Here is a 144,179-nt window from a genome sequence, read left to right on the forward strand (position 1 = left end):
TATCCATTCCTGTTTTAGTAGCCATGGCCCTCTAGGGATGTCTGGGTTAACTTAATACACAAAGATAAAGACAGCTTGTAGAATATTGTTTCTTCCTTTCTTTCTTTCTTTCCTTCTTTTCTACTTCTTTTTTTTTTTTTTTTTTTTTTTTTTTTTTTTTTTTTTTTTGTGAAACACGGAAGGTCCTTTGAGCTAGACCCATTACCCCTTATGGCTCTGCCCTGGGAAGACATACACTCCCTTTGCAGTAGACAGTTTCCTTGGTACTACCTGGAGTCCAGGGTAAATTGCCCCTGAGATCTGGTTTCAGGGCATTAGCAGCTCCGTTTTGGGGCAGGATGGACCTTGGCAGTGGGTGGGTCCCCGCCTGTGGCTGCTGTATCCCTGCATGGCTGGACCTGGACAGTCTGGGAGGCCAGGCCAACCTCCCAGTTCTCTGCCATGCACCACCAACGGGGACTTTTGAGGTGGTCACTGGCAGGCCCTACTTGGCCCTGCTGTCTTTGTGAGACTTGGGGCCTGTCTAGCAATGGTGATTCTGGGTGTCTCCCACCCCACGCAGCCAGGCAGGCCTGGGGTAACCCCCGAAGTCCCCAAGGCCTGGATTTGGGAGTGTCCCCCAGAAGTCCCAACTATGGTTGGTGTCTCTAGGTGCCCTGGCCCAGGACTGATCCAGGGATCCTGGGTGCTGGTTAGCTGGGTGTCAGCACTTGCAGTTTGCTCCTCCTTACTTGCTTCCATCTGCAGACCCTCCGGGCCTGTTGCACAAGGCCTGTCCTTGTCCATCTTGGGGCTAGCAGTTCCCAGAAATATGCTCCCCAATGAGGAGGTTTGCGTGGTGGTAACATCAGACCCCATAAGGTCCTGCTTAATAAAGTGTTAAATTGTGGGGCACCTGGGTAGCTCAATCAGTTAAGTGTCTGACATCAGTTCAAGTCATGATCTCACAGTTAGTGAGTTCGAGCCCTGCATCACCTCTGTGCTGACAGCTTAGAGCCTGGAGCCTGCTTCAGATTGTGTCTCCCTCTGTCTCTGCCTCTGTCCAACTCATCCTGTCTCTCACTCTCTGTCTCAAAAAATAAACTTAAAAAGTTTTTTAGAAAGTATTAAATTATAGCAATTATGAACATAGCTGAATTTTGTATGTAAATCCTGAGAAACTATATAAACACTGTCAGAGAAAACATCAGACTATAAAACTCAGATGAAATTTTGTGATGATTAGGTTGAACAGAGAAAAACAAAATAGAAAATTAAGAAGAACAAGACACTAAAGAACTATTTAATTAGAAGTACTGTATACAAACTCTTTCAGTCAAAGTGGGAAAGCATAAAATAGGAAAAATATGTTCTAATTAGGGCCACTGCAACAGATTTGCATATGCTTATGTGGCTGCAAGTATCTCTCTTTTCATTTGCTTGACTATGTCCCTCACAGACAAAAGATGATAGTTTCAATATTTTTCTTTTTTAACATCATTAACAAGCTCTGGTTACACATTTTGACTAAATATTGTTTGATAGATATTGTCAGGGATTAGTATTTAGTCAAAGATAACATTTGTTGCTCCAAAGAATTTGATCACTGGGTGGTTTGATCATGAAGTTGTTAATTCTTTACTAAAAATAAATGAATAAATAAAATGTTTCAGCATTTATTAATAGCTAAGAATATTTAGAATGTTTTTTTTTTTCGTTTTATTTATTTTGAGAGAGAAACAGAGAGAGAGAGCACCAGCTAGGGAGAGGTACAGACAGTGGGCAAGAGAATCCCAAGCAGGCTCTGTGATGGCAACACAGAGCCTGACACGGGGCTTGATCCCACAAACCATGAGATCATAATCTGAGCCAAAATCAAGAGTTGGAGGCTTAATTGACCAAGCCATCCAGGTGCGCCTAGAATGTTGTTATTTTTAGTAGAAACAGAAACAGCTTTCTAATAGTTTTAGAAATAGTTCTGATAGTTTTAGAAACAGATTTATGATAGACTTCTAATAATTTCATAAAATGTACTAAATTATAATCTTTATAGATATAAAATCTACAGATTAACTAATTTATACCTAATTTAATATATGTGTGTTTAGAATTCATAAATTGAGGGATGTCCCTAAGGTTAATTATGTCCTATAGATTTGCAGTCTTTACAAATGGTATTAAGTAAAAATACTGGCCTTGATTTCTTGTACCATTAATTTAGAAGAAATGATGAAGGTCTGGAGTCTAAATGCTACCATATTTTTCAGTTGAAATAAGGAGAGAATGTCAATTTCTATTTAAAGTTGAGAAGATGGCACCTGGATTTTGGCTGTTTCATGTATAAGGACTCCCTTAGTTCTGGCTAATTACAGATTCTGTCAGATATATGATCCTGTCTAACTCCAGTCCTTTAGGTTTCCCTTCATTCCTATATTCCACAGAGCTGGCAATGTTTTGGTTGAATTGCTGGAGGAAGAAACGGTTCCCAAATCCTAGTGACTGGACTCAAGTTCATTTCTTGTCATGTGCTGACATGGCCCAGCAAAGGACGTGGCTCATCTCTCAATTGCATTTGATGCTTGTTTTCAGGATTGCCCCAGTGGCAGGGAGAGAGGGTGGTGGGTCTCACACCGGCTCTTAGAGATCTTACCTGGAACGGACACTTCTACTCCCCTTTCGGTAGAAATATACAGCCACACCCAGCCTCATAGAGACAGGGAAGCGAAGTCCTGCCAGGTGCCTAGAAGGTAGAGAGCCAGGAGCAGATGGAGGGTACCTCAGCTGCTCATGCTTTGAGGTCGTATTCCTGGGTCCTTGCTGACATGCCACATATAATATATGCCACTGCTAACCAAGGAAAAGAAAATGTCTGAGATTTATCATCTAGGATAGTGACCTGACTTTAACATACATTACTGTCTTTAAACAGTGTGGCTCCTTTAATAGTATAGGGTGTTTTCGATAGGTCATCTGGAAATAGTGACTTTATCCATCTCCACGTTAATAGGCAGAAAAGTATCAGCATTACCAGAGGAAGACCAATGCACAGGATGACTACAGGCAGTAGAACCCAGCTGAGCACAAGCTAGGTGCTCCAGAGTAACGAAAGGATCAAATCAGGTGGGTGGAGTGATTTGGAGAGTAGTTGGATTGGAGCTAAGAGTTGGGTTAAGAGTTGGGTGAAGTTAGGGGCGCCTGGGTGGCTTGGTCGGTTAAGCGTCCGACTTCGGCTCAGGTCATGATCTCACGGTCCGTGAGTTCGAGCCCCGCGTCAGGCTCTGTGCTGACAGCTCGGAGCCTGGAGCCTGTTTCAGATTCTGTGTCTCCCTTCCTCTCTGCCCCTCCCCTGTTCATGCTCTGTCTCTCTCTGTCTCAAAAATGAATAAACGTTAAAAAAAATTAAAAAAAAAAAGAGTTGGGTTAAGTTAGAGAAGAAGGCTGATATTGGGTGATCAGACTAAGATCAGTGAGAGGACCACCTGGTTGGCAAGAGTAAGAATGCTTGCAGGGACTCTGACCATTCGGGACACTGGCACAGGGGAGGGTATGGTCATCTGGTTGATGCTCACAGAGGAAAAATAGGTGAACACCATCATGATAAGCCTGACAGTTAATTGTAGTTCCCAAAGGACAGATTGTACAACTGAAAGCTTGTTGTTCAAAGGGTTTAGTAGAGACGTGTACTTAGTAATCAATTAGTACATAACATATGTACTCTATGTACTATAACATAACATAACCTATATACCCTGCGTAAGATGTTTTAGTCACTAGAGCAAAGGATGTGAGGTTTTGCTTGTTTATTTGTTTGCTCTTTGTTATTGGAGCTCATTATACTTGAAGTATAAGCAGAATCACTGCTTTAATGTGAATAAGGAACTTCCTTGGGAGGAGAATAGGAGTTGAGTTCTTCAGTTACTGGGGATGTGTTCATGGGAATGCTTTTCTTTGGATCTCAAACAGGAGATAAAATTGAGAGACTTAGTAAGGTGAGGTGGGGTTGAGGGACTAAAGTTATCATAGAAGGAATATTTTGTTAATGCTTGAACGGAATTCTTGCATTTGATACTTAAAACAATTAAAATACATCTCTGATATAATAGATTAAGGTGATTATTATAGTTAAGGTGAGATATTATGCAGTTCATCTTTTTAAATCATAAGATTTTTTTCTTTTTGGTTATCTGATTACATATAAAAGTGAATAAAGAACTTTGTTTTACATAAATATTATAAATAATATTATATAAGCATACTGTGCATGTAAGGTGGTGGCTGTTTTCTTGCTCTGCTTAAACAGGTGTGACTCAGTTTCTCACATCAAGTGACCACTAATCAGTTGGAGGCAGAATCTCTTCTCGCTTGCATAGTAGAACATGTTGGAGAACATTAATTTTCTTGAGAACAATAGCATATAACCTTCACTTCATGATAGTGATGGAAACAGCACCATTCATACCCTTTTGCTATTTTTGAAATGAAGGCTTTCATTCTTAAGAAGTCTTTCAAATATCTTGTTCTTTAAGCCCACTGTTTCCCACAAAACAGGAAAATGTTTGGTTCAGAACTGCATCCATATGATGACATTACATCTGTGGCTTTTAATATAAGGACTTCTTTTTAAGTTTTTTTAAGTTTACTTATTTATTTTGAGAGAAAGAGAGAGCATGAGCAAGGGAGGGGCATAGAGAGAGGAAGAGAGAGAATCACAAGTAAGCTCTGTACTGTCAGCACAGAGCCTGACATAGGGCTTGAATCCACCCATGAAACCAGGTGCAACCTGGTCCTGTCTGGCCCACTTCTCCAGGAGCGCTGACAGGACTGACCTTCACGACAGCCACTCAGGCTTCCTGGCTGCTGGACTGCAGGAGTCCTGTTAGGACCTACCACCTGCTCTCACAAGAGCTGGTTCCTGTGGTCTATGCTGTTAATAAACTGTGTTGTATTCAGTAATGGGTAAAGAATATTTGATTTTGCTCCATGTCTTATTTCTAATATTTATTTAAAACTGGGGAACCTGGGTGGCTCAGTCAGTTAAGCATCCAACTCTGATTTCGGCTCAGGTCATGATCACTGTTCATGAGTTCAAACCCTGCATGGGGCTCTGCAGTAGCAGTGCAGAGGCTGCTTAAGATTCTCTACCTCAAAATAAATATATAAACTTAAAAACATTAGAATTATCTTATGTCAAGTTGATATGTTTCAAAATTGATATAATTATAGGAATATATCATTAATGAATTTTCAATATAAAATCTGTACATCATTGAAAAGGACTTCATTATGTTGGCACATTAGGTATTATAGACATCATCATTATATATATATATATACACATTTTAAATGTACATTCCATGATATATTTTAATACAATATTATATTCCCTTATTTATATTAGATTGTTTTAAAGGTTTTATAGTAAAACTTTAACACACATTTAAATGTGTTATTTTATTACCAAACATGGAACATAAATTATTTTCATATTTATTGAAACATTTAATAAAATCCAACAAACCTCTATATCTATTATTAAGAAGCTTTGGGGGAAAGCCATTAGTATGTGAAAATAATTTGCATTTGTGCTATCAATCAGGAAGTGTTCTTGTCTAACACTAGAGATTGGAAAAGCAGGTGATTACATGACCCAGGACCCTCCCACCCCCTCCACAGGTCCATTTACCTCCTCAGTACAGACAGATGGTTACTGTCTTCATCAATCTTTTAAGGAGCTACAGAGAAAAAGTTTCTAAATTGTGGCCCTTCATGCATGAAAACTTCGTATGTTTCCAACATCATATATTTCAGTTTTGCAGATAATATTAATGTGATGGTAAAGAAGAAGTGTAAATTGGCAGCAAAATGAACTTATTTCTAGCATTTTTTATTTAAATTGAAGTCTATGGGGCTGTATGAATGTTGTCTTTGATGATAGAATAAGTCATATTCTATATCTTTTCTATTCATATTTTCTAAATTTTCACAACTGGCATAAATTTATTTGGGTGGTAAGTAAAAATCAATAAACATTTACTTTAACAAGTGAGAATTTTGCAATGACCCAGGAGAAGTTAAATTTACCAACACTCAACTTCAGCTCTTGATTCTAATAGAACTAGTGATAACTTTGGCCAACAGTAGCCAAGAAAACTTATGGTCTTGCAAAGAAAATGACCCAGAAAACTTGACCTGTAGAAAGAAATGGTAATTGTGATTTATGGCCCTCTTTCACTGCTGTAAGAACTGTTCTCATAGTAAAGCAAATGGATATTGTAACACATTCAAATAAAGTCTTATCACAGAGCCCACAAAAGCACATAAATATCTTCCCCAAATGAGAACCAAAATATCTGGAATGAGTGCAGCATTTATGGCTCAGTTGGTTAAAAAATTCAGCAGTCCATTATTTCTCTGTCTCATGTTTGAGCTCTAGATTACTTTTGGTTACAACCAAATGAAACAAGGAAACAAATTTTTCATCATGGGAAATGCTCCCACTTCCCTGGTATAGATGTGTCTATACTTTTAGAGGCCATTTTTCTACATGATTATGATGGGTAGCCATTTTAACTCATATTTTTAATCAGGTTGAGTTCATTTTTCTTTATAAAGAAAAGTAAAAAGATATTTTAAGAAGAGAAGCCATGACATTACCATCAACAGTCTCTTATTGCCAAGTTGTGACAGATGCCCATTAGGATGTACACAGAAACCCATATGCCAGTCACCTCATCAATAAAGTATCTTATCTGCAACCCAGTTGCTTGCTGGCCCTTCTCTCATGAGAGAACTGTCCTCTGATCTGTAGGTGTAACCAGAAGTTTGGTTGTGGATTATTTCTTGCCCATGTGGTCCTTGGAAAGTCACTCCAGTGTGTTGTTGGGCCTTGGATATGGCTCACCCCCAGCAGCACTGACCACCACTCACCCCGTAGGCATGCCTTTCTGCCAGAGACAGGAGATAGTGGGCCAGCCTTTCCTGTATCTCTACTTCTTCATTTCTGTGTCTCTCAAGACTGCTTTTGGGATGCACTGATTTTGGCTTTAGTTTGTCATCTCAGCAGTTGCCCAAATCTGATGCATGGTTTAGTTTTGGGAAACAATAATTGCATATGGACTTTAACATCATGCAGACATTATTGATGATACAACACACATGATGAGGGCTGCGAAGGATTTTGGAAACCTCATGTTTATTCCCGCATTTCAAATGCAGCACAGAACACACTCCAGAATTACTGATCAGAGCTGAGAGAGGCAAAGGGCCTCTGTTAATCATTCTTCAGCCATAGACAAACTGCATGATATGCAGGAAGTTTTATAACTGCCTTATGATAACCAAATAATTTGGAATAACTGCAATTACATGTAAAAAACTGAGACAAATTGTTTTAATACTGTACTTTGCAGTTAACAATATTTCCATGAACTAATTGGTTTAGTGATACCAGAACAGACTTAGGAACAATCAATACTGGCCTTAAAGAAAAGAGTTCATTTTACCAGAACTTGCTGACACTTCTTGTGAGGGCAGGTATTTGTTCCATAAGCTTGCTTAATCCTCCTACTCTTCTACTCCAGGAAAAATGCTAAAGTGGGCATGTGTGCAATGAAAACTGAATTGCAGATGGAAATTTGGAGAGAATTTTATTATCTTGAAAGTTAAGTTCATATCTCCATTGGCACATTTTTCTGTATGAGGTTTAAGCACTAATTTTCCTCAAGTGATTGTGTGAAACATCAAGGGCCTGCAAATTATATTACAAATAGAAATAAATAAGGGCCTTAAATTTGCTTCTGAAAATAGAAAGCATCTTTCACAAGCAGTGCACAAAGCTTTGGTTTGGGTATTGCATCAATAAAATTGTAGCATCATATATTAGGGTTCTCTAGAGAAAACAGAGCCAATAGGAGATTATCTATCTATCTATCTATCTATCTATCTATCTATCTATCTATCTATCTAAATATCTATCATCTATCTATCATCTATTTACCTATGTATCATCTATCTATGTTTTATCTATCCATCTATCAATCATCTCTATCCATCTGTCTGTCTGTCTATCTATCATCTATCTGTCTTCTGTTTGGAATCATTGGGTACCCATTGTAATTCTGAGGGACTCTGGCTTTCTTTACTCTGTTTTCAAGGCTCAGGTGAATCACAAAAGAGGTATATTACCCTTTTTTATAGTATACAGGTATATCCTGTATGTATATAAAGGGAGTTGTTATAAAGAATTGGGGGTGGGCAAGCTCCAAGATCTGCAGGGTGAATTTGCAAGCTGGAGACCCAAGAGAATGTATGTGTGGTTCCTGTCTGAAAGCTGGTGGGCCTGAGACCCAAGAAGAGCCAGTATTCCAGTTCAGACTCACAGAGAGGAACAAAGTCAAGGTCTCAGTTTGAGGGCACTCACATAAAAAATATTCAGTCTTACGTTGGGGGTTTGTTAACCATTGTTCTCTCTCAGGCCTTCACCTGACTGGATGAGGCCCATCCACATTTGGGAGAGCAATCTGCTTCACTCAGGATACCAATATAAAGTTAATCTTATCTAAACCTCCCCTCAAAGAAACACACAGAATAATATTGACCAAATATCTGGGTACTCTATGGTCCAGTCAAGTTGATGCATAAAATTGATCATCATAATTCCCATCAGTGTCTGGTTCAGGAGTTGAAGAGATATCAGAGATAAAGAATGCATAATAACTTGGTGGGTACCTCAGCAGACGCAGCAGGAAACAAAAGTGGCAGAACTGATACAGTTTGCTTCTTCCAATGACCTTGTTGGAAGTGAGCATGGGTGTAAGTGTTGTGAGTGTGCAGTTTGGCGGCTGTAGAAGTGATTAGCCAGTGACAGTGCCGAGACCGTTTTCCTTTTACTTTAATGGTAACTTTAAAAAAATTGATGACTATATTTAAAGACAGTCCACTGTATTGTAACAGTTTATACTATAGTAGATATTCAAATATTAGTTTACATTTCTGGATATAAGTTAAGATATACTCTCAACTCAGAAGTTCTTCTGTGATGAAGATATTCAGCTTTGGTCTTTGCTTGGTTGAGGTTTAATTTAAATACTCTGCCATTCAGCATTTCGATAAAATGTATTATTGGTTTACTTATACACTTTTTTTTTCCTTTGGCTGAAGATTAGGGCAGGTTCAGAAAGGCATTACATTATAAGAACATGTGCTTAAGGTTCCAGGAAAGGTGGTCTTTCCTTTGGGCCCAGGAAGAGGGTCTCCATGTCCCATCCTTCCTCCTGACCCACCTCTCCTACTCACAGGTTGCTCCCAAGCAGCCCTGTTCACATTTCTTGGTGCACAACTGCAACCCCTCACACAGGGAGAAGCTTGCTCTGGATGGATCCCACCCTCCTTTGCCCATACAATTCTCCACATCTTGGCTGCACAATCTTAAAATAAACTCAACATTCATCCTGCTGACCCCTTGGGTCACATGCACCTGGAGTGGGGGAAGCAGAGGTGAGATGAGGAAAGTTGGCTCCGATGCACATGTTCCCCATGTTACCTCTTCAACACTTCCTCGAAGTGGAGCTCCAGGCCTGCTGCTCCTTTACTGTTGTTATTAAAGTAGTGGCATGTTAGAGTAATCACCTTCCATCCAAGGACAGTACAAAGTTATTTCATACTGAGAGAGAACGTTTCCTCCACTGTTAAAGTCTCTGGTCTATGTTTGGAGTCATTGGGTCTCCATTGTCATTCTGGCTTTCTTTACTCTGCTTTCAAGGCCCTGGTGAATCATAAAAGACGTATATTAGCCATTAATCTCCACTCCTACTGGGATCTAGAGACATAATCTCTAGTACATTGTGTTATTTTGAGTCAAAGCTTCCCTTTGATAGAAAAAAGAAGGCAGACTGGTGGTGACCCACAGCTATGTCACTACCTGGAGAGTCATGTCAGGGCCACACAGAAAATAAACATACATGGAAAGAAAAGGAGGAAATGATCCCAGTGCCAGAGTTTCTGATGGGGTTGTCAGAGAGCACTGTGCTAGAGACTTATCTTCAGAGGGGACAGGAGTGGGCAGTGTGTGGAACATTCAGCAGAGATGGAAAGAGGAACTTTCTGGTTTCTGGTCCCACATATAAGGAGCTTGAAAGTCACCAGTCTGCCTTAAAAGCTGAACAAGCTGAAAAATCAACTCTTCTTAGATACACGAAAGAAGTGAGGTCACAGGGCAAACCACTCTCCACCCCCAATTTGTGAGGCTCACTGATAAATACAGATAATCACAACCCACCAGAGCAGAAGCCCCTGAAGAAACCAGTGTTGAAGTAAGAAACCTAAAATCTAATTGACGAATTGCTGGAAGCTCGGTGTGGGCAAGCCTGAGAAATAAAAACTCCAGGGGACCTAGTGATGGGGGATCCCCACATTTCTGTGAGTCTTAATTCTGAAAGCTCTACGAGCCTTGCACAGTGGATATCAGAGAAGACTCCTGCCATGCTTCCAGCCAGAGGACAGAAAAGGAATTGTTTTGAAATAACCCAGGGCATCTGTTCTTGTGGAGACCTGCCCTCATGAGAAACCATTTAAACAGAGTATAACTGACTTGGAAGAAGGGAAATCCCTAATTCTGGCCCCCTCTGGCCATCCTGTCCCACCTAAGGGGGCAGGGGAGCTGAGAGACACATTTGCAGTCTTGAGTCTCACTGAAAGGCCAAGACGTGATCATTGGACACCTGCCCTCCACCCCCCTGCCCGACACACACACCTCAATACCACATGCTGGTTTATAGCCTTCCTCTCACCCAGCCCTTTCTGTCTGGCTATCAAGAAAAAAAAATCACAAGACACAGTAAAGTGCAAAAAAAACCCAAAAAACAACAACAACAACAAAAAAAAAACCAACCACAGTCTGAAGAGACAGTGAAAGCCTAAGAACCAGACTCAGATGTGGTAGGGGTGCTGGAGCCATCAGACTGGGAATTTACAACAGTGGTAGAGTGGACAGCATGAAGAACCAGGGCGTGATGTAGGCAGAGAGAAAAATGTTGAGAGAGCACCAAACAGAAATGCCAGGGATCAAAAACACTACCAGAAATGAAGAGTGTCCTTGATGGACTCAGTGGGTGAGATGCAGTTGAGGAAACCATCTCTGATGTTGAGCACACAATACCAGAATCAAAAAATCCACAGACTGTGGGGCAACTCCAAAGGTGTAACTTTGCGTAGTACAAATACCAGAAGGAGAAGAAAGAGAGAAAGGAACTGAAGAAATATCTGAAATAATAACAATGGAGAATTTTCCTAATTCAACGTCAGATATCCAACCCCAGATCCAGGAAGCTTAGAGAACACTAAGCAGGATACATGGCAGAAAAACTAAACCTTGATGTATCATTTTCACACTACAGGAAATTGAAGATCGAGAAAAAACAATCCTTAGAGAAGCCAGGGGAAAAGTTGGAAGCTGGTGAGGGAGTGAGCTGTGCTGATGGTGGGGAGAAGATCCCAGCAATGGAGACAGCAAGGACATGGGGAACATCCCAGCAGCAGCACAGAGGACAGGGTGCTGAGAGGAGGGGTCTCACGAAGTGGGAGGAGGGGTCTCACAAAGCGGGAGGAGGGGGCACATGCCCAGAGAAGTTCAACTTCATGGGCCACTGAACAGACTTTGGCTTTTACTGAGTAGAATGGGAGTCCCTCCAGGATTTGGGACAGAGGAGTGTCATTATCTGACTTCTCTTTTGAGCATATATATGTAAAAAGAAAAATTAGATCCTACTATAAAATGCCAGTTTAAAAAATATTTTAGAGTTTGTACGAAATTTGCTGTGGTACCTGGAGTCAAGCAAAGTGCGCAGTCTGAGGGCATAATCCCCATATGACTGGCCTCATGTCAGTTACCAGGCACATATTTGGGAGTGCACATGGCCACACTTAGTCTACTCAGTGGGGTGCAAGTTTAGCATTTCCCACTACTACCCTCAGGTTTGATAATTGGCTACAGTGACTCACAGAACTCAGAAAAGTGCTATATTTAAAGATGACAAATTTATTATCGCAAAAGCATACAAATTAGAAGCATCCAAAGGAAATGACATGCATAAGGCAAGGTCTGGAAGGGTTCCGAGTGTGAAGTTCCTTTCATCTTTGGGGATGCATTATCCTCTCCACATTGAAGTGTGATGATACTCAGAGTACTGCCAGCTGGAGATGCTCAAGTAGTGTGGTGCCCAGAGTCTTTGTGGCAGCCTCATAACACAGCGATGATTGATTAAATCGTTGGCCTCATAGTTGAATTCAATCTCCAACCTCTTCTCCCCTCCTCTGAGTTTGGGCTGATACCTTATTGCTGAAAGCCCAACTTGCTAATCACAAGTTGGTCCTTCTGGCCATCCTGAGTCATCTTGTTCGTGCAGACAACCGGATGTGATTCCAGGTGCCCACCATGACCAACAGAGATGCTCCAATCATCTGGGAAATTCCAAGGATTTAGAGTTCACCTCCCAGGAACCAGAGACAAAGGCCAGCCACATTCTTTACTACATAGAGAGGGTACATACGCACATTGTCATAAAACTGATAATTAGTAGATATTTTCACTTCACAGATCTTTTTAAAAAATCTTTATTTATTTTTGAGAGACAGAGACAGAGCATGAGCAGGGGAGGGGCAGTGAGAGAGGGAGACACAGAATCTGAAGCAGGCTCTAGGCTCTGGGCTGTCAGCACAGAGCCTGACGTGGCACTCGAACTCATGAGCTGTGAGATCATGACCTGAGCCGGGGTCAGCCACTTAACTGACTGAGCCAACCAGGCACCCCAGATATTTTCACTTCATAACTCATACAATTCACTATAGACTTTCCACTGATTCTTTGTACTTAGAAGTGCTATTTTGTCCACCCCCCATTCTTAAGATGAATAGATAATTTGTGATCTTCAACTTGTTTAGCACCAAAAAATTCTTTTTTTCTCTCAGTAGTTTTAATTTGTGTATGTTTCTTCTAAGGAGTATTTTCCATGTATATTGTTTCACATATGTTTCCATCTTACTTTTTTTTTCTTATTCTTTGGTTCCTTAAGATTCAAGGGATGAACTGTGAGTGTATGAATTATGTATCATAACTCTGTCATTTTGATTGTAAGAGCCTCCGTGGGCTTCCAGAATTGCTCTCTTGAAAGCTCAGGGTGTTTTGTCTTCACCTCATCAGCTAAATTCCGATTGCAAGGCTTACTCCACAAGGTTACAACCCCTGCTTCGGAATTTTGGATGGATGGTTTTGCTGAAAAAATCAGTTACACCAGTTTTAACTGGGAAATGCTGCTTCCATTTCGCATAAGTATCCTCTGTGCAGCTGGGCCCTGAGTGCAGGATCCTAACAGCTCGTACTGCTTTTGAATTTCTTCAAGGGCCAAATGCAGAGAATTAGGAAAACATAACAATTTTTATTTCCCTCCTCTTCCATGGACAACCCCCTTTCTGAGATTACATGACCCATTTCAACATCTTTGAAGAGCACGTTCAGAATACTTAGTGGAGTTGCAGCAGAGTCAACACTGGCCAGTGCGGGTCAACAGCCATCTTCTCTGCTCTTGGAGCTAACACCTCTCTCTTGCACAGCCTTAAAGTTTAGGATATTTTATTGTTTTCTGATGGCAGGCTTGGTCTCAGTCTTGGCCAGGGAGTGACTGGAGATCTAATGATGGAGAAGGTATGCAGGATATTAGTCACCTTCAGGGTCAATGATGCTGAGAGGAAAGTGGCGGCCATGTGGCAAGAACTGATTTATGAGTTTTTTTTTAAGTTTATGTATTTTTGAGAGAGGGAGGTGCAGAGAGAAAGAGAGAGAATCCCAAACAGGCTCTGCCTGTCAGTACAGAACCCGACACAGGGCTCTAACTCATGGCTGTGAGATCATGACCTGAGTTGAAATCAAGACTCGGACGCTTAGCCAACCGAGCCACCCAGAAGTCCCGTGACTTGTGCTTTAAAAGAAACAGTCTAGCTATAGATTTGCGAATTGAGCCAAGGGGGCAAAGGTAGAAGCCAGTTATAAAGTTATTGCAATTCTCCAGTATGACACTATGGTGGCTGACATCAAGGTCTCAGTGCAGGTGTTTAGAATTGGTCAGATGTTGGCTATCTGTTTAGGGAAAAACCAACAATATTAGAATAAATCTTTGCTCAGAGTAAATTAAGTATATTTTAACTAATACTATTATTATTATTCATCTTTTTTTTCTTTTCTTTTCTCTTTTTTTTTTCATTTGCATCCAAGTTAGTTAGCAATGGTGCAACAATGATTTCAGGAGTAGATACCTTAATGCCCCTTCCCCAGTTAGCCCATCCCCCCATCCCCTCCAGTAATCCTCTGTTTGTTCTCTATATTTAATAGTCTCTTATGTTTTGTACTCCTCCCTGTTTTTATATTATCTTTGCTTCCCTTGTGTTCATCTGTTCTGTGCTTTGTCAAAAATTAGTTGGCCATATGTGTGTGGATCCATTTCTGGGTTCTTTATTCTGTTCCATTGATCGGAGTGTGTGTTCTTGTGCCAGTACCATACTGTCTTAAAGATTACAGCTTTGTAAGACAGCTTGAAGTCCAGGATTGTGATGCCTCCTGCTTTGGTTTTCTTTTTCAAGATTGCTTTGGCTACTCGGGGTCTTTTCTGGTTCCATACAAATTTTAGGACTATTTGTTCTAGCTCTTTGAAGAATGCTGGTGTTATTTTGATAGAGATTGCATTCAATATGTAGATTGCTTTGGGTAGTATCAACATTTTAAAAATATTTGTTCTTCCTTTCCAGGGGCGTGGAATCTTTTCCCATTTTTTTGTGTCTTCTTCAGTTTCTTTCATAAGCTTTCTATAGTTTTCAGTGTATAGATTTTTCACCTCTTTGGTTAGATTTATTCCTAGTTATTTTATGGTTTTTGGTGGAATTGTAAATGGGATCAATTTCTTGATTTCTCTTTCTGTTACTTCATTGTTGGTATATAGGACTGCAACTGATTTGTGTACATTGATTTTATATCCTGTCACTTTGCTGAATTCATGAGTCAGTTCAGGGAGTCTTTTGGTGGAATCTTTTAGGTTTTCCATCTAGAGTATCATGTCATCTGCAAAGAGTGAAAATTTGACCTCCTCCTGGCCGATTTGGATGCCCTTTATTTCTTTGTGTTGTCTGATCGCTGAGGCTAAGACTTCCAATACCATGTTGAAAAATAGTGGTGAGAGTGTACATCCCTGTCTTGTTCCTGACCTTAAGGGGAAAGCTCTCAGTTTTTCTCCATTGAGGATGATATCAGCATTGGGTCTTTCATATATGGTTTTTTATGATCTCGAGGTATTCTCCTTCTATCCCTACTTTCTTGAGTGTTTTTATCAAGAAACAATGTATTTTGTCAAATGCTTTCTCTGCATCTATTGAGACAATCATATGGTTCTTGTCCTTTCTTCTATTGATGTGATGAATCACATTGATTGTTTTGTGGAGATTGAAACAGCCCCGCATCCCAGGTATAAATCCTGACTGGTCGTAGTGAATAATTTTTTTTTAATGTATTGTTGGATACAGTTGGCTAATATGTTTTTGAAGATTTTTGTATCCATGTTCATCAGGGAAATTGGTCTATAGTTCTCCACTTTAGTGGGGTCTCTGTCTGGTTTTGGAATCAAACTAATGCTGGCTTCATAGAAAGAGTTTGGAAGTTTTCCTTCCATTTCTATTTTTTGGAACACCTTCAAGAGAATATGTGTTATCTCTTCCTTAAATATTTGGTAGAATTCCCCTGGAAAGCCAACTGGCCCTGGACTCCTGTTTTGGGGAGATTTTTTATTACTAATTCAATTTCTTTACTGGATATTGGTCTGTTCAAATTTTCTACTTCTTCCTGATTCAGTTTTGGTAGTGTGTATGTTTCTAGGAATTTGTCCATTTCTTCCAGATTGCCCATTTTAGTGCTGTATAATTGCTCATGATATTTTTCACTATTGTTTTTATTTCTGCTGTGTTTGTTGTGATCTCTCCTTTTTCATTCTTGATTTTATTTATTTGGGTCCTTTCCTTTTTCTTTTTGATACAACTAGCTAGTGTTTTATCAATTTTGTTTATTCTTTCCAAGAACCAGCTTCTGGTGTCATTGATCTGTTCTACTGTTTTGTTTTGGTTTGGTTTGGTTTTGATAGCATTAATTTCTGCTCTAATCTGTATTATTTCCTGTCTTCTGCTGGTTTTGGGTTTTATTTGCTGTTCTTTTTCCAGCTCTTTAAGGTGTAAAGTTAGAGTGTGTATCTGAGACCTGTCTTCCTTCTTTAGGAAGGCCAGCGTTGCTATATACTTTCCTCTTATGACCGCCTTTGCTGCTGTCCCAGAGGTTTTGGGCTGTGGTGTTACTATTTACATTGGCTTCCATGTACTTTTTAATTTCCTCTTTAACTGCTTGGTTAGCCCATTCATTCTTTAGTAGGATGTTCTTCAGTCTCCAAGTATTTGTTACCTTTCCAATTTTTTTTCTTGTGGTTGGTTTCGAGTTTCATAGTGTTGTGGTCTGAAAATATGCACTGTATGATCTCGATCTTTTTGTACTTACTTAGGGCTGATTCGTGTCCCAGTATATGGTCTATTCTGAAGAAAGTTCCATGTGCACTGGAGAAGAATGTATATTCTGCTGCTTTAGGATGAAACGTTCTGAATATATCTGTTAAGTCCATATGCTCCAATGTGTCATGCAACGCCATTGTTTCCTTGTTGATTTTCTACTTAGATGATCTGTCCATTGCTTTAAGTCGGGTGTGGAAGTCCCTTACTATTATGGTATTACTATCAATGAGTTTCTTTATGTTTTGATTAATTGATTTATATATTTGGGTGCGTCACATTTGGTGCATAAATGTTTACAATTGTTAGGTCTTCTTGGTGGGTAGACCCCTTGGTTATGATATAATGCCCTTCTGTATCTCTTGATACAGTCTTTATTTTAAAGTCTAGATTGCCTGATATAAGTATGGCTACTCTGGCTTTCTTTTGTTGACCATTAGCATGATAGATGGTTCTCCATCCCCTTATTTTCCATCTGAAGGTGTCTTTAGGTCTAAAGTGGGTCTCTTGTAAACAGCATGTAGATGGATCTTGGGTTTTTTTTTATCCATTCTGTTACCCTATATCTTTGATTGGAGCATTGAGTCCATTGACGTTTAGAGTGAGTACCAAAAGATATGAATTTATTGCCATTATGTTGCTTGTAGAGTTGGAATTTCTGGTGGTGTTCTCTGATCCTTTCTAGTCTTTGTTGTTTTTGGTATTTGTTTGTTTGTTTGTTTATCTACTTTTCTCCCCTCAGAAAGTCCCCCTTAAAATTTCTTGCAGGGCTGGTTTAGTGGTCATGCACTCCTTTAATTTTTGTTTGTCAGGGAAACATTTATTGTCTCCTTCTATTTTGAATGACAGCCTTGCTGGATAAAGAATTCTTGATTGCATCTTTTTCTGGTTGAGTACATTGAATATATCCTGCCACTCCTTTCTGGCCTGTCAAGTTTCTGTGAATAGGTCTGCTGCAAACCTGATCTGTCTTTCCTTGTAGGTTAAGGACTTTTTTTTTCCCTTGCTACCCTCATGATTCATTCCTTGCCTGAGAATTTTGTGAATTTGACTATGATATGCTTTGTTGATGGTTGGTTTTTGTTGAATCTAATGGGGGTCCTCTGTGCTTCCTGGATTTTGATGTCTGTGTCTTTCCCCAGGTTAGGAAAATTTTCTACAATGATTTGCTCACATAACCCTTCCACCTCTTTTTCTCTCTTCATCTTCTGGGGATGATTTTGATGTTGTTACTTTTTAATAAATCACTAATTTCTCTAATACTTAAATCATTCTCTTTTCCCTTAGTCTTCCACTTTTTTCTGCTTCAGTTCTCTTCATAAGTTTGTCCTCTATATTGCTGATTCGCTGCTCTGCCTCATCCATCTTTGCCTCCATGGCATTCATTCTAGATTGCATCTCAGTTACATTTTTTATTTCATCCTGACTAGCTTTTACTTCTTTCATCTCCACAGAAAGGGATTCTAATCTATTTTTGATTCCAGCTTATACTTATTATTGTGATTCTAAATTCTGGTTCAGACATCTTCTTTGTATCTGTGTTGGTTAAGTCCCTGGCTCTTGTTTCTTCCTGGTCTTTCTTTTGGTATGAATTCCTTCATTTTGTCCTTTTGAAGGGAGAAAATGAATTAATGAGGTAAGAAAAAGTTAAAAGGAAAAAAGAAATTAAGATTAACAAGTTAAAAACAACACACACACAAAAGAAGCAAATAAAAGATGCTAGATCCTAGGTATGTTTTTGTCTGAGTGTTGAAAGGGGCTTGATAGATTAGAGAAAAAAGAGGGGAAAGAAAAGAAATTGTCTGAAAAGTTGAAAAATGAATACACTGAAATAGAATAAAATGAAATGATTGAAGTAAAATAGAATTTGAAAAAATTTACACAAAAGCAAAAAAATATAGTAGAAAAAAATTAAATAAAAATATTTTCAATAAAAATTGAAATTAAAAATAATTTTTTCTCTTTCTGTATTCAAGAAAAAGAAAAGAAACAAAAAAGAGGGTGGAAAATGAAAATTGAATAGACGGACCAGTGAACAGACTGAAATATGATTGAAATTCCTTCTTTTTCCCCTAGGAGTCAAACTATGAAGTGCTTTATAGTCTGTAAACTAAGCAGGCAGAGAGATTTGTGTTCCTGAAGAGAGAGCTTGGCCCAGTTGGGCAGGGCTTAGTGTAACGGCTCCGTTCTCCACTAGATGGCTCTGCTTAGCTTACTGGGGTGGATTGTTGTGGGGCTTGTAGGTGTGTATGTGCATGAGCAGGAGCAGTGAAAATGGCGTCACTCAGCTACCCAGTCTCTGGTATCCGAACTCTGTTCTCCCCAATTAGCAATTGCGCACCTGTCCTTTGTCTTCAGCTCTGTCCACTCCCCGCTTTTACACTGTCTGTGACTGAGCACCAGGCAGCACCTCCCTCCTGAGTTCTATCTCAGATGTGGCTGTGTTTCCCAACCCATCACTTCTGAGGATCTGTGGCTTTGACTCATTCTGCCCCTCTGCAGAAGGGTCTCACTGAGCAATGGCCAAATGCCAGTTGCACCCAGGAACGTTTGCGCGTCTGTGCTGCTGCTGATGCCCAGAGACTGTGGTCAGGTGCCGGCCCACCCCAGAAAAAGTTCATGCATGTAGCAGCAGTATTTCAGGGATTATGGAAAATCACAACACACGTCTGGCACCAGGCTTCACCCACAACGACCTTGTTCTAGCACCGGTGAATGTGGTTGTTCTCCCAGGTCCACTGGAGCCTTTTGCCTTTTGGGGACCCACACAGACTCTACCAGGTATCCTCCCAGCAGGGGAACTGCCTCTCCCCATGTGGCCTGAAGACACAGGGACCCTACTCTGCTCCTGGGGATTCACCCTTCTCACCAGAGCACCAGCAGGTATCGAGCTGTGGAGTTTCAGACTCAGCTCCCCCGTTTATAGAGTCTTAATGGAATTTAAACCTCTCCTTTCTCCTTTCTCCCTTTTTAGTTCAGTCCCTGCAGCTGTTTCCACTTTTCCACTTTCTCTCCAGCTGTTTTTTTTTGGGGGGAGGGTGATTTCCCATGCTCTCCCCCTGCCTCCATCCCCTCTCCACAAACAAAGACAGCTCTCTGCCCTCTGTGGCTTCTCTCTTCCCCAGTTCACCTCTCTGCACCAGGCCTGCTGAGTTCTGTAGTTCAGGTTGTGCAGATTGTTGTGTTAATCCTCAATTCAGTTTTCTAGGTGTGCAGGATGGTTTAGTGTTGGTCTGGTTGTATTTCATGGATACGAGACACACACAAAAAGCTTCCATGCTGTTCCACCATCTTGGCTCCTCCCCCTTATTATTATTCATGTTTAAAGTTCACATTTTAAACGGCATGCAACTTGACAATATCATTGCCATCTGACAGTTTTGGGTGTATAAAATGTAACAATCATTGAGAAAAAGACTTTCACCTTATATGTCTATGTGTGATTTCTTGCTGTTTTCCAGTTTAAAACTAGTGATGAAGAAAAGCTATACGACAGGACAGAATGAAGTCAGTATATTATAGAAAGTTTTTTAAAAAATGAATATTTCAAAGTAGGAGTTTCAAATACATTTAATGTATCTGTTTTAAAATATAATGTATTTACTCTGCCATTCAACTAACTTTTGATTATGCTTCCTAAGGCCAGATATTTAGAATATTTCATCTGACAGAGTATGGTGTTTCCCAGGACTCCTGGCATTTGCCCATCTTGTGTGCATGTCAGAGACTGAATGGGGCCCTCCAGGCTGCAGCTTAGAAAAGGGTGTTAGTCATGGTTCTTTCATGCTTCCTTTTAGGGGGAGAGTGGACCATGGAAGGGACATTGGCGCTGGGTCAGAAAACTGTGACTGTGGTCCTAGCCCTCAGTCTGTTCTACAAAGTGGCGCCAAGCAGCTAATGACCTGCCCTTTTCTCTTCCCTGAGGCTCAGGAAAAGCAGAGATATGTCAGAACCTTCAATGTTTCCACATTCCACTCTGAAAGCTGACCTTGAACATGCTGAGGATGTGTGTCCAGGCTCACCCCATGTGACAGAGCAACTAAGGGGACAGTCTTTGTGTCCTCTTGCCATTTCCTCAACAAAACTTGTTCTTATCTGCTTTGAATGTTGGGATTCTGTATGTATTGTCTGAAGAAAATGTTCTTGCTAAAATCATGGCTCTCAGACTTCTTTTAAAGAGAGAAATTTCTTCCCAAATGCTTTATGCCTGTGATTTGTGTGATTTAAACGTCATTAGCATGAAAACATAAGTGTGTTTGGGAAGATTATGGGGAGTGACTAATGGGCCATGTGATATTAGGTGTCCTCTGGGCGGGTTTCATATCCCCATCACATTGCTCTCCTGGCATCTACGTTAGCCTTGCATGCAGGAGTAGGCAGCTTATGACCTCAGAGGATGGGCAAGCCAAGGGATGTACACAGAGAAAATGATCATGGCTGTGGACTAACAGCAGGAGTGAAAGGGAACAAAAAACTAAATTTACTTTAAAATAGATATTTGTGGGGTGCCTGGGTGGCTGAGTCGGTTAAGCCTTCAACTCTTGATTTCGCTGAGGTCATGATCTTGCCTTTCGTGAGTTCTAGCCCCATGCTGGGCTCTGCACTGACAGCGCAGAGCCTGCTTGGATTTCTCTCTCCCTCCCTCTGCCCCTCTGTAACTCACACTGTTTCTCTCTCTTGAAATAAATAAATAAATTTCAAAAAAATAAAACTGGGGTTATTATGGGTTGTTTTCCTGATTTTTTTTTCCTCTTAGTATGTATGGAAAGGTGTGGCCGGAAAAACACAGGGCTGCCTGGAAGGCTGGCTGCGAGAGCCACAGAAGAGCATGCCTGTGTTGTGCTCATGTGCAGGTTAAAGGAAAATGTGACTGGGGGGGCCTGGATTAAAAAAAGCTAATCAATTACTTGTTTTTGTATTTTCTCATTCAGGGAAAACCAGGAATATTTTGTGTATAACAACAGGATAAAGTCCACATGCATATTCTAAAATTGTTGGTTATAAAAAAATGGTACTAATCATGGTTTAATCTCTACAATGTGTCAATACTGTTTTTATGTCTCAAAAAAGAAAATTCAGTTGGTTAAAGTAATTGCTTCTCATTTACTTTCTGTTAGAATTTAGGCAGCACATGAAAGTGAAATTTTGAACCTTTTAGGTTATGTGATACAGAGCAAGTATGAGAAAAGTATAGACTGGAAAATCTTCCTCTACCCTGTGCATTCTCTGTAATATATATATATATATATATATATATATATATATATATATATATATTTCATCCTTTGCCCTTTTCTTTAGATTAATTTATTGCAAACCAAATATATCTTTTTATTCTGATTTTTTGTCTTTTAATCGGATCAAGTTAATTTATATGTAAATAATTACTAATCTATTGGAATTTAAATATACATCTTAATAAATGCTGATCTATTTCCTTGTATTTATTTTTTTTACTTTCTTTTGGATTAAATGATTTTATTATTTCATTTTCCCTTCTGTAACATCTTGGAATTTGTATATGTATTCAAATGTAGTCTTACTGATTAAACTAGATGTTACAATATAAATTCTTGGTTTCTCAAAGACTATAATTCACAGTTTTGCTTCCTTCCTGAATATTACAAGGCTCTCTTATCAAGTGTATTTACCTCTTTTAGCATTTCTTATAATGTAGGCTTGCTGGAGAAATATTCTCTAAATTCTGTCTCACTGAAAATGTCTTCATTCTACTTCCATGTTTGAAGAATATATTCACTGGATATAAGATCTAACTGTGAAAGTGTTTTCCCCCCTCCTCACCACGTTAAGAATACCGTATGTTGACTTTCAGCATCTGTTGTGTTCGCTGAGCAGTTGGCTGTAATTTCCTTTTTTATCATTTAAAAACATCTCTATACAAAATGTTCTTCATTTGCCTGCTTTTAAGTTTCTCTTTCATGTTAGTATTCAGCAGTGTGAGTATTCTGTGCTTAGATGTCTGATTCTTTGTACTTATTTTTCTTGCAGTTTTAAAAAATTCTTCAGTCCATAGGTTGACTTCTTCAATATACTTTGGAAAATTTGTGACATTTAACTCTTTAAGTTTTTCTGCTTCATTTTTTCCCTGTCTTCTTCCTAGAACACCAATTACACTTACTTGACACTCTAGACCATTTGAGATTGCTCTAGAGATATTGGATGCTTTGTTCAACTTTTCACTTGTTTTCCTCTTGTATTTCAGTTTCAATAGGTCTACTGACTGGGTTCAGATTCTTGTCCTTTTCTCTGCTGTATACAGGCTGTTAGGTCCATTGGATAGATTCTTCGTTTTTAATATATTTCATTCCTAGTAAATAATGAAAAAAAAAAGATTTCTATAACTTTTCTGAAATTCCTCATCTTGTGAGTATGTTGTCTATGTATTTATGATCATCATTTAAAAGCCCCTGGATAGATTCCAGCATCTGCACCGTCTTTGGGTTTGCTTCCATTGACTTCTGTCTTTTTTCACCAGGGCTCTCATTTTCTTCCTACTATGTGTATGTCGTATTTTTTATTTGAGGTCAGACCATAGGTTAGATAAGGAAGGAGAGAAGTAAATAACACTTACCTCTAAAATAAGGTGTGGTCCTACCATGTCACTTGTGTGGGGGCTGAGCTACACCTTTGTGCGGTTGGGCTGCTTCCGCCTCTGTTTGACATTGAATTTAGTTCAGTTTACTTCTGTCACATAATGGTTAGAAGGTAGAGTCAAGACTCTTCACAAATACTAGGGATCTGAGTATTCATGATACTCTGGAGATCTTTTGTTCTACCATCAGCTTTCAGAACTGTGTTCATTTATCTGCGCTATAACTTGTTTGCCAGCTTTTTGGGTTATATGGACTACAGTTTTCTCTTTAGTCCTTCGCTCCACATTCTGTGTCTCCAGAGGGCTCTCTCTCCTCCATACGTCTGGATATGGAAGTGCACTTGGTGAAGGCGACGCCCATAGACTCTGCCCCACCCCCCAAGTGTGCTTGGTGAAGACCTGTGATGCCCCCAGACTCGAGGATCCAGAAGTGCACTTGGTGAAGGCTCACGATGCCCCCAGACCTTGAGGACCCCAGACGTGCACTTGGTAAAGACCCGTGCTTCTTTGAGGTGTTTCCCCAGCTTTCCTGTTCCATCGGGGCTCAGGCAGCTGCTGTCCTATAATCATAACAGTCTTACCTTTGGCTTCTCCTGACCTGCACATACTCTTGGACTGCACCTGCCTGGGGGTTTAGGAATGCTCAGTGTGCCTTGGAAAGATCTCGAGCAGCTTTTGCTCCGCCCCTGGCCTCCTGAAGCTACTTCCCCGCCCTTGGGAAGACCCAGTGTATCTCAGCAATTGGGTCCTGCACCCCGCCTTCCGCAAGCTGCTGGTGCCTGCAGTGAAGGTCCATGGCGCTGGCTTTGTCCGTGGATGAAGACTCATTCGTTCTCTGGAGCTATTCTAATCTGTCACACTAGCACATACGTGCCTTATATTATCATTAAAAATTCACTACGTTTTTACCTGGCCTCTTTTTTCCCCATCTATGGAAGGTTTCTCTTCCTTCTGCTGATTGGTTAGGGCTGATAGCAGCTGTGGGTCTCTTCTTTCTTAGCCAGAGACGTCTTTCTGGAATATATTTTATGTAGGTTACTTTATTGTGTATGAATCTTCAACTCTCTGAGTTTTTAAAACAACTGTAGTTTTTGTAGCCTATCCAGCTTGCTTCCATTGCTGGGTGCTGGCGGTGGTCTTTTGAAGTATTCTACATCTGAACAGCAGCAAATTGTTCCACGTCTGTGTTAACTGTATCCCACAAGTACTGACATGCAGAACTTTAGCTTTTCTATAGTTGTTTGGTATTGAGTTTTAAAATCTAATGCTCTAAATTTTTTCTTATTGCTGGTTTATAATTGTGATTTTAGTAAGAGGTTGTGCTCTATATGGTGTTGATTTTCTTTTTGAAATCTATTGAGATTTCCTTGTTCATCTTCAATATTTTTAAGAGTCTCTTGTATACTTCAAAATAATAGGTACTCTGTTTCTGGGATGCAGGATTTTCTCTCTGTCTCTGTATCTGACTTTCTCTTTCACTAATTACTGATATGCTTCTGGGCTACATTTATTTTTCTCTGTTATTTTATATATTAATCATTATGTTATTTATTTTCTTTTTTTTTTTTTTTTTTAATTTTTTTTTTCCAACATTTTTTATTTATTTTTGGGACAGAGAGAGACAGAGCATGAACGGGGGAGGGGCAGAGAGAGAGGGAGACACAGAATCGGAAACAGGCTCCAGGCTCCGAGCCATCAGCCCAGAGCCTGACGCGGGGCTCGAACTCACGGACCGCGAGATCGTGACCTGGCTGAAGTCGGACGCTTAACCGACTGCGCCACCCAGGCGCCCCTATGTTATTTATTTTCAATAAATGGAATGAATGAGCTTATTTTCATATCTACCTGTCTTTATTTCATTTATGCCTCTTCTGTGTCATAATTTCTTATTCTGATTTAATAGATATTTATTCTTAGTTTATCCTATCTCAAAGTCTTTGTGTTACTTTTATATCATACAATGATTTCGTGTGGAGCAAATTTACACCTCAATTATTGATTTTGTAAGCTTTTTAGTATTGGCTAAACTAGATGAATCTCTTTGCAGGTTTAGAAAGGTACCTTTTAAGAGAGATTTTTGCTGTTATTTTCTCTCTTGCTCTCTCTCCCTCCCCCTTCCCTCTACATATGGGGTTTGTAATAGTTTTACTATTTACCCATTGGTATCATCAAGCCCAGCTCAGACCTGGGCTTTTAGATGATATTTTGTATTTCTACCCAAGTTGATATTATAGATATTGTAAATCTAGTCACAAAGCTGGCAGGTCACTTCACTTATTCTTGCTCACAAGACTATGTTTTTGCCCTGTATAGGTCTTTTGTTTTTATTTAAATCCATAAATTCTGAAGGAGTTAACTTCAAACTCCTTTGAGGAGCTGGAATCCTCAGTTTGTGTCCTGAATTCTGATAATGGGTCTAACTGATCCCATCTCAACAGCCATCCTTTGTCTTGGTTACTCTGAGAAGCCAACTGCAGCCTGCTGGCTTCACCCCAGACCATGAGTCCCTCATATCTACTGCCTCAGATCCATCCACCTCTTACTGTTTTCTGTATCGTGTCAGTTTCTGGTTGTCTCTGAGCCCACCTATGCCATTCATTTTTCCTTCCTCATTAATTTTCTATTTTTAATGTTTTTTAAAATATTTTATTTTTTTCAAGTAGTATCTACATCCGACATGGGGCTTGAACTCACAATCCCAAGATCAAGAGTCATGTGTTCTATTGACTGAGCCAGCCAGGCACCCCCATTTTCATTACTAATATACTGTTGTTATTTCTCTGTGACTTTTTTCCCTGGAGGGTCTCACTGTTCTCTTTGAATCTTGGATACTTGCCTACGATCTCAACATTGGTGTGTAAACACTATTTGCTGAGTACTACAGATGTGTTGTTTGGCTCTGTTATTAAATTTGAACCTGGAACACTTTTGGTTTTAATAAATTGAAATGATCTGTTGATTCTATAATATTGCCTTCTCAGATGATGGGAGAAATTTGGCTAATATTTTGAAAGCGGTCAGAACTATCAATTTTTATTTTCATTTGTGTTGAAATGTCTTGTATGGATTCTTTTTTACTGTTATTCTTTGAAGATTATATATTGCTTAAAGTCTTTTGTAGAGGAATAATGAAGTTTCTTGTACATAAAAAAAGCCCATTCTTTTATGCACATTTATTTCCAGAATAAGCTAAATGCAATATGCTGGTCCTAACAGTAAAGCAGCCAAGTCTTTTGAGAAAAAAATTTTTTTTTAATTTCTTTCCTTTGTAGACCCCATTTTTTAGCCTGAGAAAAATAGCCATTTTTTTTCCCTTGGTCACGTACATTGGTTCTTTTCCTTTTCTCTTTTGTGCCCTTGCACAAATTTAAAATGGTGGGTTAGTAGTTTTGTACTTTGAAGAGGTGATTTGGCCACTGTCCAGGATACTAATGAAACATCTATGGCTTACAGGGAGAAGTTTGCTATTTTCAGTGTTATTTCCTAAGACCTCAGAAGACCTGCCAGGAGAGTATATATATTCTGTCAGTGGATCTGTGTCAATGAGCTCTTCAGAGCACAAGTTACCACCAGCTAAATCTTCATCCAGTGCTGCGTATGAGCCGTGGGTCTTACCAGCTTAAAATCGAGGCATTGGCAGTGCAGTATTCCTTTGTGTATGCTCTGGGTAGGATCTGTTTCCTTGACTTTTCCAGTTTCTGGAAGTTACTCACATGCCTTGGCTTATGGCCCCCCTTTTCCCCCATCTTCAAAGCCAGCAATGTTACATGTATCTGATTCTGCTCCATTGTCATATCCCTTTGTCTCTCTCTTTTGATTTGTTTTTCTACTTTTAAGGACCCTTACTATTACAATGGACCCACACATAATCCAAGATAATCTCTCTATTTTAATGTAAACTGATTATCCATCTTAATTCCATCTCCAATCTTAATTTACTTTTGCCATGTACCCCTGACATCTTTGTAGATTCCTCAAGTTAGAGCATTGACAACTTTGAGGCGCCATTATTCTACCTACCACACTCAGTATGATTTTAACATAATAGGTAACGTTCATTGAGCATTTACCATTTTCACTGTAGTTAGTATTTTATATGCTTTGTCCAAAAAGCAATCTTAAGAAGTAGGTGCTCTGATTATCTCCATTTTATAGATGAGAAGAGTGTGACATGGGGAGTGCAGGGTCACTTGCCCAAGGTCTCATAGTAAGAGGCAGGCTAGCCTCCAAACCCATGTGGTGCTGGAATCAGCACCTTTAACACTTTGCTCTACTGTTTTTCTTCTTTTCTTAGTTTATACTGCCATGTTGGCCTTTCTCTGAAAATTGTTCCTCTGTTTTTAGAGTGCTATCCCTTTGGGACCTTCTTTGCATTGTGGCTTTACAGGACTATAATCATCTGAAGGATGAGTAGACAGTTGGGTCAGACTGGCCCCATTGGATTTTCTCTCTGAGAGCTTGTGATAGGGTTTTCTGATTAGTTGATTGGAGGCACTGAAGTAAGGAGACCATGTTGTTTTAGTGTCCCAGTAACTATATTTGACCCCATATTTAAAGAAAAAGAGTTTATTTGTGGATAGAGGAATGAAACAGAGTCAGAGATAGAAGTAGAGAAGAGAGCCCATGTGATCTCAAAGGAGAGTGTTGTCTGGGTTTGCCATGACTTTCCAGTTCTTCATTCCATTGCCCAATGTATCTATCTCTCTCTACCATTTGCTTTCAGTTCTGTGATTTGCCCTCTGAGTCTTCCCGTATATTCTGTATTCACGAGGGATAATCTTCTTACTATATAGGCTAGTCTGCATGGGTCTCTGTGTCTTAAAATCAAAATATATTTTAACTAAGATTCTTAGTGTATTACTTTTATGTTCCCAACTTCTTTTTGAAAATATTTATCAATTTTGCCTTGTAGGTAATGTGGATAATACTAGGCTCCATGTACATAAGGAACTTAAATGCTGAAATGAACAATACCAGCATGGTGATGGCAATGCTTTAATCATTTTATTTCAAAATCAACTTCCCCTTAAGAGCATGAGACGTTTCAGTATTATCACCACTTAATTACATAGTAAAACAGATTCTTCAATGTGTTTAAAGTAAGTTTTAACAGAGATTATTTCTATTTAATCCTATATACTATTTTTTTCAAGATCAAGAAAGAGAGTATACATTTTCTCTTTCCCTCTCTCTCTCTCTCTCTCTCTTTCTCTTTATACTCATGGAAGGGTAGAAGGGTTTTGTCCCTACTACCCAATATGTTGGGTAATATGTCCCTTGTCAAATCCTAAAATTATCAACATAAGCCATGAAACCTACCATTTTATATCATAGAAACCATACTTAGACCATGCATTTGAAGATAACAGAACTTCCCATGCATTTTAATGATCATTTAAAGAAATCAACCCAAGTGGCAGGAATGATTAATTTTTCTTTGCTAGAAAAGCTGGGATTTTTATAATAACATATGTTAAACATTGAGGGAAATAGATGTTACTGAAAAATATAGTTTATTGCATGAATACCAGACACAAGAATTTCTTCATGCTTATAAAAAGGTATGATGGGAAGACTAAAATGCCCATTATAATTAGATACCAATATAAAAATCATTTCAGAGAATTTTCTCCTAGGATTCATCTTTTTGAAAGTTTCCACCAATTGTATTGCTATGGAAAAATCATGAAAGAGCAATATGAACAAACAATAGAGGTGAATAGCATTCTTTATTTTTATTAATAAACAGTCAACTGTTTATTAAAAACCTCCTTTGAGTTTAATCTTGAACAAAGGACTTTTTGAAATCTTCAAACAAAGATTTTCAAATTTTTTACTGCTGTCTTGGCAGTGAATGTGCCAGTGACACTGAATGAGTTTCTTAAGATCACAGAGGTCCTTAGAAACATTTGTGGAAGGGTTGTCTGATTGGCCTGTGCAGTAAAACACTGACAAAGATACCACCTCACAGTGCTAAGAGCACATGCTTGGGTTTCCTGCCGGCTGTCTGATCTAAGGAAAACAGAGCACCTCCCCCAAAGAATCCATTAAGAAACCACTACATCGGCCTCTCGGAGATCATTTGACAGTGACTTTAAATCAGCTGAAATTAAAAAGATCACATGGCAAAATTCATATCCTGTGTTATCAATGCTGAAATCATTCGTTGTGAGATGAATAGTCCTAGGCATAGGTCCATATGGACACAGTTGCTTTTCCTTTTTGTAAGATTTTTCTCTTACATATGGAAGTATGTTGGTGAGTGAGTAAGAGGACAATTTTTTTTTTTTTGTAAAATAAATTATGGGAGATGCTTAGAGCTTAGAAGATGACACTATTATTTTATCATCAGTGACTAACCATTAGAGGCCCAGAGAAGGGGTTTCTAAATGTACAAACTGGAACCAGCACCAAAGAACATGTGAATATTCCCTCATGATGGCACCTCAAGACCTTGGAAGGTTGCCTGGTGTGTTTGACAAATGTTTAGATTCAATAGAATAAGCTTCCTTCTAAAGTGCTGGATTCATTTCTTGAATACTACCTTAAAATATTTTAATAGTCTTAAATCAGATGATGAAGAGGAAAAGGTTTGTATTCACTTCAGATTAAATATTGATATAATAACATTCTACCTTTAGGGCAACAATCTGCCTTCTTGCTATTATAAATCTGAACTGCCCTACGAGGTTTCTCCTCTGCACTTGGAAATGATTGCTTCCATAATGTTCTTCTGAGGCAGCTGCTGGCTCAGTCAGGAGACCATGATCTCAGGGTTGTGAGTTCCAGCCCCATGATGGGTGTAGAGATTGCTTAAAAAAATAAAATCTTTAAAAAATAATGCTTTTCAGTGAGTTTCTTCTTTTGAATATCAGAAGTGTAGAACTGGAGGGGGTTCATTGCCCATGAGGCATGATGTCCTTGTTCTAATGTGAATAAAAATGAGGCTGGAGGGAGACTGAGCAACTCCCCTCGAATTACACACCCTCCAAGTGATGCTCAGCAGAGTCAGGCCTCACAAAAAAGTATAGGACTCCCAATCAAGTATGGGGCCAGTCCTGCTTTGGACAAAGCTGTTCTTAAATAAGGTCATTCTGATGGGATTCACTTGCAGTTTTTCCAGGCTTGTTATGTTCGCATAGTGTCGTTCTGCCCTTTTCTCTTTCCGTCTTATAAAATTATTCTTCTGGGCCCTCTCTCCTGGATCTGAAACATGAAATTTAGATCCAAACTGTCTAGGCATGAATCTTGGCTCTGCCACTTATTAGCTGTGTGACCTAGGGCAAATTACCAAGCTTCTCTGTGCCTCAATTTCTTTTGGAAAAATGGAAATAATGGTAGGTGTGAGGATTATAGAATATTGCATATCAAACTCCTAGTACAGCCTCGGTTCATGGTAGATAGCTGGCAATAGTAACTTTGGTAACTGCTTTTATTATCATTACCATCATTTTCAAGATAGTGTCCTAAGATGTCCCAAATTCTACCATGTGAAGCCACATCCACATCTCCAAGTTTGGTTGGTGGAAACATGAAAGACACAGGGATCAGTGGTAACTCTTGTTGTTCCCAATTCTCTGCTGTGAACCAACAGTAACTTAATGAACAAATACTGATTTTGAGCTTCTAAATATCTCTGTATCTCTGCTCACCTCTCCAATGCTATGTCTACTGCCTATTCCACATGCCTGGTTCTTTTTGGTCTGGTTCTTTTTTTTTTCTTCAGTTTTTAGAAAATAGCATTTACATTTTTGTAAGTATGAAATACAAGTAAACATTTTCACCTGTTACAAAGATAGGGTGCTTAGGAAAACCACAAAACCATCAACTCAAGATTTTCAGTTGTATTGATAAAATAAATTAAATAATAATTCTAAAACATAGAACCCCAGACAAAGCTGTAAACAAAGCTTATGTACAAAACAAAATTCGTCAACTGCAAGGCTTTGCATTTATTGTGTAATTCCCTGGGGTGTGTCCTATTTCTTCCCATTTGCAAAGTGCAAAGCCTCAAGGCAAGGTGTTAACATTCACTTCAGTCCCGAGTAATGATCCAGTTTATTCTTCCCCGTCCCTGGCCAGCTCTGCAAGGGGGCCGGTCTGCATTGTCTCAGGACTCTGGACACAAGCCAGCTCTTCCTCCAGCCCCAGCCTATCTGGAGATACATCAATTCTCACATGCTGCCTGTGTGAACATGTTCATGTACTTCTGCTTGTTTCCATTTATATATGTTTCTCATCATGTAAACGTTTATTTTCCTTATAGAAAAGTCACCAAGATAAAGGAAAGCTCAAGGTTGCCTGCCTTTTTTCTGCTTGTTTTTCTTTTTTCATATTTTTTTACAGTTATGATGAGCCTTATTTTATAAAAAGAAATGTGATCTGTCACTAAGTCAGGTTTCAGAAAAAATTATCCAAACGATAAAGCATTTACATGTCTCTTGAAAACAAGGTGCTGCTGCTGTTGCTGATTCTGAGCTTGTATTTTCCAATAATCTCTTGTGAAATATTTGTTACTGGGCAGATGAAATAGGTTTGGCCTTGTTTCTCTGTTAAGTTTAAGGTTCCCCATGGTAAATAAACTGCTCTGTCACGTGACTCACTGCAAAACTCAGTACCTAGTACGACCTAGAAGCATAATTCTTACAATGCTTTCTGCATTTCCCTGTGCGGCATCTGCAGGTCTGCCCGGAACTTGGGCACCATTTTCAGAAAAGTTGGGAGACAGGGATTTTGCGTGTAGCTTCATTGCCCTAATGATGCTTTATGTTAAGATAGTACTTCTTTCAGATAAGGTTTGAAATCAACAGGGTCTTGTAAGTCACTAAAAATGGAGAAAGAAGATGAAAGAACAAAAGAGCATTACACAATCCATATGGAAATGTAAGACGATAGGACACATGAACAGAAATCACTTCAAGTGGACTCAGGCAGAGCTTTGGGATGTTTTATTGCCTGTGCTGTACAGAACACGGGCTTGTCTTCCCATCGTCAGACTGTAGGAGCCGCTCACAGCGGGGAGGGTTTCAAGGACAACGAAGATGCGGCCAGAGCCGAAACCAGTGCATAGTTCCTGTCCCTTGTCTTCCCGTCCTCTTTGTTTCACTGCAAGCTTCAGAAATAAAAAGCCATCATTCTATTTTCTTCTTCTTGTCACAATTTAGTGGTGACATGACTGGGAAAATACTGGGAACCCACGCATTGAATATGTAGGGAGTTCAGCATAACGGGTACCGGGATCAGGGCTCATGGCGATGTAGCTGGCAACCAAGTCTTCCAGCAGATTGCTTTCCACGGGATGGATTTTATTTCGTGTTATTATTTTATGTTATTTTATTACTCCTTCAGCTTTACTGAGATAAAATTAACGATAACATTGTGTAAGTTTAGCCTATACAACATGTTGATTTGGTACACTTGTATGTTGCAAAATTATTACTATCATAGCATTAGCTAGCACTTCCAGGCATCACATAATTACCTTGTTTTATGTATGTGGCAAGAACACTTAGGATCTACTCTCTTGGCAACTTCCCACTATATGATACAGTATTATGATTATTTAAATATATTCTTAAATTTCAGCTTTACTGAGGTATAATTGACATATTAAATTGTAAGTTATTTAAAGTGTACATCGTGGTGATTTGGTTACAATTCCATATTGTTAATTATAATCCCTACACCATGTATCAGATCCCCAGGACTTGTTCATCAAATAAATGGAAGTGTATGTCCTTGGACCAGCATCTCCCCATTTCCCACACCCCCCCACCCCTGGTACCACTGTTCTAGCCTCTGTTTTCATGGGTTTGGCTTTTTGAGATTCCACATGTAAATGACACTGTACAGTATTTGTCTTTACTTGTCTGTGACAGTCTGCGCCCTGCAGGTTGACATTTAATACCAAAATTTGTGAGCACCTTCTTATCACATCTTCAATTTGACAAGATGCAATATTCTGGTAAAATTTTTCCCGAACACGCACAGTTTCTTGAACTTTGGATGTTTTAGAGAAGACATTCAGCCTTTTTGTCTCAAAAATGCCTTGGTTCTCATGCTTCAAAAAGAGTTACAGCTGCAAATTTCAAATGAGTACTTCTCTGTGGTTCAGATATTTAGTGTTTTAAGAATGTTCCTTTGATCTTTGCATTTTGGGAGCACAAGATCTACAAATCCAGAATCACCATAAAGGTATGAAAAGCACTGGCATGAAAATGTGGGACTTCCACATGCATCTATTACAGCTTCTTATCTGTGGCATTTCTGCAACTGGAGGTTAAAGGATATAGAGTTTTGTGGTTTTGTGTGTGTGTGTGTGTGTGTGTGTGTGTGTGTGTGTGTGTGTTTTCTGATGCCTTTGAGTTAGGCTATTCTCCATTTCTTTGACTTCAGATTTTCGTCTCTGCAGCTTTTTCTTTTGATCTCAAGTTCTCTTTGAAGTCATTGCTCCCTGGACTTTTGAGGGATGAATAACATTCCGTGCAGGCAGCATCATCAACTTCATACTCAACTTGACTCGTATGCAAAGCAAGTCCACGAGGTGCTGAGTAGGCTGTTTTGATATAATGATCATGTTGGTGGAGAAAATTTACAAGTCATTATTGGAGACAGCACCTCTGGTGTAGCTGCAGGGAGTTTATTTGAAGAAAGTATAAATTCAGAAGTGTACATTGTATCAGGTTGAATGGCCAGGCTTCAGGAGAAATCGCAGAATTGGTGCCCAGTGGGATAGTAGGGATGAGCAAAGCTGTGTTTCTGGGAGCAGTGGCAAGTGTTCCAGAGCAAATGAGGAGTGTGGGCTGATTCTGCATGACCTGTGTGACTGCTGTGTCTGTGTTAGCTCAAGGGTAGAGATGAGGCAGGCCATGACACTATTCAATAGTTAGGGGGCTGGCGACTGTGGGACCAGTAGGCTCAGTTATATTTAAGATATAACTTCGAACAAGGAGTAACTTCTGGATGTTTTAAGTTGGAAGAAATGAAATTTTGAAGAATTTTTATTTTTATGGAGATTCAGGTTTAATTTCCCTTGTTTTTCAAGTTGAAATATGCTGAATGTCATACTAGCTGGGGACAAGACACTGCAAGCCACCCGATGAATAAATTACTGGAGGTTGTGAAGTAGCTGATTAACTCCCGGACCTGTGGACATTAAGGTCTGGCATCTTTGATGATCTGTTTGCTTCAAGTGTTTGGCTCAGAATTAGATGTCAGGTAAGAAGTTCATAGACCAGTTTGACATTTGCCAGTTGTGTTGAGGTACATGTGATCACACTTTGGTACCTCCCCAGGAAGCAGTTGTGTCTGTTGGGCTATAAAGTGGATGGACTCTCCCCATGAACCATTCAGAACAGATGGAAGCACACTCTGTGCAAAGATACAGGAGTATTATGGCCACTCTGGACGGTGGGGCTAAAAGCACCACATGACTACATCTAGGAGAGGCGAGGTGTATTTTCTGCCTCCATGAAACTCAAAGTATGGTACCAGAAGTACTGGAAAATTAAAAACACTGAACTGGTCCTGTCTGGTTCCTGCTGAAATGGTTCATTATTCTAGGGTCACCTTGAAGCTGTCGCTCCCTGATGCTGTGTGTTGTATGTCCACTCCTTCTGTCTCCTTCTCTTCCTTGACGGTTGACATGATGTGACTGCCGGTTCAAGTGAAGAGCAGTCATGTGACTGTACAAGTTAGAAGTTCTGAAATCAGTCCTAAGGTTAAACGCTTCTTCACCGTGACGCTACCTTAGACTCTCCCGAGAGAGTCATGTGGTAGGCGTGTAGGGGTTTATACTTCTGCCTCCAGACACGACAGCCTCAGGGACCGCAGGGAAGCTTTGTAATGGATCATGTGAAAGTTGGAAGCTAATTTGGTGGCTTCCTTAGACAACTCACATATCTCCTAACCAGGTCTGTTTGGAAGGCACTTTAGGCCTTAGTAGACGACTACTCATCTTTTCCTTCCACACGCTTTCTGAAAATGAAAACTTCAAACTGTGATGTTCTTGGTGGATCATTTGTGAGTGAGTTCATCTCTACTGGATGTTCCTTTTCTAGGGGAGGTCCAGGGACTGACCCCACTTTCCCTCTGGGTCCTCAGGCTTCACAGGCAGGGAGTGTGAGTGGGTTGCATTTCCTGATGGGAGCGATGGCAGGTGGGGTCACACTCTGCCTCCTCTGTTTGTGCCCTTCCTTCCACCGCTGTCCTGCCTTTCCCCTCTTCTCATTTTTGCCCCGTCTTCTCCATAGCTTCTTAAGTGCACTTTACTTGAAAATCTTAAGTTGTCTTCCCGCCTTTGGCATGACCTCAAATTCATGCTTCATATCGCAGACATGTGATTTCTTCAAAGACGGAAAAGTGATCCTATGACTGCCCTGCTTAATTACATTGCTCTTACTACCCAAAGAATATCATCCTAATTCTTCAGTATGACCTATGAGGCAAGTAGCCCAGTGTCTGACTCTTGTTTAGCTCTGAATCCTTCTTTCCTACTCTTGTCCTATGTGTTTGAATGTATAGCACTTGATACATGTTGAAACAAGTAGGATTGATTCAAAACCTAAATGGAACAGAGTAGGAGAATCTAATTTGGGAAAGGAAAGCAGTATTAGTTCATCTTAAGAGTTGAGATGAATTTGGTTTACATTTAATCTTAGTTTTTGATAGACTAACAAGGAAGTATGGAATATGACTTCTGGACAAAGATTTCTTCTACAGGTTTGCTACAGTCACATGTGACTTATGAGATCTTTCTAATTTATACCTCTTCCTAAAAAGCTTCATGACAATTTTGTATGTAAGTAATAACTCATTCTGTTGTCTTGACTATAGTTACAGATGATCAAAATCTGCAGATTAAATGTCAGTGTTTGATGCCTAGCTGATATAAATTGTGTCATTTTCCTAAAGCCCAGTTATCAACATATAGTAGAGGTAGCATACATCTTGATGATTAAAATGTTGTTGCTTTTATTATGAGCTGTGATGGGAATCCCCCTTCATTGAGCTTTAGCCAGGTGGCAGTTTCATTAAAATATGTAAGTGTTATACCTTCTGTCAAAGAAAGTATAGAGTTTAGGACCTAACAAAATTCTTAGTAAAATATCTTGAAATAAGTCTACTGTGAACTCCAACAGTAACACCAGGAGCTCACCTTGGGCATGAACTCATAGACAGTGCGTCAGGTTCTTTCACAACCAACCAGTATGAGCTATGCTAGCAGCTTTGACACATGCAGCATCACATAAGCAAAATAACATATATTCAGTTTTCTCTGAAAGTGAAATGCTCTTTTAAAATTTTGATACATATTGCTAAATTACTTTCTAGAGAGTTTGTATTAATTTATACCCACAATGTGTATGAAAATGTGTCCTTACCCCATAACCTTATAGTTAGAAAAGCAAACTTTTAGGAAGTTATCAATATTCCAAATCTCTACCGACCTGATAGGTGAAAAAAATAATCTTTTAATTTCTATTTCCCTAACCATTAGTGAAATCAATCAAACATTAAAAAAACAGGTTTATTGGTACATAATTTAAAAACCCTTTTAGGTGCAGAGTTTGATGAGTTTTGTCCAATATATGCGGTTGTTCACCAACACGACACTCAAGAAACAGAACCCCTATTTCACTCTTGTGCCCTTTGTGTCCACTTTTCTGTCTCTGCTCTGGCCGCTGGCAGCGCTGCGTCCTCCTGCTCCACAGAGACTCTGAGAGAAAGACAGTGCAGAGTGCCGGGCTCACGAAGACATACTTCTCTTTTCTCTGTGCTCTTATCTTCCCAAGTCTTGGCTCTCTTATCAGCCTTGTGGTGTTTTCTGTATTCCACCCAGTTTTTCTAGTTGTCCCCGGTGGGTAAGTTTGTGTGATACCATATGGGTAGTGGTTCTCTACTTCTGGTACCAATTTTTGTATTAGTCAGGGTAGGCTGTGATGTGGCTAGAAACACTCTCCAGGTCTATGTAGCTTATCACGATACATCCAAGTGCATTCCTCCTTCATGGCAACATGTCTATCGTGGGTTGGATGGAGAGTGAATCTGCTACACAGTCTCACTCAGGGGTCCCAGGCTCCCTTATCTGTAGGAGCAGCAGAGACTTGTCTCTACTCGTCTGTGCTTTCACCAATACGTCTGCCTATTTATCAGAAGTAGTCACTTGGTGCCACCAAACTGGAAAGAAGATGGGTGACATGCAATTTGAGCCCTTGGAAGGGGAAGAAATTGGTGTGGAAACAAAGCTACCGTGGAAACTGGAAAGAAGATGGGTGACATGCAATTTGAGCCCTTGGAAGGGGAAGAAATTGGTGTGGAAACAAAGCTACCGTGGAAACAAATACTTATTACGAGTCTACTAGACGCCAAGCACTGTGAGAAGAGATTTATATGTATTATTTCTATTTCTTCCAAGAATCCTATGGGATGGAAATTCATCTAATTTGCGAGACGAGGAGACTGAGGATTATGTATATTTAGTGTTTGTCTGTAGGCCATGAAAGTGAATGTCTCCTATTTGAAAGTCTGTGCTTTACCCAGTAGGAAATAAATTATTCAGGCAATAAATATTTGCTGACTTAAATAAATAAGCTATGTTATGGTAGATAGCACAGTCTGACTCAGTTTCTTTTCGGAAAGAATTACTGCTGATTCAAAACTTACTCTTTTGTGAAAAATGTCCACAAAGGATCTGTCATCTGTCATCTGTGAGATGAACTCTAGCTCATGGGAACTGCCTTCTGGAACTAGTTACTTGTTTGTTAAAGTTTATCCTGATATCTGTCATTGTAGAAGATAAAACCACTCTTTGTGCAAAGAGTTTGTAGACTGAAAAGGTAGGAGTTCTAAAATACAGGCCAAATAGACATATATTCTTGTGGGAAGCATGGCATATTTCAGACGAGACTTTCAACACAGATAGTTTGGGGAAGCAACCAACGGTGGTCTACATATTATGCATTTTTTCCTTTTTTAATGATTAAATAACCAGGAGGTTTTGGTCTCAAACAAATAAACCTTGGAAGAAGATATACTGAGAGTGATAGAGTACATTTTGGGTAAAATAGGAGATTGTGACTGAGAAAAACATGACCCAAGAAACCACTTTCTCTTTTTGTCTTGTGTGTGTTAAACAATGTGTTCTGACAACTAAAAAGAAGGGAATCTGGGGGGCTGTACTGCTTCTTAAACATATCTTATTTATGTGGAAGATTGATCATTGCTGTGCCAAAGGCTGGAATGTGAAGTCACAACACAGGGTGGTGGCATGCTTTTTGTGAAGTAGGGCTGCTGAGGAGGGAGCTTCTGTCACATGCCAGACATTGTGCCCAGTGTTTTACAGATAGGTTCTCATGCTGCTCAGCAGGAGTTTAAAAACACAAGGCCAGCACTTCAGATTATTTTTGCCATTATGTAAACTCAATGTATCTGTGCTTACGAGGTTCTGGAAAAGCCCACTGAAGGGTGATAAAGTGCAGTTTAAGAAGGTTGAGGGGCTGAGGCTCCTGGTTGGCTCAGTCGGTCAGGTGTTGGACTTTGGCTCAGGTCTCGATTTTGCAGTCAGTGGGTTCGAGCCCTACCTCGGGCTCTGTGCTGACAGCTCAGAGCCCAGAGCCTGCTTCAGATTCTGTGTCTTTCTCTGCCCCTCCCCTGCTCATGCTCATGCTCTGTATCAAAAATAAATAAAACATTAAAAATTTTTTAAAAAAAAGAAGAACGTTGAGGGGAGGGTCTGTGAAATGTGATCAGACCCCCCAGGAGTCTTTGGAGAGGAGAAGTGGGAAATCGCTGGGGCCTGTCTTATGGGGCCCTGGAATCTATAACCTGCTGAGAACGCAGCCTGGGACCATCAAGGGTTTTTATAACTATTTATTCACAAACAGTCCGTGTAAATGTGATGCCCTGAGATGAGTGTGATTTCGCTGGTGATTCTGCAGTCCCTTGTGTCCTTGTGGCCCTGGCAGAGGACTCCTGTCAACAGAAGAGCGACTTTTCTGTAACCAGTCTGCTGCGCTGGTATGGTCACAGCCTGAAGTATCTGCCCCTGCTTTTCTAAAGTCCTGTGGCCACTGCTGCTGTGAGCGGGACTCAACTCCACGTGGCCCTTGTGCCCCACCCTCCGTGACACTCCACTCTGAGCCCCAAGCTCTTCTCCAGGACTGTACTGTGCAGGCCTGTGCCCTGGGCTCTTCAGTCCTCAGGGGAGCACACATGAGGGGGATTTGAATTTTCACTGTGGGCTGCTCTTGAAATGACTATTTTTACACATATTTTGTAAAATTCTTTCCAATTTAGAACTTGGATTTGAAAAGGGCGCTTTTTGGGCTCATATGTATTTTAAGGAACAGCATAGGGATTTTACTCAGTTACCAGGTTATGCCACAGGAACCGGGTTTATTTCCTGCCTACACAGCATGCTCCCCGAGGGGCAGAGAGAGCCCTACTCAGTGGTGTTGCTCTCTAGACCCATAATGCAGTAGACACCGCTGACCTCAACCTTATGAACTGTCCTAGCTGGAAAAAAAGAGAAAGGAGTTCTCACTTAGTGCTTTTTAAAGCTTCCTTCTGGAGGCAGCAGATATCACTCGTGCTCATATTTCATTGTGCAGAGCAAGTAGCTTGGACGCCTGATTTCAAGAAGGGAGGGAACCCAGCTGGGGTTTACATGGCAGTTCTAATGGCCCCCATGATACTCACGTGTTCTCCTCTTTTTGCACATGGTATGAATGTCTTTTCTGAGCAATATGCAATTTAAGTAATTTTTGTCTAGGTTATTTACACCTAATTTTATAAGGTAGTTATTCTTACACTTTATCTATGGAACCATATGAATATGTAAACTACGATGATCATTATTAAAGTACCATCAGTAAAATGTGCTGATTTTCAGGTCTGTCTGTTCATTACAATAGCTCCTGCGTTAATTTGTTTTTCCTCAAACACTTTTAATGTGGAAATATTTTTGAAATAATTTAATAGCGAAAAAAACATTTATCCACCAATGAGTTTCTACCATTAACAGTTTCTATACTTTTTTTTTTTTATCATGTATTTACCACCCATCCATCATTTGGTCTTATTTTTTGATAAATTTCAAAGTAGTTTTCAGACATCAATACATTTCCACCTGACCACATCGGCATGCTTACCATGAATTAGATTTCAATATTATTTATAGTTTTTTCCTTTTGATAATGTATAAATCGTAAATATACTATTCAGTGAGTTTTGCAAATGTGACATTGTTTCTACAAGAGTCCTTTCAGGATAAAAAATACCTCAAAGTTCCTTCCTTCTCCTTCCCACAGGATTCCCATTCCCACTGGTCTCTCCCTCACATTGTTCTGATATTGTTACGTAAAAAATTGATCTTTCCTGGCCTAGTGTTTCATATAAATGGAATTATACAGTGTGTTCTCTTTTGTTTGAGGCTTCAGCCTTGGTTTGAGGCTTCAGTTTTTCAGATTCATCTATTCTGCTTCTTATCAGTGCTTCTTTTTTTTTTTTTTTTTTACCTTTTAAAAATGTTTATTTATATTTGAGAGAGAGAGAGAGCAGGGGAGAGTCAGAGAGAGAGAGAGAGACAAGATTCAGAAGCAGGCTCCATGCTCTGAGCTGTCAGCACAGAGCCTGATGCAGGGCTTGAATTCACAAGCTGTGAGATCATGACCTGAGTTGAAGTCGGAAGCTTAACCAACTGAGCCATCCAGGTGCCCCAGTGTTTATTTCCTACTACTGCTGAACAGTTAGCTGTTAATATATTTGTGTATTAACCCATGCCTGCGCCCTTTCTAGTTTTTGGCTATTAAGAATAAAGTTGCTATAGACATTATTGTATAAGTCTGTTTGTGGGTGTGTTCTCATTTCTCTTGGAAAAAATATCTAATATCGGAACTATGGAGTCACAGGGGAGGGTTGTGTGTGTGTGAAATTGTCAAGAACATTTACAAAAGAGCTCACATCATGTTGCAATCCTGCCATCAAAGTATGAGCATTTTGGTTTTTCTACATCTTAGCCACCATTTAGTATTGTTTGTCTTCTTAATTCCAGCCATTCTGATGGATGTCCATAGATTATCTCATTGTGGTTTTAATTTGCATTGCCCTGATCATTAATGCATTAATCACTTTTTCATGGGATTACTGGCCAGACATATATTTTCTTTTGAAGAGTGTACATTTCAATTTTTTGCTCATATGAGATTTGTCTCTTAATTACTAAGTTGTACGAGTTCATATTTTCTGGGCACCAGTTGTTTGTCAGAGATATGTTGTATGAATGCTTTCTTCTAGTTTGTAATTCACAAATTTAATTGATTAATGGTAGAGTTGGGAGACCAAAGTATTTTAATTCTGATGAAGTTTATGTTTAAAATTTTCTGTCTAAGACAATTTCCCAACTCCCATGACATGAAGATATTCTTCTTTCTTCTAAAAGCTTAGTAATTAGTGTTTAGGCTTAGGCTATGGTTTATCTCTGATTAATTTTTGTGTATGATATAAGATAGGGATTGGAGGGTCATTGTATATTTTCATATGGATATCTAGTTGTTTCAGCACATTTTATTGAAAAAAAAATTATTTTCCCCTCTGAATTACTTTGATGCCCCTACCCTCCCTTTTGAATATAAAATGACAGCATAAGTATGAATCTACTTCTGGGTTCTCTATTTCATTGATGTATTTTTCAATCTTTATGCCAGTACCACATAGTCTGACTACTAACGTGTTCTAGTGATACTTTTTGAAGTCAAGTAGCCTAGTTCTTCACCTTAACTCCTCTTTGTAAAAAATTCTTTTAGCAGTGGAGACTCAGGTGGTTGAGCAGCCAACTCTTGATTTCAGCTCAGGTCATGATCTCATGGTTTTGAGATTGAGACCCACTTTGGGCTCTGCACTGACAGCATGGAGCCTGCTTGGGTTTCTCTCTCCCTGTCTCTGCTCCTGCCCGCTCGTGTGTGTGTGTGTGTGTGTGTGTGTGTGTGTGTGTGCACGCGCACACTCTCTGTCTCTCTCAATCCCCCCCAAAAATTCCTTTGGATCTTCTAGGTTCTTCGTCTTTCTATATATATTATAAAATACACTTGTCAGTTTCTATATAAAAGTCTGCTAGGGTTATGATAAAGATTGTGTCAAATCTAAAGATCAGTTTGGGGAGAACTGACATCTAAACAATGTTCAATGTTTGATCCATGAACATGGCTTATCTCTCCATTTAAAATCCTATTTAGTCTGTTTTAGGTGGCAATTTATTTGATTGGTCTCAAACTATTGCTCTGACTGTTGGACAGTGACTTAGTTACAAGTTGAGTTTCTTTTGCCTTAGCTGGGCTGCATGAACTCTGGCCACACACACATTCTTCAGGAGTTTGCCAGGTATTTGGGCAGAATTTATACACAGAATTTGGGGCTTTCCCTCCCTGGATCTCTCTTTTCCAGTTTGCTCTCTCACTTTCCAGTGGCTATACTTCTTCCAAACTTCTTCCAAGCTTAACTTCCTTAAGCTAGAAAGACAGCAGTTTTTACTATGCATGATGCCTGCAAAGCCTGCTCTCAGCTAAAAGCTCTGAAAGCAGGGGAGTTTACCCAGTGCTAGTACCTTCCTTCAAATGTCAGCTCCCCTGAAAAATATTTATTCCTGGTTTTGTTTGTTCTCCAATATGTTCATGTAATTTTTTTGAGGGGTAGGCGTGTCTGCAGTTTATAGTTCTTATCTGTGAGAGGGAGTCATTCCTAGAAATTTATTCAAGTATTACTGGGAAGTAGAACCAGTTAACTCAGTTTAGACATCTGAGTTTCAACATACATGAAGGGATACTTTAATTTGTGGCTTTAATGTCACAAAACTATTACTTATGAATCATTACAGAGAAATTATATAACTGTGCATTGTTTACTTAATCTATTATTTTTACTTTTATTTATTTATTTATTTATTTATTTATTTATTTATTTAAGTTTATTTCTGAGAGAAAGAGACTGAGAGAGAGAGAGAGAGAGAGAGAGAGAGAGAGAGAGAATGAATGGAGGAGAGGCAGACAGAGGGGGAGACACAGAATCTGAAGCAGGCTCCAGGCTCTGAGCTTTCAGCACAGACAGGCTTGAACCCAGGGACCATGAGATCATAACCTGAACTGATGTCAGAGGCTTAACCGACTGAGCCACCCAGAGGTCCTTTAGTTTTAATAGATATATGTAAGCAATGATAATATGCAGTCTGATCTTTTCTTAACTTCATGACCCAATGAAAGCCTTTATACCTGAGGATGCCTATAGGAAAGATCTCTGTCCTTGTCTTCATCTTCTTCCTTCAGTTTTCTGGATCTTCATTTAGTTTACTGCTTCTCTTTTGTATTCTTTATCTTACATTTGCTACTGCATATATTGTTTCAAGGATCTTGGTATTAATTTAAAAAACTCTTGGGGCTCCTGGGCGGTTCAGTCGGTTAAGCATCCGACTTCAGCTCAGGTCATGATCTCATGGTTTGTGACTTCAAGCCCCAGGTTAGACTCTGTGCTGACAGCTCAGAGCCTGGAGCCTGCTTCAGATTCTGTGTCTCCTTCTCTCTGTGTCCCTTACCCATTCGTGCTCTGTCTCTGTCTCTGTCTCTTTCTCTCTCAAATATATAATAAAACATAACAAAAATTAAAAAATTCTTAGTTTCTCCATATGTTATCATTCAAAGTTTGTACATAGGTAACACGGCTTAAGAAACAGTTTTTGTGGAGTATATTTACTCTTTTTATTAATTGGAATTTAAGATTTAAAAATCTGCATATGGCATACGTTCTGCAATATGCCTGTTATCTTTTCCCTGTGTGTTTTGCTCTGCTTGGTTTTTGTTTGTTTGTTTTGGTTTCCTCTCTTATTTTCTCTATGACTCCATTACATTCTTTGACATCCTGGTAGAAAGAAATTAGAATTTATTTTAAAAATGACCACAAAATGTCTTCCATCCGATTTCTTTATGGACTCTGACACTCTCAATGCTGCAAAATCAAACAGCTTTCCTAACTGCAAACATCTCAGAAAGTTATTGTGTATTTGTTTCCTGACTATTATGAATAAATTCCATTTGTTCCTAAAACAATGTTATTTTTCTATTAAAATATCCTTAATTTAGTTAAGTAGTTCACAAAAGAGCATGAACTTTAGAAGTACCCTATAACCTAGTGGAACATTTCCTGGGCCCTCAACCCCAGAGATGCTGATGAAATAGGTCTTGGATGAGGTCCTGGAATCTGGATTTTCACAAAGTTACCACAGATTGTCATGATGACACTACCTTATGGCAAACTAATCTGGTGCACTTACTCCAGTGAACTATTAGGCAGTGGGCAGGTGCCACTCTGTTCCTGGTATAGAAGGAAAACCAAGACACGGGTAAGAAGCACAATGATGAGCTAAAGGGATTTAGAGTTAGCTCTGTATTTCGTGTTTGCTAGTAACAACTTCTGTAAAAGTGAGAGTTTTCTTATCTAGCGATTCAAAGAATTAAATAAGATAATTTTGTTCCTAGTCTTTATTGTCTCAAACTCCCTGAAAGATTTGACACTAAAAATAAGTTCAGCAACTAGCAGAAAAAACAGAAATGTATTCTCGTTGGTTCTGGATCACCTTTCATGGCTGTGCTTGCTGAGACCCCATGCAGGACTCTGGTGGTGACCTTTATAGTTCCTCTTCTGATGGCAGGATTTCCACCAAGGATAGGAGTGTGTTTCTTGTAATGTGGCCCTACATGAGCATCCACTAACATTGTTCTGCACATTTCAGAGGCTTAGAAGTTGTTTAGCAAATACAATTTTATGCTTCTTAAAATAAAACAAAAGAAAATCAAATCTGCACTATTGTGATTTTTGTTATGCTAAGCCTCTTGTGCAATACTTCTCCTTTAGAAGGAAGAAATAACGTCTCCTGTATTCATAGCACTCTGTACCCACTGAGACATTAAAACACCTTCTCAAGGTGAGTGACTGGTGTCACTTGCAATCTGAGAATGGTCAGCTGAAATGGATGGTATTCATACACATAGGGTTTTGTTGAACTGTGGGACCTACGCACGTAATATGTTCACTTTTCTTGCAAGTCTTGAATACACAGAATGAAGTGCCCACTTCAGCTCTTACAACATCTCCCAGATGTTTCCCTTACAATGGCATCTTCTGTTTTCTGGACGCCACATTCTGTAGATGGTATTAAGTGATGGCTTTGCTTTGATTGACTACTTCCATTCATTTTACCCATTTAAACGCCTAGAGACAAATCTTAACATCAGGACAAGCCTCACATTCTAGAGTTCTTGTTTCTTGGTTTATCTAACTTTTCCTGGGTCTTGAATTTTCATATTATTCCCCCAGTTTAAGTGCTACTAATAATTGCAGTATTTATTGAACACTTCCTATATACCAGATGTTGTGCTAAATTTTTGCATTGCCTCATATAAAGCTCTTGACAACTTGTGAGGTAGATTCTATTGTTATCTTCATAATGTCAAAGACTATCATCTTGGAAGAGCCCTTTGAGGCAATGCTAGGTGCAGTCATTTCCTGATAGCAGAGACAATTCCTGTAGCAAATTGACAGGAACCTAGTAAGCAGGGACAGTCAAACCTTTTTCTTTTTTGAACTGCATAAACCATCAATGATGAAATGTATAGACCATCATGAAAGTTGTTATCTGCACGAGCCAGTGGCAGCCTTATTTGTTTCATTTGGGAAAAATTGACAAAGTAGGAGACAGGCTGGCTCTAGAATGGGATATTAACTCAGAAAATGCAATGAGTTTATATCATCCATACCTTTTCATAATACTGGATGGAAAATGGGCTGTCATTTCCAATATATAAGACATTATTACTATGCTGTACAGTGGTTGTGTGATTTACAGAATTGCAATTTACTTTTCAATAGTTTTATAAGAATCATTTGACTTCTGGGCTGGTGCTAATTAGCATGGAGCCTTATTGGAAATTATTTTACATGCGATTTGTGTATTATGCACAAAATGGTGTCATTGATTCTTAAAAAAAAGAGCCTTCGAATATTACTCCTTTAAAAGGAGTTTCCATGAAATGTTGTTAATGGTGTAATTTTAGTGGAAAGAATTTTCATGCATGTCTTTAAAGGGTTATATATTAAGGGCATTAAGACATTTAAAAAGCTTTGATGGTATTTTATCAAATGTTTATGAAATTTGCTTTTTCTCTTAAAGTTTCTAGGTCGCTAAGCAAGTTCTATGTAGGAGATCTAACGCATCTCTTAAGGATATTCGGGCACTTAACAACTTTGTGTGCAGCTTGAAAATCTCCACAGAAAATCTGTGGCTTAGGGAAAGTCTGATGTAATGTCTTGTATGAGTGGCCTGTACACTGAAGCTAAATGGAGGAGCTTGGTAGGCCTGTTTACAATTTAAATTGCTTTTATGTAATTTTGTCTCTATTTTTCTATTATTTTAAAATAAATATTAAACTTCTCAAACTTTTAATTTTATTGAGATTTTAAAATCAAAACAATACATAAACATAATTTTAAGATTCAAATCATCCTGAAAGGTCTTTAGAAAGTTGAGGCCTCTGTATCTCCTCCTTCCCCAGTTCTACTCACCTATGATCACCATTCTAACTCCTCTTGCTATTTCTTTTGGTATTTAATTCTGTATTTCTAAACATGTTGTCTGTATTCCTCTCTCTGGTTTCTTTGGTGTTAATATTATTTGTATTTATTATTCCGGGTACTTAGTTGATCATTTAAATCTGGAGACCAACTGAATCCTCTAATTTCTTGTATTATTTATTTGATTATATACATTATTTCTATTTCTTTATAATTTTACCTTTTTGTGTATCCTCAGAACTAATGGTTTAGAATGTTTTGTGCTTCTGCTCAGATGGCTGTTAAATATTTTGAGTGTCATTCCTGCTTATCCTATTTTATCTTCCAGCTTATACTTTGCATTTCACTGAGGGAGTTTTATTCATAATACCCAAATATGCAAGGTCAGATTTCTTCATGATGTTTCTCTAATCTGGAGTACACTATTAGCTCTCAATTAAATCTTACTAATAAGTCAATAGTAATATATATTAATCCTTATCATATCCTATACCCCATTATGATATTGTCATTAATCACTTAAACCATAATCGATTTTTCTTCTTGATCATCATATTCTCTGCTTGAAGCGTTCAGTTTAGCTCTAGATTATGTTCTACATTCAATTTATTATTCACAGTCTGTATAGAAACATGCCAATTATCTCCCTCCATTCCAAGTTCATCCTTTCTGTCCATATGCTTGGATGAAGTTAATTTGATACTTTTTATTCTCAACTCAGGAAGAGACACTTGACTTATGACTGAAAAATCAGAGCACTTCATTCCCCTGGCCATAGGTGCTGGATCAGGGAGGGCTGTAGTTCCCAAACCAGGACCAGACTGCACTCTTGCCAGGAAGACATGCCTTCATCCTCTGGGAAGGCAGGCGAGTTGCCATATATCCCATTGTGAAGAAAGGCCTTGTAGTAGAACAGAGCCCACATAGAAAAGCAGAGTGGAAAGACTGGAACACAAGTATGAGAGATGAGGAGAGGAAACAGAGCCAGGATAGCTGCCTCACTGATGTGTATTCTTCCATTCTTTGCTCAAAGAAATGAGATAGTGTGTTTGCTAATTTCCTTTATACTTCGAGATGGCCATTTAACAGAGTCCTGACCAGTGTTACACAAAGGGGCTTATTTCTCTGATGCAGACTCCTTTTGTGTTTTGTCCTTCACTGTCTTCCTGCCTGGAATGCAGTTATGGTGGCTGGAGCTGTAGTACCCAAATTGGGCAAGACACCTTTGAAGATTGAAGTCAGTGCTAAGGATAATATAGCAAATACACAGTCTGGATTCCTGATTATTTCAGAGCTACCATCTCAACATTAGACTTCCCGCTTCTATAGAAAAAAAATCTTATCATGTTTAAATTCGTAGTATATCAACTATCAATCTGTCACATGCAATACCTGAATGATGGAGGGAGATTATCATGAAAGAGAAAGAAACCAAGAGACATCTGGAGAAAGTGTGTCTAGATAAAGAGGGAGAGGATTATAGGGATAATCTCTGCTCTGCCTCATCCATCCTTGCTGCTGTGGCATCCATTTGAGATTGCAGCTCAGTTATAGCATTTTTTATTTCATCCTGACTAGTTTTTACTTCTTTTATCTCTGCAGGAAGGGATTCTAATCTATTTTCAACCCCAGCTACTATTCTTATTATTGTGATTCTGAGTACTGGTTCAGACATCTTGCTAGTATCTGTGTCGAGTCCCTGGCTGTTATTTATTCCTGTTCTTACTTTTGGGGTGAATTCCTTTGTTTCATCATTTCAAAGAAAGAAAAGGAATTAATAAAGTAAAAAAAAATAAAAGATTAAAAACAACACAAAAATTCAAATAAAGGATGTTAGATCCTAGGTGTGTTTTGGTCTGGTTGTTGAAAGGAGCTTGATAGATTAGAGAAAAAAGGGAAAGATAAGGAAAGAAAAAAAAGGAAAATGTTTGAAAAACTTTAAAAAATGAATAAAATGAAATAGAATAAAATGAAATGATGGAAATAAAATAGAATTAAAAAAGTAAAAAATAGAGTAGAAAGAAATTAAAGAAAAATCTTTTTAATAAAAATGGAAAATAAAAATAAATTTTTTCTCTTTCTGTATTCAAGAATAAGAAAAGAAAAAGATATTGAATAGATGGACCAAAAAACAGACCGAAATATGATTGAAATTACATTGGAAGTAAAACTATGAAGCACTTTATAGTCCGTAAACTAAGCAGGTGGAGAGACTTGTGGTGTTCTGGAGGAGCAGGGTTGGCCCAGTTGGGCATGGCTTAGTGTAATGGCTCTGTTCTCCACTAGATGGCTCTGCTTAGCTTACTGGGGTGGATTGTTGTGGCACTTATATGAATGTATGCACATGCGCAGGAACTGTGAAAACTGTGTCACCCAGCTACCCAGTCTCTAGTATGGAAACTCTGTTCTCCCCAACCAGCAATCGCACACCCATCCTTTGTCTTCAGTTCCCATCCCCTCCCTGCTTTTACATTGTCCATGACCAAGCCGACAGGTTGCCAGGTGGCACCTCTCTCCTGACTTTTATCTCAGATGCAGCTGTGTTTTCCAACCCCTCACTTCTGAGGGACTGCAGCTTTGACCCATTCTGCCTGGCAGGGGGAGGGTCTCACCGAGCAATGGCCGGGTGCTGCAGCACCCAGGAACGTTCGCAGAACTGTGCTGCTGCCAGTGCCCAGAGACTGTGGCCAGGTGCCAGCCGGCCCCAGAAAAATTTCATGCGATTGTGTAGCAGCAGAATTTCAGGGAATATGGAAAAATCACAGCACGCATCCAGCACCAGGCTTCACCGTTAACGTCTTGGTTCCAGCACCAGCAATGTGGCTGTTCTCCAGGGTCTGTTGGGACCTTTGCCTGTGGGAGGGCCACACAGCCTCTACCAGATGTTCTCCCAGCAGGGGAACTGTCTCTCCCTGTGTGGCCTGATCCCCCTGGACTTCCCTCTCTGCTCCCAGGGATTCACCCTTCCCACCAGAGCACCACCAGGTATTGAGCTGTGAAGTTTCAGACTCTGCGATCCCCCTGTTTATAGAGTCTTCATGGAATTTAAACCCTCTTCTTTCTCTTTCTCCCTTTTTGGTTCATTCCCTTGTGTATGTCTCCTTTTCTCTCCAGCTGCTTTTGGGAGGGCAGAAAGGGGGGGATGCTTTCTATAATCTCCCTTCCCACTGCCCCCATCTTGGTCCTCTCTCCACAAGCAAAAACAGCTCCCTTCCCTCTGCGGCTTCTCTCTCCCCCAGTTCACCTCTCCACACCACGTACCTGCCGAGGTCTGTGGTTCAGGTTGTGCAGATGGTTGTGTTAATCCTCAAGTCAGTTTTCTCGGTGTGCAGGATGGTTTAGTGTTGGTCTGGCTGCATTTTAGGGATGAGAGATGCAAAAGAAACTTCCATGTTGTTCTTCCATCTCAGCCCCTCCCTGGAGATCTATCCTCTTAACAGAAATTTTCAGTATACAATATATCATTGTTGGATATGCACATAATATTATAGTTGTTTCCTACAGCTTATTCACCTTGCTTAACTAAAACTTCGTGTTTACATGTTTTGCTTTCATATCTGTGAAATCATTTCTTTTTCTTTTTTACTTCATTTTTTAAAATTCAAGTTAGTTAGCATACAGTGTAGTAGTGGTTTCTGAAGTAGTTTACTGGCAACTTAAATACACATTTTTGTATATTTTCCAGCACCAGTTAAAATACAGAAATCTCTGTATTCCCTTGTAATTCTATAAAAGAAGTAAATAAGTTGCAGATTGTAACTGATATTCTTTGGAGCAAATTTTATAACAAGTTGTGATTTGGGATAAGGAAGAGTGAACAGTGGTTGTTCTCAACGTGGGGTCTGGATGCACTAGGGGAGGGGGTGTCTGCTGCTCACATTGCTACATCATGAGTTTTAGGAGGAAAACTCTAATGCTGCAGTCCAATCCATCATTATAGCTTCTGCATCTGGAGTCTGTGCAAGGTAGGCCCTTTTTGATGAACCAGAGTCCACAACAGAATACACAGGCAGAGGATGATTTTTCTAAAGGTGGCAAGCTGCTTCTGGCAGTTAGTTGGGATTATCTCTTATCACTACACATTTTGAGTTAATAAGCATAGAAGCTCTCTTTGAATGCACAGATCAAACTTTCTCAGAAAAAGAAAAAAATAGTCATAATAGTTATGAAAAGTGAAACCAAAAGCACAGGCAGAATAAGCATTATCTCTAAAACATTAAGTAACAATAATTAAAAACTGTATTATTTCTCAATAATCTCTGAAATGAGTATTTGTACCATGTCAGTGTGAGGAGGCTGGGAGAATGTCTCATTGCAGTATGAATGTTCAAAAAGGAAATAAGAATCATTCATCTAAACATTTATTTTACCAGCCAGACTTTGAGGGGACTGGGTTCTGTGTTGGGAATTAGTGGGGCTTTGTTTCCATTTCAGCTTTGCCAGTTACTTCTTGTGTGACTTTGAAGACATCTCTCAGCTTTCTCAGGTTAGAGAATTCACTCTAAGCATAAAGTTCCTTATCTATACAATGAAGACAAAGTTGTGCTTATCACCCAGGCTTTTATGTAAAACATGGTAATAGGAAAATAAAATAAAAGTTAGGCATATTCCCTCCAGGACTTTGTAAGTAGATGGACTGGTTCTGTTTTAATAGGATTTTATAATTTGACACCACCCCTCATGGGCCATTAGTACAGCTTCCATGCGTTTGTGCCATCATTTCAATCTGTCAAGTATTTATTAAGTGCATACTAATAGTTGGTGTATGTATGGAAGACGATTTAGACAAATAGCTATAGATAAACTGTAGTAAAAATTCTTTCTAGCACTAAAAGAAATAAATGGTAATGTTTATTGTCTGTTTCTGTTTTGAAATAATAATAAAAATACCATGCCTAAGAAACAAAAACCATTAGGACACGATTCCTGTTTGGAGGCAATAAATACATACTCAAGATGATTACTTCTTTGAAATGCCATGTATGTGCACATACTTCCCGACACCTATTCCCTGTGGCTGTTTATTCTCAGAAATGAAAAATGAGTTGAGGTCATGAGTTTACTATCAATATTCTACTCAGTCTCAAATATAAATTAAATTGTAGTTTGGTCCAAGTAGGCACATCATAATGCAGAGAAATTCACATATTTCTTGTTACAAATCAGACTTCTTGCAACCTTCTGTTTCATTTTATATATTTCAGAAATCATAACCTAAAACAATGACTATAGAGTCTTTCTAGAGGCTGAGATTTTCTAGTGAAAAGTAGTGTACTTCTTGTACTTCATTCTATATGTCTCACCTTTAATACATTTTGCCAACTTGTCCTTCTAAGAAGCAGGTATTATTCCTTCTTTAATTTTCCCCCATAGTTCCTAGGATATTTTTAGATATATATTAGGGATCTAGGAATAATTGTCTATTTATATGAGATAAATAAGAATGCTTCAGTTTAGACCTTACTTTATTAATGGTTAATAAAAGGCAATTCTTAAGCATATACATTTCTGTGATTAAATAATTCCTAATGACTTAAAGTGATATAAGACTTTAGATTTTTCATGTATTTTTTCATGTAAACATTACTCAGACTTGGTAATATATGTACTCTCATTTCCATTTTTAAAATGATGATATTGCTGGGGCACTTGGGTGGCTCAGTCAGTTAGCTCAGGTCATGATCTCATGGTTCATGAGTTCAAGCCCCACATTGGGCTCTGTACTGATAGCTCAGAGCCTGGAGCCTGCTTTGGATTCTGTGTCTCCCTCTCTCTCTGCCCACCCCCCCCCCCCAGAAATAAATAAAGAAAAATTAAAAAAAAATTAAAATTATGACATTGAGGCTCAGAGAGATCAGAACTAATCCAAAAAGGACTGATTTTCTAATTCATATATCCTGATTCCAAATCATCTTCACCTTTTTAAAAAAATATTTATTTATTTTTGAGAGAGACACAGCCAGAGAGTGGGGGAGCAGCAGAGAAAGAGGGAGACACAGAATCTGAAGTAGGATCCAGGCTCTGAGCAGTCAGCACAGAGCCTGAGGCAGGGCTTGAACACACAGACGGTGAGATCATGACCTGAGATGAAGTCGGCTTAACCGGCAGAGCCACCCAGGCACCCCTCATCTTCACCTTTTATTCATTCATTAATTTGAAAGTGTTTATTGAATGCTTATGGCATGTTAAGCATTGTTTTGGGACCTTGGAAATACAGCAGGGGGAAAATAAACCAAAAAAATCCTAACCCTTAATAATGTCCATGAGTCTGTGCCGTTTTTGCTACTACTTTCTAAGTTTACACTTGCCAATTTGGGGAAGAGGGAAGGAAGGAATTTTTTTTTAAATATCAGGTAGTGGGGCACCTTGGTGGCTCAGTCAGTTAAGTATAAAACTCCCGACTTCAGCTCAGGTCATGATCTTATGTCTCATGGGTTCAAACCCCACATCAGGATCCATGCTGACAGCATAAGGCCTGCTTGGAATTCTCTTTCCCTCTCTCTTCCCTTGCTCTCTCCCTCTCTTCTCTCTCTCTCTCTCTCTCTCTCTCTCTGAAAATACACAAATAAACTTAAAAAATATTAGGTAGTACATCAGACACTTTGATTGGAACATTTATTTTGCTGCTAGAACACTTCTGAGGTAAATATTATTACCTTAATTTTATGAATAGGAAAGGTAAGTTGTACAAATTTAGAGGGTGGTAGCTGGGATTTGAACCCAATTTTGTCTAGTGTTGTCTAGTTTTTCAAACCTGAAAAGTATGGTTTATGAACAGCCTGCCTTGCTATCATAACCCCAGTTGTGAATCAGAAGTCCTAAGTCATTTTAGAGCAACTGAAAGTTTGAGAGACTCATCATTGTAACACCTACCTTCAACTTTATTTGTCAAGCAATAGAGAGACATAGACATTAATACAAGCTTCCTTGGTTATGAGCACATGATTTATGCATGAGGTGGGTGAAAACTGTCACAAGGGCTTTCCAAATCATTCCCAGCTCAGAAACTGTCTTTGAGGCCATGGGCTGATCTTGAGAACATGAGGAGTCCCCTTCATTTCTGCTTGGGAACAACAGGGCAACAGAACGAGAACAGTGGAGGCAGCAAGGAAGAAAGGTAGCTGTTCAGTGGGTTTCAGTGGAATCTTGGCATAGACCTCTGCACATATTCACTGTGTGGCTCTGAGTCATGAGCACTGAACTTGGCCTTGTCTCCTCATCACCCTGAATGTAAAGAAGAACTGAAGCCTGAATTGAACACTGATGTAAGCCTGGATGGGGTATTCCTATTTGAACTCCCATGGCTTTCTGCTCCTCTTTCCTCTTTAACCCCTCTCGAGTTCATTTTAAGAAACTTGGTTAGTGAACCTAGAATACCTATCTTTCCTACTCTGCACTCTATCTCGATCTTTAATCGGGGCATTCAAACTGTATTTCAGCTGTTGGGGCAGGGGTTAAGGAGCATCTACCTGAGTTTTGCTTACAATTAATAAGGCCAGAATAAGATTTCTCCTTTAGGAGAGAAAAAGAAATAAATGAAATTTGTGAACAAATTCTACTGAAAATCAGAATAATGCAGCATGCAAAAGACATTTTAACAATAATTTTAAATGTTTTACTCTTGGAAATAAAGAAAATGTATTCATAAACAATTTCTGTGCATTTTTAGGAAGTTTAGGAAAAAAGAGACTCTGAAATAAGCTTACAAATAAACACGAGAGATGCAAGAGTTCTAAGAAGAATAATAAGAAAATAGAATAAAATTAAAACAGAAAAGTAACTTTAGGTGATTAAAGAAGAAAACCTAAACCACTGAAGAAGTTAAAATCCCATTATAAACAATAAACAGAATTGACGTGGGAGAAATCCAGGTCTCCTTTCTGGGACAGGCAGAAACGTATATACATTCTTATGTCTCCCCCTCCCCTTCCCTTTAACCTAGCCCTACTCTAGTAGCTTCAAAAAAAAAGTGAAAATTAAGAAATATTAAAGAGAAAATTGTGGTCATTGAGCATAGAAAGCAAAGATCTGATCTATGAAAATACAACAAATGGCATAGAAAAAAAAGAGAATAACTTTTCTCAAATAAAGAGTGACCATTTTGAAGAAAAATCTCACCATGTTCCAAGAGAGTCATCTACACTGAAAATATACTGCAGGATGGATATTGTACAGTCCACCAAGAAGAAGAAGCTTCCAAGTACAAGTGGAAAAATAATATTAGGCTGACCTCAAACTTCTCAGCAACTCTCAAGTCTAGTAGGTACTGGGACAATGTCTCTAGAATTTGGGGAAGAAATGTACAAGAACCAAACTTTTGCACCTGTTTCTTGAATGAATAAAGGGAATAGAGAAATATTTTTCAATGAGCTAAAATTAAGAAAATAAAGCCAATACTCCCTCCTGTAAAAGCTTATGGATAGCTCAGTCTAGTTGAATTTACAAAGATTTATCCAAATCAAAAAATCATAATGGAAAAGTCCATACTGTGAATTTATGATGAGCAGTAAATTTACTTAAAAATAGAGTATGATCTAAATAACATTAGCTCTATGTGAGAAACAGAATGACAGTTAAAATTCTTGGAGAAAGTTACATGTTATAAGGAAAATAATAATTTCATAAAACTAGATTAGACCAAGAACCTAAGCAAAAATTGGAAAAGTGAGTGGGGGAGAGCAGTAATAGGTCACGCTGCTTCCCTCATCTTTTGTAAAGAAAAATGAAAAGTTGTGCTTTGGTTTTGAAGTTGATACATTGAGAAATGCCATTTTAAGTTAGTTTTCGTTAAACTAACAATGACTTGGAAAATTAAAAAGAAACTGGATTCTTCTGAATTTACTGGAGGTGGGGGGGCAAGGGAAATAAAAGGAAATTAACCAGTTCATTAAATGCAGTCGAGAGAAGATAAAAGCTGAAACTCTGTAACATCAGAAAGCTTTTTATTAGTTCATTAACTACAATATATTTCTAATGATCATTTTTCTATGCTAGATACTGAAACCAGTGATGTTAGCTATGGTAATAAATATAAATTAGATATATTCTCCTATTCACTGAAGAGGTTTCAAAGATATGTTTTCTCCACCTAAAGTGTTTTCCCTGCGTTTTCATGTGTTTTCCCTGTGTTTCATTCACAATTTCTCACCCCCTCCAATAGCACTCAGATGACACAACCTAGCTGTGTTGTTCCAGATCAGCCTGTTTGAAGTAGCGACCCTCCTACTCTTGCACCACCTTTCCTGCTTTATCTTTCTCTATTATCCAGTCTTTTCATTGTATGCGTGTATTCGTGCATGTATGTGTATTTATGTTTGTGTGTATCCATGCATGTGTTCGTGCATGTACATGTTCGTGTGGACATGTATGTTCATGTATGCGTTCATGTGCGCAAGTATGTGCGTATGTATGCGTCCATGCATGTATGTGTGTGTTCATGTATGTATGTTGTATGTGTTAAATTGTCTGTTACTCTCCACCAGAACATAAATCACATGAGGACAGGAATTTTAAAAAAAGATCCCATCTCTGTTTCCTGGATCCTCCTTAGAGCTCCAAACAGACATGTGCTTGGCATTCAATAAATGCTTCTTGAATGAATGAGTTAGTAAGTGAGTGAATTAAAGTATAAATAAAACAAATCATGAATTTATGTAACAAGTAATAACACCTCAAAATGTGTGTGATTTATAAGCAGAGCTTATTTCCTGATTGCTTCTGTGTTCTCAGTGAACTTGGAACTAGTCATCAGATGAACTGCAGGAAATGTTCATCAGAAGGTCTGCAGGAAATGTTGTGAGTGTGGGTAGAAGAGGTGAAATAATGCTGTAGGAAAGCAGACATGTGAGTGTCTTGGGATGTAGACACTGCTGACCAGCACTAAGAATCCCATCCAGGCCGTGGTCACACATTTACAGTGAGAAGAGCCAGCTGTGTTCTTCTCCAAATGCATTCAGCAAGGGACATGATGGAGGCATAGACCTGAACTTAACCAAAGTGGGAGGTGAGGGAAAGACAGTGGATCTGAGACTCTACAAAGTGATGGGGCTGTAGTGGTGGATCCTGCATTTCCTGTTGGGCAAGAGGAAAGAAAGCCTGTGAGGAAATGAAAGGTGAGAGCAGGATTGTTATAGAGTTGGTCCTGATGGTATTGACAGTCTTGGAACTGGGTGCTAAAGAGATTGTTTGGAATGACCGGAAGGTATGGTCAGACACTTGGATGTTTATGGAGAGCTTGAAGTTTTTGGTAATGACAACAGTTCTCCCAGTGACTAATCCAGGAGGGTGGAGATTCAAAGAGCCAGATAAATCTGGAGTGGCCAGAGCTCCAGGGCCCCAGGGCACCTTCTCCTTTTGCCTGAATGTACCACACAGTCACGTTCTTTCATCCATGGCAGGAAAATGGTTGCAAGGTGCGGGTCTACTGTATGACTGTGGTAATAGTGCAGGAGGCAGCAGGGAGGATCAGGTTACTGGAAGAGAGACCAAGGAAATTGGAGACCAGAATTTTATAAACACCAAAGGATTGCTTCAGAAGCAAGGTTGGAGAAAGTAACTGAAGCAAGAATGGAAATCTTCAGGGAGTGAAAGGAAGCAAGTCAGGGACTTTGGTCAAGTAGGGGTAGTGATGGCAAAGTCTCATGGCACAAGTCTTAGACACTTGGGATTTTAGTGGGAGAATGGTCTGGATGTAGCAATGAAGAGAAAATTGTATGTGGCAGGAGAGGGATGCAGGGTCTTTAGGAGTCAATCTGTTGTTGGAACGAGAAACGATGTTTGAAGAAGAGGCTGTTGCCTGACCTTGTGTTCTGAACGGCACTTTGAAGAGGGGTGGGCAGAGCTGTGTGGGTTTAGATCCAGGGGAAAGGGATAACATGAGGGTCGTGGGCTTTCTGTGGTGAGTGACAAAAACAGGGTTAAGGCACGTGATGGAGTTATCACTGATAACTTGCCGTAAATAGTGGGGGTAACAAGTGGGTACTGAGAAAGATAAAATGGTGGGATATTTGCCAGGAGCAATTGCCAGACTTGCGTTTCCCTCCTTGAACATGACCCACTGTGCATGTGTTTTCCCATTTGATGTTACTGCCCCAGGACCTTGCTCCACTTCCTTTCAAGGCCATGACTCATGTGTCAGTCTTCAGCTTCTTATTTCATTCCTAAAAGCATCTTCAACTACAAAGTTATTTTATTTTTAATGAAAAGAAAGCAAGGCTGAGTGTGTGTGAAGTACAGGGAGCAAAGGGGAGAGACATGTGAGATTGGAAATCAGGCAGGAACTGAATCATTTAGGATCTTAGACCAAGAAGAGGAGGTTAGAATTTAACAGTTTTGCAGATAACCTTTTTATGTATATAAACTACAGATAAAATCATACTGTATGCACAGTTTGTAACACTCTGTTTTTGGTTAGTATTTTGTGACTGCCTTCAGTCTCACTACACATTTGATAACGTTGTTTGAAAAGATGGCATATTATGTTATTACACACTTTTAGCAGACTTTCTGAAGGACTGATTATTCAAAATTCAAATTCTGTTGGGTTCTTTTGTTGTTGCATTTCCTAATAGCTAAATCTTGTGCAGATTTTAATTATTTCCCTAGGATAAATTTTCTAGAAATGGAAACAATGAGTCAAAAATGATTAAAACTGCACATATTAGAGGCTTAGTGAGCATTGCCACGCTGCCATTCCCCTTACCAATGGACAAGAATACCTTCTTCTCTAACACTGAACTTGACCTTTTCTTTCCTTTTACATCTTTTTCTTTTCTGATAGGCCTCTGTTGTTTTTAAAACTCATAAATAATGTTACTTTATATAAGGACATTATGAGGGAAGAAACTTATTTTTTACTAAGTAGGAAAATATTTTTATCATTATGCTTATCTGTAACATATTAAGTAAAACACGTAAGTGGGGGACAGATGTTTTGGAAACATGAATTAGATCGTTCCAACTGGATCTTCTAATTATTATTAGCATAAATGATTTCGAATTGTTTAAGACAAAGGAACTCTGTATGATGTCAGTGCAAACATTCAATGCCACACTAATCACAGCAGCTACATTATTCTCTGTAAAATCAGACTGATTAAAAAATCTCTCCTACATGCTTTGAGATGTATGAATGACATGAAATACAGAAAGCTGCTGCCAAAAAACTGGAAAATAGTTAAGTAAAACTAAGTTGGAAAAGTTTCAGAAATGCCAATTTTTATATAGGTTCCTGGGACATATTTACAAATTTTCACTCATGTGTCTTAATATCTTTTCTTATTTCCTATCATATTTAGGATTTATATGAGAAATGTTTTCTCTGGAGCAAGTAATGAAACTAAGTTAATGTAAGGTTTTTATCCTGTTTCCACATTGTGAATCTTCTTTCCCTCTTGAGAAGAATACCCACTTGTGGCTCTGAAGAGTCACACTCTCATTTTCAAAGAGCCTCCCAGTCAGGGCTGATGTGCAAGGCAATAAACTCCTGTTTCACGAACGGTGTGATGCTCTGGGAAGCAGGAAACAGTTCCTGGCTGAGTGACAGCTTCTGTTACTCTGGGAATACTGGGCAAGCAAACAACGCAAGACCATCAGACCACAGATGCAGAGGTTTTCTTTATTCTTTTAAACAATTTTAGTTTGCAGACAAAAGGTGAGAAAATATACTTGAAGACCGAATCAGTTAGAGTTTTCTATTACCCAAAGAAGTGGGTGAGATGTAACTTCAATCAGGATAGCAGAGGCAGGAATTCAGATCCGCCCTGAGGGGAACGGGAAGGTGAAAGGTCACTCCGACACGACACTAGAAAGGTGTGTCTGGAAGCATTCTCGGGTGCCCAGGAAAGCTCAGACCCAAGACGAGGATCAATGGGCAAATGCCGGATATGCACCAGCACACATGCATATTGGCACGTGCAATAAATAGTACACCTGAAACTAATATAACACTGTGTGCTACTCTACTGGAATTATAATAAAACTTAGTGAACAGAACAAAACAAAAGCAAAAATCAAAAACAAAAAAATACATAAAACATATTGATTACTTTCCACTTTTAAAAGTAATATGTGATTACTAAAGAACTAAATGAATGGAAGATTTTTAGGGCTCCTCCACAATCCTACCATCCAAAGACTTTTCCATTTTGATGTATATCTTTCCTGTATACTTTTAAAAGTACAGGGTTTCAAAAATCTTGTTTTTTAATTATAAAATAAGTTCAATTTATAATAAGTCCAACGACTTAGAAATTTATATGGTGAAGAGTTAAAAATCCTTAATTTTCCTAAATTTCTCTCCTCAGAGTAAAGCACTGTTAAATTTTGTGTGTAGTTTTCTAACCTTGGCCTGTGTGTATCTGTATAGTAGGTGTGTGTGTATGTGTATATATATATATATATATATATATATATATATATATATATATAACATATATTATATACCCGTTATGTGATAAAAATATAAATGTAACCGTGTTATACATGAAAGCTACAAATGTCAGCTCTGGGGTTGCAAACGTAAGACCTACTTGCCTTGTCAGTCCTGCATCCCCAGTCCTTTCCCAGAAAACATTTTTTCCTTGCAACTACTGCAGCACCTTCCTACGTTGGCCTATATTTATTCCATCTCCTTTTTTTTTTTTTTTACCTCTCAAGTAACAAGCTTTATTTATTTTGCTCTTTTGGGAGATCAAGGATAATCTAATTAAGCACTTGAATTTTTGTGGACCACACAAAGAGGAGTTGTGTGTATATCATCAGGTGTGGACTCACACACCATTTGCCATGAAGCTGACCCAGAGAAAAGCAATTATTGCTGTTACAGTTCATTTAAAAGAGTTTCTACAGTATATAAATTTAGAATTTAGAATTTTAGAATTGATAGTCTTTTGAGGAGATACGCACGTGCTTGTGCGCATGTGTACAAGCATGCACGCACACACACACACACACACACACACACACACACACACAGAGTCTTTCGCCAGAACCTAATAAAATGAAAAGAGTGAATCATACTTAACATAGTTTTCTATAAAATACTTATAGTTTTTCTTAATAATAAGAAAAAAAATCTCTTTACTCCTCCTAATTCATTGTTTTACAGTTAGAATGTGAAGAATCTGTTTCTTCACATCACTGGGTTTTGTTGACTTCATATAAAGTCTAATAGGTAATATAATATGAAGATACATATAGGGCCTGTTAAGTGATTTTTCCACTATTATAACTTATTTTGGGTTAAAATTTCTCCTTTGGCTGTAGAAGCATTCTAAGATTGACCTTTGATAGTAATGTCTCATAGAAACTTTATTTACATCTTTACCAGTAAATTATTTATGATATGATGGCAGGTTTTTAGTTTCAATTATCACATTTTGAGGTGACTGAATAGCAATCCTTATTCTCCAATGGGTAGTGTAATTGGGAATTATCAAATGAAATTATGTATAATGTTTTAAGAAGGGTCCAAAGTTACTAGTTTCTGTGCTTTTTATCTTTTGTAAATTAATTTCTCTCTCTGGACATTATTATAGTGTTACAATGAATATTACTAATACAATTTTCTTTTTTTTTTCATACTGAGTGATAAATTTTTAAAGACCCATGACATAAACATGGAAATATGTACAATATTTATTTGTTATGTTTATTCAAAAACAATCTTCAGGACAAATCTCAACACACTTCCCAAACTTTTTAGTTAACATTGACCTTTCCCATCTCTGAAAAAAACAACAATTTTTTTATTTTCTAATTTTTAACTAGGCTTCACACCCAACGTGGAGCTTGAACTCAGACCCTGAGATTCAGAGTCATGTGCTCCACCAACTGAACTAGCCAGGCGCCCCTCTGAAAAAAATGTTTAAAGCACATTTCTAAATGTTTCTTATCTAGTTTAGTACTTGATCATGTGTCATCATGTTTTGGCTCCTAGTTGTTATTTGCTTCTAAGTAGCCAGACAGGAAACATAAGATACAGCAGCTGCATAGATGAGTTACATGCTCAGTTTGCATGTTAAATGTAGCACAGCTGTAAAGAAGTGTGCTCATTCCCTTTTCTCAAAAACACTCTTGATTTCAGTTTCCACTGTTTCACAGGTGTAGGTATAAGACGTGTTTATTTCACTTCCCTCTTTGCTACTAAAATAACAGGACTCATTCCGGGGAAGGAACAGCAGCAGGGAGTGGCTGTGACCATGGCAGTGTGGAAATGCCACGTCAGAATGACATTCAGAATGCCAAGTGGACAGATTACTTAAATAAAGGAAAAATAGGTGAATGTATTTGGGAATTCTCCCAAATTTTAAGTTTTTGCAAGTAATTTTTAGAAATTAAAGTAAGGTGTAGCCAAGAACATATGGTCCATATGAAACACGTCTGTAGGCGAACCAGTGATTTGCCATTTCTGGTCTGTACTGTATGGCAAAGTGCTCAATGACTTCCAGTTTACAAGATATGCTCAAGTTTTCTGTTATAGTTGGAGACCAAGCTTGCTTTTCAGCTATAGTGTGACTAAGCAGACTCCATTCATCAGAGTTTATGTTATTTTAATAGGTGTCAGTGCAGTGGGACTTTGAAATGGCCTTGTGATAATGATTTTTTAATTAATTATAACTTAATCTGTAGTTCCTTAATTTAGACACCTCAGCCACATGTGATCTTAATATTGTATTGAAAACATTGGTGTTATTAAAAGAGGACCAGCAGTGATGTTGCCAGCTTTAGTCCATCAATCAATTGCTCCATAGCCTGGAGTTGGTGTTTAGGGATTGACCCTAGATCTAGGAATCACAGAGAGTGTTGTTTGCTCTACACTTTACCATACTTTTGAAAATCAAAGCATTGTTTCCATACAATGCTTTTCATATGTGTAAGTGTAAAGGTCAGTGTTTGTGTTATCACCAAGCCAGTTGATATATAGGGTGTTTCCATGTACCCGGAAAGTACCCCGTGTCCTTCTGAAGTCAGTAGCTTCCACCCCCAGAAAACCATTGATCTGATTTCTAGTACTATGATTTTGCGTGTTCTAGATTTTTATATAAATTTAAACATAGTATAGCACTTAAAAAATAATTCTTGCTTCTTTACTTGGCTTGTGTCTGTGAGATTATCCATTATGTTGCTCTAATTGGTCTGGTCCTTTTATTGCTGAGTGGTATTACATTGTGTGAATATCCCAGAATATACTAACCCATGGCCCTGTTTGAAGACACTCATTTTCTTTCCAGTTTTTGACTAAGATAAACAAGGCTACTGTGAATATCTGTGGAGAAGTCTTTGCCTGAAAGTGTGTTTCCTTATAAGTAAATATCTGTGAGTGACCTTGCTAGGTAGGTAATATGGACCATGTCTAACTTTATAATTAAAAAAACTGTTACCCTGATTTACTTTCTTCCCTCCCACCAGCAATATATAGAGCTTTCAGTCGGCCACATCTCCAACACTCCAACACTTGTCAGTATCACCAGACTCCTTAATTCCAGCCCTATGGAGGGTACAAAGCTATATCTCATTGTGCTTTTAAGTTAAACTTCCCTGAAGACTAATGATTTGAACACCCTTTTATGTGTTTACTTGCAGCTTTTCTAGCTGTGTTTATGGGGGTGTTCAAGTCCTTTGCTCTACTTTTATGAAGTTGTTTGTTCTTTTACTACTGAGCTCTTGTATCTCCTGTGTACAAGCCTTTGTTAAATATAGATGTTGAGATTTCCTCCCAGTCTGCAGCTTGCTTACATCTTCCTGATGGCATATTTGGAAGAAAAGAAGGTTTTAGTCATGGTGGATCTCTGACAATATGGACTCTTCCCACCCATGCACATGGTAAATGTCTTCATTTGTTTAGAGCTTTAATGTACCCCATCAGTGTTTAATATTTATTAGTTTTGTGGTTTCAGGTAGCAGTATGGGGTGCATTCTGGTGGGGGAGGTGTGAGGAGAGGTTCAGAGTAACATAGACTTTGCCAGATGTGATGGAGATATCAAAATTAACGTGTGAGGATGAAAGCCTGAGCGCTTCAACTGTTGGCTGATAGTGAAGTTTGTGGCAGGAGCGTAACAATCGATCCTTAAAATACTTGTGAGGGCACGTGAGCCCTTCCTCATTGTGCCTTGTAGCTCAGAGTAATGGAAAGCCAACTGGTAAGCATTTAGCAGTTGGCAAAACTCTGACACTGCTGAGTGTCTTCTGGGAGATATTCCTCAACAAGAAGGTGGCAGCAATATGCACATGCCAGGAATAGTTGCTGAGCATGTGAGGCTGGAGAAAAGCGTGAAGTGCTTGGATAAGCAAAGCCAGAGAGAGAAATACCTTTTCCCCTTTGGGTTTAATCCAGTTAAGAAAAAGCCCGTTCCCATCGTGTCCATATCATAAGGGCTTGATCCAAGGCAGAAGGATGTGCATAGCTTAAGCTGGTTAATGTGGCTCGTATTCCTGGGAATGACACAGGAGAGACTCCACGTGGCCGTGTGACAGCTCCAGCTGGGACAGCACAGTGCTGCTCCTGGCCTCTGAAAGGTTTTCACCGACTGATTCCTCAGAGCAACCGATGCCTCTGAGAACCCCTTCTCTAAGTTGTGTTCCCACCCACAGAAGTAGGCTTCTGGGTAGACTTGCACCCTCTTTTTATTCCTTTCTTTATTCCATTGTTTGTTTTTGTGTCTGGCACTCTCGCTATCCATGAGCCATCAGAGCAAGTACTCAATGCCATAAATGAAAGGCACTTTACTTTGTGTAAATGCTCGTTATGAATGAGAAAACATGATTTAAAGATAAATTTGATTATGCTGTAGTTTAAAATCCTTCCAGTTGTTTAAAATAAAAAGCTTTAAATGATAGCAGAAGCTGAAGCTACGGTAAGACTGAGACCAAGTTAAATTATGAAATGTGCCTGGCATGTTATAAAGAGGAGTGCAATTCTCGTTTAGATTGGTTATATAGACAGGGGCGCCTGGGTGGCGCAGTCGGTTAAGCGTCCGACTTCAGCCAGGTCACGATCTCGCGGTCCGTGAGTTCGAGCCCCGCGTCAGGCTCTGGGCTGATGGCTCAGAGCCTGGAGCCTGTTTCTGATTCTGTGTCTCCCTCTCTCTCTGACCCTCCCCCGTTCATGCTCTGTCTCTCTCTGTCCCAAAAATAAATAAAAAACGTTGAAAAAAAAAATTAAAAAAAAAAAAAAAAGATTGGTTACATAGACAGACCTAAGTCAAGCCTGAAAGTTAAAAAAAAAGGAGGGGGAGTGGGAAGGAATCCTAAAGTAGTTAATAGATAAGTTTTCAGTGAAGTGTTTCTTAAAAGATATGCATGTGAACAAAGTGTGTATATCCAGGTTTAGTAGAATTGCTTTTGGATTATTTCTAATATATTACAGACAGCTTCTTTCAATTTTCTCTCGGCTACTCATACACTATCTTCAGTGTAAGAGTTGTTAGCACCAGGTACCCCAGAAAGGAAGATAAATTTACTGGGTGTTAAGGAGAAAGTGGGAAAACATAGTGAACAGCAATCGTCTCTACCCCTATTCATACGTCCTGACCCTGGCTTGGAAGTTTCTCCGGAACAGATTTTTTTCTTCGGATGTTTGTGACAACATTCCGAAGACCCTTCTTGGTTTCTTCTGGGCCTCTCTAGTTTCTCTGGTTCTCATGGGAGCTGTTAGGGTTGAGCTTGCTCCCAGAGCTTGCTCATCTTCTCAAAAGTGAGATGCTCCTGGAAGACACTGCACGGCTTGAAACCCCACACCTGCCCTGTCAGAGTAGTGTTTCCTGGCAGCTTATCCTCCTAAAGACTGGTAGTGAGGACATGAGCTCATGTCAGGGCCTTGGTTTATAAGGCTCAGAGAGATTGGTTCCCGAGTTTACAAATGACCAGGCCTTGCCTTCCTTGTCTCAGGACGTCTTTGATTCATTATTTATTGTAAACCTCACTCAGTTTCTAAATCCTAAACGTAGCAATATTATTGCTTATTTTCTTCCAAAGGGCCAAAAAAGACACACCCATGAAACATCTCTCCATTATAAAAATTCCCATACCTGGTATGGATACTATGTGCCAAGTGCTTGACTCAATATCTGGCACACATGTGCATTATAAACATTAATTATGTTATTATAGTTTATTAAATCACAGTGTTACCCCAAAAAGTCAGTATATGTCAGTAATATCTTGAGCCTATTTGTGTACTTACTTCCCAACAGAGGTGGTAAGTCTGGGCTTCTTTCCTTAAAATCTCCAAGTTTTTATCCACTAGGGTTAGTGATACATTTACTAGAAATAAGTCAGGCTCTTAACTCACTATAGGTAACAGCTGTTATAAACAACTTCCAAATCTCAGTGGTTCTACCCAGTGCCATTTTGTTTCTCACTGTCCGGACAGTCCAGTGCAGGTCTGCAGTGGGTTTTCCTCCACATGGTTATTTAGGCACTGGGATGCTTTTGGCTAGTGGCCTCACCATCCTCCAGAGCCTTAGAGTCCTGCTCTGGGCCCTGTACACGTGACTGACCGCAGAAGGTTATGTGCAAGATTTCAAAGGTGTGTGGCTGTGAGGTGGTGCCCATGGCTCTGCTCATATTCCACTGAAGAGATAAATTAAAGATCAAATTTACTCCAAAGGTTATAGCTCAGAAATTTCCAAGCTCATTAATTAAAAGTATTACTGAAATAATCCATATAAAATATTCATTTTTGCCATTTAGGAAATTCATGCTTATGGGTACTATATTTGCATGCTATACACGGTTCAATTTTTACTTAATTAAAAACTTGGAAAATTAAAAGAATTATGCAATACACTTTCCAAAAATCCATCATGTTGCAAAGTTCAAGCATAGGATTGTCATTTTGGGGGTGCAAACACATAGGCAGGGCCAGAAGGAAAGGACAAGGGGTCTGATGGCCACACAGCCAAGGTTCAGAGTGCAGTGCATGGCCTCACACGGGAGCCTCGTGTCCCCTGAGGCTCACACTGGCACAGAAGCACCCGCGTGTGCCACCAGATGAAGAAACTGGATGGCAGTTTTCCAGATACTAGAATTTCTGTTTCATCTGGTCTAAATAATTAGCTAACTCAGGAAAGTTTTTCCCTGAGTGTTTCATATTTGCAAGATGAAAATTTTAATTTCACGCCAGTGTTTTTTGAGGCTGCCTCAGAGATTACATAAATCCAATATTTTGCAGAATATTCCTATCTGCCTTTAAAGATATTAATTTATTTTTGCTTCCTGAATAAAAATTTCAGTTTGGTGAGCATAATGTCACATTCATCAAAATCTTATTACCTAAATGAATGCTTTAAATGACTGAATGCTTTAAAAATTCTGCCCTTAATTAATTCTCAATATCTTCCTGGAGGAACCTTCCAAAAATGTCAATACTATGCTTCAACTTTTCTACTCCATGGATTTTAGGCACACTTACTGTATAATTTTTAAATTTTCTAAATTTTAATTAAACAAAAATTAGCCTATGAACAGCATGCAAATTTGGTACCCATAAACATGAATTTCCCAAATGACAATCCTGAATATTGTCAGGATTCACTGTGAATTATCTCAGTGATTCTTTAAATTAATTAATACTTGGAAACTTCTGAGCAGAAACCTGTAGAAGTAAATTTAAATTTTAATTTATCTTTTTTATTATTTCAAAGAATTTTATTCTGTTGTATGTTTATTTATTGGGCTTTTGTGAAAACCAGATATGAACTGACTAATAATACAAACTGATAGTAAGACAAAATGGACTTCTAATTAAAAATTTAAGTACATTTTTCATGTTAGTATGTACATATTTACACATTAGAAATAGCATTCATATCCAAAGCTAATTAAAATTTCATATTGAAATCATACCAGGAATTCATTTCATATTAAACTTTTGCTTCTTTTTCTTTTTTAAAAAAAAATTTTTATGTTTATTTATTTTGGGGAGCGAGAGAGACAGTGTGAGCAGGGGAGGGGCAAGAGAGAGAGGGAGACACAGAAAACGAAGCAGGCTCCGGGCTCTGAGCTGTCAGCACAGAGCCTGACACGGGGCTCAAACCCATGGATCTTGAGATCGTAACCTGAGACGAAGTCAGATACTCAACCAACTGAACTACCCAGGTGCTCCAAGCTTTTGCTTATTTTTCCAACCTCCTGTTTATCCTTCCATTTATGTTGCCCCAAGTCTAGCATACAGTTTGGGAATGTGCTTTACACATATGCTCCCTTAAAATTTTCTGAGGGTCTTTTGTTATGTGATTTCTGTGGTTTTATGTATTCCTATAGGGATGGGAAGAGGAAATACTTATAACAGTTAGGGATTATGAAAACACCTCCTGCTTCTTTTAGTCTTCTTAAAGTCCAAATCTGTAGGCTCATCAAAGTTAAGGAGACATTCACCACTTTACACAAATCTTATTTATGTTAACTTGAATTTTTAAGTAAAGGCAGAGAATTTCACGAAGGAGGTGGCCTACTTGACATGTGGCCATGGGGTCAGCTAAGGTGAGTGCCAGAGCACCTTGCATCAAGATCCCCATAATTTACATGACACATGTTCCATGCTGGCTCCCAAATCCTGGGGGAGGGATTGAGTGGGCCCATTTACGTTTGGAGTTGGGATTGATCCAAGCTACATGTGAGGGGAGGGTTTTAGGGAACAGATAAATGGCTTAGAGGGAAACAAGGAGGATAGGGGTGCATAGAGGAACAGGGATAGTTGCAGTGGCATTCTGGGTCATGGGTTCTAGCTCAGTGCAGAGGTCTATCCCATTCATCAGCGTGGGTTCTTGTGGCAACCAGCACCCTTATGATGAATGTACTCTCTGCTTAGGCTCATCCAAGAAGGACACCTGTTATTCGCAGCAAGAAAGTATCTTACATAAATCAAAAAAATATCTTATATAGTCTAGTACCTTTCTCATTTTCAAAATCAGTAGAATAACTTATTGGAATAGGAACTGCTTCATGACAACATCCAATATTTTATTTTTGAAGAGAGCCTTGGAATCTACCAAAGCTTTCACTAGATTGTCTCCTCTGTCCCCATAAAGTGTGGAGCAAAAGCCTCAGCTCCAGGTAGATCTGCTAAAATATTGCTTCTGCAGGAAGATCTGTGAGTTTGTTTTATCCATTTGTCTTTGATAGAGGATGTGGCCTTCTCTGCAGCGCATTGGAGTCTAAGTCCTATTTTGCTGACTACAATAGAAAGAAATACATCCAGACATAAAGAATATGTTCTAAGTAAATTTGCAAACGAATATATTTTGTAATATACTGCTCAGTGTCTATTGTAGTTGTAAATCAAGAGAGGTCTGGCCTCACCCTTTGTGACATAGCTATATGGAATGAATTTATGTTTTTAAGCCTTGCCCTTTTTACAGCACAGGAAATTCTTAGATCTCCCTGCAGGATATACTGTTTCCCCAGAATATCAGTAGTAAGAAATGCGTTTTTATGGCCTGTGATGGAGATTGGAATTCACAATTATAGAAAGGGAGGGATTTGTTCAGGTAGCCCACTTTCCACTTAAAACTCAGTTGTGTAAAGTCACATTCCTTAAACCTGCACAAGTTATATGCACTCCCATGAATAAAATAAAGCAAAGATGCTGGGTTTTGTGTTAGCTCCCATCCCTCTAAGCCTAGAGAAAAGGATGCAGAATCATTGACAGACAGGAAAGGTTGTATTAATGGTGGTTTTATCAAGAACTAGGTCTTAGAAAAATACTATTTCTAATTTTCATCATAGTAAAATATTCAGTCTAACAACTGATTTTATCTTTAAATACCTAGAGTTATTAGGGGAATTTAAAATCAAATGTTTTAATCTGGGCAGGAATTATTAGCCATATACTTCGTTGGGTTTTTGCTGGCGATAATGGTTCACATGTGTGCAATCTCCCAATATGGAAGTCACTGCCTAATGGTGCAGCAGTGAGCAAACACTTTCTCAAAGCTCCAAACTCCACACTGATTGCCCTCAAATGGATAGGCTCCTACATTAGCAATCTGTTGTCTTATTTGTTTTTAGGCTTGTAAGGAAATGGAGAGTATAAGTTATTTATTTAAAGTTCTGAGTAACTAAGCTATTGATTTTCTTATTCTTTCCTTGCTGGGTTTGGTTAGACTTGCATTACAGCCCAGCCATTGCCCAAGCCCATTTAGTGAGGCAGGCTGTGCCTTTACACGGTCCTTCTCAAATGTATTTCCCTGTGATTCCCTTAGTTTTCTCAGATTCTTACATTCCAAAAGAGAGGATTTACACACTTATTTCAAAGCATTTAATATTTTTATTCTGATTATTATTTCAGTGGTGTAATTTATTTGCTGGGCTTCTAGAGATCTTATGAAAAGTTGTCATTTTAGGGGCGCCTGGGTGGCGCAGTCGGTTAAGCGTCCGACTTCAGCCAGGTCACGATCTCGCGGTCCGTGAGTTCGAGCCCCGCGTCAGGCTCTGGGCTGATGGCTCGGAGCCTGGAGCCTGTTTCCGATTCTGTGTCTCCCTCTCTCTGACCCTCCCCCGTTCATGCTCTGTCTCTCTCTGTCCCAAAAATAAATAAAAAAAAAAAAAAAAAAAAAAAAAAAACGTTGAAAAGTTGTCATTTTAAAATCCCATAAAAATGTTCACACTTGAAGCCAAACTGAATTAAATACAGCTCATTCTTAAGAAATGGACCCAACAGCTCCCCTACAAAACGGCCTTGGGATGAGGAGCATCGGGGTGTCTCAGTCTGTTGAGCGCCTGACTTCTGGCTCACGTCATGATCTCACGGTTCTTGAGTTTGAGCCCCTTGTCAGGCTCTGTGCTTACAGTTCAGAGTCTGGAGCCTGCTTCGGATTCTGTGTCTCCCTCTCTCTCTCTAACCCTCCCCTGCTTGCACTCTGTCTCTCTCTCCTCTCTCCAAAATAAATAAACATTAAAAAAATTAAAAAAGACTGGTCTTGGGATGAAACTAAAGTTTCAAAATCAAATGAATTTTGGCATTCTCAGCTGTTGCTTCTGTGAAAAACTGCTGACAGTTTGAGACACTGAACGTTTACCACTTTGAATGATGAGAAATGGTGTGGATATTAGCACTTCTTCTATCAGTGTCATTCCCCAAAGATTAGATGTTTATACCTTCCGATTGCTTCTCTCAAGGTTCGCCATCTATTGCTTTCAGCCATAAGCAGCAGCACAAAGACCAAGGTCATAATGGATATAGATATGTACCCTTTTTAGCAAATCTTGCTCTGTTGAAGCTATCAAGGAAGGGTTGGAAAGGTAATGATTTAGGCTTTTAGAATATGGGCTTTATAATAGTCTCTATTTGTGTGACTGAATATAAATTAACATTGAATTGGATTGTGATATTTTCAAAACAAGACTGCCGAAATAAGCCAAGTTATTCAAGGAACAAATTACACTTGACTCTTTAGTCAATCATAACAAATGTCAAATTGCAAGGAACTCACACAAAATCTGTTATTAATTCCCATGTGAATATATTTTATAGCAAAGTGACCTTTTTAAAAATTTAATGCATATCTATTTAAAATAATTACACATGATTAAATGCTCTGCTGTCAGAACTAGATTGTTAATGTATTACAGCTGAATTAGATATCAATCAAATTTGGCAATTGTTATTAATGATTAAGTTTTAAAACTAAACATAAGTCACCATATACAATAAAATGAAACACAATATCCTCTTAAATCAGACATCAGTGCTAATCAAGGGAAAATTCTATCAAAATCTATTTATATACATTGATATGCCATTGTGATTTCTGATTTGTAATTATATGTCAATTTGCAAAGCATGAACAAAGGATATGAACAATATAAAGAGGAAGAAATAACCAGCATGAGTGAAAACGTAGGCAAATTTTGCTTATAATGATTCATTTCTTGTTCTATTTAATAGAATGTAAACTCCTTAATAACACAGACTTTTTCTTGTTTAACACTGAATCCATACAACCCAGAACAACATCTGGCACACGCTGATGTTTGAAGAAGGTTAGATAAGTAAAAGTCCATTTAGAAAACTTACAATTATTCCCCATTTTACAAAGTTATTAAAATAGCCTGTACATTGAATTCCTGAATAACCACCAATATATTCTAAATCTAAATGTTTATATTGTATATAGATTGAGAACTCGTATAAAACATCAAAAATCTTTAATAGTTAAAATAATAACTTATAACTAATGATAACTAAAAATAATTTAAAACATTAAATATATTATCTATGAATTTTGATTCAATTCTTGGGTTAAGGAAGAAAAGTAAAAATTGGACTCTAAACTGGTAAATCATGATCAATGTAATTCATTTCTATTTCCAAATCAAAATCATATATACAAGGCAGTTTAATGACCATCTTATTCTAATGTGAATTAATCATCAGCAAATTGGCATATTTTAGGTTTGTTATTTAGTTTCTAAATCACCAGCACTAGCATAGCTCAATTAATTTTAATTGAGGTTTCAATTAAATCTTCCTGAATCCAGAAATTATCACTCTATCAGATTGATAACTAAAGTGTCTACAAACATGTTTCTTTAATGTTCACTTTTAGTGACCAGGAGCTAGTGAATGGACTTAGGTCTGACATACTCATTCATTACTTCAAAATTTATTGAATGATATTCTATGCTTGGTCCTGAATGAGTTTATATAAATGTATGTAAAATAATGAGTGGCGCTGGGTCTTAAAATTTGGAATTGGTTAAAACTCTTCAATTGGCTTCCCATATAGAACCTAAGATGTGTTTGATATTTGTGGAGCACTGTAGTCATATCCCTGGTCACCACCTGGTAACAATTCTCTGGTCACGGCCAGAGCTGTCACATCAAGAGGACTGGTGAAGTATAGAGCATGTTAAGATCAAATGGAAGAAGAAGACCTGAGGACCTTGGATTTTGGCTTGTCCAAAGGCAATGAGAATCCAGATGAACACTGTCATCCTCAGCATTTACTGTACATGGACACTGATACCTATTCATACCTATTTCTCTTCGTCAGTCAGTGTTCTGTGGGATCATTGAAGTGGCAAGATCAGTCTTCCCTGATGGGTCATCACAAACTTGTATATCCCTATGTCCATGTTCATTAGTCCTGTTTGCAACTAGAATTGCCCCATTATTCCTTGTGTGCAGAGATGGGGCTTATTTGTTAGAATAATGTGCACAGATTCACAAAAGCATGACTGCCAGATAGTGGACTTGTAACAGAGGGGCAAGTGTGTCTATGCATAGCAGAGGGACTCCAGTGAAGCTGCCTTGTAATTTTCCTCAAGCTTAGAGGATTATTTCTGACAACGGCAAGCACATACACTGTTTTGTGGGCCTGGTGGGAGCATGAACATGTGCTCACATTCAAAGCTATCTGGTTTCCTGGCTTTAGAAGTAGGGATGGGCCAAGAAAGAGCAAGCCAGTGTGTGCAAGTTAGGGAGGACATTCTGGATTTCCATTCCAACAGCCCTGGGAAGAATATCTATTCTTTATACTTCTGTTTTTACATATTTAGAATCAATTCATTGGTTCATATTTTTCTATTAGTGGACACTTCTTGGCAATTAAAGTGACAGTGATTGGAGGAAGATTTTACATTTCTTTCCAAGGCAACTTGTATGTATTATCTCTTTTAATTCTTTTAAGTCTTTTAGAGAAGGCATTACTTTAAAACTTAATGGATGGACAAACCGAGCCTTAGAGAGGTGACAGACTCCTGAGGTCAGGAGGGGGCAGAAGAATCTGGAAGTCATTAGTAGTTACAAGCACTGCTGAGGAGTGATGCCACCTGGCTTGACCCTGGCTTCTGAGCACTGAGCTCCTGTGTCCTTGGGCAAGGTTCATGACTTCTTGATACATCATGTTCTTCACCTATTAAATGGGAATAACGAAAGAACTTTCCTTAAAGGGTTGTGGTGAAGGTACAACGGGGCAAGACATATCATGCATATAACACAAGGAAGGTTATCTGTAAAGTGATGAAGTTAGAAATCAAAGCCATGTGTATGTTTCAGGATATCGTTCTGTTTCCTATTGGGGTTTGAGGCCTTAGATCAACCTGATACACTTATGAGAGTCCAATGAGCTTTCATAGCTGGTCATAAGTACATTATTTTGTGAGCAAGCAAAATATACCAGAATTTAGATTTACAAGGCAAATACATTTTCATTACAAAAAAAAGTACAGAAGTGTACAAATAAATCAGTTTTCCTGTGGTATTTACCAAATGGTTAGTTTTATAGTAAGACAAGGTTTAGACTTTAGTAGCACATCTATTGTCTTGTGAAATACTGCCCATATTAGGCAACCCATCTCATAGATAAAAGGGGAAAATATTTACAAAACTTTATGTAATTATGATTTTATCTTTGGTTTTATATAATATATAAGACCTTTGGTTTTAGGGTCAGATGGATGTAAGTTTTTACTTTTAGATTTTAGTAATCTTGACCTTGGGCAAGTTGCTTCATCTTCCTTTTTTTTTAAAGTTTTTACTTAAATTCCAGTTAACATACAGTGTAATATTGTTTCCAGGTGTACAATATAGTGGTTCATCACTTCCACACATCACGCCGTGCTCATCACAAGTGCTCTCCTCACCCCCATCACCTGTTTCCCCTGTCCACCACCCACCTACTTTCTGGTAGTGTGTTCTTTACAGTTAAGAATGTGTTTCTTGGTTTGTCTCTCTCTCTCTCTCTCCCATCTTTTCTCAGTTTTGTTTCTTGAATTCCACATATGAATTAAATCATATGGTATTTGTCGTTTTCTGACTGACTTATTTTGCTTAACATTATACTCTTTAGCTTCTTCATCCACATCCTTGCAAATGACAGGATTTCACTGTTTCCTCACTGTGAAGTGAACACACACCCATCCTCAGTGCTGTGGTGAGCACACAGTCAAGGTGGGTGCTAACTGCTGATGCACGGAACGGGAGCCGGCCAGCAGTTTCCCCAGCCTGAGTGTCTCTGAAACATCACTGGAACACGTCACAGATGTGGCGGACAACATGGGTGTCCATGTGTCAGTTCATACTTGACTTCTGGTGTGGAAATTGGTCTTTCTACCATGGAATAAAACTCCAAAGCCCTGGGGTTCTGCAATAAAATTAAGGATTTGTTGTCACAGTTTCCTAACCTTTCTCTACTGAATAGTGAGTGTGTGTGTGTGTGTGTGTGTGTGTGTGTGTGTGTGTAAGAGGGAGAGAGGGACATTGAGAGACAAAGTGCATGTGAGTGAGACACCTTACACCATAATTCAGGATCCAAGTACAAACTGTGCTGCCACTGGACAGGCTCCACAACAAACATAAACATAAGCCATATTTAAGTATAGTGAGCTCTTACCATGTGCCAACCCTGCACCGACTGCCTGCCATGCATTGTTTAATTTGATGCTCACAACACCCAGTGGATTAGGTAGTGTGATTATCCCCATTTTGTAATATGAAAATTGAAGATTGTAGATTTAATGAGACTATTAAAGTAATGCTGCCAGGAAGTGGAAAAGGCTAAATTTAAACCTGGTTATTCTGCTCCAAATATCATGTTCTTAATTATTATGATATGTGGTGATGCGATTTCCTGAGAGTTACTAGGTCAACTGCAACCCCTTCCTAAGATAGTCTCTAGTTCAGACTATTGTGAACCCAACTAGAGTACAGGAATTCCAAGAAAGTGAGAACTGTTTAGTAAAATATATTTTAATGGATTAGTTTTTAGTTCACACATTTCTGTATGCTTTTGTGGAATATTATTGCGTTTTCTTTTATTACATTCTTATTTCAAGATAATTGTAGATTCCCATGTAGTTATAAGAAATGGTACAGAGGTGTCTTGTGCCCTTTCCTCAGTTTCCCCAGTGAGAACATCTTACAAATTGCAGTTTATATCACAATCAGGGTACTGACACTGATACAATCCACTGATGTTACGCCAGTTTTTTTTTCCTTTTTACTTGCATGCCAAGTGTGTGTGTATTTAGTTCTATCACATGCAGTCTTATTACATGTGTACTTTAATGGACCCACCACTAGAGTTAAGGTGCAGAACACTTCCATAACCACACATATCCCTGTACTGCTCTTATAAACCCACATCCCACAGCTACCTTACCCCATCATCCCTGACTCCTGCCAACAACTAACCTGTTTCTAAAATAGTGTGAGAAAATTATATAAATGGAATCCTACAGTATGTAAATTTTGGAGATTCGATTTTTTTTTTTTTACTTAACATCATTCATTTGAGATTTGTATATAGAAAAGCAATAGATTTTTGTGTGATTATTTCCTGCAAACTTCTTTTTTTTTTAATTTTTTTTAACGTTTATTTATTTTTGAGACAGAGAGAGACAGAGCATGAATGGGGGAGGGTCAGAGAGAGAGGGAGACACAGAATCCGAAACAGGCTCCAGGCTCTGAGCTGTCAGCACAGAGCCCGACATGGGGCTCAAACCCACAAACTGCGAGATCATGACGTGAGCCAGAAGTCAGATGCTTAACCGACTGAGCCACCCAGGCGCCCCTCCTGCAAACTTCTTGAACTCACTTATTAGTCTAAGATTTTTTTGTTAGATTCCTTGGGATTTTCTGCATAGACAACAATGTTGTCTTCAAGAAGGAAAGTTTTATTTTTTGCTTTCCAATAAGTACATCTTTTATTTCTTTTTCTTGCTTTATTGAAGTTTCTAGAACTCCCAGCACTATGTTGAAAAGAGTGGTATTATATACATTTATTACTATGTCATTACCAAAAACTACTAGTAAACAAAAGCCAAGTTATTAGCTCATCTTGAATTGCACATTATTTTGTTCCATGAGTGATAGCCTAGCTCATGAGAAACATTGAGGAAAAGTTAGCCATTGTCATATTAAATATTTTTCTTATTGATCTATAATTAAAAAAACACTCTTTGATAATTTTAAAATATCTATTTTGTGAATTCAAATTGTTATTTCACGTTTTTTTGTGGGGAGAGGATATTATCCTGTTTATTTTGTCCTTTGATTCCAACGCAAGGTAGATTGTTTCTTTGTGTGTTTTAATATTCTGTATTATTAGGGGCATCTCAGTGGGTAAGTTGGTTAAGCGTCCAACTTTGGCCCAGGTCTTGATCTCACAGTTTGTGGGTTCGAGCTCATGTCAGGCTCTGTGCTGACAGCTCAGAGCCTGGAGCCTGCTTCAGATTCTGCCTCCCTCTCTCTCTGCCCCTCCCATGCTCACACCCTGTCTCTCTCTCTTTCTCAAAAATAAATAAACATTAAAAAATTAAAAAAAAATAAATCTATATTCTGTATTATAAAGTCATTTTAAGAACAAAAGTTCTACTTTTTTAATTAATTTTTTTTAGTAATCTCTACATTGAATATGGAACTCAAACTCACGACCCCAAGATTAAGAGTAGCATCCTCTTCTGACTGAGCCATCCAGGCAGTCCCCCAAAATTCTCCTTTAAAGAATGTAAATATGGCAAGTTTTGGGGAAGTGTTCTTCAGAAACGGTTTTGAATTTGCTTTTGTCATATGCCTTAGGAGCATTACTTAATTTTCTTCAATTTCTAAAATTACTTACTGGCTTGGCCTCTCTGTGTCACTCAGGTGTAGTAGATTCTGACTCCAAGCCAGTGGAGGCATACCTGTAATTTCTCACAGAGAAATGTGTTGTTTTTTTTCTTCCATATTTGGGACAGACATAATCTATCTTAGTTTGGGTTCCCCCAGAAAAAAAGACCCCAAAGTAAGGATTCAAATGCAGGTAGTTCATTTGGGAAGTTATCCCAGGAAACATCTATAGGGGAATGGCTAACATGAGACAAAAAAGGAAGCAAACCAACGAAGTTCAGTGGCAATTGTAAATGCTATTATGTTTTCACATTTAGTTCCTGCATGCCCATGTTTAGTATATAGAATCAGGTTACCGCGGTGCACCTGAAGCACATCCTGCTGAGGATAATGTAGAGCCTACACCAGAGTTATCCCAGTCAAGGGGGGAGAATGGTGAGATGTTTATATGGCCACTTCCTGCCCATCATTGGTTGGGGGCACTTCTGAGGGACAGTGTCTCCAACATGTTGAGCTTGCTGTCTTTATGCACGAAGCCCCACATCCACACCCACCCCTCAGAAAAGTAGATTTTACAAGTCTCAGGCATTTGCTGTCTGAATTCTGGAGACATGGTCGGGGCACTGAAACCATCTGTCAAACTTTGTCATTTCTCTGGGTCAGTGGGCAGAATGATTAAGGGTTTCTTGCATTGGATTTGTAGCCTCCAGGGTCCAGATGTCTACAGAGTGCTGAGTTCCAATCCCTAACCTGGTATGGGCCTGAGGCCTGCTGCCCTGTCCTGTGCGGGTGTTAAGTCCCACACTTCTAGCCCCTGTCTGCTCCAGTAATTCCCCAGGGCTGCTGCACCATCGGCAGATGTGCCTACTGTCCTGGTTTTTGCTTCCTTCTTGCTTTTGGCACCTGGCAATTTCTTTTTGTGTTTTTTCTGACAAGTTTATTATTTCGCTGGGCTTTGAAGACAACTCACTCTTTTGAACAGCTGCAGAGTGTCCCGTGGGATGGAAGCACATTTACTGACACCATTTACTTAGCAGTGGGCATTTATATTTTTATGTCTAGGGTTTTGTCTTGCACTACAAACATGGTTGCCATAAACTTCCCTTTACATGTATCCGTTGTACTAGTGCCTGGTATAATGGGATGATGCCCCAGAAATGGTATAACATTCCAGAAGTTTTAATCAACTGATTCTTTACCTCATTCTAAAAGGGCTATGACAATTTATATTTCCACCAGCAATGCCTCCTGGTGGAAAGATTTATCAGTCTTATATCAGTCAGAAATTAAAATCTTTTTCTCAGAGCATTAATATTTTAATTCTCTAGCTCCTCATCAAAGAATATGATTTTTCCATTCATTTAAACAGAAAATAAATTGTATAATAATAATAAAACTGAAGCATGAGGACTGAACAATAAATCTGCAAACTTTGTGTCTGGCAAACCAGGAAAGTTGAGATTAAATGCACATTCACTTGTACCTGGACCAGAGAAAAAGAAATAATAAATCTTCACTTCCAACTAAAACTAACTTCATCCAAGGAAAGTTATTACTTCTCAGCTCCCTGGCTAATGATTGGTCATTCAGGTGCTGGGTACGAATCCTCAGGGAGCCATAACCTGAGGTCACAGCTGCCTGGAGACGTCAGTATGGAAATTAGGACATGCTCATGAAATCAGATGAAAAAAACTGCTTCTTTGGAATTTGAAAAATGCTGCCTCTTAAAATGGATAGTGTCAAAATCATTGGGGATGCTTGAGTTCACAGGGTTCTAGGCACTGTTGACTGGATGGGCTTCTCTAAAACCAGCCTGGTTTATCTTTATAAAAATGAGCTTTGATTTCTGACCCATTCCAGCTGATAAAGCTCTCCCAAGCTGTGTGGCCATGACTGATGCCTTTACAATGTTTCTAGTGAACTGAGAAACTTTTAGAAGAGAAAGCCCAACTCTGAAGACCCTACAATTTCATTCCATTAAAATATAATTCCCAGAAAATGTATTTCTACATATAAAAATAAAGGCACTCTGACTGAATGAAATTTAACCACAAATCACTGTTTAAATATTTTACATTCAGAATTTGTAATTGTAAAAGCAATAGGTGCACTTAAATTGATTTTGATATTATTCATAGATAAAAGATAGACTAGGGGCACCTGGGTGGCTCAGTCGGTCGAATGTCCGACTCCAGCTCAGGTCATGATCTCGTGGTCTGTGAGTTCGAGCCCTGCATTGGGCTCTGTGCTGACAGCTCAGAGCCTGGAGCCTGCTTCAGATTCTGTGTCTCCCTCTCTCTCTGCCCGTCCCCCGCTCATGTTCTGTCTCTCTCTCTCTCTCTGTCAAAAATAACTAAACATTAAAAAAAATTTTTTAAAAAAGATAGGCTAAAATATCAATAATATAACAACTATAAAGGAAATATTTAAAACCACCAGAGAGGGGCGCCTGGGTGGCGCAGTCAGTTAAGCGTCCGACTTCAGCCAGGTCACGATCTCGCGGTCCGTGAGTTCGAGCCCCGCGTCAGGCTCTGGGCTGATGGCTCGGAGCCTGGAGCCTGTTTCCGATTCTGTGTCTCCCTCTCTCTCTGCCCCTCCCCCGTTCATGCTCTGTCTCTCTCTGTCCCAAAAATAAATAAAAAACGTTGAAAAAAAAAAATTAAAAAAAAATAAATAAATAAAACCACCAGAGAGAATAAGTTTCAAACATAAGAGCATTATTTCATATAACTTATATCCTAATAAAAAACATTCTAAAGAAATTTTAAATCTTTTCCTACATAATACTTGATAAGCCTCTTTCTAGGTTTTGTAAATGCATGAAAGTTTAAGAAAAAGTTTTTCTTTTAAAAATATAAAGTTCATTTTATTAGTTGAAAATAACTTTTCCTTAATCCTAATGAATCATGTAAGCAGTTTATTTACTTATTTATATTTTCTTTATTTGTTTATTAGTTGTATGTTCATAAATTGTTAGAAGTGAGTTTCAGCTTCTGGAACAATACTTCATGTTTGTCCAGATAGAGTTGTTAATAATTCAGTCCACCATTTTTTTGACTCAGGAGGAGAAATGGAAGTTTGATCACAGGATCGATCTTAAGCCTTGCAATGGTCTAACTTCTCTTGCAAAGGTCATATAGATTCATCTGATTTTTTGTTTGTTTGTTTTTGGTCGGGGAGGAGGTGAATTCCAATTATTTGTAGTTTGTAGAGGTTACCTCTACAGCATTGTCTTAAGCCACTTGCCTCAGTTCAGGCAAATTCAGCCTTCCCTAGGGAGATGTCTTGTTCACTACATCAGCAAACAAGCTCTCTATCTACTAATTTACAGCAATTATGTTGTTTATTTCTCAGCATATATCATATAACAAATTATAACTTTTCATGTAAACTCCCTGAGATAAGTGAGTCTGTATTAAATATTGTACTCACCCATTCTCAAACTACTGTAATTTGCATGATTTTGCACATTTTGGGGGATAAAATGACAAGCACATCCTGCCCTACTTCCTCCAAAATTCTGGGACAGGCAAAATGAAGCAAACAATCATATGTAAATGTAAGCTTGAAAGGGAGATAAGGGCTCTGAATGCGTGTTAAGGATGCCTCAGGAATGAATGGGAGAGACCTTGACCTAACTTCAGGGTAAGGGGTCTAAGAAGGTTTGTGGGAGGAAACAATACTGGAGCCAAGATCCAGGGATGAATGGAAATGACTGGAGAGAGGCTGCAGGAGGGCCAGCCTGTGGGTGGGCACGGGGGAGGGAAGAACTTGAAGGCGGGGAACAAGCACCGGTGCCTGGAGAGGGAGGCTCTGTGGAGCCCAGAGCCAGGGGGCCATTTGGTGTGAGGCAGGGTCCGTGGGGGTGGAGGCCGAGGCCAGGTCAGGAAGGCCACTGGCTGTCAGCTCTATGGCTAGTGCCAGCACAGTCACTTCTATTTTGTTTTCACATCACCCGTTTGGTGTGGGTGGGAAGGGTGCCTACCATTGGCAGATGGCATCTGAGGTCTGAGGCAACACAACACTCTGAGTTCTGGTCCCGGCACACAGTGAGCATTAAGCTTACATGGGATCTGTTCCTTCTTTCCGGGACCTAATAGCAGATTCTGCATCTCGAACTGTGTAAAGTTGGCGTAGATTTAAGCCAGCAGAGGATTTCAAATCCCAGTCTTTTTGTCTGGTCTTCCAGCTCAGTGCTAAACCCCGAAAGGGGGAAATTGTACTATGTTGCCCGTATTCGTATATTCAAGACAAAATACTTCACAAAATCAGTTTTTTTAGAACTCAATTTTAATTGTGATGCTATTTTTAATACAACCATTAATGCTGTTTCATTTAAGTATCAGGAGCTTTGTTTTTATATTCTTAACCTCAGTATCATTCTCTTTATACTGATTTATAGAAATGTGTCAGTGACATTGCCTTCAATGTATACTACAAATTTATAGGAATTCAAAATGTATGTAAGAACTAATAGAAATATCTTTAGGTAGTCTTTAAAAGGAGTCAATGAAACCACTTTGTGTTAAAATCTGATAATCTCTTTTCACCGATTAAAAAAAAAAAACTTCCTCAAAACTACCTCCCTGAAAAACTTTCATATTAGATTGTCATTACCAGCTTAACATAGGGATGATCTTTATGTGGCTTGTTTAGGGGGATTCCTCCCTCCGTTGATAACAAATAGTGATTCCCTATAACATTGCTCAAAAGTTATGTATATTCAGGGGCGCCTGGGTGGCTCAGTAGGCTGAGCTTCTGACATCAGCTCAGGTCATGATCTCACAGTTCGTGAGTTCAAGCCCCGTGTTGGGTTCTGTGCTGACAACTCAGAGCCTGGAGCCTGCTTCAGATTCTGTGTCTCCCTCTCTCTTTGCCCTTCCCTTGCTCATGCTCGGTCTCTCTGTCTCTCAAAAATAAGTAAACATTAAAAAAATTTTTTGAAGTTATGTGTAGTCATACAAGACAAGTAGAAATTTTCTCACACTGAACTTATATTCTCTTTAAAAAATGACTGCTTGGTGACTGTGGGGCTTTACTATATTATTACCATGTTATTAAAGTTTCAACCATGCATTTCTCTACGTTTAAAATGAATTAATTTAAATTCTTTTAAAACACATTTTGTAAATGCTGTGTGAAAAAAGAACCTCATTTTCCTTCATAATTATTTTAATATCACACCATTTTTTTCCTTTCTTGGCTGGTGCTTCATAAACTATATTCCCTTTCACTTTTGCCCTGTGCATTTGTTCTCCACTGCTGAATAGCCATTTCCTCTGATTTCCTGTTCTGATATACTATTCCACCACATTCCCTAAGTGAAGATGCAAATATTCTATAAATATAGCTGTGTTGTTCCTGACTTCTTAGAGTATCTGTCATTATCTGTAGTCTAGTTACAAAGGAATCTGTAACAGGCCTAAAGCCCGAAGATACAAAATACAAAAATACTCTACACCATAGAAAGGGAAGTAAGAGAATAAAGAAAAATCTTAACCAGGGGAAGGCAAGAGGGCAGACCAATGCAGCCCCTGGCATATTTAAAATTCCTCTGTTTCTTCAGCAGGCTGGCAAGTATAGTGTGCTTTAACTGTTTCAGCGTTCGCTGAGGGAATTTGGCTGTGTACGGATGATTAAAACTTAAAGAGTTGAAAAGAAAGTTGTGGTCAAATGTTCTTTCACAGAGATAAAGAAAAAGTGTTATAGGAAAAAAGAGAAGGAAGAAAGGAAGAGCAGACCAGCAGCAAATGTTGCTGGAAAGACCAGTATGAAGCAGTATTTAGCGAATGACCTCAAGTGTGTCCAGGGTTTCACGGCACTGCATGGAATCTGAAAAGCTTGGGTTCATGCATTTGTCCAATACCGTTTTACTGTGCTATTCTCCAAAGAGAGGGGAGTCCTGGGACATCCTGCGTGATGTTCCCTTATGCCACATGTCACACTGATATGAGACACAACACAGCTATTTAGGAAGCCATCATGGGCCTGGGTGGAAATGATGCATATCCTTCTCTATCCCAGATACCAGGACTCTAATGCCATCCACCCAACACAGTTGTCTGCCTGGACTGAATTCTAATGCAGTTCACAAGTTGTAACACTAAATAAAGGTGGCAGTTTCTTGTCTTCTGACAAAAGCAAAATCTGCAGAAAAGCACTATAAAAGTTCTGGGAAAGGGATAACTTTGTTCTTTCATAGTATGGTTTAAAAATTGTGTTTATCAGAAAATCCAATACACTTAGAATATACAATACATTTAGTTATACAGCACTGTAAAACCACAGAATAATTCAGAGGAAGCTAGCTTGCCCCATGGTCAGAGATGCTCAGAAAGTAAACTCAGGAGTCATGGAAAAGTACAAAGCAGCAGCAACGACAAGTTTTTAATCTTCCTTGAAAAGTGCTATTGATACTCCTTCATCAGACATTTCTTGGGTGTCTCCTGGGTGCCATGTCCTGTGCTAGTGGTTATGGAGGCCACACAGGGGCAGGCTGGGAGACGGTCTCTGAGGAGGCATTCGGGGACAGGCAGTGTGGCAGGTGGGCCTCTGGAAATGGGGCTGAGACACAGATGTCTGTGGTGGGTATTTAAGGCAGTGCTTTCCAGAGAAACCTGAATGGGAGTAAGGATACTGGAGAGAGAAGCTAGCCAAGTGTTTCCAGGTGAAGTCTCGCTCCGGTCTGCTCCTGTGGCAAGTTCTCCACGGTCAAGAGCATTGGGCTGTTGTGCCCCTCATACAGAACAGTCACTGGCGGCCAGACATGGTGGACAGTTGTCATCACCTTGCTGTGCTTCTGGGCAGGCAGAGTCCACCAACCAGGGTGCTCTTTACAGAAGGTAGCAGGAGAAAGCGGTTGGTAGCAACAGGCACAGTAACTGGACAGAGTGACACCAAGGACCTGGGTGTGACGCCAACAGTGTCCCTATTGCCACTGACAAGAGATGGGAAAGCCATCGCTTTAGGTTGAGAAGAGACAAGGGAGAGGGGCATATGCTTGCTCCATCTTCCTGGTGGTGGTGACAGCAAGAATGGGGAGGAATGAAGTCGAATAACGCACCTGCCACCATGCTCCTTAAGTGCATGTGCCAGAACACAGTGGCCTGACCACCCCCTAGACGTGCTGGCCTGCAAAGCGGGTGAGCCAGGTGACCTCAGGTCATATTCAGCTCCCAGGTGTCATAATCTCACAGATACAAGCCTCATGTGTTCCATGAGTACCAGTTAGCAAAATATTCAAATGCTCCAATTTCTGAATAGTGTCGTAGAGTCAAAAATGACACTTAAAATTTTAGGGAAATGATAAAGGTTTATCTATAGCTGTTAGTCATCCCAAATTTTCCTAGAATCTTGGTTCAACAGGTTGTCCAATGACTTTGACAGTCTCCAGTGGGAGGTAAATACATAGGAATAAGCTCAGAACCATATACAGAGTGGGGTTGGGTATGACTAAATATGATGGATATTGAATTAGTTTCTCAAGGTGAGGTGACTTCTTTCTTCTGTGACCAGGTAGAAGCTGTGGAATATCTGTCTTGTGCAGACATTTTCTTCACAGAGGAACTTACCATTTTCTGATTCCTCCAAACAGCTTCCCTGTTTGGCTGGTAACTTCCCAAGCAGAGGTGGTTGTACTGGAGTCAGTGGCTGGCTGATGGCTCTTTAATTCAGTCCAGACCATTGTGATCTTTTCAGGTCAGCTGCCCATGGGTGGTCCAGTCCGTCCTGGCTGCTCAGACCATATCTTCAGTCCCGTAATAATTCTGCAAGTGGTGCAGAGCCTTTCTGCATAAACCAGCTGGAATGCATCTTGTTTTCAGTAATTGAAGCCTGACTGATAAATGTTGAAATTGAAATCGAGTGATTACTAGATGTAGGGTGAAAAGGTTGGTTAGTTCTGTTAACTCCTAGGCTTGAGAAGCATTTTTTTTTTGTCTTTGTCTGTTATACATCAGTATATTGGATTTTAGACCTCAGGTAAAAATGTTTTATTAAAAAGTTTACCGACTAAAATATGATTAGAAAAATTTCCCACATTATGCAAGAGGCGAAAATTGTTTACAAAGTTACTTGATTGCTTAGAATGTGTGTTATTTTTATCTGATTATAAAAATAGCATTTGTATTAAAGAATCTTTGGAAAGTTAGTTGCACTTAAAGTCTGCTTTTGGTGATCCAGCCAGACCCTATCCTGCCCTTAAAATCTCTCCATTTTTCACAGACAAACTATAGCCAGCTCGTGTGACACACAATGGACACACACAACCTATGGCTTTTTTTAACACAAGTGTAAAATTGTCCTTGACTAGCTTCTTTGTCAGTGACTTGATAACTTTAAGTTCTGCTTCTATTTAAATGCTTACATTTTTGTTTCTTCATTAAAATCAACTCCTATGCTAGGTTTTCTCCCCAAAACAGTATGCAATATCTCAGGCTTGACAATTAAATCCAGAAAGGGCCATTGTAACATGCTGGTGAATTATTTATTTCCTCTGAGTCACCCGTAATATTGTGTTCTCAGTGATATGATGAAAATAAGTCCAGAGAGAATTCTTTTAATATGCTATAAATTTCATGTTATTTTACAATGGATAATTTGGTTTCCAAATTCAAAGAAAGCTTGAAGCAAAGGCTTTCTCTTTTAAATGAAATAGAGCAATGGGTAAGGGGTAGCATTCTCCAGCTTTCTTGATTAAAGGTTAAAGAATTATTTGCAGGCTTGAAATGTGAATATACTGCATATCCTTAGTGAATGCCACATAGAATTACAATAACAAAATGTGTCCATGGGCTCAGCACGATGCTGGCCAGCACCTTGGTTCCGTTTGAGCAGCATAAGGTCTGTTATCTCTTGGGGCTATCATATGCTCATGCTTGTACTGAGGATCCTCAAAACTGGACTTTCTTCATGCTTCTGAAGGGCTGTCAAAGCCACTCACCCAATTAAGAAACCACAGAATTGTCCCTATTCTCTGATAAATGGGAACAACTTGCCCAAGGCCAAAAGTGCTTACTGGAAATAAACATAGTGCCTGTAGCATTGGATCCTAGCCCATGTCTAAAAGGGCAGCTGACGGGCGCCTGGGTGGCTCAGTGTGTTGAGTATCCAACTTCAGCTCAGGTCATGATCTCGTGGTTTGTGAATTCGAGCCCCGCATCAGGCTCTGTGCTGACAGTTCAGAGCCTGGAAGCCTGCTTCGTATTCTGTCTCCCTCTGTCTCCGCCCTTCCCCCCTCATACTCTGTCTCTCTCTGTCTCTCAAAAATAAACATACAAAAAATTAAAAAAATAAAATAAAAGGGCAGCTGATGTAATGACTGATGTGTATCACACAACTGATTCACTTGCAGTGGTTGAAGACAGATCATGGAATTTAATGCACTGAATGGCTTGGTTATTTCATGGTCAAGTCCAAAGCAACTAGTAAATGCCATTTTTATCATATTTGTTTGCATATCAATTTAGTTTTCACTAGTAAAGGGCTTAGCAAAAACAGGCTATTTTTTAAAAATTTGAGTCTAGTTGACATATAATGTGATATTAGTTTCAGGTGTACAACATAATGACTCAACAACTCTGTACGTTATGCTGTGCTCCCCACACTTGTAACTACCATCTGTGACCACACAACCTGATCACAATATCATTGACTGCATTTCCGGTGCTGTGCCTTTCAGCCCCATGACTTCTTCCTTCCATTACTGGAAGCCTATGTAGACTCCCACTCCCCTTCACCAGTTTCTCCCATCCCCTACCTACCTCCTGTACGGCCACCATAAATTTGTTCTCTTATTCTGCTTTTTGTTTATTTATTCATTTGGAAGACAGGCTATTCTTCTTTTTGGCCCCCTTACTAGAATTGATTTGTGTCAACAGTGACTTAGTGCAACAATAAACTTTTAAATATTTCTTTCTTATACTAATGATGATAATTTAACTAAAATAAATTCAATTTTAACTAGTAGAATATTTTATACACTACCAGGAACATTTGTGTTCTTCTTTCTTTTCATTTATTTTTTAATGGTATCTCTCTTTATAATTTTTTTAATTATTTTTTTAAATTTAAAAAAAAAATTAATGTTTTTGAGAGAGAAAGAGAGAGGCAGAGCATGAGCAGGGGAGGGGCAGAGGGGCAGGCTCCAGGCTCTGAGCTGTCAGCACAAAGGCCAATGCGGGGCACGAACCCACAAGCTATGAGATAATGACCTGAGCTGAAATTATTCAACCAACTGAGCCACCCAGGCACCCCGGTGTTGTTTTTTCTAATTTGCTTTCTTTAATTACTCTGTGAGATAGGGCAAGATCATTGTCCCAATTATAGACTTGAGAACATTGAAATCTGACAACACCTACTAGACATTGTAAATGCCTGTGACAGATAAATTGGAAGGAGAAACCATATAAACATATGAGTTTTCAAAGTCTACATCTCTATCTTCCATTTATTAATGTTTAACTTACTAGGTTTTTCTCTGCTACAGAATTTTAAATTCACTGAGAGAAAAAGAAAAACAATTAAAAAAATGATAATACCTTTGTATGCAGAGGCAGATTAATGAATAGCTCATATTTCATAGGCATCTCCTAAGCAGTTTGCATACAAGAGTGATTCTCAGAGACATAGTATGGGAAGCATCAGAATTCCATGGGCATCTTTTTCAGTGTTCTCACTCCCTAACATTATGCTCACGTGGATGGTGAGCATGCTTCAGTCAACACAAGGTGCTATATACTGCTTAGCTTAAACAATAAACATGTCTTTCTCACATTCTGCAGGTCGGGAAGTCCAAGATCAAGATGCTGGTGGACTTAAGTGTCTGGTGAGAACCCTGTTCCTCATTGTGGATGGCCACCTCTTGCTGTGTCCTCACATAGCAGAGAGGGGCTCTGGTCTTTTTCCTCTTCTTACAAAGGTAAGAATACCATCATGGGCCCCATCTCATGACCTAGTCTAAATGGAATTACCTCCCAAAGCCTCCACTTCCAAATACCATCACGCTGGGTATTAGGGAATCAACATATGGATTTTTTCAGGAGTGGGGTGTGGAGATGGGGAGTGTGGGGTAGGGGTGGGAGAGAACTGGAGCACTCAGTCCACAGCAGTGTTCCACCCAGTGTACCACTGTTGCTGGTGGGACATCATTAGGTTCAGGTGACTGAGAACCAAATAAGTGTTGTAAATCAGGGACATATATCAACCAGTGAATCCTTATGGCTTCACAGCAGAAACACGTGGTTCTGAAGACTAGAGAAGTCTGGGAATCACTGGGATACACGGTATCATCATTGTCATCATAATCCAACCTGAGGTAGCACAATGACCAGAACATTTCAGTGGCAATGCAGCTTAAATACAAAGACCCAAATAAAATAAACAAAATAAAATAACATAAAAATAAAAATAAATTTAAAAATGAATAAATAGGAAGACCCCTCCAGACCTCCTAAAGAAGGATCAGTGGTTTAAAAGGTCTATGGTGACTCAAGAAGACTCCTGGAATTTGACGGCTGTTTCTCAGCCTTGAGCCTCTGTGCTCTCTGAAACTTTAGTTCCGATTCATTCTCTGGCTCTCGAGATTTTCAGTCAACTTTGTTACATGCCATCACACCAGTTCTAGCCTCAGAGCAAAACTCCAGGTCCACTTGATTTGACAGGACCACATTCGGCTTCATTGGAGGTAGGGAGGATGCTTTCAGAGGCATCCTCATTGCAGGGGCTGATACACTCTGTCAGGTCTGGGACCCGGAACTATGGTTTGCCTCTGGCGGGAAATGCTGCCAGCCAGCCATGCAGGTATAAGAAGGGACACATAAATGACAAGAGGAGGCAGTTCAGCACACTCTCGGAAACCAGTGCCTACATCCCTGGTGGAATGGACACACGTCCATAAATAGAGGACTGCTTTACCAAGGTCTCTCAGCAGATCATTGAGACTTAGCCAGTCCTGGAAGAGAACGTATGTGAGTGTGACAGGGTCCATGTCCTGAAGCCATCAGGAGAGACAACAGGGGTAATTCATTGAAAAGCCTTGTCCTCGGCTCTGCACTGCAAATCTGCATGGCCTGCCATCTACTGCGCATACCAGACCGTCTCAGATTTAACAACTCCTACACCTGAGTGCACCACTCTCATTCCTGTGCTCTCATGCCTCTGCTGTGCGGGAAGTCAGAAGCTTCTGTCCAGGGGCCAGAGGCACGGGTGAAGCAGCCTTCTTGGATTTTTATGTGAACATCAACAAGAGCATGTTACATTTGCTTGTGTCTCAGAAATTTCTTTTTTCTGACAGAGAACCCAGAGAACGCTGCTCTAAGGATAGCCCTTACCTAGTGCTCACCATGTCCAGTGATTATTGTCATTGGCATTTTGTACATGAAGAATGTAAGACACAGAGAGGTTAAGTAACCTGCTTGAGGTCACACAGCCCTAGATGGAAAGCTGCAGTGACAGCCCTGGTAGGCTGTCTCTAGTCCAGGCTTCTCCCCACTACACTGTACTGCCTCTTAATTCTACAATGCTGCTAGGCTGTTAATAAGCATTACCTACTAACCCAAAAGGGTTTGTGGTGAAATGAGAATAGAAAGGTTGACTTCAGGACTGTTAATCTGTGATGGGGGTAGGTGGGTTTGGCAGAAAATCTCCAGGAGTCAGGATTCTGCAAAACACATTTGAAGAAAAGCTGATACTCAGTATGAAAGCAACCAGCCTTTGTATTCCAGCGTAATCTTGCCAGAAAGAAGTTTCATAGATAGGCTGAAACGTTACTCTTCTGGCAGAAAGAACTTATTAAATCCAACCAATTACTTATGCCAATGATTCAGTGATTCCGTAGAAATCACAGCTAGGATTGCCCACACTTGACTGGAAGTTATGTGGTGCCCATGATGTCTGTGGAGACTACCTGCCTCTCTCAGGTCCAACCCAAAGGCTCTTCTGCCAGGAGGCTTTCCTCTTTTGCTTGTCCAAAGCCTTCTGTCTACTTTTGAAATACAAAGCAGCTTAGGGCAGCAGCTCACATTAAAACTTCTTCATGTGCTATCTGGCAGAGAAGGAATTTTTGTAACTGTTTTTAAGCTCCCCTATGATATCATCAGCTCTGCAGATTAGACACCACAGTGAGCCTTTGTAGGAAATCCGTAAAATATCCTCACTGTCAAAGCTCTGGGTTGCATTCAGTGAATGAAAAAAGATCTTCATATTGATTGGAAAATTACTTTAGATGGGTATTTACTTTTATTCATGTATAAATATAATTTTGTGCTATTTTGTTTTATTATTATTGATAAAATTAATTAATGGTTAATTTTTTTTTTTTTTAAAAGACCTCTTGAAGTCCCTCAAGTGCATGAACTGTTGACCACTCTCATGGTGCTTATTATCATCCTTACCCAGATCAGGTGCACATTAATTTTTTGTAGTTTCGATTATAATACAGATATACTTTGTTTATATTTTTAAAAATTTTGTATTTTAGAGCAGTTTAGATTCACAGAAAAATTGAGAAGGTATGGAGATTTCCTGAATATTCCTTGCCTGGACACATGCATATCTTCTGCCCTTGTCAGCATCACTCACTAAAATGGTACATTTGTTTCAACTGATGAGCTTACACAGACACATCATAATCACATAATATTTATTAACTGCATGGTATTTCATTGAAGAGATGTCTTCCACTAATATTTGACACCCAAGTTGTACCCTCTTCTCTCTATTATAGTTAGCACAAAAATTAATTTTATGTGATTATAATGTGCACTAAAAACAGTTGTAGCAGTCATGGCTGGGGGACAGTGTGTTCAATGCTAGACTGAATTATGGGAGCTTATTTCTGAGAATGCTTTTTGCTAATCTAGTAAAAATATGGAAAAGAATGGTAATGGAAGAAATTCCATAATGACTAAATATGTGGACAGAAATATGTAAAAAATTACTTAGTAAAAAATAATTTAATACTTAATTTTTATTTTTTTAATCAAAATTTGAAACACAGAATGAAAAGAGGTTATTTAAATCAAATTTTGTTTTATGTAGAGACATACAGATTGAAAGAAGTTTGTGGGCTTAAGTAAGGGAAACAATAAGAGGGCTGAAAAAACACTGGACCCAGAGGGTAATCAATGAGTTGTTGGGTAGAATAGAACCACACACACACACACACACACACACACCAGTGTGAACTCATGAGCAAACAGCTCTAACATGTTCTAACATGTCTAGCCATGTGAACTCATGTATAGCTCTAACATACTGGTCTTCCCTTTGCATATCACATGACGTTCTCCCAAGAGAACCAGACTCAAACCTGCATTCAAAACCTCAAGTGGCTTTTTACCCTGCTGGAGCAGACAGAATAAGGAAGGGCCTTTGAGAAGTTCTGTGTCTCTGGAGTTCCAGACGAGGCTGCACTATCTATTGGTTTTTATTCCTTCTTGCCTTCCTTTCCTTTGTTTCCTCCTTCTTTCTTTTTGTTATTCTACTGTTGAGGGCCTACTGTATTCCTGACCATCTTTTAGGAGCTACAGATGCACAAAGATGCACTCATGTATCTTATGTTCTGGTGACGGGAGTCATAAAATACAAGAATGCATCTACAAACAGGATCATATCAGATCTTGGTAACCAAAATGAATTAGGGTCATCTGATGGTGATTGATGGAGGGTGTGTTTGTGTCACACTTTAGGTTAAGTAATCTGGAAAAAGTATTTTGAAGAGTTAAAGATGAGTTAAAACTTGTAGAACACTCATTAATGAGACACATCAATAAGTTTACAGGTAAAGTTTTTCAGGCAGAAGAAACAGCAAATGCAAAGACCCAAGAATGATATTGGGGGTTCAAGAAGTCCAGTGTGGCAGGAACGTAGTGAATCACACTTGGAGTGAAGCAAGTCATTAACCCCCTGCCTTCGGAGGTAGGGAAATATAGAGACGGCTGTGGGAATTACAGAATGATTCCTGGTAGGACAGTGGGATGATTTTAAGGAACTTGAAATGACTAATCGAGTCATCAGAGCAGTTCATGGTTTTGCTGTTCCTTCAGTGTGCATTGTGTAGAACCCTTCCCACTGGACAAAATGTGCATTCTCATGATGAATCAGATTACATGTTAACAGTTTATAAAAGCTTGATGCCTGAAGTGTTATATTTGTCATGCCAGAATGAACAGACAGAATAATGCTTGTAAAACTTAATTGTTCACTAGGAAAGAATTCCTTGATGGCACAGCTGATATTTAATTTAACAAGTTAATTGAGGGATAACTCTTCATTTTAGAAAATCAATTTACCATCCAATTCATTAAGGCAAATGAAATGAAAGGCAGTGTCTGACTATGGGATGAGAAAAACATGAACAAATGGGGTTAAGAAGCCTCCTTGTCTTAAGACACTTGTCAAGAAAAGCCCAAAGAGGGTACTTTCATGTTGGAGTTCTTAAAACCAAAATTCTCAAAAAGTATGTGGATTAAAATATGTCACATTTTATGTGAATGGTTGATTCAGTTTATGAAAGAACATTAAATCTTCAAGTTCCTTCATATTTTTGAAGAAAAACAGGTTGGTGTCCATGGAAAATGAGCCCCAGATGGAATTACTGCCCCACTGGGAAATCTTCCAGTTGGATTTCATATAATTTTCTTCAAGCACTGACGTGACTTGTTTTGACTACAAACCATTTGTAATTCCGATCGCACGTCTGTGTGCTCTTTATAACATTTTGTGCATTACTTTGTCCGGAACTAGTTGACTGGATGACAATGCTCTTAAAGGTAGAGAACACATTATTTATTTCTTTTTCATGATACTATGTAGAGTCTAGGCCCGAGATAATATGACAAACTTGGTAACCCAACATGGCTTTTACAAGGTTTTATATAGTTTTTGTTTGGGACACTAGAATGAAGTAGACAGGGATTGGAAAACTATGGTCCTGGAGTCTAACAGGCCCTTAGCCTATTTTTATGATGTTTTCCTGGGACACATCGATACCTCATTGGTCATTGATTTTCTGTAGGTGTTTGCAGCTATAACAGCAGAGCTCAACAAATGCAACAGAAACTCTATGGGCCTCAAATGCTAAAATTCGTGGCCCTTTATAGAAAAGGTTTGCCAATCAATGAATAACCTTTTGCTGTGATTAAAAAAATGTACCTAGATTTCCAGCTAGATTTAAAGGATTCATTTTTACATTTGTATGTATTTCGGTTTAAGATGTAATGTGAAAATCTAATATTACATTCCCACATGCTGGCTGCCTCCACACCACTTACTGGGTAAGCCATCTGTTCATCCCTAATATGAAATATCGTATCGATTATATGCCCAAGGCCTTGTTTAGAGTATTAAGATTACATAACATTTGTTAATCTTTTGCTGAAAGAGTAAGGACTTTCTTAAGCGTTTTACCAACATCATGTTATTTATCACGCATAGTTTTATGACATGTGTACGTTTATTATTCCTGTTGAACAGATGAAGAAACTGAAGTGTATATATGTTACACAATGTGTCCAAAGGCCACACAGTTAAAAAGCTATGCAGAAAGAAAATTTTATAGATTTAAATTTTTGTTTTAACATTTATTTATTTTTGAGACAGAGAGAGACAGAGCATAAACAGGGGAGGGGCAGAGAGAGAGGGAGACACAGAATCTGAAACAGGCTCCAGGCTCTGAGCTGTCAACACAGAGCCCAACGCGGGGCTTAAACTCACGGACCATGAGATCATGACCTGAGCCGAAGTCGGACGCTTAACCGACCAAGCCACCCAACTGCCCCAAAAAGCTATGCAGAAACAAAATTTTATAGATTTAAAAGAGATGAAAATGACAATTATTAAATGAATTTTGAATGGCAGTTGAATGAATGTGTGAAGTTCTTGCATGTATTTGAGTCATTGCTTTCTATTGTGTTTGATTATACAACAAATATGTATAAGGTACCAGGTTTTTTTTTATGTTTATTTATTTTGAGAGAGAGCATGGAGGGGAGTGGCAGAGAGAAGGAAAGAGAAAATCCCAAGTAGGCTTTGCACTGTCAGTGCAGAGCCTGATGCAGGGTTCGATCTCATGACATGAGCCGAAATCAAGCGTAGGACACTTAACTGACTGAGCCACCCAGGCACCCCAGTATGAAACTCTTTTTTAAGCACATTAGTATTAAGCCATGTAAACCTGCAAATAACCTTATGAGGTTCGTATCATCATAATCAACATTTTGACATTACACGACATTGAGACACAGAGAGATTAAGTGGTTTCCCAGAGGCCGTCAAACAGGGAAGTGGCCAAGCTGGGATTTAAATATAGGGAGACCTATTCTAGCATCCCTGGTTTTTCCAGACTTCATATTTTGTCACTATAAGTTGTTCAAATAATCACAGATGTATGTGTGTCTAAATTGAAAAAAAAAAGAAAATGAGCAGTTGCTGACCCTTAGGGAGAACAGCGATTTAAGACTGAGATTGAATTTTTAATATCATTATGTAAGTAGAAATCCCAAGAAAATCAATAAATCAAGTCATATTTTTTTTAAAAAAGCCTTGCTTTGTATTCCCCACACAATGGAATGTGAAATGTGGTCTACTTGGCACATTTACATGATATGATCTTGTGGTAAGAGCTTCTTGTGTAAATGACCAATCCAGAAAATAGCTTGAAACTTATAAACAAAAACTCCCATGAAGAAAGAGTTCTAAGCATTAAATGTAGGATTTTGTAAAGTAAAATTAGCTTTACTTTTCTCCCCTCTTTATTTTAAAACTGCTTTTGAAAGAATACCTCTTAGTCACCTAAGCTTTTAAAAATACCTGAAATGTTCCTCAAGAGTTATGAATTGTCATGTCCCTTTATCTGAGCTTGGATATGTCAAATATAGCAAAATGGAATTTTACCAGAAAAATCACCCATAGGTTCTGTAGAAGCTGAATTGATTTCAGACACACTTCTTCAGACCCCTTCACCTCAGCACAGTGGTACCTCTCTGGCTCTGTGCACCCTACTGGCTATCATGCTGGGAAAACACCACTCTGGGGTTCACTGCTATTTCCTGGGAGCAAATCTAGTGAGGCAGAATGTACATATTTATGTTTCCTAATTGTTTATACTCAGCAGTGGGACTTGAGTTTTTCCCAGGAAGGTGTTAGCACTGGGCATACCCAAACTGCTCCCACAATCAGGTCAAAGTCCATGTCATGGGAAGAGCTCACGGGGAATTATTGAGGAAATATTGCCAGAGACATATTGCATTCTGGACCACCTGTCCCTTCATGACTTCTGGCTTCCTGAGAGCCAAAACCGAAATCAGTTTTAAATGGTTGGCCTCGCTTAAAATTGAGTTTGAAGAAGATGATTTACTGGGTCACTGACTGAGGACCAGCCTGAAAAGACTCATTTGTGAACACTGTGCTGCTGGTCCCTGGCTCAAGAGGCTCTGGACGGGCTGAGCCACCATCAAGATGCCGTATCTTGAGTTCTTGAAGTACTGAGCCTTTCTTTGTTTCTGGAAGAGAAAGTTTTACTCTCTTTATTTATTTTTAATTATTCAATCTTAGGTCTCTAGGCATGAAATGAACAATGAATGAACAAATGCATTTACAATAAGCAGATACACATCACTCTTTGCATGTTTCACTGCCTGCTTAGCTCTAATAATGGGAAATGGTTAGATGAAAAAGGTGGGGTGGTTTTTTTTGGTAAAAGTGTTCAAGATACTAAAATGAGGTTTATTTTCAATAATACAGTTTCATTTGACAGGTGGTAAAAATTCAGATCACTCTGTCAAGTAATCATATTAGAATCACAGTGCTGTAGAAATTAGTGCTAATAAAGCCAAAAACTCATGATAGAATAAGAGGAGGAAGGAAGGAGAATCATCAGTAAGTAAATTATTTCTTTGATAGTTCTAAAAATATCTTAAAAATCAAGATCTCAGTACAATTCATCTGTTCAAGGACAATCTTTCCTTTAAGCAATGATGTATAATTCTACTTGTTTTGTAGGCTCTAGTGGAATATTTATTTATTTATCGTGCAACCCATGAGAATATTTGTGTCTGGGGGATTGATAGACATGCGAGTGCCAGTAAGCTTCTCTGTTATTCAGAACTACATCAGGGCAGCAAACCCAGAGTATTCGGACAATTTGATAATGCATAGTAATAATTCATGGCATTTTAGTCACCAAACCAACAGCAGACATTTGATGCATGTTGATCAAGGACTGATATGTGAGAGAACTTTTTCCAACATTTATATATTAGAGCAAGGACACCTGAATGCCAGTCACTAAATTGCCCTGAGCTTTGCTTTCTTTCCCCTTTCTGTATATGTGCTTATTTGGGAGAAAGATGTTTGCACTGACCAGCTGCTGATGAGCTGTGTGAACCTGGCTGACCTACAGAATCATAGAGTGTTCTGGATCAAGGGGTCTTCAAGGTCACCCAGCCAGTCTACTCACAGGATCCTCGAGGCTCCACGGAGACAGTGGAATCATTTGTGATCATAGTCTTTCCTGGGCTTTCTTGACAGGTGTATCTGTTTCCCCACTTCAGGGTCCAGGCTTCAGTTATAATTATATTCTCATGTGCTCCCTACCACTGTGGAGGAACCCCTCTTCCTGCCGACTCTGCAGAGCCTTCTGTCTTTTGTAGCGGCTGCAGTAGAAGGCAGGGAAGTGCCCTTTCCTGGACTGACCAGGTAAGAATTAAAAAGCATTTTGAAGTAAAGTAAGCTTTTTTTTTTTTTTTTTTTGCTGGGGGTGGGGTGGTGGGGTGGGGTGGTACTTAAAAGTCTTTTGACCTGTAATGCCCTCTCCATAAAAATTCTATGATCAACTTACCCCTTTGTAAGTTGAAAACTGTATTTTTCTCTTTCTCAAATATTGTTCATCATTTCCCCTCTAGCCTTTTTGGAAATTTTTCCTAGAGACAGCCCATGATATTTTAATACCACAGACAAATTGTGTATTTGTTTATGTTTTGTGCTCTCTGGTGGAACATTTGTTTATCATACAACCCATATTGTATGTATATTTGTGTTCTATAATTAGGAAGACTTAGATTTTTTTCACCTCCAAGGACCAAAGTTTGCCTTCACTGATAACTCAGGCTCTACCCAAAGAGCTGACAAATTAGAAAGGGCCCATTTCTGAGCCTTCTGGTGGCTGTGGGAAATCTCAGTGTGTGGCACCAGGCAGGGGGGCTGAACTGAACAGCGAGGCTCTGGAAAAGGAAATGTTTGCTTCATTATAAACTAGAGAATTTTGAGAGCTGACATGCAGCATATTTTGTTAAAAAAAAGAAGGGTTCAAATCATCCCCCAAATTTGTCAGTGTCAAAGTTGAGTGGGTGGAAGACAGCACTGACTGTGGTGCAATAGGGCAGAAAAGAGAATGCCAACTCAGCGCACACAACGAGCACTTAATAAGCAAGGATTGTGTGCCTCACCTCCACCTGCATTATTCATTCAACTCTTCCAGCACGTTGCTGAAGTGCTGTTATCAAATTAATTTTATAGATGAGACACTTTGCCTTAGAGCTGTGAATCTGCAGAGGTTGGGAGGATGGGAGGGGCCAAGCCAGGGCACATAGCCAAGCTGACCTTCTAACTCCGCGCCCTCACTCAAAGGCGATAACACCCACTAGAGTTCAAAAGAGGCTTGTCTGGGAATGAGTTCATTGTTGGCAAGGCAAGAAGTCATTGAAGGATTGGTGTCGTTATTTTAAGCTTCATCTTTTTAGAGGATCCTGTTCTACTGTCTTCTGGTACCTAAATGGTGACTGTGTCTGGTATATCAGAGATGCATGTGCATGACTGAGAGCTGAATCTTGCTGGAAATTGTGAATAATATGTATTAATTACACACTTTACATTTGTTTTACAGTATGTTTGGTTTATATGGTTACAGTCAGCCTTGTGCATTTCTCCCAACCTACTTTGTCAGGTATCAAGTAGTGTTGGGCCAGTCTTCCAGGCCATGACCCTCCTTTTAGCTGCCCTTTTGTGATGTTCCCATTCCAGGCTGGACCTCTTGTCTACATTATTCCAGTGTCCCCAGGATGAAAATCGTAGGGCAGTTTTATTCTCTTTTGTTACTTTTTTATTCCTAACACTTATAATCATTCTTAGCATATAGGAAGCGCTCAATATTTGTTGAACACATAAATGATGAGGGATTATAGAGGATCACTGAATTTCAGTGCTACCTTTGACCTTTACCATGGGGGTCACGGCATATTTATAAATACCAGATGGTAACCTCAACAACACGTTGGTGAATAGTTACTTTGTCTTTACCCAGTGAAATGGGTCATAAACTTTGGATGATAATATATCCTTAGGTTTCTGCTTCAAGGTGTTGGACTGAACACATGCATATAAAACCCCAGAAGAATGTTAGTAAAGAACAGTCAAAGGTGGTAAAACCTTTAACAGTAAAACATCAACAATTGAAAGAGATGTCAACAGAATTTCTGGAAGAAAAGAAGCTTGTGAAGGCACGTTGGTGGAGGAAACAGAGCTGGAAATGGGCAGAGGGGAGCTGCACAAGAATCTGTTCCCCAGGGAGCCAGTGGTGGAACCAGGTCTCACCGGTCTGGGATTGTGCCCATGTCTTCCCATCTTCTTCAGAGATGTCACGTTGGCAACTTGAAATTGGTCTTGTGGGGAGTACAGATCAGGGTCTCCCTCCCTTCTCATTAGCTGGTTGTTAATCATTTACCAGCATATCATTGAAAGGAACCCCATAGAAAATCCACTTTGGGTGTCCTGGTCCAAAAGGTAAGAATAAAGGGTGAGACCCCAAGAGAGAGCAGAGATAATTAAAGGTCTAGACCAGCAGTGCCAATTGGCCCTACTCTTTTTACCCTGTTTCTGCCTGCTACTTGGCATTCACCTCAATGCAAAACCCTATAGCCCCTATAGCGTCTCCTCTAAAGCAGTGGTTTTTTTAACCTTAGCTTGCTTCATGATCAGCTGGGGGCTTGTTCACACACAGATTGCTGGTCTCACTCCCAGGGTTTCTGATGCAGTTGTTCTGGAGTGGATAACCAGAATTTACAGTTCACAAATTTCGGACAGTGCTGCTGCTGCCCGTCTGGGACCACACACTGAAGACCATGTTCCAAAGGAGTTAGAGGAGAATGACCCTGCACTGTCACATGCTTCTCATTTAGATACGCACTGCTCTGTGTCCTGAAGTCAGTGTCCCAGGCCATACACTCTTCCATTGGAGACAGCCCATTCGCTCTGTCATTCAGCTGTGAGGCCTGTGGAGGAAACAAAGCCAGCCGTTCAGTAACTTCCTAGAAACACCCTCATCTTTTCTGTAGGTGTTAAGCATTTTCTAGACAGGTCAATGTAACCTCTTCATTAGTTTTCAACTTCACCATCAGCCTTTGGTCAAAACACAGTTGATGTGATCATGTTTACCAAAAAAGCCTCTATGTGCTATTAATGTAAGAATAGAGAAAATGGCACAAATTGGAGATCAAAATTTGGAAGACTGGCAGAAAAAAAGAATACAAACATAAACATTTTACATAGTAAACATCTAAGTGACTGTTTAAAGTTGATAGCAAACTATACAGAATTTTAGATATATTATTCAACTCTACCAAGACAATCAATAAAAGAACTGGGAAATTTTGCATATCTCAAAAATTGAAAGGATTAAGAAAGAAGTATCATGAAGAAATAAGTCCTTATTTTTTATAGCAGGGAGTAGAGTTGGTGAAAGAAAATAAAGAAATGGAGACATAAGCATATTATTTAGAGTAGTTTGGAAGTAACAGTCAGAAATAAAGACAGACATGGTTAAAAGCAATGACCTCTGAGGAGCAGATAGCTTGTGTGGAAATTGGGGAGAACACTGGTGCTTCTCATTATAAAACCCGTACTGTCTTATAATTCCAGTGGACATGTGAATGTATCGGTTTTTTTTTTTTTTTTTAATGTCATTTCCATTGAGATGACTTGTTGGTACGGATAGTCATAAGCATTTATAATTTACAGCTTTCTTTGAAAATGGACAATGGATACACAAGCCTTTTTAATGCAGGAGTTCTGGCAGAAAATATGCTATTCTTTGTAAATAAAACCCTGGCCCGCTCACAGAATGCTCACCTGAACTAAAATTATTACCAGCTGACTGATAATTGACTGAACAATTTCATTTTCCAACCAGCTCTTTGAGTTTTTGGAGACTGCCAGTAGTAATACAAGCAAATCAAGAGGCTGATTGCTTCTACATCAGTGGCTTCTAATAGACCCCAAAACAGATTGCAAATTGTCCTAACACCCAAGCACCCTAAGGTTGTTTAAAATCATAATCCACACATTACCAGCTTTCACACATGTCAACAACGTGCTGCCCTATAAACTACCTTATGATTTGAAGAAAATGGTATATTTAGTCTGACAATTTCCAGTTGTAAAGAGGTGAATTTGTTCAATGTCTTATAAAGACTATAATGGTCTCTGGCTTTATGTGTGTCTTGTGTATGGACAGATCATATTTTTGATTAGAATTTGAGGAGAGGGATTAAGAGCTAGGACTATGAAATCCTGCACGAGATTGCATCCAGTTGCCCTTCCGTTGGCCAAATTCATCTGTTGTTGATTTTGTCCTTCAATAACAGTAAATGGTTAATGAAACTATTGCCCGCCTTTCATTTCAAGTTACAAACTTTTAATATATATGTGGCTTGATGGCCTTCCTTTGCCAAAACGTGTATTTATTCATCAATTTTATGATCTGTAATGATGGAGAATGAGTCATGCCTCAATATCTGTAGCTTTCAAGACCCTGACACAATCATAATGATTGCTATTTTGCATTCTAGGTGGCTATAATTTAACATGTAAGACCTTCTACAGGGAAGATAATGGAGAAAAATTTCTCTATCAGCTGAGACAGCCTGGCAAGGTAAGTGCTGAAAGCTGGCACTTGGTTTTCCTCTGTCACTGAGGGTGGAGTACAGAGACACACACAGGCCATCAAAGTTTATTGTTTGGAGGTATTATATGGTTAGCAGGAACCACAACAACACTGTTTGCTACTTTGTCAACAGCAGGTGGCCTGGAGGAAGGGGATGGAACTGCTGAGATGGCATTGGATTTCCTGGGCCATGTGATTTGTTAAATATCCCTCAGATCATTATTGATCTTGCTTTTGGTAAATTCAAAGTTTGTTCTTCTAAGTATGTGGAGTAAAATGAAAGGGAGAAACAATTGATGATTAATTTTCTATCTAAAAAATTTTCATAGAAAGTTTAAGTAGGTTTTTATTTTTATAGATGAAGACAATGACTTCAGTTCTTCACTGTATTTTGGAAATTTCTTCTTTCTAATTTTGGAGGCATTGGATGTCCGTGTATATTATCAGTCAGCTGGCACAGGTATCGTTCATTCCAGCACATTGGGCTTCCTTGAAGCGATGTCCTGTATCAGCTCTCAGAGAGTACTGCCAATATCATATTTCTTATTGAATGAAATTTCTCGTCTCCAGAAATGCTTCTTCCACCCTTGAAACAATATCCCCAAAAGGATCTAGGAAAGGTGAGGGTGTAGAATATTTTTGGTATAGATTGGTTTGGTAAGATAGAAACAGAAAACCAGCATTAATTACTTTTTGGACTAGATTTGCATGTGGTCTTACACCATTTAACTTCTCTCTCTTTCTAATGTTTACACCTGTAAAAAGATTTCCAAAGGACTCTTTTGATTCTAAAATTCAGGGTTTATCAAGAATTAGATAGTTGTGTTGGTGAGGATGTTTCCAAAATGCATAGATGTTGGTTATTAGTAGAGGGTAGGGAAAAGAGCTTGGCTCCCCTTCTGTCTGGTCTGTGGGCTCACAGAGGACAGGTGTGGCTACTTTGTTTGGAAGCACTTTCTGGATTTTACTAAAGCATCCTGCGGGCATTGCCTTGGTCAATGCTTATGCTCAATTCCTGTGAATTCAGACCCTGGGTGGGGGCGGCTGCTGTAACTCATGGGGTCGCTGTGTCATGTATTTTCTCTTACACTAAGAGGACCACAAGGCCATCAAGAAAAAGGAACATATTCTGTAGTCTCTTCTATATTTTTAAGGACACGATCATAAGGACAGGTGCTGATGGAGTTGCAGAATGAAATGGCAGTGGTGACCTTTGTACTTGCGGGGGTGGGGGCTGGGTGGATGGGCTAGGGTCATAAGCTTTCAGACCTGGGGTCATTTAAATGATGGTGCTGACAAATAACAGGACTGAGACTACTGAGAAAAGGCTGTGGGGTGTGGGGAGGCTGCTGGTGAAGCAAGTGAAGCTCTTCTTGTTTCTCTGAATTCCTGCTCCTTTGATTGTCACCCCAATTCTTGTTCCTTCCAGAGCAAAGCTCCTCTTCTTCCTCTGTTTCCTCTGCTCTTAATTTGCAATTTCTCAAGTTTATCCCACCCTCAGAAATAACTCAGCATGCCTGTCCTTCACAATAGGGCATTCAAATTCAACCCTCCTTTTGTTCTTTTAGCCTTTATTTTTAAAATAAATAATTGGAGATGAGTGCAAACCACCCATCATGATTTACTTTAAGAAAGTCATGTCATGATTGTTTGGAGGGGAAGATTCGTAATAGCTAACATGAGTTATGAATCATTAAGGCAGAAGAAAACTTTCAGGGAGAGCAGAGCAGAAATTGGATTTGCTGTGACACAGTGAGAATGCCATCAAAATGTGCAGTGACATTTGTACATGTCATAAGGTGATTATTCTGCATCTAAGCTCTGACAAGGTCAGACCTCAGGTGCTGTCTTTAAGATTAAGAAAATGAGGGTTGACAGCAGCAGGCTGGGTTTAAAGAAATTCAAATGTTTAAGCATTGAGGAGGTTGTTTTGAGAGGAGAATATGGGACAAGGAATAGAGTCATGATGCAGAGGTTCATTGTGGATGAGGATGAGAAGAGATGTAACCTGACAGTAGTTCAACGTGCAGAACAATGATACCGGTCATAATACAGAAAGCACATGCATGTGGGCTACTGAAAGACTTATGGTGTTTTATTTATTTATTTTTCACTGTTTATTTATTTTTGAGACAGAGAGAGACAGAGCATGAGCAGGGGAGGGGCAGAGAGAGAGGGAGACACAGAATCTGAAGCAGGCTCCAGGCTCTGAGCTGTCAGCACAGAGCCCGACGCGGGGCTCAAACTCACAAACGGTGAGATCATGACCTGAGCTGATGCCTAACCGACTGAGCCACCCAGGCGCCCCTGAAGACTTACTATGTTTAAGAAAAGTAAATTTAAAAGGATAATTATGCAGGACCGAAAGAGGGTGCTATGTTTCTGCTTATGCATATGCATATCCGTTGACTTCATCCTATAAAAACATCAAATTAATACTAAATGCATTGACAGCTAGAGTTAAAATGAAAATTATACCAAGACAATTTTGTGAAGTCAGAACAAAATTGGAGGCCCTGCATTGCCTGATTTCAGGACTCACCACGAAATTTGCAGTAACCAACATAGTGTTCTGTTGGCATGTGAATAGACATATAGATCAAGGGAACAGAACAGAGACACCAGTAAATGGTCCACACATATTTGTCAATTGATTTTCATCAAAGGTGACAAGGCAATTAAATGGGGAAAGGAGAGCCTTATAAAAAATAGTGTTAGGACAATTGGCTATCCAAACGGAAAATAAATAAATATCAGTTCTCTTCTCATGTGGTACACAAATAATAAACCAAGATAGCTCATAGACGTAAATGTAAAAGCAAAAATTAAAAGTCTTCTAGAGGAAAACATCTTTCTGGCCTATGGTAAGCAAAGATAGCATGAAAACTAAACTATAAGAAAACAGGAAAACAGGGAGGCACCTAAACTAAAAACTTCTGCTCTTCTAATGAAAACGGCAAGAAAATAAAAAAAGGCAAGCCACAGATTGGGTGAAAACCTTTGTAATATGTATACACTTGTCAAATGATTTGTATTCATAACACGTAAAGAACACTTACAACTCAATGATAGAAACTAAACACAATTTAAAAACGGGCTTCAGATTTGAAGAAACACTTTAAAAGTAAGATACAAATGCTGGTCAATACATAAAAATATGCCTGACATCATTAGTTATCAGGAAAATGCAAACTAAAACCACAGTGAGATACTTTTAGTCACCACTAAAATGAGAACACACCGAAAGTACCAAGAATTTGACGAGAATACAGAGCAGCTAGAACTTTCCTAGATTACTTTTGGAAATTTAAAATTTAAACCCACTGTGAGAAAAAACTTGACAGTTTTTACATTGTTAAATTTACACTTATCATATGACCCAGTAATGCCCACTCATACACATTTACCCAAGATAAATGAAACATTTGTTCTTGCAAATACTTACATGTATGTGCTCCAAGCCCCTTCTCTTGTCATAGACACAAACTGGAAGTATCCAGGTTCCCACCCACAGAAGAAGAGGTAAACAAACTGTATCGTATTCACAGATTGGAATATTATTCGATATTTAAATGGACCGATCTGTTCATTTGTGTAAAACACAGATGAATATGAGGAACATACTTGTGATGGTTAATTTTATGTGCCAACATGGCTGGCCCACAGTGCCCAGTATGTAGTCAAACATTATTCTGGATGTTTCTGTGAGGGTGTTGTTTGGATTATATTAATGTTTCATTGATGAACATTTAAATCTGTGCTCTTGGAGAAAAGCAGATCGCTCTCCATAATGTGAGTGGGCCTCATCTAATAAGGGGAACCCTTAGTAGAACAAAGCAGAGCTCCTCTGAGTGAGAGGATATTCTGCCAGCAGAAGGCCTGGGACTTGAAGTGCAATATCATTGTTTCCTGGGTCTCCAGTTTGCTGGCCCACCCCACAGAGTTTGCACTTGCCAGCCTCTAAAATTGTATGACCCATTTGTATAACCCTATACACACACACACATCCTACTGATCCTGTTTCTCTGGAGAACACTGGCTAATACGGTTATGCTTAAAAAGAGCAGCTCTACACAAAAGCATGCATATAGCTGACCCTTCAACAATGCGGGTGGGACCTGTGTGGGTCCACTTATGTGCAGATTTTTTCTGATAAATGCAGCACAGCACTGTCAATGTATTTTTTTCTTCCTTATGATTTTAATGACATTTCCTTTTCTCTGGCTTACTTTATTGAAACAACATAGCGTGTAATATATACAACATGTAAAATACATAGTCAGCTGTTTATGTTGTGGGTAAGGTTTCTTTCTGATCAACAGTAGGCTATCAGTAAAGTTCTCGAGGGAGTAGAAAGGTACATGTACATTTTTGACTATATCCCTAACTCCTAGGTTGTCCATGGGTCTCCTGTACTGTATAATTCTGGAAAAGCCAAATTTAATCTATGGTGACAGGAAGCAAGTCAGGTGTTTCCTGAGGCTGGAATTTGGGGGAGAATGAGACACAGGGTACATTTGGAAGATGTTCTTAATTTCGATTGTAGAAGTGATTACGCTTATACATAAGTTTGTCAAAATTCACCAAGACGTCCACTTAAAATGGGTGCATTTTTTGTATGCAAATTATGCCTATGTAAAGTTGATTTTAACAATACAACGTTTTGGGAAACCTGGCTCAGTGGGTTAAGTGTCTGACTCTTGGTCTCAGCTCAGATGTTGATTTCAGCATCATGAGTTCAAGCTCTACATAGGGCTCTATGTGTGGAGCCTACTTAAAACAAAAAAACAAAACAAACAAACAAACAAACAAACAAAAAAGGTTAAAAGATAGGAGAAGTTTTGCACAGGCTTAGGGCTATTTCACCAGAAATAAATGAAGGCTTTTCTACATGGTGAACTATGGAGGACACAATTTGTTTGGCACCATGGAGAAGGAATATTCTGAGGTTATCTCAGGGCTTGAACGCTAGTGATGGGGAAAACATCCCAAAGTTGAGCCAATAGAGGGGTAGAAAAAGCATTGGAGAAACTTAAATACAATATGGCAAAGTAGAGAGAGATACTTTATAGCAGGCATTTTTTGATATGAAACTTCCAGAACAACTGTAGAGAACATTTATAGAGAATATGAGATGTCAAAAAAATAAAGACTTGGCTAACAAGGAACTGACATTAAATCTGGACACATCAGCCAATGGCTCTGTTTTATCATTTCCCCTTGGGGAACTTTTTAGAAAATACAGATGTCAGACCCCTACACCCAATGAGTCTCAATCTTAGGTAAGGCTTAGACATCTAATTTTTTTTTCCTAGTGTTCTGATGAGCAGTCAGGCTTGGGAAACACTGCCATGAGATAATTCGTAGGGCATAGGAAAAGTTTCTGAATGCACATAACAGGTGGTGAGGAAGTGACGATGTAGCCACACAGGCACAAATTCTCCAGAGAGACTGACCTTCACCTTCCTGAGTTAAATTTCCATAAGGGAGACTTACAAATTGCAATGCAGGAAAACAAACTGTCTTTGGTCGTATCGTATTTTTGCCTGGATTGTTAAGAACTACAGAATTTGTCTGGATTAAACCAAACAGGATTTGAGAAATGTTAACTATATTAAAGAACCAATTCCAAAATTCTCATTATGAACTGATTACATTAAAACACAAAAGATTAGTCTGTCAAATACTCTTTCACTGAGAAAAAATGAGATCAAAAAAACACCATTCATAGACTTTCATGCATTTGAGAACCTTTATATAATTAAAATTTAGCACAAATAATTGTATGTCATTAAACATATTGATAAGCTAAATGCAACTCTGAGAAGTTGTCACATTTGGGCTGAAAAATGATTAGATTGGCACACCTTTTGACCTCAATCTCCATGAAAAATGATTCAAGTAAGACAAATTAGACTAAGAGGAATATAGGAACAATTTCTTGTTGAAGAACAAAGCCATGTTATAAACCCCTGATTGCAAGAAGGTGGTTTTAAAATCTTGAATATAATTAACTTCATATCTTTGTGGAATGAAGGCTAAAATATCCTTACCAGCAGAAAACAGACTTTTAAAAATGCTAAACTATTTTAGCTATAATTTAGGGCTTTCTCTTTTTGGACGTTTAGCTTGAAATCTCAGCCTCTGAAGTTGGAGAGGCTCTTTAGACAAAGAAATTGGGTATATAACTGTATTTGCAGGGAATCACTGAGGCCTGGAAACTGCTTGTTAAAGGCTTACGTCAGAGTTCATTTTGAATTTTGCTGCAGATAACTTACTGCTCAGTATCTGTGAAGCATACACCATTCTGATTTTGAAGTGCAAAAGCAATAGAAAATCCTACACTTGGAAGGGTTATTATTGGTTATCTTTTCTCCTTTTCATACCGTCTTCTTCTATGTGCTTTTCCCGGGCAGACTCCAGCCTCCACTTTAATACATCTTGTTCTAGGAGGCTCACTCCCTTATGATACCATTTCATTGCTAGAGAGCCTTCCTGAAATAACAGGGCATCCGTATGCACAGCATTTCTTTAAATTCTACACATTGACTCTAGGTTTACAAAATGCCCACAGGAAATTTACATTTCTGCATTTTACCCCATTGATACCTGGAAAAGCATAATGTTCCCCATGAATTCTGTATTTCCTGGGTTGAAAATGCCCTGTTCCTATAGCTTCTTATGGAATATTTCTTCTCACCTACAGAATAATACCAAATGTTTTATCATGATTAGATGATTATCTTAATCATCTAATTTCTGCTTCATTTTGTTTTAAGTTTTACCACCTGTCACTCTCTGATACCTCTCCTATACGCCACCATGCTAAAATACCTGTGGTTTGCCAAACACAAGGTACTCTTTCACAGTGATGCATTTGGAGACATTCTTTCTCCTGTGCCTGAAGAGCTGTCCTACCCAGCAAACAGCTATCATTTTTTAGGCCTTGGTTTCGTGACTCCTGCTCTGGAAGTCCTCCTAGATCCTTCCAGGATTGGACAGCTTACCCTCACCCCTCCCCCTCACTGCCTGCCAAAGGAGGGCAGCCATTTTCATGTTGCTTCTGAGTTGCATGAAAAGGATATTCAACAAATGTCTTGGGGATGCATAGCCTCATAGCTCTAACTCTAGATATTAGACCAGCCCTGACTCCGTAGCCCCTTTGTGATAATTACAATGCACCAGGATTATGGGCATGAAAATAAGTGAGAACATATGCTCTCATCAAGTGTCAGGTTCATTTCTATGTTCCCAGGAAGTCACAGGTGCCAGAGCTGAGCTATTCAGGAGAGTGGGCTTTCCATTTCACCTGCTCTGACCCATAAGGTCACATGCATTCTTTGTAAGTTATTTCCTTCAGGCCGCCCTTCACTCCACTTTCTCTTTGTTCCCTCCTTGACCTCTGGCTTTCAGCCTCTGACATGTTTCTGACCTCCTCCATTTCTCTTCTCCTTACTGATGCCAGATTCTGGAACCCCTCTCTCCTGTTTTCACTCTGGCATTGTCAGTTCTGTCCCTGGACCCTGTCTACACCACAGGATGATGTTTTCTTCTCATCCCATGTTGCTATCACTGCATCACGGTCAGTACTGGGCATAAAGTGGCAGCACATGCTACGAATTGAAGCCATGGATGGAGATAGGCATGTCTGGGAACTGGTGGCCAAGGGAGAAGAGTGGACCTGGAAACAAGTAATTCTTCTGAAAGGTAAGGACAGGTGCACTGGACAAATCCAGGCAGGTCAAGGTCAGGAGAGACACAGATCGTGAGAACCAGAGCATCCATCAGGAGAAAACCCAGGTGAGAACATGTGACCAGCTCCAGCACAGCACAAAGCCTGGAGGCTACTGGGCAGTTGGTCAAAGTCCAAGCAGGTAGCAACTATTTTCTGGCCCCTGAGTGGATATGAGGTGGGTTGTGCCCCCTGTTGTTCTGAGAGAGCAGCAAGGGGGTCACAGCCCTGCCCTCAGTCTGTTTACACTTGAGCTGGGGACACTTGCAAAATAGCAGTTACATCTCTTTGTGACAAAGCTGTGACTGTGGCAGTGCAGGTGCTCTGGGAACACTTAGCAGGGATTCCAGTCCTGCCCCCACCTATCTGAATTCCAGGGGTCTTGTGGAACCTGGAATTCCACAAGATTCCACTGGTAGGGCAACCCCTACCAGTCTCAGGCTTGCCCTCCCTCTGCCCTGATCTCCCCTCTGTCCCCTGGGACTTGGGCTTGCCCTCCCTCTCCTGTGACCTTCTCTATGTCCACCCACCCCTCTCCAGTCTCAAGCTTGCTTGCCCTCCCTCTCCCGTGAACTTCCTTCTGTCCAACCCCCACTCCCCAGTCTCTGGCTGCATGGCTGGACCAGGTAACAACACTGCTGCTCTCTCTTCTGCTTAGCAATCCTTTTATTTATATCACGTTCACTTTCTAATTCATCATCGGAGTGGCTGCTCCAGTCCTGTCCCTTCCAATCAAACTCAGATCCTTGATCCTCACCACATGACCTTGTCTCCCATTTTCCTGAGCAGATTGAGGTCACCTAGTGAGAATTCGTTCATCCCTCCAGCTCCTGCTGCCTGCCAAAATGCCACCCTGCTGCATCTAATTATTTCTGTGCTTTTCCTCACCTCCTTTCTTTCTTTCTGACTTAGGAAAGCAGGTAACATTCCTCCATGATGCTTATACCTCACCGCCCCCCCCCATGCTTTGCCCCCTGCCCCTTCCTTCTGTGGCACTCCTCTGCTTCCCTCCCTCTCCTTGGAAGCCTCAGTTTCTCCCTCTGCACCTGCTGCTTTTCTGGTACCAGAATGCATGCACACATGCTATACTCAATCTGAAAATATCTTTTCCAGATCCTGAGTGTCCCCTTACCATTTAATTTACCACTTCCTTCCTGTCCTCACCAAACCCATGCACAGGTGGAAACACCCCATGTTTATTTGGCAATGTGTTGGTAACTTAAGAAAGGAGCATTGGGGCACCTGAGTGGTTCAGTTGGTTGAGCGTCCAACTTCAGCTCAGGTCATGATCTGGTGGTCTGTGAGTTTGAGCCCTGCGTTGGGCTCTGTTCTGACAGCTCGGAGCTTGGAGCCTGGAGCCTGCTTCAGATTCTGTGTCTCCCTCTCTCTCTGCCCCTCCCCTGCTCATGCTCTGTCTCTCTCTCTGTCAAAAATAAATAAACATTTAAAAAAAATTTAGAAAGGAGCATTGAACTTAGGTATCTCTGTTGTTCTGATTTCTCTCCATATAACACCTGCCTATATGGGCTGCTGTAATTTCTAAATAAACAATAAATAACCCTCTGAAAGTGATAGTAGAATGCCTGATGAAAGAGCAACACACAACCCCAAAATATGTCTCTTTGGCATATTGATTATTCTGAGCTGGCTATTTTTAAGAAACAGCAGACAACTGAGTAGAAGTTACCCTTTTGTAAGAGGTATTTACATGTATATGGGGAGTCTCCATCTGTAGGAGAGTCTCCCTCCTTGTACCAGGAAGAGGATGGCTGACTCTCCAGAAACGCTTATGGATGGAGGAGGAAGGGACTAGACATATAACCTTATACTGTTTACTGTCTTTGTTACCTGTGAACCCTTGTTACTGGCCACTGTTTCCTGGTAACCTTGCAAAACTGCTTCCTTTGTCCCCATGCCTTGTCTGTACCTAGAGATGGCATTCAAGGTGGTGGCCTGGGCCATTTCAGGGAGTTGCTCTTTTCTTGCATTTCTCCATGTACATAGGATGTACACATGTTATCATGTTTGCTTTTGTACATATGTTTGCTTTTCTTCTGTTACTCTGTCTTTCATGAGGGGGAGAGGTGGTGGTGGCAGCCAAGAACATAGAAGAGTAAAGGAAAAATTATTTTTCCTCCCCTTCACTGGCAAAAAGTGAGTTTAAATTATCCTTATTAAGCCATTTTCCTTAGCCAGTAGTCCTTTCTTAGTATTCATAATTTCTAGTTAAATCAAGTTTCTAATATTGTACTTTGCACATTGATGAGCTGCTGGGTATGAAGGTGGTCATGAGAATAATGAGCCAAATGGAAATTCAGAGTCGAGCCCCTATTCACTTATTATGACTGTGTAGGCAAGAAACAAAAAAGAGGCACCTGTTCCGGGGTATTCCAATTTCCCCCAAGAAACGGAACGTGGAGAGGTTCAGATGAAGGTAGCACAGATGGGGGGTTATCCCACAGCTTCTGATGGAAGGACTTGTGCATGTTTATGAACCCCAGGTCTGAGGAGAGACCACAGGGACAGGGCTAGATGTGGGCAGGTGCTGAGTCAGAGGGGAGATAGATTCCTTAGCCAACGTCCCATTGGGATTGAGAGTGCCTGCTTTAGGGGTATAGATATGCATGTGAACATCTCTAGCCCAGGCTGGGGGCACCCCACCTTCCCAGTCCTTGACTGCTACTCTCTCCTGAAAACTGCTGTGAGGGAACAACTAAGATTTCAAAATAAGCAAGAGTATTTGAAAAGTTAGGAGTAATCAACAATTTAAGAAGAATTTTAAAAGAAAGTTGCTTGTTTAGATACTAATTTGGTTAATATCCAACAGACATTTCATGTTCCACCAGAGAGAAATTATTTGCATATCTACTAGGCAACAATCTTTGAATTAACCTTTGCCTCTCAGACTTGTAAATTGCTCAGACAATAAAAGTCATGTCTAGCATTGCACTGAAAAAAAAGCAGTACTGTCTTACCTGTTTCCAAGTTTGAGATAATTTTTCTGACACTATGAAATGTGGTTATTCTGACCTACCTTACAAGGTTGTTGTAGTAAATAAGGGATTGTATGTTAAGCCCATACAAATTATATAGTGATCACTCACATGCCAGATGCTGTTACTATCAGTAGATCACCGCAGATTCTCCTCCAAAACTTTTGCAGCCTGATTCTCCCTGCACTGTTCAACTGAAATGTTCTGTTGGAAGGGACATCTTGATCGCTAAGTTAATTGGCCTATTTTCAGATATCACCATTACCATATTTCCCTCTAACATTTGGCCCAATTATCTCCCATTTCTTGAAAATTTCTCCTGCTTCCAGTCCCTTCTCATGAAATCGTTTCATGACATACTCTCCTATCATCAGCCTTTGCGTGTGAGCATCCCTGCAATGATTCAACATCCTCCGTATCCTTCTCTCCATGCTTTTGTATCTCAAACAGACATCCATATTTCTAGTCATCCCCCCAGTATCAATTTGGGACATATTTTCAATTACATCTGGGGAATTTCCACCTGTACATTTTATCAACATTTTACAATAAGCCCATCTTATTTTATTTGCTTCTCTAATTTCTGAGAAGCAGCCAATATTCTAAGATCTTAACTATATGCTAAGACACTCTTCACTATAACTTTTGACTCTTCCTCTCCTTTATTCGCTATACTTAATCAATTTCCCAAAGTCTTTGACTTTTGCCTCAAAACATTTCCTCTCACATGTGAGAGCCCAAAGTCTCACATTGTGGTAGACTACAACTTTGATGGTGCCCAGATGAACTCCGCCTTCAGTATTTATGCATTTCCCCAGTGGTGTACTAAAAGGGATGGGGCAATCAGTCTTGGAATGCAGGCATTGCTTATAGAGAAATTAAAAATATGATAAAATCAACTTAGAGTTTGTCAGCTTTTTGTTATCACCATGTATTTCAATTTGAAACCATGTCAGCGATAGCACACATCTCCCCGCTGGGATGACCCCCTCCCAATACATCCCCACTAGACTGCACACTCCTGTAGTTACTTTGGGATGGAACATTAGCAAGCATGTTCATTCAAAGGCTGATAACACATGCACACTAAAACTTGTCCTTCAGGAATGTTTGTTTTTTTGGGGCTCCCTTTCAACATTTAGCCACCATGCTGTAAACAGCACATGCCACATGGTAACGCCTGAGGAGCTCTGCTCAACAGCCCTACCTGAGTTCCTAACTTTTTGTAAACCTAACAAAGTCTCTTACTTCATCCAGTTATGTTGCAGATCTACTAACGATCTTAAATTATGCATCGTCCAAAATAGATTTTATGTATTATAATAGTGCAAAAACAGAAATGACATAAAAATAGCTGATATAGTCATGTTCTCTGAGAAATACAACTGCAATAAGAATTGGATTTCTTTAGGTCAACATCAATCAACTTAGGGAATAATATAAAAGGTTACTAGTAATTGGCAGGAAGAATTGAGGGTTTTCTGAACTTAATCTGAATTAATGTTTTTAGAATACCAACATTCTCATTCTCTGGTGTAAAGCTCAGCAACATTTAGCATATTGGCAGATCTACAGAGAAGTAAATAAACCTGGGTGACTTCAATAGTTCTTATGATTAAAAAAAATAACTTTAGAAATTCTTTTTTGAAAAATAAAAATACCCAACACTGAGATATCAGAGTGTATGAATACAAAGAAACATGCAGCCCCTATCCTCAGAAACTTTCAATCATTTGAGAAATTGGACATATACATCTACAAAATTTAGTGTAAGAGTTAAACAGTAATGTTTGGTAAAAGAGAAAGAGGTAATTCTCAGAATTACGCGTTTAAGTGCCCAATAAAATACACAAAAGAAAGGTACATGCCTACAACTCAGAAAAAAATGCATTTTTCTCTTGGGTCCATATAGAGAAATATTGAGATAAAATATTGGAATGTTGGTAAGTGTCCGACTGTGTGAAATACCATGTGCACTCCATGTTTACCTAACACATCAAAGATTCTAATTTTAATTGTATGCAGCTATGCAAGTCTAAAATGTTTTTCACATTTAAACATTTGTTTTCCCTTTTAATCAAAGTTTGAGCAATCCAGAAAGTTTCCATAAATAGTATGGATCGTTCATTCTGTGAGGTAGAAAGTTTTCCTTCTTACCTTCTAGGCTCTCTGGCTGGTCTAACGATTAAATTGATATTCAGGAGAAAAACAAATTTCTTACGTTCAGGAGCCCCACAAAGGTGTGTGAGGCTCTCAGACAGGCAGTTGAGACTCATGTGCCATCCCAAGCTAAGAAGAAGGGGGCGGGAGTCTGGGACTTCAAAGGGGAAGAAGACAATTCATAGAACATGGGAGAGCAAATGTTTGGTGAACAAATGTTTACCATGCCATGCAGATGAGTCTTTACCATGTAAAGACGTTATCTCTGGTTTTGGGAGGAAGAATTACCTGTCCCCCTCAAGGTCCCTCTAGCTATAATAAGAATCAAACTGATATGAGAGAGATTAATTTCATATGTATGGGGAATCCACACAGACATGGAAATTATAGACAGTCATGCAAGATGAGGTAAATATGCCATCCTGAGCTAAGGTGAAGGGGGTAGGGTCTGGGACTTCAGAGAGAAGGAATGAAGTTCATGGGGCACTAAGAGCAGATATTTGGTAATTAGACATTTGCCCTGATAACCAGATGAGTTACTCACATAAAATCTATCTCTGTTAATGCCCTAATTATTTTGGGAAAGATCCCTAATTTAGATTCTTCTATATAGTTAAGGGAGCGGCTTTTTTTTTTCCTGAGCCTACAGGGTCTAGATTGACTTTAGCTCAAAATAGTCCACAAGCCAAAGCGTCCCATCTTGAGGGGCCTGTGCTTGCCTTCTACACTGGGAATAGCCCTTCCTGATTTGGGCCCCCGACTATATTCCTTTAGATGGGCAAGGGAGAAGTAAAAAGCTCTTCTTGAGTCTGTTGGTTTTGATTGTCTTGATTGTTGGGCCTTGATGAAATAACCCATATGCCAAAGTGGCACATTCTGGGGTGGCCTGCCCTGAACTCCATCTATTCACTTTGCAAATGATTATTAATGGGCTCTTATCTATGATAGGACACTGTGAGGTTCTGGGGAGGTAAGAGTGAGGAAGATAAACATACTGTCCCTCACTGGGCCAAGAATCTGGAGGATAGGACAACTAAACTAGTACTTACAGTACAGTGGGCAATTCAAGGTATTATATAAACAGAGAGGCGAAGCCAACTTTGGTAAACGAGGGTCAGAGAAGGCTTACTGGGGGCAAGTGGGGGTTGGCCAGAGAAGACGAGGTAAAGGAACTTCACGTACAATAGCCTGGACACTACAGAGAGCAAAAGTTTTGAAGAACTGAAGTATTTCTTAGAATAGTCTTACAGAAAAGGTGAATATGTCTATACATATTTATCTATATTTTCTATATCAGTGTGTAACTTCATCTATCTATATCTATTCTCTATCTATCTATCTATCTATCTACCAAAGTAGATAAACATTTATGTAAATTTGTAGCTTGTTTAATTGAAAGCTGATGGTTTGGAAGAAAGCTAGAGGGAGTTTTCGTTGTTGCGTGAATGGATATCATGTTCCATGTCTCTGTACTTGTCCTGGTTTGTCCAGTTCAATAGCTCAACTAACATATTCAGAATGTATAATGATTGGGATATTGAAATGTTGAGATGAAAAGTCAAGGCCTCAGGATGCATTCATGGAGAAAACATAACATGGGGATTCGGTGTTGTGCCAAGTGCTGTGGGCTCAGAGCGTGTATACCGGATTCTGAACACACTGGGCTGCAGGAACTCAGAGGGGGCACTTTACCTGGCCTAGACAATAGGAATGACTGATAATCAAGCTGTGCTGAGCCATGAATCTGCTCCACTCAGTATTTTTTATACCTATTTGTTTCAAGACCTAGAAATCTATAAAAAGTAAGTCATAGGACAGCAAGGGATGAATTAACCTATATGATTTTCAGTGCCTAAAACACACACAGAAAAAAACCTAAATAGTCTTGATTCATTGAAAACGAGACATTTTTATTGTACTTGTGAATGAAATAAAAAATATGTTAATTAATAAAATTAAAACATAAAAACTTCATGGGTGAAACAACTGTCCTTAATAGAAAATTTAATAGTGAAAAACGTAATGAGTTGTAGTCACATAATGGCAACACCTTCTCAAAATGAGTCCCCTTTATGATGTTGTCAAAGAAAGTAAAGACCATGGCTTAGATTGAAGTAGAATGTTCAGTGCAAAGGCATTGATAATTCCACGGGTCTCATCACATTTGTCAGAACCTTTGTATAATTGTTTAAAGTTCTTAGTGCAGTATTTAAAAGAGCAACTGTGACAAAATTGAATAGGTATGCAGAAAGCAGTCAAAGCAATACAAATTTAAAACTATTTAACATGAAGAATGCAGTGACTTATTCCCACTCTCAAATATATGGCTTTTTGGTTTTGTTTTTTAAGTTTACTTATTTACTTTGAGAGAGAGAGCGAGAGCAAGAGTGAGAGCGAGAGAGAGAGAGAGAATGGATCCCAAGCAGCCTCCACACTCAGCACAGAGCCCGATGCAGGGCTGGAAGTCACAAACTGTGACATCATGACCTGGGCTGAAGCCAAGAGTCAGATTCTTAATCAACTGAGCCACCCAGTCACCCCACAAATATATGATTTTTTAGAATTAGAGAATTGATTTTCATTGAAGGGGAGAATTTTCCTCAAGGAAAATACCACTACTTTGTCAGTGAGACCATAGATCTTGGCCTTGATTTTGGGTTCATTGTATTTCAATTTCTATAATTTATGACTTTGTAGCTTTGTAGAATAGGAAAATGTTTTATGAAGAAGGTGTGAATGGTAATAAGATTCCACTTTGTAAAATAATTTCTAATTTTTTCTTTGGTTTAAGTCCTGATTTATTACATAATTTTTATATATTCATGCATTGATAGTGTTTTATAAGCTTGAAGGTAGTACTTTATAAATTTTAAAGTTAAAAGCAAACAAAGAGCATAGATATACTTTCATGACTTGAAGTCTCTCTTTCTCCCCCCAGAATGATGGAACACTTCTAGATTGAGAAATAAGCTATAAAAATCCCTTGCTTCTTAAAATATCTCAAGTGAAAAAGAAGCAGCTTTGAGACTGCTATGCTACATCACTTTTAAAGAAACAGATGAGATAATACCCAAAGAATGTGTAATGTAATAATGGATTGGTGTAGCTGTGTCCCTTGATATTTTCACAATGATTGTATAGTAAATTTCTGGTGTGTAACCAGGAAAAGTAATAGGCAGTGGTAGCAAAACAATCTGTGAGTATTTAATGATAAACATATTCTACCATGGATTAAAAATCCTGTTCTGAAAATAAAATACACCAACTTTAAAATGAACATCATGTGCTTTATTTGATTTGCTGAAATTATCAGAGTAGTATCAGAGGCAAAATATATATATTTTCTTGAGGTTGTAATTCCTCTTAGACACAAATGGGCCAAGTTGAAAAAGTAAAAAATATGAGAATTATACAGTTAAGTTATTTAAAATATCCAGCTCAAAGGTGAAATTTGGGCATGCTTCAGGATACAATCCTTGAGCATACAAAAGACACAAAAGAAACAAATTAAGTTATGGTGTACATTACCTTGGAGATATATATATTTTTCTCTCTCTAAGAAAGAGAGAAAGAAAGAGAGTATCTATATCTATATCATCTATCTCTCTATCTATCATCTATTATAGGGAACATGAATATATACTGCAAGGGAATGAACATATAAATTAACAAATTAGCAAATGAAATAGAAAGCCATATAATTCTGGGTCACCAAAATGAAACTTTAACTCTGATTAAACTAAAATCTTTGCCTCCTTGGGTCTACACTGTTGGAAAATGAGTGATTGAAAATACACATTTAAAATTCAACACTACTAATTTCTTTGATATTGGCCATTGCAACATTTTTCTAGATATGTTTCCTCAGGCAAGGGAAATGAAAACAAAATTAAACTCTTGAGACTACATCAGAATAAAAAGCTTTTGTGCAGTGAAGGAAATCATCATCAAAATGAAAAGGCAATTTACTGTATGTGAGAAGATATTTTTAAATGATATTCTGATAAAGAGTTAATATGAAAAATATATAAAGGACTTATACAACTCAATATAAAAAAATATGTACATGTCCCTATGTAAGCCAGACTTTGTATCTAGAGGTAAGTTGCAGACTGTGATGGAGAAAGTGAGAATCTAAACAACAGATACAGAGAATGGAGTTCTGGGAAGAGTTTTGAGGGCATAGTACCCAGTAGGAGAGAGCTGGCCAGAGAAAGAGTGCCAGAAACCTGAATAGGGTTCCCTTTGACGTTTTAGGTGAATGTTAATCTGAGAATGCATAGGCACCCTATGAAGACAGGAAAGGACAAGTTCTATGGAAAGAATCTGAAAGCTAAACAATTCCTGGATTTCACAGAGGACTGGGAATCATTTGAGTTCCTACCAGCCAAAGTTGAGAGATCTTATTTAATATATTGGGCATTCAGTAGAGACTGCAGAAGGGTCATGACATAGAAGTGGAATTAAATTAATCCAAGAGTAGTCTTTACTTGAGTTTCCTTAAAATAAAGTTTTTAATAAGGTGTGAAAGGGGACACGTCAGTGGCTCAGTCAGTTAAGTGTCTGACTTCAGCTCAGGTCATGATCTCATGGTTTGTGGGTTTGAGCCCCACTATCAGCACAGAGCCTGGAGCCTGCTTCAGATTCTGTGCCTCTCTCACTCTTTGTCCTTCCCCCACATGTGCTCTCTCTCTCTCTCTCTCTCTCTCTCTCAAATAATCATTTTAAAAACAAACAAAAGTTTTTAAAAAATTAAAAGAACAAAAAATATGTGAAAGAATCAAACTGATCTTCAGTAATTTAACTTCCTATCCCCTCCTCCCCAAAATCTAGCAGAAAATAATATAAAATGTTCATCATTCAAAGAAAAACTTCTAGATATATAAAAAAGCAGAGAATATGGCCAATAACCAGAAAAATTAGTATATATAAAAAAGAAAACTAACACAGCTATTGTAAGCATGCTCTATAGTCTCAAATATGTAAACCAAATGTAAACATAATGAAGAGAGAGATGGAAAATTTAAACAACCAATTGCAACTTCTGGAGATGAAAAGTACAATATCTGAAGTGAAATCTCTTTGTATAAAATTAACAGCAGATTTGACACTGCACAAGAAAATCAGTTAATTTGAATGCATAAGAATAGAAATAATCCAAAATGAAAACTGGAAAATAATGTGATTGGGATGACAAAAACCCACCGAGACTTGAAGAGTTATAAGAAATTATCAAGCAACCTAATATTTGTGTAATTGAAGTCCCAGAATGAGTGGGGGAGAGAAAAAAAAAATCTTCTGAGAAATAATGGCTGATAATCATCCAGATCTACAAAGTTCATGAACCCAAGTAGGATAAACACAAAGAATACCACATCAAAGCACACCACCATCAAACTGCTGCAATTCAATGATAAAGAAAACAATATTAAAAGCAACTGGACAAAAATAAGCATACACAGAGAGAAAAAAAAGATAAAAATTACTACAGAGGCACCAGGGTGGCTCAGTTGGTTGAGCATCCAACTCTTGATTTTGGCTCAGGTCCTGATTCCCGGATTGTCATATGGAGCCCCATGTTGGCCTCTGTGTGCAGCCTGCTTGAGATTGTCTCTCTCTCTCTCTGCCCCTCTCTCCCACTCATGTTCTCTTGCTCACTCTGGAAGAAGATGAAGATAAAGAAGAAGAAGAAGAAGAAGAAGAAGAAGAAGAAGAAGGAGGAGGAGGAGGAGGAGGAGGAGGAGGAGGAGGAGGAGGAGGAGGAGGAGAGGAGGAGGAGGAGGAGGGGGAGGAGGGGAAGGAGGAGGAAGGGGAGGAAGAAGAAAAAGACTTACTACAGATTCCTTTTCAGAAATTATGTAAAGCATTGGGCAATTGGACAGTAGAATGACACATTTTAAAGTGCTGAGGAAAAAGAAAAAAACAAACATCAAGCTCTGAGAGTGCTCATTAGCAGGTTGGTAGGAGCTGGTGATGCCATAAAATAGCAGCATAAAATGCCTAACAGTAATTTTCCTGGCCCTGATTTTCCGTTTTCAAAGCGTGAAACCAGGTTGAGGTGGGGGATGGCTGGAATTCAAGTAAGCCAGAAAGGTAGGTTCCTCAGTTCACAAATGCCTATCTATGTACTAACTGTCATAAATGTTCTTTCCTTTCTTTTCCGTGGTTTGTTTTATAGAAGTCAGCTTTTTCTCATTCCATTGTAGGTGTATTTTGCTGACAAAGATGTCTTATCTCTTTGAAAATATTTTGTTTTTGAATTTTTGATAATAAAATACATAAGAGTAAAATTAATAATATAAAAAAACCAGAATATGAGACTTGAGCTTCTCTATTCACACCACCAAGAGAGAATGGCTGGCATATTGTAGGTACTATAGCATATGTTTTGGATGAATGAATAAAAATAACTACAAACAGTTCTACCACCCAGAATAGCATTAATATTTCATTAGTTTTGTTACTACCATTTCCTAAAGAAAATTTAAATGTTACAAATAAAACTAAAGTTCCTTTTATCAACCACTGTTAGTTTCAAATCACTTAGGTCTATTCCTAGGGCATTCCTATTGTGAACTTGGTTTGTTTTCTTCTGGTCATCATTATTCTCTTGTGAACAGATAGATATAGAGATAAATACAGATGTGTAAATAATACCATCTATACATAGATACACACTCAGGCACATGCAAACACAGATTCTATCTATCTATCTATCTATCTATCCATCTATCTATCTATTGATCAATCAATCTACCATTTATGTATTAATAATACCTATCTGAAAAACCTCCATAAATACTAGTAAAGGCACCACATAGTTCTAGGAGAAGCCATTCACATCATGTTCAGGTAAATAAGATCACTATTACACTAGACATGTTGTTTGGCATCTGCTTCTTTTCTGCAACATTATATTTTTTATATAGTTCATGCCTTTTAATTGGTATTTAGTATTTCATTATATGAATAGGCCATATTTAATTTATCTGTTTCTGAATGCTGAATTTCTAAGTTGTTCCTATTTCTTTAATATGACAAAAATGCTGCAAAATATGTTTATGTATGCATCTTGCACAAGGTTCTGTATAAAAATTTCTCTAAGGGTATGTTACCAGAAATGAAAATGCTAAGTCATAAGATTATTCCTTTTTAATTTTATTAGACTTTGCGAAATTGCTTCCCCAACTCACAACAGGCTGAACCATTTTAGAGTCCTACTAGCTATATATAGCACAACCAATTTCCATATATCCTTGCCAATACTTACTAGGGCCAAATGTTAACTTTTGCCAATATGAAAAATAAAAACTGCTAACTCGTTATTACTTGGTCCAATATTTTAATAATAATGACATTGAATGTGTTTACCAGGATTTATTAAGTTTTTCTCCTCTTAGGAAATTACCTATTCTTGTACTTTGCCTTTTGTGACATGTCTTCACACTTTAACTTCTCTCTAGAATAACACAAAGTTCTAGTTACATAGTGGCAATAAATAAATATTTGTTCTATTTAATTCATAGAGTTAGGAAAATATGTCCTATTGATCTTTGACAAAGTTGTCTTTTTCTTCCTGTTTCTATGTGCTATTTTTTAAAAAAGGACTTTGTTGTTTAGATCAGTTTTAGGTTCACAGCAAAATTGAGAGGAAGGTAAAGAGGTTTCCCATTTAGCTCCTGCCCCCACACATGCACAGCTTCCCACCTTATCAACATCTCCAGTGAGTGGTGCATTTGTTACAACTGATCTCTGTGCTCTGTTCTGAATCCTAAATACAGTAGGATGTGGGAGGCAGGATGGTTTTATACGAGAGTCTATGCTGTGGAGTCAGGTAGACTTGCTCTTGGGTCCTGGCTCTACTACTCAATTTCCATGTAACCTTGGACAGTTTTACTTAGACTGTCTGAAATTTGGATAATAATCAATAGGTCATAATGCCCAGAGTACTAGCTTGACAAAATACATATAAAGCACTTATAACAGTGACTGTCATATAGGAAATGCTCAATAATAATAATAATAATAATAATAATAATAAAAAATTCCCTTTTTCTACATCCTTCATCCCAAACTGCATATGTAAATAAACACTGCTTTGGTCTAATGAGATGCCCAGTTAATCTTTCTCATTAAATGTTACATTAAAGTGCCACCTAGATATCGGGAGGACCTATTAGTATGCTTAATCTACAACTAAGTATATTTTTCTGTACATGGGGAAACTTGCATTAATTCCTGAGTTTACACTAAGAAATCTGAAGAATCAATAAAAATAGAGGTTGCAATTATCAGTGACAATATGTCTTAATAAGTCTTTTTAAACAATATCTCGAGCCATTCTTTCTACATTACAGTCTACTCCATTCATACATGCGGGCTGAAGTAGGGCAGGCACAGTGTCTACAGCTAGTTTACAGGGAAGCTTCCAGGAAAAGCAGAGCTATTTTATACTGACACATTTGTTCTTCCCTCCGAATTTACTGAATTGTCCATTTCTTCAGAATCAGAGGCATGTTTTTAGACTTTGCATCGGTTTTCCTAGTAGCCTTTTTCACTAGAAACTCAAAGAATTTTCAGTAATGATGCTGAGCTTTGCATTGACAATTTGAACGTGCAAACACATGTGGACAGCAGAGGTCACAGTTGTTTCAGGTTAACATCAGAAAACTGGTGGGCACATAATATTTTTTGTTTATTTTGTCATTGTTTTTAGATTAATAGAATAATAGCTATAAAAGCTGAGTTTGGTTTGAAAATGCAGTCTTCAGTCATATTAAGAGGCTTAAAATCTTGTCTTTCCCACTTTCTGCATATTTGCATAATTTTCTTAACATTTTTTTCCCAAAAAAATCATTTTCAGAGACAAGAACTTTTTATTCTTAGACAGCTAGGATCTGAATGATGGTATTTTTTTTAATCACTGTCAAACCAAACAGAAATTTTCATTAGGGACTTTTAAACTTTCTAATCAAAGTTCCTGGAATCATTTTTTGTATAAATGAGTTTCATATTTTATAGTGTGGTAAAAATTATTTCTCCTCTACTTTGAAGAAATGAATGAAGTTTTTGGATTATCCATTTTGCATTAAAACTCTAGTTGCTAGGAAATTATTGTTGTTACTTGTTATTTGCCAGTGATTCGTTGGAATAGATTTGTTTACCTAAGTGTCTGCATCACTTACTGAAATACATCATGAGAGCTCATACAGCGATGCTAATTTAATACAGTATTTGATGCAACAAATTACATTCTTAGTTCGTAACTCTTTGATTTAAAAATATTCATAAGAAATCAATGTACTAGGTAAACACAGAGGGCCGCACTATTTATTGTAGATTGAAAGAAGATGATAAAGCACTGATGAAGTTATGTAGTAATTGCAACCCATATTGCTGATGAGAATGAAACCTGTACAACTCCTTGAAAGAACTGTTTTGGTAGCAGCTACCAAAGCAGGTCATACCCAGCCTTAGTCCCTCTGCTCCTGAAATATACCCCAACGTCCTGAAAGCAGCACCATCTGTAATAGCACCAGATCAAAAACTACCTGAAATCCCATCAATGTATATTATACTTCAATGTAACATTTAAAAGACAAAGAGGTTAATGATGAGTTTCTTTTACTAGTAGTAGATGGTTGGACAGTCTTCATGCTTGGCAATACGTTTATTCATTTTTTCTGAGGTTCAGCATGTCCACATTATATCTTTATCAGGACACTTTTTGGTGTTTAGATTCAGAACAATTTATTTTAACTAAATTTATAGGGGAAACTGATGGATAAATTAAGATAGATGCATTAATTTACAGTGAGTGATGATTTTCATTAATTGGAATATTCAAGTCACTTGTTTAGGTAAACTCTTCTATTACTGTCAAGTTAATAATTAGAAAGTGGTTTTAGTGAGAGTTGAATGAATGCAGAGGCAGATAAATAATAGTGAGTACTTTCTGTTTAGAATGTGTTGGTGCCAGTGACTTCTTTCACACCACAGAGTACTCCCTGCCCCAGATGCCTGTGCCAGCATCTCCCCAGGGTGGTCTCATTAATGGAGGGTGCCATGTAAACAATACTTGCTATTAATTCTGTGGGCTTCCCATTTCTCATGGACAGGCTGATCATTTTCCCTGTTCATATCTTTTTTTTTTCTTTTTTCATTTCCTATGGAGGGCAATACAAGTAATGAAGTTTCTGACAACAGCAACTACAGATATACCTTAGTTCTGTTTACTGGAGATGATTTCCAGATTACCTTGGGGGATTCACAGAGTTGTTTTTTGTTTTTTTTTTTTTGTTTTTGTTTTGTTTTGTTTTGTGTGTGTGTGTGTGTGTGTGTGTCATACATTTAATGATCTTTTAGTACACTCCCCCACATGATTAATCGTATCTGTTCATTGCTGGCATGTTCAAAGAGCCATCTCAATTTCAAGTTCTTTGGAGCTAACTTGTCTCACTTATGAATCTCTGATATTTTTGAAGTAGCTAAACTATTTTCATGTCTTTAAAACATAGAATCACAAAACTAGAAGAAACATTAAAATATCATTGTTCTTTCCCCAATTCCAACTATATTAACATAAACCAGTTCAACTAGATAAGACTTTATTTTACTTTGAAGTATTTTTTTAAGTTTATTAATTTATTTTTGAGAGAGAGTGAGAGTGAGTGGGGGAGGGACATAGAGAGGGAGAGCAAGAGAATCCCAAGCAGGCTCCACACTGTCAGGTGGAGCCCAATGGCAGGACTCGTCTCACAAACCGTGAGTTCATGACCTGCGCCAAAATCAAGAGGTGAATGCTTACCAGCCTGAAACACACAGGTGCTCCTACTGTGAAGTATTTTCAAGGAAGATAACAGTTATTCTCAAAACTTATCTCACTTTTTTACTAGTTCCAGAATGGAAGACAGAAAACAATAGAACTATGAAGACAGAATAATACAAGTAGTAGTATTCTTGGGAGAAACTCAGTTTTCGGTTGGTTTGGAGAAGTTCTTGATTTGAGAAATCACAGAGAAACTTCCTCTTGCTATGAACCATCTTTTGCTTATCTGTTTTTAGTCAAGCAGTCATAGGGATCAGATACAGAAAATTAAGAGACTGATTACAAACCCACATACTGAAGTGTTGATATTTTCCAAATATCCCTCAGAAGAGACTCTTAATTCCAGACCAAGATCTTAGGACATGCATTCATGTAATTGAGCAACACCCAAAAGAAGGATATAACTTGTCTTTATAAACTATCTATATGCAGCCATGGAGTCCAAGTCAGCATGGGAGACAATATCACAGTCATGCATGCAGACCATGCCACATTTTTACAAGATGAAACTAGTGGAAGTATTTAAATGATGTTGAGGATAAAGTCAGAAAACACAGCAAGGTGAGGTGCCCATCATTAGAGAGAAGGCATAAAAGGCAGGATAGATAGAAAATTCACCTTTTAGAGGTATCCAAGTATAGAACAAAATATTTCCACTGAATTTCATGATGATGCATGACAATGGGCAAAGGAAATTTATTTTAGACATTGAATATTTGAATATAAAGCCATAAAAGTGGAGAAAATGATTATTAAACTGATTTCCTGTTGGCCCAGTTACTTGGATTGGTGACCATTATCAGATTTAAAAGTTATAAAAATTAATTCCTCATTATACTGTGAAAGGATTTCCAAAATGTTATCGTTTGTAAAATTTTTTATTTTCAAGAATGCTGGATTCTTAATTTTAGATATTTTTATTTAATGAATAGTCATTCATTCATTCATTTATACATCCATTCAGTGCATTCTAAATGCTTTTCTAGGTACTAATGGGGTTACAAAGATGTCTAAGAAAGAATCCATGTACTTAAAGCATTGTGACTCAGTAAGTAATATAAAATAAATTACCAAATAAGTGCTGTTTCAATCCCAGTTGAAATTCATGCTAGAAGAGATGCATTAGTAACTTGTGCCTTAGAAGAAAGGGCAATTAATTCTTGTTGTCAGGGAAGGCTGCAGAGAGGAGGTGATGTTTTAACTGGGCCTTGACATATAAGTAGAATTTCAATAGCAGGAAAAGGTGAAAAGGGCATCATTGATTAAGAGAACAGCAACAGGGACACAGAGGAAAGTTGTTGACATGCTCACACCACTAGAAGTTGTGATACTGGTGATGTTCAGTATGGGATAAAGTGCCATGAGATGGGAGAGAGCTAACTAGGAAATACACCATTTTACAAACAGAGAAGCTGTAGTCATTTCTCTGACATTTACCAAACCAAGTTTAATACTGAATCTATCAAAATGACTGAGAGCAAAGCATTTCACAAACACATTTGATCTGGAGGGAATCTCAGAGATCATTTAGTTTAATATCTCTATCCCCACTCCACCCTCCACGAAACGGAATAATAGGTGAAGTGTTTTTAATCAAGACCATACAACCAGATTGTTAGGTGTGAATTATGTCAGGTCACAATAGTTGTGCTGTAGCTCTTTTAGCCACTGCAGGTAGAGGAGAGACTGCTGCACAGTGCAACAGGGTGAAGATACAAGGTAGAGATGTTCCCCATCATTGATGATACAGAAGGCAGTAATTGTCTCACTTTGGAGATAAGAGGCGACTTAAACTTGATGCTTGTGACTCCTCAATGTAGCAGATATTGTAGGAGGTGCATTTTCTGAGCTTTTTTTTTTTTTAAACATTTCTTGAATTAAAACATTTATAGCAACCACATATCAGTACACTGTAGAGGCCCAGGGCAGGCTGCCCCAAAATATGCAATAATGGCATATTGATGATTCTGAATTACAGTTAATTAAGGAACAGCCGGTGCAAGAAGAACATCTGGCCCCCCTCTGACCCCCTGTAAGCAGCAAATAAATCTCCCATGTGAAAAGTACCAATTCTGTACCAAGAGATAAAGAGACTTCTTATCATCAGAGATAGGAAACTCAGAGCCAAGAAGGCTATATAAGCAAATTTTGCCACTTTTTCTAATTTACCACCCCAGCCCAAATTTTATTTAGAATTCCTTACTAATTGAAGCTCCCAAACATAAGTTTTCTTTGCCCTGTCAATTTCTCAGAGATTTACATCTCTGTGTCTAAAAAGTATAAAAACCTCCTGCCTTCGTCATTTCTTTGGTTCTCAGTTTCATTATTGAGCCTCCATGTGCTCCCTCCTGTTAATCTGTCTCATGTCAATTTAATTCTTAGACCAGGTAGAAGAATCTTGAAGGGTATAGAAACATTTTTTCTTCCCACCTAAAGTGCGGTAGTCAGATTTGTGTCCTGTGATCCATTTCCCTACAACAGCTACTTCAGATATGCACATCTGTTTCTAGTTGGTCCAATAACATTCCTTTTGTAGGTATTTGGGAATGGGAAGATTAACATGAATGATCATGCTGGGTTAAGGCTGGAATCCTGACAAGATAAAGCCAAGTATGAGAAGAGATAGGAAAATGCTAATGTGAGCAAAAACAGGGAGAAAAATGAGAAGAGAGAGGTCAGGCAGAGGCAAAGAGGAATGGAGGGGGAAATTCAGTGGTACCCTTTTGCAGCTAAGTTTCCCCTTTTGCCCAGCGATGCCTAACATCACATTTTCATGTGACATCAGTGAGATCTGACATCTTTGAACTGGCTGCATGGGCCTCTGCTATGTGCAGGCAAAGCAGCTTTGATCCAAAAAATTGTTTTACTTTATGACTCTTTAAACTCCAAAGTGTGAATAGCCCTTCCATTTCCCTTTGAGTTGGGTTTTCCCTACTTTACTTCAAAACAAAACAAAACAAAACAGGACAATACGCCCCACCCAATGAAAAAAAACCTATCTTATACATTTTGTTATTTGGGCAAAAGTGCTTACTTTCTTCTTCCCACTTAGACTTGCTTAGTCAGGATTGTTTCATTAAATTACTATAAGACAATGGAAACTGTCAGAGAAGTTCTTGGGTCTTTCATGCACAAGACCAATGTGAATTAAATAGAAAGGACTGAATTGCTTCTGGAACCAAACGCTGCATCAATAACTTGCCTCACTCCATCTGTTGCAAAATCACCTTTCGGTTGAATGAACAACTTAAAAATCTAAAGAACAGATGAGTTATCCTTAAGGTTTTCTTTTCCTTCTTAATCACTATATTGTAATTGAAGGGGGGCAGTGGATCTTGACAGAGATGCTGAAATGAGCACTTCTTATAAGAAGAAAAAAAATCAGTGTACACACCATGCAGGGGCAATAGGCACATAGCTTTCTTACTGACCCAGGCTTCTGTCAGGACAAAGAGCCATCATAAATCCTTCTAACTGGAAGAAGATGTATGTATTTAAGAGACTAAAACAATATAAGGAATGTATTTTAATTAAAAATACTTTTGTTTTTATAAACATGAATTTCTAAATATTATAAGTATCTACATTTTATTTACAAGTAATTTCTTTATAAATTATAAACCTGAATTTATAAGACACATCACAACCATCCAAACACTATTTTGCCTAGGAAGTACCATATGTCCTATTTAGTAAAAATTTATTTGCCTACTGTTTTTTGAAAACAGTATGTTCATTTTTGCAAAGTTTCTAGCAAATATGTGAACAAATGAACACATAGGAAAAGGGTTGGAATGCCAGGATGTTCAAGATGGTCAGTACTTGAAATCTTACCGTAGACGTGCAGTAGATTTGGAAAGACCAGGAAACAGTTTAATCCAGATTTTAGGTTCTCAGAAAGATTGACTTTTTGGGGAGATTAGTCCTGGTGCAGGAAGGGTGCCAAGAATGCCATGTAACCAAGTCACCAACTCTGCCCTGCTTAATTTAGGGAAAGTCATGGTTTAATGCTCGTATTTCTATCCCTTTCTTTTCTGAAAGAAAAGAATCACCTAAAAGGCTCATTAGCCTTATGAAGTCACAGTCAGTATCTACAGATCAAGGACTACCTGCAGGCAATTTGAACCAAGCAAAATAAAAGTGAGGCATAGAGCTCAGCAGGTCTGCTCACCAGTGCTGTTCCTGATGCCAAGTGTATGCTTAATTCTGAGAACTTGCTCAAAATTGACCTCTCCTGTTTGAGCCACAAGTCCTGAGATTGAGCCCCTTGTCTACTGGATCCAATGGATCCTTTTCTTCAGCATTCAAATGCTAGCCTTTCCTGCCTAGCTGTCTCTCTGGCACTTTTTACCATAGTAGAGGTACCAGGAAAGAGGAATTAGGTTGCAGATACTGATTTTCACACGTAATACCATTCCCTAGGCTGTAACTTAGCTTTTTGGGTCTCATTCTCTTCACCTGTAAAATAGGAACACTGAAAACTATAACACATAATTCCTTTAAGAAATAGGTACATTAGATAAAATGAATAAACAGTGCCTAAATATTCTAGATATGGGCAAAGTTTCCAGAAAACAGCATCAAATGCTCACTTTTGGCTTTGGGTTCTCACAGTGTTTATCATCAACATCATCATCAACATCATCATCATCATCATCATCATCATCATCATCCTCACCATCATCATCATTATTATACCATAATTAAGACACACGATCACATTTTCACATTTGCTAAGGAGCAACTACAGCACTATTGAAAATGTATGTGCTAAGTATACCTCCTGCTTCAGGGCTGGATTTAAATAATTACTTTAGGTTTTATGGAATATCCAAGACTAATCTTATAGAATAAGCTTGCTAATATGAAACTTAAAAAATACTGGCTCAGCATTGAACTCATTCTTTTTTCTTCTAAAATTATAGTTTATACACAATGGAAATGAAAAATGATATTAAGGGGAATATTACAGCCCTGTGGTCTCTGTTTTTGCATAAAGGAACATCTGCTTTTTACACCCCTAGAACCACATGTTCTCATTGCTGACTATTGAAAAGCTGTCTTTTATTTGAGAAAATAAAAAATTAAGATTTTAAGTCCATTACTATAAAAAGAATGTTTTTTCTCTGTTTCATATTTATTCAGTCATGAAATGCTAAGACAAGTTGAGTTAATTTAAAGCTGTTTAATCCTACTAGGGTTTTGGCTGACGTATAATATAGGTTGTTTTTATACGTGTGGCAACAACTCTTGGTAGACCTATCATGGGTCCAGCATTGTGATTATTGATAAAGTGATTTAAGAGCAGAGATGTGCAGTTTAGATAGGTTCTCAGAATTTGTTGCTCGAAGAGAGGTCTGCAACTGATAGAAGAGAAATGGTCATTCCATTCATCTACTCCTTCCTTCATTTGGAGAATTAGGGTCCTAATATATATGTCATAGTGTTCCAGAAAGAACATGGTGTCTCAGTTAAGGGAGAGTGGAGGACAATTGTCTGGGCTCCTCTCTGCCACTGGTCACTGTGCATCTTTGGATCCTGAGATTGTAAGTAAGTGATATTTCTATTTGACTTGCTGAGAGAAAGGTTTTCTGTTGTCTAATTGCATTGCCAGAAACTTGAGAGTGAATTTAGATTTTAGCTATAGTTCAAATTACTGTTATGGTTGGGGCACCTGGGTGGCTCAGTCGGTTAAGCATCCGACTTCAGCTCAGGTCATGATCTCGGGGTCCGTGAGTTCGAGCCCCGCGTCGGGCTCTGTGCTGACAGCTCAGAGCCTGGAGCCTGTTTCAGATTCTGTGTCTCCCTCTCTCTCTGACCCTCCCCCGTTCATGCTCTGTCTCTCCCTGTCTCAAAAATAAATAAACATTAAAAAAAAATTTAAAAAAACAACAACAACAACAAAAAAATTACTGTTATGGTTTAAATTGTGTCCTACCCCCAAACTTATATTGAAGTCCTAACCTCCAGTCCCTCAGAATGATGAACTTTATTTGCAGTTAGGGTCTTTACAGAGATAATCAAGTTAAGATGGGGTCATTAGGATGGGCCCTAACCTCCTTTGACTGGTATCTGTAAAAAAAGGAGAAATCTGGAGACAGACACCCATACAATACAGGGAGAATGTCATGTGAACATAAAGACAGCCATATATAAGCCAAGGAGAGAGACCTGGAATAGAACTTCCCTCACAGATGAACTAACTCTGCCAACATCTTGATTTTGTACTTCTAGCTTCCAGAATTTTGAGACAATAAATTTCTGTTGTTTAAACCACTCAGATTATGGCATTTTGTTATGATAGCCCTAGTAAACAAATACAACTACTTATTAGCTTTGTGACTTAGACAAATTATTTAATTTTTAAACATTCACCCCATTGTAAAATGGGAATGATAAAAACGGAGTGTTTAAACGAATGACTTCTGAAGTGGTCCTTGGGTGCATATATTACAGCTACACCACTTAACAGATGTGTAACCTTGAGCACATTGCTTAACCTGTCTCTGCCTTAGTGCTCTGGTCTGTACCCATCTCATATGTTTGATATAGGGTTGAATGAGTTAGTGTATACAAAACATGTAGAACTGTATCTGGTTTTTGCTAAGTGCTCAGTAAACGCCAACCGAATTAGTCACTTGGAGGATAAGTTAGTGTATATAAACCATATAGCATAGTTCTTGGTTCATAGTAAATGCCTCATAAATGTTATTATTATTATATTAGTTTCTTCCTACTAATCATCGTGAGTGATCCTAATAACATTAAAAGGAGCTGAAAGTTCTCAAAAGATAAATGTTTGAATGATTAAAATTATAAAAGACAGTAACTGAAATAAAATTCCACATTAAGGTTTTTATTAATATCTAATTATTTGCCATATTACCTATAAGATCTTTAAAAGCTGTCATTATTTCCTTATATTCAACAATAAACATCTATACTAATTTTTGAAGATTTTATTCATGTCCTTACTTTGGTTTTTATGTGTTTCTTTAAATGAGTGTCTCATGGTTTTTACATTTTCCTTCAACAGAGTCTGAAAAAAAACCTTCAACACTATGCTGTGTAGGAGGATGCCAGTTTCCTTTGTGTTTGATCTTCTCCTTTTCCCTTTTCTCACTTCCTTAAAATAGTTTTGAAATTGGGAATATCTCTCTTACATCTATAGTTGATAAACTAAGATAAAAGGACTATATTAATTATTAAAATGATCGTCTCTGAAATTAAGACATAATAATTCTTAGTAAATGATTTCAACTATCAAAAAGAAATTACTTTCTGACTGATTCAAAAGGAAGCAAAAGAACACTGTTCTTGGTGACTGGAAGTATTTTCTCTTTAATTCTTAATCCATGTCTCAGTTAAGGCATCAAAACTTTTCATTCAGGAATATATTTCTTACAATTCAGTCCTTTATAACAAATATTTATACCAAATGGGTTGGGAAATAGTCTACAGGCTTTCAGGTGGGTCACAGGTATAGCTGTTGAACACAAGGGAGATGAGCAAAACCCTCAGAGATTGTACAGTGAGTACATTATTTTTGCTGCATTGTGGTGAGAAGCCATTTCCACTGTGGAGAGGAGTGTGGTTTCATTGTTTGTTTATTGTTTTTGTTTTTTTTTTTTAAGCAAGGTATGTCAGGGCCCAGCTGGAATGCAGATGCCTTAGTCAAGGGGATATCTCAAGGGTTAAATGGAGGGGATGTTTACAGAGTTGTGGACAGGAATAAGGAAACCAGCCAGAGGCACAGGCTTGTAAAAATGAAAAGAAGTTACCACTTTTAGGTATAAAATGTCAAGTAGAGGGAGCAGTTAGCTGAACCCACAGGATATGTTGCTCTGAAGGGAGCTGTGCCTATAGATGAGAGGAAAGGACCAAACAACATACAGAAGCAGAAAAGGGAATAAATTCCTTGCCCTACTTCTGTTCCTACCTTCTGACCCCAGGCAGTGCCTCCCAGAGGGTAGACATGAAGCCAGACAGCAGGGGAGCTTAATGACAGCAGCCCTTGGAAGTCACCTCCCAAGGCGCAGCGTAGGGCACAGAGAGGCTGATGATGAATCTGGAAGGGCAAACTAACAATAAGCTGTATGCAAAAACACTGTTACTTTAAGTGAAAATGGCACCTTAAATATGAGAGCTGGTTACATGTTTATTAGAAGAGCAGTGACCATTTCTCAAATACTCAAATGTGGTTTTGAATTCATTCTTCTGTACTCAGCAACATATCAATCCATAAAAGTCATCTTTCATATCTTCAGTTCAAATGTTTTCTGCCTAGTGGTGGGCTATTAAAATTGTCACAACTCAGTATTTACTGATTACGCAGCTGAATATTCATCCTTACTTGATCATTTACAATGTACTTGGAAGTTATTGGTATTGGATATACTCATCATCTTTGATTGGAGGTTAGGGGAAACAGAGATAAAAATGATGCTTTTCTAAAAGTGAGACTGACATAGTGTTGAGTGACAGATTGGGTGTCCATCTTGCAGTAATGATTTCTCTTCTCTTAGTCATAACATCAAATTAATCACTCTAGTCTTGGTGGCTTGATTTCAACTGCCAGTATCACCTACCTAAAAGCTAAGCCAACAGTAAGGTGAGTTGGCAGAGTGTAACTCAGGAGTCCTATTGCCAGTGTTTGAACTGCAACCCAGGAATTACTAGGGTACAATCTTGGACAACTACCTTAAAATTTTAAAGTTTCCTTTTCTGATATATAAAATGTATTCTAAAATATTACCCATGCTGTAAGGTGGTTATAATGATTAAACAAAAATATATATGTGTAAACCTGTGGTATAATGTTTGGTGCATGAAATAATTATCTTAATCCTGAGAACTGAATTTACCACTTATGCAACCTGTGACCAATACAATTAATTGGAGTTAATATTGGGCCTGCTCTATTTAGAAGAGTACTCTCCCTAATGTGAGATTATATATGCAACAGAAATATGCCCTGCAGGGTACAGTATGGTAGGAGGAAAAGAAGTGAAAAATTAGGGATTCACATAAAGGAAGCAAAGATAAAAGACAATCTTCAAAATTAAAGAATTATAGCCACTTTCCTTTTCTTGAGAAGTTGATTTAATTGGTAACTCAATAAATGCACAGAGTGAATTTTTTAAGTTTATTTATTTATTTTGAGAGAGAGAGAGAGAGAATGGGAAGGGCTGAGAGAGAGATGGAGAGAGAGAATCCCAAGCCGTCTCCACACTGTCAGCAGAGTGTGATGCAGGGCTTGAATTCATGAATCATGAGATTGTGACCTGAGCCATGATTAAGAGTCAGACGCTTAACTGACAGAGCCACCCAGGCACCACAATATATTTCATCGTAATATAAAAAATAATTTAAGTGTTGAGGCACCAAACAAGGTGGCTCAGTTAATTAAGCATCTGACTCTTGATTTTGGCTCAGGTCATGATCTCTTGGTCATGTAATCCAGCCTTGTGTCTGGCTCTTAGCTTGACTTAGAGCCTGCTTGGGATTCTCTCTCTCTCCCCCACTCTGTCCCTCCCATGCTTGTTCTCTCCTTCTCTCTCAAAAAAAAATAATAATAATAAAGATAATTTAAGGCTTAACATTTCACAAGTTGGAATTCTTCTGAAAACAGACTATGATATGAGCTGAAGAATGAGAATTGTCATGAAAATATTTCTGCCTCTAGACACAGAAAATGCAGATCCTAATACTAGTCCTACAATTACCTGTGATTTTGAGTAACTTCTCTGCAGTGCAGTTTCCTTTTGTGTACAGAGAGAATTAGACACAAACTACAGTTTTGAAAATATCATCCAGAAAAATTGGGTTTATTAGTCAAACAAGTTTGGAAGATAGTGCATTCTCTATCTCCCTCTTGGAAATTCCCACTGAACATGCATTCATTAAAAATTGACATACGTACTGTAGCAAGAAAAAAATAAAGGAAAATAAATAAGAGAGAAAAAATAGTTCAACTTTTTTAACCTTATTATTTTAAACTTATTTACCCATGAGACCTTTTTATTTCATAGAACATCTATTAATATGCAATAAAACTACTAGTCAAGGAAGGCTTTTTTTTTTAAGTTTTTTATTTATTTTGAGAGCGAGGGTGTGAGCCACTGGGGAGCAGAGAGGGAGGGAGAGAGAGAGAGAATCCCAAGCAGGCTCTGTGTTGACAGTGAGGAGCCCTATGAAGAGCTTGAACTCATGGACCTGTGAGATTATGATCTGAGCTGAAATCAAGAGTTGGACGCTTGGAGCACGTGGGTAGCTCGGTCAGTTAAGCATCCTACTCTTGATTTTGACTTAAGTCATGATCTCATGGTTCATGAGTTTGAACATTACGTTGGGCTCTGTGTTGGCAGTGCAGAGACTGCTTGGAATTCTCTGTCTCCCTCTCCGCCCCCCCACCCCTCTATCTTCCAAAAGTGAATAAAAAATAAACATTAAAACAACAGCAACAGCAATGGTCAGAAACTTAAACAACTGAGCCACCCAGGCACCCAAGTCTTCTTTTAGAGGATTTTTGTTCTCTTACATGTCTTGAATCTAATTCTTGCACCCTGTTTTGTGACATGGTAACCACATAATAACTGTTAGGAAACCTAATTGATTAAATAGTCTCAATCCCCTTTCTATGAGTAAGGGTTAAGAATACTTGGAAATTCATTTCTTCTCCTGTTTGAGGTCCAAAGGTAAATGGAAAATTACATCTGATTCCCTGGAGTGAAGTAAAATTCACCTTTTTGTTGTTCTGTAGTATACTGTTTGAAATTCTTAGAAGATGAGAGATAATTGAATGTATATTCATGTTAATGAATAACCTGCAGTGAACATGGAATTCACTAATACTTAAATTGTTACTGAATATTTGCCATGATGTTTTTTATCTACTTATTCAATCCCAGTAAAATGTAGCTATTATTTTTCTAGTACAACTACACAAATAAAAGTATAAAAGTAGAAGGCATGAAGGAATTGTTGCCACTTATTAGGAACTTGGAAACAAATCTGTTTTCTTGTCATTCTAAAATAACATTTGCCTTCAGAAACCATAGTATAAATTATCTTGGCTAGTGATTTATCCTGTGCCTGGGCCCAAAGACTCACAATAGATGGAAATATGTTTAGTATTAAACTCTTTAGGGGCACCTGGGTGGCTCAGTCAGTTGAGTGTCCAACTTCAGCTCAGGTCATAATCTCATGGTTCGTGGCTTCGAGGCCTGCATTGGGCACTGTGCTGACAGCTCAGAGCCTGGAGGCTGCTTCAGATTCTGTGTCTCCTTCCCTCTCTGCCCTTCCCCTGCTGTTCTCTGTCTTTCTATCTCTCTCTCAAAAATAAAATAAACATTAAAAAAATTTTAACCTCTTCATTACCAAGTTCCTTTCTACCATTTATGTTTCTTTTGCTAAAACAAAAAAAGAAGAGTGGCTGAAATAATTCAGCTATGCAAGTTAGTACTCTTGACTTTTCCATTGATAGATTTGGAATATTAACTTAAACAGACTACACTTTTGTCTAGTAAAAAACAAATTCCATTCCACGTAAACTCCTTTGCTCATAGGGATGTTTGAAGTAAGTCTGTGTGGGGGTAGTCATGCTTGGACAAATGTTCACGTATATTTGTGTGCTTTGAGCATTCTCTAGAACTTCAGTTGATAACTTCTTCCAAAGATGATAGAAGAGACAATTTTAAAGTTCCATTCTACCTAAATGTATAAAATAGCCAACATTTTTCTTTGAGATTATTCACTTCTTTCTTTATTGGCTCTTTCACTTTGCTTGTGTTCTCAACTACGAGAAGATACTTTGCTATTGCTTTTTGTTCCTATATCAAATTTTTGTTTCCGTTGTTTTTTATTCATTGCTTAGAGTAGAAAAGGTGTTTTCTACTTCTTGCTTAATAAGGCAAAATAAGTAAATAATTACTAATAGGCTACCGCTGAGTGTTCATGGTAATAACAATGGTAGTTACCTTTTATTAAGTAATTCCTGCTTTATTTACATATATCGTCTTGAATTATTTCAACAAGCTGTGAAGTAGGAGATATCATTTGCAATCTCAGGGATGTTGAATAGCCTGTCCAAAATTTAACAGCTAGTAATTTAGTAAGCCTAATTCAAATCCAGGACAGACCCAATGTTGTCATTCTACTGCAAAAAAACTGCCTTATACCACAATGACTATGCACATGATCAGTCTGTTACCACACATTGTGTCACACATGATTTAGCATATGATTCATTCTTTTTTTTGGATAGAATGCTCTACAAATTCCAGTTACATCAATTTGGTTTTTAGCGTTAGCCTTTATTCATACTGATTTTGTATCTGATTCTTTCAACTACTGAGAGAGGACCATTAAAGGCCACTGTAAGTATTGAATTGTCTATTTTTATTTTCAGATCTATAAATTTTTGCTTCATATATTTTGGAACTCAGTTGCCATCTGCATATAACTTTATAATTTTTTTTTATTTTCCTGATGAACTAAGCATTTTATCATTATGAAATTACTCTTTTTGTTTCTAAGAATATTGCTTATGGTCTATTGAGTCTGGTATTAATGCAGTGATTCCAGTTGTTTTGATGGTATTTTGCAGTTTGTCTTTTTCCATCTGTTTACTTTCCATTTATTTCTCTATATTGTTGCAGACAACATATGGTTGTATCTTGCTTCTTTATTTGGTGTGACAATCCCTGCCTTTTGCCAATACTTTTTAGAGTATTTTGTCCATTCATATTTAATATAATTATTGCTCTGTTTGGATTTATATCTATCATTTTATTCTTTTTTCCTATATGTCTCATTTCATTTTTCTTTCTTTCGTGTCTTCTTTTTCTGTTTGTTTTACAAATGTTTCTACTTTGTGCCTTTTTTAAACTCCTCTGTTGATATTAACTGTACATTTTGAGTTGTTTATTTAGTGATTGCTCCTGAAATTATAATATACATTTTACCTTATCAGAATCTTCTTTAGGTTAATAATGTAATTCTAGTAAAATATAGCAACTTTGCTTTAATATAGCTCCATTTCCTTCCTGTCCTTTGTGCTAATATTAATACATATTACACTTATATATGTTATAAATTTACTCTAGTAGTGCTATAATTATTGCTTTATATAAACATGTTTTAAAAATAAAATAAAAGGAGAAAAGAGAAGATATATATTTATATAGTGTCATAGTTCAGGTTGCTGTAACAGAATACCATAGAGTAGGTAGCTTATAAACAACAAACATTTATTTCTCATAGTTCTGGAGACTAAAAAGTCTAAGACCCAGGCACTGGCATATTTGGTGTCTGGTAAGAGCTACTTCCAGCTTCGCAGACAACTGTCTTCTTGCCATGTCTTCACATGGTGGAAAGGGCAACTGTGCTCTCTGGGGTTTCTTTTATAAGGACACGTGTTCACTCACCATTGTTCTACTTTCGTGACCTATTATCTTCCAAAGTTGCTACCTCCTAATGCTATCATATCAGGGGCTAGAATCTCAAAATATTAATGTGGGGGGCGGGACACACTCACTCTAAAACATATGGTCCTTTATATTTACTCACCTATTTTCCAAGGCTTTTACTCTTCATTTTTTCCTGTGGATTCAAGTTACCGTATGGTGTCATTTTCTTTCCTCCTGAAAGACTTTGTTAGTATTTCTTGTAAGACAGGTCTGTTGAAAATGAATTATCTTAGTTCTTATTTATGTATGACTCTTTGTTTCACCTTCATTTTTGAAAGGTAATTTTACTTTGTGGGCAGATTTTTTTTTTTCTCCAGCGCTCTGAATATGTCATTGCTCTGACTTCCAGTCTCCATTGTCTCTGATGAGAAGTCAGCTATTAATCACATTGTTGTTCCCTAGTATGACATGCATCATTCTTCTTTTGCTGCTTTCAAGATTCTCTCTGTCTTTTACTTTCAGTGGCTTGAATGTGTTGTATCTACATGTATAAATCTTTGTGTTTATCTCATTTGGATTCCTTGAAATGTTTGCTTCTATATAATAATTTCTTTCATCAAATCAGGGAAATCCCAGCTATTATTTCCTTAAGCAATTATACTTACTTTACTTTTATTTTTTCCCTTTTGTTCTGTGACTACTATATATATTTATATATTTGAATTTGTCCCATGGTTTTCTGAGATTTTGTTCAATTTTATTCAAACTTTTTTACTTTCTACTTTTCAAATTGGACTATTTCTTTTTACATTTCTGTATTTATGGGAAGTTTACAAAGTAAATTTGACAGTCGAGATCATACCTTCTTCTCTTCATTTCTTTTTCTCATCTGGTATCAAATTCTTACTCTAAAGAACAGTGACAAAGCCTACGGAATTTCTGATCAGGAGATCAATGTATTCAGTAGAAATGTTTCCATTATCAATGCCCATGGCTTTGAATTAAAGGGAGTGAAGAGAGCAATGTGGCTCTAATCACTTTAGCTTTGGAAGAAAATTTGCCTACTCTATTCAGCAAACCCATATCCCCACAGGTAACATGACCCATCCTCTTGAAATGGTAATTAAAGATCATTTATTCTGTTTAAAGGCAGTCTTTTGTGTGTGTTTGTTGTGTTTAGGAGAGAATGGTAATCTCGCTTCTTATACCAAGTGGCTGATCAAAGCGTTCCTTCCAAAAATAGAGAATACTTGTCCTGGGCGGAATTCTGGTAAACACAATATACTTTTTGGACAAGTTACTTATCTTCTCTTGTGCTTCACTTTCCTGTAATGTGTAAATAATAATAATGGTTAATAACAATAATAATAATAATAATGTATATCTTGTGAAGTTGTAAGTATTAAATAAGGTAATATATGCAAATACTTTAGAAAAGTGTCTGACACATAGCAAACACTCTGTGTTTTAGCCATTATTATGATGGTCATGTTTATAACATCTCCATGGTGTTTTAGAACTCCAGATATGTACCAGGACACCAAATGAAATAGCACCCCAGGTCATTTCTCAGTGTGGCCCTAGGCCAGTCTCATTTCTCCAGCATTAGTCTTGCCCATGGTGGTGGAATATTTCAATGATAATACTTTGAAGAATCATCATAACAATATTTGTCAGGTGTAAAATTCACAGTTGCCCTTAAATGGTATCTATACAGAGTGATATAATCAGTCAGTGTTAGGGTAACATTTCATTTTGGTTACTTTCAAAAGGGAATACTCAGTTCCATCACATGAAAATTTACTTTGTTGTCATAAACATGGCAACATGATGCCATCACCTCTTAGACCCTCACTTGTAAATGCACCAGTATGATGTAATACCAACACTGATGGATGTTGAATTCTTATCAGCTATTTCCACTCTAGTATCCTTTCCCTACTTCTAACAGTTAAATGTAAGCAAGACTGAATTAAATCTGGTAATCTTCAGTGTCCTGGGTCAACATTATAGCTATCATTAAAACAATTAACTAATAAAAATGCTCAGCAAAATGACCACAAACATTATGATATATTTTTAACCAACCACTAGAAAATCTAAATCACTTGTTCAAACCTGTGTATTCTTTAAAAAAAATCACTGAATTTATGAATCTTTTGTGAAAGTTGCATCTAGAAAAAAATAAGTATAAATTCCCTTAACCAGGAAGCCCTAAATATCTCTAATTAGAGCAGTTGAAGTGGGTTTTTACTACAATTTAGTTTCCCACAGAGGCTTAATCGACCTTTACGCATAATGAACACCCAGTAAAGTTAAAGTGTAATCTGTGTGTGCAAAGGGCATGGGAAAGATTCTGTCCTCAGAGATAAGACTGGTTCTTCACAGAATAGTTTAGAACTAACAAAATTCTCCCTATCTGTCTCTGCAGTTCTGTTATGCTGAATGTAAATTCTGATATTATTTTAGTATATTCAAGTATTAGATGATGAATATATGCATGTAGAATTTGCAATACTTCAAATTTCATTAAAGAATGACAGTCAAATATCTTTCCACAGCTATGTTTTCAAGTCTATAAAATCAAAGCAAAGTTGGGGCGCCTGGGTGGTTCAGTCGGTTAAGCGTCCGCCTTCAGCTTGGGTCATGATCTCATAGTCCATGAGTTCGAGACCCGTGTCGGGCTCTGTGCTGACAGCTCAGAGCCTGGAGCCTGCTTTGGATTCTGTGTCTCCCTCTCTCTCTGCTCCTCCCCCGCTCATGCTCTGTCTGTCTCTGTCTCAAAAGTAAATAAAAACATTATTTTTTTTTTAAAAATCAAAGAGAAGTTATATATTTCCAACTTATAAAACTTTGAACATTCAATAATATTTGAATATTATTATAAATAGCCCTCTTATTTTTTGCATATTTCAATATCTTTCATGATTATTTTAATAATTCCCTCCACAGTAAGTGGTTTCCTAAACCAAGTGGTGAGCAGGTAGAAGCAAGAAGAACCTCAGTAAACCTTTGTTCACTGACTGGGTAATTGAAATCTATTCTATTTGGAATAAATGTTTAATAACATTGTGCTGATACATTGTTATACAGAGTCCTAGATAACCTAAACTTTTCTTTGTCTTAATAGTAGGGCTTGTGCAGAAATGAGTGAGGGGCTCAAAGTGGTGCATAGTGGGCATAGGCGAACTTTTCTGGTTTTGCCAAGATGTCTTTTTAACGGAAACCTACATTTAAGAGGGGACAAGACTAACTCTGACCATTTGAACAGTAATTATCACTAATCTCTCGGACCTCTACCTGATTTTCCCTTTTTTATTCTAAGGAGAAGGATCCTGGAATTTGTGATTTCCTATGGTTTCAGGTGACACAGAACTTGGCCGTGAAGTTCACAGCCTGTGATCAGGACCTCTGACTTGTTTTACAAGTTACTACCTCAGATTTCTTTTGTTGTGCTTAGCATTGCTCCAGTGGGGATGCTGTACTGACATAACATATGGTCCACTAAGGATTAACTTTGCTCTTTATTTATTAAAAAAGTGCATCTTGAGTGTTTTGATAATTACAGGGGATAAAATACTGAGCAAATAGTACTTTGATCTCAAATAGCTCTCCAGTGACTCTGGCTTATTGGTTTTGAAGAGGGCTACAACTTGGAGATGCCTGTGCTGCCTCCACTGCCATTTCCTTAAGGAAATCTACCACTGACCTTCCCTGAACAGTCCCTGTGCTGCCTCAGTGTTCTGCTTGTGGTTATAGTTAATTTTGCTCTTAGTATGTGCAGCCAACACATAGAGCTGTAGTCTGTGCAAGGCTGTGTCAGGTGCCTTGGAGAGGTCATCCCGTTCAGTCCTCACAGCAACAGATTCAGTAATGACCTCTACTCAGTAGGTAATAAAACTGGACTTCAAGCAGGCTAAACATATTATTATGGTCACACAGGTCCACCTGGTGGGACTGGATCTGTCAAGGGTTCCCTCTGGAACTTAGCACTTAACCACTGTGAGAAACTGTCTCATACTCACTTTATTTTCTTTGTTTACTTTGCTAGCTATTACCTGAGACAGCTGTGAATATGGGGCACCGGATAGACAAACATGTTAATTCATATTTGTGAATTATGAAGAGAAAGTGTCAAAATATTACTCTTAGGTCTTCCTCTCCAGAGGTTCCAATCTGTCCTTTGGTGACAGGAGAGACTTGTAATTAGATTTGAGAAAACTGCCCAAGGAACTTTGCTGCATCCTTTTCAATCGAGGACCACCGGGGAGAGGTTAGGTGGATGTGTCCCACCCTTCCAGGCACCCGATTTCCAGCTAGACTCCTTGCTGGTTTCTGACTTCTGTCATTCTTTTTTGTGCTGGGCATCTAGCCCTGTTTCCCAACCCATAGGAGATGGGAGTGCTGTGGCTCCACGTCTGATCTTACCTCCCCTTACTGCCCCCAGGGACCCCTCACAGCCAGGCTGGATTCCCATGGCCTCTTTCTGTCCATAGTATAAAGTGTTTTGGGGGGGCATCTGGGTGGCTCAATCGGTTAAGTGACCAACTTCGGCACAGGTCATGATCTCATGGTTTGCGAGTTCGAGGCCCACATCCGGCCTCTGTGCTGACAGCTCAGAGCCTAGAGCCTGCTTCAGGTTCTGTGTCTCCATCTCTCTCTGCCCCTCCCCTGCTCATGCTCCATCTCTCTCTCTGTCTCTCTCTGTCTCTCTCAGAAATAAATAAACATTAAAAATAAAAATAAAATAAAATAAAATAAAATAAAGTAAAATAAAATAAAGTAAAATAAAATAAAATAAAATAAAATAAAATAAAATAAAATAAAATAAAATAAAATAAAATGTTTTTTCTTTACTCTCAATACTCCTTTAGGGCTTTAAGTTAAGTTTTAATATGATTCTAGCATAGCTGATTTAGGGCAAATCGATTGCAGTAGAAGGTCCTAGAAGATATATGACCAGAAGTCAATTACTTGATATGGTGTTTGCAAGTGATCTCTGAGCTTTGTGAACATTTGAGGGAAAAGAACAGAAAGAGTTATCAGCTGACTTTTGAAACTCTATGATTTCCTGGCATTATTATTTAAATCCAGTAAGCATTTATTTATTCAATTCTTATTTCATAGGGCACTTTGACAGGCATTACAGATGATATCACAGTGAATGACACACACAAACACTTCTCTTGAGAAGCCTGGAGGGAAAAACACAGATGCAACTAACAATGGAGAAAACATGGGAGCTCCAGGAAAGGTTCAAAACAACGCGTGGGACTCGTGGCTGCCGCTGTTTTAGTTGTAAGAAGCTTAGGACTCAATGCCCAAGAACCATATTACAGGTAAGCCTCATGAAAAAAGTAGCTGTGAAACCCCAGGAACGGAAGTGGAGAGGTGAGAAGCAGCATTGAGAGAGGCTGGAGAGGAAGGGAAGGCTGCCCACACAGTGTTGCACGCTGTGCTCAGCATTGTCCGTGTTGTGCTTCAAATCATAAAATGTTTCACTTGTGGAGATGGTGAATGTGATAGGAATTAGCTCATTCTGGCCTAGATTTAAGGGCACTGGTATGCTCTTCCTTCTCCTAGTCATTCAGGGGACTGACTCCAAATGGCAACAGAAGGCAACGGCATGCCATAACATCTTTTCATTTATTGTTCAGCAAATCCATGCAGCTCATACCAAACTCAGGACAAAATGGCAGTCAAGAGAATCATGTAGAACTAATGTTTCCAACAGTCAGCATTTATATATTATGTGCTTGAGACACCCAGAAGGGAAAAG

Source organism: Panthera leo, chromosome D2 (assembly GCF_018350215.1).
Source record: "Panthera leo isolate Ple1 chromosome D2, P.leo_Ple1_pat1.1, whole genome shotgun sequence".
NCBI classification, from domain to species: Eukaryota; Metazoa; Chordata; class Mammalia; order Carnivora; family Felidae; genus Panthera; species Panthera leo.